A 144179-nucleotide genomic window follows, 5' to 3' on the forward strand; every position below is an offset into this window, starting at 1 on the left:
ATGAGCAAACTTTTATATGAAGAAAACAATCTACTATTAATAGCTGTTGAGTTGATTTTTGCTTTTATTAAGTAGTCTGAAGGCTTTAGCTTTGGCCATAATGGATATAATTTGCAAAATGGGCTTTCTTTTTGAGACACTATCCTGAAGCTTTTTAAATTTTTAAATAAATTGATTCAATTTTTACTATGTACAGTTCATTTCACTGGTTCATTCATTATTTCACTCATTCATTTAATAGCCATTTTTAAGCATCTGTTATGTGCAGGGCACACAATTTACATAAACAGATACAATATCCTCAAAAATATGCAAAACTAAAGAGTAACTATTAGGCAGAATCAAATATGAGGACAAATGATGTGTACAGAGGGCTATGGGGGATTTAAGGAAATAAAAGACCATTATTTAATCTACCCTAATTAATGGACTTAAAATTGAATGCTTTTTTCTTAAATAGGTCCTTAAGAACAAATTGTTAATAATCAGACTTGGAAATATTTTATGAGGACAGTTATTTAAAGCAACATAAAAATACATTGATGATTAAATTTTTCTTGCAAATTAATTGATAAGGGTAGGACCAAGATGGAGGAGTAAGCAGGAAGTCAGCTGAACTCTCCCAAATTCCCCTCCAAACTACTTAAAATAATACCTCAAAATGAATTCTGGAGCAGCAGAAGCAACAAAAGTATAGGATGAAACAATTTTGCAGCCCAAGACAACTTAAAAGGTGGACAGGAAAGGTCTGTCTCACTGAAGTAAGAATTGAGTGTAGTCCAAAGCAGTCAGCCCATGCAGGATAGGCCCCAACAAGATATCAGCAAGGCTCCCCCACCTTGGCCAAAGCCAGCAACTCAGCCCTTCAGCTTGGCTAGAGCCATCATCAGGCCCACACCACCAAGATCAGCTTAAGCTCTGGGATTAATTGCCTCCTGGGCTCCTGGGGGCAACTGAATCAGTAATAGTAACTTCTGGAGGTCTCAGCCCACAGATGGTAAGGGGGGCAGACAACCAGTCAGAAGGAGATTACAGAGGACACTTTGGGTACAGAACTCTGTTGCACTGCCCAAATGGGGATCTGGGTCGCAGACCTAGGTCACAGTCCCAGGGTAAGTAGAAGCACTAGCGTACCAGATCTTGCAGCAGCAGAGGAGTCGGATCCTGGTCATAGTTCCAGGGCAGAAAAGAGTGCTTATAGTCAATTACAGACCAGAGCATAGGCCAAGAGAATAGTGATCACATCTCTCCTTAGATCATACCACCTTGGAAGAACTGGAAACTTACAGATCCCCAGAATTAGTTCCAAAAACAGAAGCACAAAACACCTGAAGTTTGGGACAAGCCCCCTCCACCCCAGGAGCAGAGCCCAACTTTAACATAAAATTAAGAGTTAGGAAATAAATAGGCTGGGAAAATGAGCAAGAAAAAAAAAAAAAGAATCTGGCCATAGAAAAATTACTATGGTGACAGAGAAGCAGACAACAGTGTCAAAACAGCTACGTGGGATGTCTCAAAGAAATATCTAAATTGTTGTCAGGCCTAAAAAGAACTCCTAGAAGAGCTCAAAAAAAGATTTTAGAAATCACATAAGAGAGGTAGAAGAAAAATTGAGAAAATAAATGAGAGTGATGCAAGAGAATCATAAGAAGAGTCAACATTTTGATAAACGAAGCACAAAAAAATGGAAAAAGTTGTACAAAAATTCACTGAAGAAAAGAACTTCTTAAAAAGTAGAATTGGCCAAATGGGAAAGGAGATATAAAAGTTCACTGAAGAAAATAATTTTTTAGAAATTAAAATTGGGCAAGCGGAAGCTAATGACTCCATGAGACATCAAGAAACAATAAAACCGGGCAGCTAGGTGGCACAGTGGATAGAGAACTGACCCTGGATTCAAGAGCACCTGAGTTCAAATCCGACCTCAGACACATGACACTTACTAGCTGTGTGACCCTGGGCAAGTCACTTAACCCTCATTGCCCTGCAAAAAAAAAAAAAGAAAAAGAAAAAGAAACAATAAAACCAAATAAAAAATGGAAAAAATAGAAGAAATGAGAATTTTATGAGTGGAAAAACAACTGACTTTGTAAATATATCCAGGAGGGATAATTTAAGGATTATTGTACTGCCTGAAAGCCTTGATTTAAAAAAAAAAAAGAGCTAAGACATCATATTTCAATAAATTATCAAGGAAAACTGCCCTAATATCCTAAAATCAGACGGGTAAAATAGAAATTGAAAAAGTCCACTGAGATCCCAAAATGAAAACACCCAGGAATATTATAGCCAAATTCCAGAGCTTGCAGGTCAAGGAGATAATAATGAAAGCAGCCAGAAAGAAATAATTCAGATATCATGGAGCCACAGTCAGGATTACACAAGATTTTACAACTTCTGCATTAAAGGACTGGAGGGCTTGGGATATGATATTCCAGAAAGCAAAGGAGCTAGAATTACAGCCAAGAATCACGTACCCAATGAAACTGAGTATAATCCTTCAGGGAGGGGGGGGGTGGGATTAATATTTAATGAGAGAGGATTTTCAAATATTACTGATGAAAAAACCAGAGGTGAACAGAAAATTTGATTTTCAAATACAAGACTCAAGGAAAGTATAAAAAGAGAAAAAGGAAAGAGAAAACAAGGGATTCAATAAGGTTAGACTGTTTACATTCCTTCACAGGAAGATGATACCTGTAACTCTTAACAACTTTATCACTATCAGGGCAGTTAGAAGGAGGATATGTAGACAGAAGGGTGTGGGTGTGAGTTAACTATTATGGGATAATACTCCCCCAAAAACCCCCAACAAAATGAAGGGATGGGGCAGCTAGGTGGCACAATGGATGGAGCACTGGCCCTGGAGTCAGGAGTACCTGAGTTCAAATCCAGCCTCAGACACTTAACACTCACTAGCTGTGTGACCCTGGGCAAGTCACTTAACCCCAATTGCCTCACCAAAACCAAAAAAACCAACCAAAACAAAAAAAATGAAGGGATGAGAAAGAAGGATGCACTGGGAGAAGGGGAAGAGATAGAGGTAGAATTGGATAAAATATCTCGCATAAAAGAGGCACAAAAGAGCTATTACAGTGGAGAGGAAGATGGGAGGGCATGGCAGGCAATGCCTGAGCCTTACTTTCATAGGAATTAGCTCATAGAACAAATAACATACATAGTCAGTTGGGTATAAAAAATCTATCTTATGCTGTAGGGAAGTAGTAGGGGAGAGAGAGAAGCAGATTGGGGGGGGGGGGATGTGATCAGAAGCAAAACATGTGAGGAGGGACAGAGTGAAAAGAGAGGGAGAGAGCGATAAACAGGGAAAACAAGATGGTGTGAAATACACAATTAGTAATCACAACTGTAAATATGAATGGGATGAATTCACCCATAAAACTGAAGCAGATAGCAGAGTGTATCCTACAATATGCTGTTTACATGAAACAAATTTGAAGCAGAAAGGCATACATAGAGTCAGGGTAAGGGGCTGGAGCAGAATCTATTATGCTTCCACTGAAGTTTAAAAAAAAGCAGAGGCAGCAATCATGATCTCTGACAAAGCAAAAGCAAAAATAGATCTAATTAAAAAAGAAAAAAAAAAAAGAAAACCACATCTTCCTAAAAGGCACAGGCAATGAAGTAATATCAATGAAACATATATGTACCAAATGGTATAGCATCCAAATTTTAAAGAAGTTAAATGAGTTACAAGAGGAAATAGACAGTAAAACTATACAACTCTCCCCTCTTGGAAAAAGATAAATCTAATCATAAAATAAACAAGAAAGAAGTTAAGGAGGTTAACAGAATAGTAGAAAAGTTAAATATGATAGACCTTTGAAAACAGTTGAATGGGAATAGAAAGGAATATACCTTTTTCTCAGTGGTACATGGCACCCACACAAAAATCAACCATGCATTTGAGCCTAAAAACCATATTCAAGAAAGGGCAGTGGAAAGATAAAGGAAAATTAATTGAAAACTAAACAGCCCTTAAGAAGGAGTAGGTCAAAGAACAAATCATAGAAACAAGGAATAATTAATGAGACAGCATGCCAAAATTTATGGGATGCAGTCAAAGCAGTACTTAGGGGAAAATTTACATCTCTAAATTCTTACATCAATAAAATAAAGAAAAAGCAGATCAATTATTTGGGCATGCAACTAAAAAACAAAAACTAGAAAAAGAAAAAAACTTTAAATCCTTGATTAAACACCAAATTAGAAATACTGAAAATCAAAGGAGAGGTTAATAAAATTGAAAGTAAGAAAACCATTGAACTAATAAATAAAACTAGGAGCTGGTTTTGTGGGGAAAAAAACAATAAAATAGACAAATCATTTCCAAATGACAAATCAGTTGATTTTTAAGAAGAAAAACAGATTACCAGTATCAAAAATTTAAAAAGTGAATTTGTTACCAATGAAAAGGAAGTAGAAAAGCCATCAATGAACTCCTTAAAAAATTAAAGCAATTATTAGTAATTATTTTGTCCAATTATACGGCAATAAATCTGATGATCTATTAAAAGGATGCATATAATATTTCCCTTTTTCTGCATTTGATTGTGAGGTTGTTATCCTTTAATACATGGTCAATTTTTGTGTAGGTGCCCAGATTAACAGAAGAGGAAATAGAATATGTAAATAACCCCATTTTAGAAAAGGAAATTTAATAAGCCTTCAATGAACTCCCTAAGATGAAAAGGAAATTGAAGGAATTAGAATAGCCCATGAGGAAACAAAAATATCACTCTTTGCTGATGATATGATGGTATATTTAGAAAATCCTAGAAAATCAACTAAAAAGCTAGTTGAAATAATGAACAACTTTAGCAAAATTGCTGGATATAAAGTAAACCTGCACAAATCAACAACACTTCTTTATATTACCAACAAAATACAGCAGGAAGAGATAGAAATAGAAACTCCATTTAAAATAACTATAGACATCATAAAATACTTCCAAGTTTACTGGCCAAGACAGCCCCAGGAACCATATCTAAACTATTGGAAAAATATTAATTGCTCATGGGTAGGCTGAGCCAATGTAATAAAAATGACAATTCTACCTAAATTAATTTATTCAGTGCTATACCAATTAAACTACCAAAAATTATTTTATAGAGCGAGAAAAAATAATAACAAAATTCATCTGTAAGAAGAAAAGGTCCAAAATATCAAGGGAATTAGTGGTGGGGAAAATGTGAAGGAAGATGGCCTAACCATACCAGATCTCAAACTGTATTATAAAGTGGTAATCATCAAAACAATCTGATACTGGCTAATAAATGGAGTTATGGATCAATGGAATAGATTAGGTACACAATACACAGTAATAAATGACCTTAGTAGTCTAGTGTTTAGAACTCAGAATTTCGGAAATCATGTTAAGAATTGTTTTTATGTGTAATTGGGAAAAAATAAAATATTATTTAAAAAAATAGAAAGTTAAAGTTATCACTTCCACATCATGGGGGCAAGAGGAGCAGTGCCCCTGCCACCTAGAAAACCTGTGTAAAATTTTTTTGGCCCTCTCTTTGTACCAGAGAAGAAGTCTGAATCTTTTCTTTTTCTTTTATTGTTTTACAATATTTGCAGTTTGTTAATGTAAATTTTCATTCAAGTATTTGGTCATAGGCTCTGTGTTGTCTATGGCCTTAACATGTTGTCTGTGGCTTCCACAAAACTCCCCCCAAATTCCCATTTAATTTCTTATGCCAACCTATGATATATTGATACCATGATGGGGAACGTTATAATGTGGAATGGATAACTGTAATTGACCATATTGTATCTTTATTCTACTAGTATATCATTAAGACAATTATTCATCTAGAAGACTAGACTCTGAGATGGTCTAGTTACCTTGGAGTTAATCCACTTATCACATTGGCTAAGTCCAATATTAGCAGTAGTTTTCTCACATGTAAAATCTTTCAGTGGGCCATAGTTAATAATTGCCCATTCTGGAGAGCACAAATTGAAGTTATTTTAGCCAAATATTATTGTCATCATAACAAAATGATTTTGTTGATCATATGCTTTGTCAATTCTTCCTAAACTAATTTTGTCATGGAACACTTTGGGATTGAAACATATTGATAAAACTCATAAGTGTTGGAAGACAGGAGAGTGAAGAAAGATCTGGAGATCTGCAATACTCCAGAATAAACAGGGTTAGAGAGGAGGGGTATTTAGGAAACTTTGGAACAAAACAGAGGAAATCAAGACTTCTTCCAAACAAAAAACAATTCAATACCTAATAAATATATTCTTTCATATTTAATTTGAGGGGAGGGGAAATTCTATACCTGTGACTTATGTAGGGAGCTTCTGGTGAGGAAGATCCCTCTCCAAATGTACTGTTGTTTGTTTGTCCTTCATTTTTAAAGAGGACCAGTGACAACATGTGGTGATGTCTTGACTTGTACATGAATTGGAATTGAGGCAGTTGCACAAAGTTATCAGCCTCACTGTGTCTTTCTGAGTCATCAAAGTCCAGTGGCAAGACAAAAGTCAGAAAGACTAGCCAATGGCCCAGGATGCAGTGTATAACCTTGGTGTCTTCAATGTCTAAGCAAGCTCTAAATGCTCCACAGCGCCTTCTTCAGCTGCCTTCATGGTCGTTGGAACAAATTGTTTCCATCTATCCATTCTGCCAGCAGATGTCAGGTTTGCAACCTGTCTGTTACCCTCAACCTGGTTTAGCCCATCTGCCAAAATTGTTTATGGGGCATGGCCCCTGCACATGCTATAGCTTCTGGGAGCCACAGGTGAGAGTTGTGTGAATCAGGTGGACATCAAAGGCCGATGAGCAGCCCTGAAAAGGGCTTCACAAGCCCTTCCACTAGAGGTGCTAGTTCTCCTAAACATCCCATATGCCACAGTGTAAATCAGTATGATTCTACATCTAACTTGTTTAATCCTCAAGCATTGTCTGGGACACTGAGAGGTTAAGTGATTTCCCCCAGTTTGTGTTGATAGTGACAGCTCAAGCTGTGGTTGTCCTAACTCTGAAACAAACCTTCATCCTCCGCATGTTTCTGCCTCTCATTTGTTCCCTTATCAGGCCTCCATTTCACAGGATACAGAACACCAGGAATCTCAAGAATATCATTTGGAAAATAAAGCTTTGTTTTCTATGTTAATTCAGTAGCAATTTAGGTGAAGCTGTGAAACTAATTTGTTTTTTCTGACACCTAAGCCTGACATTGGACTGCTCAGGACCTGAGACTAACTGAAAATGTTACTGAAAGTGTGAGATAACCTGGAATAACTAATCAGTTGGCTTAAGAAATTAAAGCCATCTAGATGGCCTGTATTTAGAATCCCTTCTAAAATAGTACTGAAGTTATCTGTGACAAGGGCCGATCTATGCTATTTTTCAAAACTAGTAAAAGGGAAGGGGCAGGGGGTCTGAACCTTCTTTAGAATTCCCATCCCTCACCTTACCATCCACACATCCTTTCCTTGGGTCTAACATAATCCTTTGAGTGAGACCTGATTCCCATTGCTAGATTATCTGAGCCCACTTTGGAGTTAGAACTCCTGAGGCCAGTGCTTTCCCTGGAATACTGTAAGTGAAGGCTAGGCAACTGATGCCTCTCCATTCCCCACCCCCAGGGGTTCTCTTCCCACACAGAGAACACCTAATGCACACTTCCTTCAGAATGCCTGGTGTCCTTGTCCCAGCCAGGGCTTTTTTAGCCATAGGAGATCCCTAACAAGTATATCCTAGTTAATCCTGATCCTTAATTAGCAAAAGGAACTTTATATTTATTCTTCTTGAGCAACATCTCGTTCTGGACAAATCTTTTCTCCCAACTTATCCAAATCACTTTGAATAGCATTTTTGGCTTTCAGGGTATTAAGAAAATCAACTTTTTTTTTTTAGAGAATCAACCTTTTAATGTGACTTAATATACCAGGCATCTTGTTTAATGAGAAGGATGAGTTTGTTTGCTATCAATAAGTGTTTTACAACCTTTCAAGATACTTCATAACAAATTTTCATTTTTTCCTTTACTTCAGAAGTAATTTTAAAATTTTGCATATTTTTTAAAGTGCCATTGTAATGTTGCTGGAAACATGAAACTTTTTTTAATGGTAGCATAATGGAAAGTATTCAAAATAAACCCATTTTTAAAAGAGTTGTCATTATTTTTGTTCATCTTCCTTATTTGAGGTTTGTTGTTCAAAGTAGATTCATAGGTATTTTTATTAGTCTTAGTGAACACTTATTGTCTTGTTTCTTCAGAACTTCTTGATTTTAAACATAGTATCCATTGGTACAAAAAAGAATCACCCTTAAAGAAATAAACTGAGAATACAAATTCACAGTGATTATTTGATATACACTCCACTGAAGCAGGGTGCCTGTCACTTGATACTGCATCCTAAATCACTGGGCAAATTGAATGATTAATTGTAGAACAAGAAGACGCCAGTTTTTCAGTAGTAGGATTCATTTGGACCAATCTCCCACAGTTTTCTCCAGCAGAATGTGCAAATTCTATACACCTGACAGCTAAGCAGGCCGTTTTATTGGGTTTGATTGTCTGTTAGTGCTTTTTTTTTCTTTGTGGAACCCTAAGATTACATGGAACACAGTTTGAGAAACTCTGAATTGGAGAATAGTAATACTATACCTCACAATTTAACTATCCAGTGCTAAATTATGTGGTCTGGTTAGAAGGTTGTTTGGGGTTTTTTTGGTTTTGGGGGGTTTTTTTGGTGGGGCAGTGGGGGTTAAGTGACTTGCCCAGTTAAGTGACTCACACAGCTAGTCAGTGTTAAGTAACTGAGTCCAGATTTGAACTCAGGTCCTCCTGAATCCAGGGCTGGTGTTTTATCCACTGTGTCACCTAGCTGCCCCAGGTTAGAAGTTTTAAGGAAGAGGGAATAGTATGGTTAGTCTTGGTTTTTTGGTGGCAGTAGGATGTAATCTGTGTGTTAAATGAGGAATAGGGATGATAGAGAAAAGAGGAGAAAAAGAATTACAAGTAAGAGAATATTATGAGTAAATGAATGAAGACAGGAATGGGCCTGAAAAGTTGTATCAGCATCATATTTTTATAAACCCCATCATTTATTTAACCTTTTAAGAAAATAGGTATCAAGTGGGATTTGATATCTGGAGGAAATCTTTTGTGAGCCTTTATTTAAAGCAAAAGACTTTTTTTTAAACCAAATAGAAGACATCCCCTCCCCCCAGTTTCTTTGTTGTATAAATGTGTCAGCCACAGGGATTGTCTTAAATGCCCTTTTTATTTTATCGTTGTCTTCCTAACCCCCTCTTACTGATTCAAATTGGCATATTTTTCTTTAATTCACCTTAGGCATGATTTGTAAGGTATAGGAAAGAAGTGATAGAATCTCTAAAATTAGGATGTCTGGGCTTTCTTTCTAACAGTCACTGATAAAATGTCAGAAAGTAATCTAGGCATCTAAAGTGTCTGTCCTTTTCTTTCCTGTTGGAAACATGGAGATGAAAAATTGTCTTTTTCTATGACTTAAAGATATAGGTATTAGGGGGCAGCTAGATGGCCCAGTGGTTAAAGCACTGGCCCTGATTCAGGAGTACCTGAGTTCAAATTCGGCCTCAGACACTTGACACTTACTAGCTTTGTGACCCTGGGCAAGTCACTTAACCCCCATTGCCTTAAAAAAAAAAGAGATATAGGTATTAAGAGGGTAAAAAGCACTTTAGAACTTCCATCTGTGTATTTATTTATCAATCAATATGCATTTATTAAGCACCTACCATATCTCAGACACTATGCTGGATGTTGGGTCTACAGTGATCAAAGTGAAACAATCCCTTCCATTAAGGAGTTTACATTTAACCTAGAGGGCTACGGAGAAGTAAATATAGGGTGCAAAAGAAATACACAGTGGGGGTGAAGGATGGGGAAAACACTAAACTAGGGCCATCAGAAATGGCCTCTTGAAGGAGGTAGTACCAAAAGACTTCAATACTCTGATCAGAACAATGATCCATGACAATTCCAGAGGACTCATGATGAAAAATGCTATTTATCCATTTCCAGAGAGAGCACTGATAAATTCTGAGGGCAGATTGAAGATTTTTTTCACTTTCTCTATTTTTCTGGCTTTTCGTTATTTTTTTAAATGACATAACTGACATTTTTGTAAAACTTCATAATGGCTATCATATTGCTTGCCTTCCTAGTGGATAGAAGAGAGGTTGGAGATAGGGAGAGAATTTGGAATTTATTTTTTTTTTAATGAATGTTAAACAGCATGGGGAGGGGGGTGGGGGTGAGGCAATAAAGGATCTAAGGATTCCTGAAGATAGAGGTGAGGAGGCTTGTCAAGTAGGAAAAGAGCCTATAGAAAGGCACACAGAAGGGAGATGGAATGTCATGTACAGGGAACGTTGAGGGAAGGATAATGTGTGTCAAGGGATGAATGTGCCATCAGCCTGAAAAGATAAGATGGGTCCAGATGGGGAAGGGCTTGAACTGCCAAACAGAAGAGTTTTGTATTTGATCCTAGAGAGACAATAGGGAGCCACTGGAGTATTTTGAGCAAGGAGCGACGTGGTCAGAGCTGTGTTTTAGGAACATCAATTTGGTAATTGGATAAAGTTTGGATTGTCATGGGGAGAAATCAGATACGCAGAGATAAAATTGAAGGTTGTAAGAGCTACCCAGTTCAGAGATGACAAATAGTTAAATACAAGATAGTTTGTAAGGGACCATAGACTAAATTGTGTGGTCTGTAAGGTCCCAGGGAAGAACTGAATGGAAAAGATGCTGACACAGAACCAAAAAGACTGGCACCTGTTTAAACTTAGACAGTGAGAGAAAATGAAGAATAAGATTGACTCCATGGTGAAGGAGGGTGTTTTGAAGAATGGTGGTACCATTAGCTGAAATAGGTAATTTAAGAGAAGGAATGGATTTATGGAATCTCTTTTGGACATACTGTAAACTCCCAGAAAACAGGCAGTTTCATTTTTTTTTTATGGTTGTATCCCAGAACCTAGAACAGTGCCTGGAACATAACAGGTGGGCAAGATATTCTTGTAGATTGATTGATTGATCCCCTTAAATTGCCATCTATATTTCTCCTGCCTCTCTCAGCCAAACTCCAAGAAAAAACTGTTTACACTCATTCCCTCTACTTCCTTTCCCCTCACTTCTCAGCCTTTGGCAACTTGTCTTCCATCCATCCTTATCATTCAACTAAAACGCTTCTCAAAATTGACTAGCAATCTCAATTGCCAAATCTGATGGTCTTTTCTCAGTCCCCAACTTTCTTGACCTATCTCCTACCTTCAACACTACTGACCACTCTCTCCTCCTGGATACCCTATCCTCTTTGAATTTTTGTGGCACTGCTCTCTCCTCATTGTCCTCCAAACTGTCTAACCTGCCCTTCTCCTTTTTTCCTCTTATCATCCATATCTTCAGACAGTTGTGCGTGTGTCTCTCTCTACATCTTCTCTTTTAGTGACCTCACCATCTCCCAAGGGTTTAACTATTATCTATTTAGATGACTCTCAGCTCCATATATCTAGCCATGACCTCTCCATTAAACTTCAGCCTCATATCAGTAGTTTTCCTATTGGACATTTCAAAGTGGATGCACCAGGTCCAAAATTGAACTCATTATCTTTCCACTAAAATCAGTGGTGTCAAACTCAAATAGAAATGGATCCCTGTGGGTGGCATATTAGACTCAGAAAACTGCAAATTAACATTATATAGATTGTGTTGTATTTTTATTTATTTTTGTTAAACATTTCCCAATAAATTTTCATCCAATTTCAGTCTTCAGCTATGAATTTGATACCTCTTCCCTAAACCATCTCCTCTCTCAAATTTCCATATTGCTATACGGGGCACTACTATTCTTCCAGTCTCTGAGCTGTTGCCTTTGTCCTCCACTGCTCACCCTGTTATCTCACATATCTAGTCAGTAGCCAAATCTTGACATGTGTATCTCCATTATATCTTTTACATACAACTCCTTTCACCTCACACAACTACTGCCTTAGTTCAGGCCCTTATCACCTCTCTCCTGTACTATTGCCAGAGCTTCCTAATTAGTCTCATTACTCTGAGTCTCTCCCCACTACAATCCATACTCCACATTGTTGCCAAATGCAGATCTCTCAGTTCTCTACTCAGGGACTTCCAGTGGCTTCCCATTGGCTCTAAAACAAAATATAAATTATTCTGTTTCATTTTTAAAGCCCTTTAAAATCTAGCCCCAATCTATCTTTCCAGCATCATTGGAAATTCCTTTCTCCTCCCCCACCCCACCCAAAGAAGGCCAAAGTGGCATCTCTGTTGTTCACACAAGGCATTCCAGGCCCTACTTCTGGGCCTTTGCTCTGGTCAACCCTCATGCCTAGAATACACTCCTTCATCTCTGACTCATAGAATTCCTCTTTTCCTTCAAGATACAATTCAACTATCACTTTCTACAGGAAGCTTTCCAGATCCCTACAAATTGCTTTCTCCCTCCCAAACTGCTCAAAAATTAACAATTTTGCATTTATTCTTTCTAAATTTATTTTGTATGTAATCAGAAAGGTACTCCTTGTCTCCCCTGCTAGACTGTAAGCTCATTGAGAGTAGGGATTTCTTGATTCCATGTATCTCTAGAACCTAGCACAGGGGCAGCTAGGTGGCACAGTGGATAGAGCACCAGCCCTGGAGTCAGGAGTACCTGAGTTCAAATCCGGCCTCAGACACTTAACACTTACTAGCTGTGTGACCCTGGGCAAGTCACTTAACCCCTATTGCCCTGCAAAACTCCCCCCAAAAACCAAACCAAACAAAACTCCCCAAAAACAAAAACCCTAAAATGTTTAGACTATAAATGTGAGCAGTTATGGCCCAGCAGTGTGCTTCCTACTGTGGGAAATAAAACAGACACACACCAAACATTAGCAATACAAGAGTTAAATCAGATAGCAGTTGGGGACAATAATGGAAGACAGATCACAATTTAATGCAGGATTGATGGCCAAATGAATGACTTATAATAAATTCAGAGGAGCAATGCTACAGCCCAGTGTGGTCAAAGAAGACAAATTATTAGGAAGAAATGAGATTTGAGTTGCCCTTTAAAGGAGGGGTAGATAACAGCTTCAGAGGGGAGCAAAAGCACTAAAACAGGTTAGAGCACTGTTTAATAGAGAAACAATGAGTAAAACCATTTTGTTTGGTAGGTTTTATGCCGAGAAGTAGTGAAAGAAATGGTCTAAGCAATACAGTCGCCATCATGTTGTGGAAGGCCTTGGATGCTAAGCAGATGTTTGGGGCAAAATCCTACAATTGAAAGAATGCTAGACTTGGAAATCAGAAAGTCCAGGACTAAGTCCCAGCTGTGCAGTTTAGCAGCTTTGTTTCCTTGGTCAGATCATTTCACTTTCTGAAGTTTTAAATTTCTGTACCTTTAAAATGAGGGACTTGTTCTTGATGATCATCAGATTATCTTTCAGAATCATTCTAACTTTAGTCAATAGGCCCATGAGAGCCATTGAGCACAAGGGGCAATGACATAGAAGATTAAGCTACTGGTTCTATAAAGAAGGGAATTTAGGTGGTAGTAGATCAGTAGTGTCAAACTCAAATAGAAATGAGAGGCTACCCATCCATACATAAAGCCTCTGTAAATATTGACTTCATTTTAAAATGTGATATTATCTGTTTTATTGTATTTTTATTTGTTAAATATTTACCAGTTACAAGACTGAGTGTGGCTCACAGGCTCACATTTGACATTTCTGTGGTAGATAACAGATTGGGAGGTCATTTAGGAAACTGTAGTCTAATCCTAATAGATAGGTTTTGATTTTTTTGTTTTTTAATTCATTAGGGAACATCTTCTAGGAATGGTGACAAAAGAAATAGGAGAGAAGATGCTTTTGAGCCCTGGTGAAAGAATGACTGCCAGACTTGATCCCTGAATTCACTCCTTTACAAAGCCTTCCCAGCATGAGGCAATAAAGTTACAAAGACAAAAATGAAACAATGATTGCCCTCAAGGAACTTACATTTCAAAATGGATACAGAGAAAAAGGACAAACCAAAGATCCTTTGTTAGGATATGTTGTAGGCTTTATAAAGAATTTGATTTGTGATGAATAAATCAAATTGTGCATCGCTTGTTGCTCAACCCAGTGGGGAAAGAAGACCGTTGTTACTAACTTTAAGACCTATATAATTTATAAGTCTGCTCTGTTTTCATAATGGCTCATTTGTATTTGTTAAATATAACTTTGTTTTCCTTTCCTAAGTTTGGTTTTTAATATGTAAGTATTCTTTTTGATTGTAGTCCAAGGATTCTTCTTTGTGCAAAATAAAATGTCCCTGTGGAATCAGTTTTATGATGCCAGAAACCGTCATCATTCAGGAGATGATGTTGACCTACTTGGCTGGAACTTAGGTGCTCCATGTAAGTCTGGAGTGGAAAAGACAAGCAGGAGAAAGATATGATGTCTATGCACTTGTTTTTAGATAATAAAGATTGTCCATCAACAAGACATCTTTTGTAGGCTGTGTCCCTTGATCTTCTCCTTTAAGTAATTTTCTTATTCAGCACGTGTCCATATCATCTTTTTTTTTAAATACTATATATTTTATTTGATTTATTTTTTGAGAGGCAATGGGGGTTAAGTGACTTGCCCAGGGTCACACAGCTAGTAAGTGTTAAGTGTCTGAGGTCAGCTTTGAACTCGGGTCCTCCTGAATCCAGGGCCGGTGCTTTATCCACTGTGCCACCTAGCTGCCCCCCCTACCATCTTTTAATGTTAACTGAATCCCAGTGTTCAATTAAAATAGAACTGTATTTTATGTACCTGTTTCTCAAGCCATTGACTGGAAGGGCCAGAGACCATGCTCAATAACACTTCATTATATTGAAGTTCGATATATAAAGTATCCTTGTGAATTTTTAAAGAATGGTCATCAGCTATAAAAGATTGGGTCAGTCAGTGTTGGAGGAGTGGTGTGAAAATAGACCCACTAATGCATTTTTGGCAGAGAAGTATGGAAAGACTTAAATGAACTGATGCAAAAGGAAGCAAACAATCAAGAAAATAATATCTATTTTAGCCCCCAAGAAAAGATATGGGAAGATCCCTTTGTGAAGTTTAAGATCTAATTGTGATGTCTAAAAATCTAATGTGTGGTTGTCTTAAATTAGAAGCATATAGCACCAGTATTTGGGCATTAAGTATTTATTAAAGTATATTAAGGGTTAGTAAAGAGAACATGTAGAGTTCTGAAAGAAGAAACCTAGCTACCCTGGTGACTCCCCAGGACCTTCAACCTAAAGAAGGATCCCCTGTACTCCCCGTGTGGAAGCTCCCTGCAGGCCCTTCCAGGTGCGGTCCCCACACACACAGCTCGAAGCTAATTGGCTGGTAGCATTGATTGACATGACTTACAGGCGGTTCTATGAATAGATGTAACAGTTCTATGGATAGATGTAACTTCTGGACACTAGTCATATGGTTTCTCCTCAAGGTGGTGCTGCCCTGGTTCTCACAATGTCTTTCTCAGCAGTGGGGTGGCACTCTGATTCTCATACCTTCTTGTCCCCTTTGTAGGGGTTGGTTTCCACGGGTATGGAACATTGCATACAATGTTAGATTCATATATTACTATGCTTTGTTAAATTTTTTTCCTTTTCCTTTTTGGTTTTTGTTGTTGTTGTTGTTGTTGTTTGGGGTTTTTTTCTGTGAGGCAGTGGGGGTTAAGTGACGTGCCCAGGGTCACACAGCTAGTAAGTGTCAAGTGTCTGAGGCTGGATTTGAACTCAGGTCCTCCTGACTCCAGGGCCAGTACACCACTTAGCTTCCCCTTTTTGTTTTAAGGAATGACTTTTGGGAGAGAGAAAAAGGAGGTATATTGAGGAAAATCTAGGTGATATGAAAACAAATGATATCAAAATATTTTTAAATAAAAGAATGATAATTAGGAAATAATATTCAAGGAAATGTTATCCTAGGGTCAATTGGTTTTCTGGAATAAAAAAAAATAATCCTTACCTCACAAATGAATCTTTAAGTACATTACAAAATACTCCAGCTTTTATTATCTAGAATCCAAAATGGCTACTAAGAGTTGATTAATTTGGGAAGTCATATATGTCAATGTGATGATGGTCAGGATTATCGAAAGTCTTGCAATTTCCTATAGCTAATCTCACTTGATATTAGTTACAGAAATAAGCATTTGCAGATCATCTGTGGAATATTATTGAGGCTATAGAAGACTGTGCCAGGCTTACTTTTGTGGATGACTGCTTGAGTTCTATCTCCAAATGTCCAGGAATACCTCATGCTCATGTTGCTTTGTCCCTATGCTTACATTCTCTTCTCCTGAGAGACAGGCCTCATCTTCATTCAGATTGAAAGCCTATAATAAATTTGCTCTTAATCTGTATTTTTTCCTGGTCTCCTCCAGTCCCACATAATGAGGAAGAAGGTTCTGGCTGCTGGGATAAGTCAGTGCCCTCGGACTAGCTCAGGTTTAGCAAGTAGCAGAGACAGTCTGGAAGTTTCATTTTAGAAAGGCCTTGGGCCAAAGGCCTTTGCCTACAAGTAAAAATGAAAAGAGCAAACATGACCACATTTGGAAATTTTCCCTAGATATGGGAGAAGGAACAAAAAACCTATTAATCATTGCTTCCATCTGTTCGTAGTGCCATTATCAGTTAAGCATTCCCCTTGTCATAATATTATGCACCATCCCCCTTTTCCTCACTCCCATTGTACCAACAATTGCACTTTTAGATCAGTGTTTACCCAAAATAACCACACGCAGCATGATCAGATCAATATATTTTGTGTGCTTCCCCAATTATGTTCTAGTTTAATCAGATTTTTAATTGAATTAACTATGTAGTGCTAGTTTTCTATTGCTATTTTAGGTCAGCTCAATAGTTCAGTTTTTAGCCATGTAGGGGAAAGCCACTGTCTTTCAGTCTGGTATAGCACATCCTGCATTGTTCCCTGTCAGTGTGTAGCCGACCATGTTAACATGCTATTTTGTAATCCTGCTATACATGAAGACACTACAATTTTGCATTGCCCCTTTCTGATTTCCATTTTGAGACAGTATTCTCTTAGCTAATTTAGCTATGATGCTTTAAGATTTATTTAATTAGAACTGCAAAATATGGAATTTCCTTGGTAGTATTGGACAGCCTTAAATAAATGCATCATAAAACGCTCATGTGTGGTGAACCTGAGATGAAGTCAAAGCATTACTGATAGTTAATCGTTATTTCCTTAGCTTGCCCAACCGAGTAAAAGCATACATATATACACATATATAAAACCAAGGGAACTGGCAGCGATCATTCAACTGACATAACACTAAAACCAGGAGGCAAAATCAATGTATAGTAAACTCCTTTCCTCTGAGAAAGAAAAGGGTTCCCTCCCCCCATTAATCTGCACCATATTATGAATCCATTTTTCACCAGAAACAAAAACACCCCCAAAACGATGCGGTTGAGTTGCTCTTTCTTAGATAGGTAACTTTAAACATATCAAACTATTCAATAAAAAGAAATACTCCAGGAGAAAGCAGGTCTCCTTCCTCCAGTTGCAGTCTCTCTTAGAGCCCACCACCTTCCCTATCTAGAAGGGGTCTGCCAGCCGGCCTACAGCACGTTGGGGCACATTTCCGAGCTGGGCGGCTGCCTCCCTCCTTCCCTCCTTCCGCAGAGAAGCCCTTCGGATACTGGCTCCCGAGGTCTGCTCTTTGAAACTAGCTGCACGTTGCCGAAGGAGGGAGGGGAAGGGCTGGGCTGCTTTCTCTCGCTGGGCAGTCTGGCCTCAGCACATTGTTTCGCAGGCTTTAAGTCAGCGTCTGTCTAAAGGCCAAGGTCTTTCCGTTCTCCGGAATTTTTAGAACATAAAGTTTTCAAAGGGTCAAAAAGAAACTCCAAACCCAAAGTTTCGTCTTAGGTATGCGTTTTAGCGAATGGACAAAACGGTTGGGGAGGGATGAGGAATTATGTATCACTTGATGATTCGGAGAGACCCTAGGGCCCAGCTCCTGGGACCCAGAAAGTGATTAGGCCTTGAAGTACCCGGCCATTATGGGAGTGAATTGTGTTCTGGCTCGGGCTCCTCTCCATACAGTTTACTGTGTACTGCATTATACGAGTCAGCTGACCCAGCCTGGCTGGAGAGCTCCGCGAACTCAATCTTTCGGTTTCTGTCCTCGACCTCCTCCTCTTCGGCAACTCCCCTACGCCTTCTTTACGACAGTACGGGGGAAGGGAGGGGGAGCGGTCAAACTGTGTTTTCCCAAGAACCTCACTGGAGTAACTGTTCCGCCTGAAATTGTTGGAGGTGCAGCGGGCCTCGTATATGTTACTCTTGTTTTGGAAAATTGCATTGTGGATTGAAATTTAATATTTTACTCCCACTTGGGAGTTTTGGTGGTGTTTTGTTTCGTTTTAATTTTTTAGGGGGAAATATGTTCAGATCACTTTAATGAAGGGAGGATTTCAAGTGTTGAAAGAGGCTGCACAAATACAGCACTTGGGAAAAAGATGCCTCCTGTGATTCAATCTAAAGTTAAGGGTGTGTCTGAGCAGTCAAGTCACCAGACTTTTCTGCTGCCTCTACAGCCCTAGGCAAAGAAGGAGCCTTCAATTTGGATTTGAATCCTGGTCTGCTATTCACGACTCTTATGACCATGGGTGTCATTTAATTTCTGACATTCACCTTTCTTTTTAGTGAGGCAATTGGGGTTAAGTGACTTGCCCAAGTTCACACAGCTAGTAAGTGTTAAGTGTCTGAGGTCGGATTTGAACTCAGGTACTCCTGACTCCAGGGCCGGTGCTCTATCCACTGTGTCACCTAGCCGGCCCATTCACTTTTTTTTTTTTTTTTGGTGTCATTTAATTTCTCAGGGTCTCAGTTTCCTACACTCTAAAAAAAAATAGAGGACAGGTAACACTGACTCTCTCCCCCTAATCCCTGTCCTTCAGACCATTGGCTCCTATGGTGATAGCCACCAGAATTTTAATTTCTCTTTCCAACTTACTCATAATAATTGTATCATGGGCCTAGATCTGGAAGAGAGTTCTCACCCCCCATTTACAGATGAGGAAACTGAAGTGGAGAGGCAAGGTCAGGAGGTAGTAAGCATCAGAGGCTCTTTCCACCACACTCTACTCCTTTCCTCACCAGAGCCCATTCTGCAGCATCCATCCCTCCTGTTTTTTGTGACTGACCATGGAAGTGTCCAAAGGTTCTTGAAACAGGTTAGAAAGAAAAGTCCTCAATACTTTATCTTCTGTAGGCTCCTACTTCTGGAGCCTGGATCCAGTGGCATTATTGCTATTAGTTGTCCCCTGATAGCCATTGCCGTGTTTGGTAACCAAGCTTTTCTCCACAGTTCTATTTCTGCCTTGTTTTTTCCTTGAGTAAGCCTAAGGCCTGCTTTGGCTCTGGGCTCACACCCTGATGCCTTTGAGTTTATGGCTTTCAGAGGTGATTTGTTGCCTTTCACACTTAAGGTAAATCGTTTTGCTTATTTTGGGGAAAGTCACTTTTGTTGTTGGGTGGTTGGAGGTATTAGGGTGGGGAGCCATTGTCTGTTTTCTGATCACAGGGGAAAGAGTAGATAATTTTGTGGTAGTCGGTCCTTTTGTCAAAAAGTAACATCAAGAGCACCACTTTCAATGGTTTCTTCTCCCCCTTCCTCCTTCCATCTGTCAACTTTCTTATGGATTCTCTGTGAAGATAAATTTTTAATGCAAATTTCAGTCGGGGCAGAGGAGAAGGCACTGAACTACAATATTGTAGCCAAGGCATTACCAGCAAACTATATACTATGTTTCTTAGGGGCAGAAGTGCTTTTTACACTTAGTTACTCTCTCTGGGTTTGATTTCATTAACAATTACAGTGTCTTTATGTATAAGATTCAATTCCATTGATTCTTGATGAAGTGCCTAACTGTAGGGACTGGGTGCTGGATACATCAGCAAGCTCTCCCATACTTTTTTCCCCCAGCTACTAAATTTTTTTTTCTTGTCATCGACGTATTTTTAAAGGGGGGCATCCGTTCCGGGGGGGCGCGGGCGCTTTTGTGCGGGCCCACCCGCCTTTGGGTGGCGCTTGCCTTTTCCTTGCTTCTTCTGTGCCCGTTTTGCCGGGCTTTCTTGCCTGGAAACAAGAGATTAATTTTGCCCGCGCCAAGCCCCGCCCGCTCGCCTCTCCCACTAAGAAGACAGCCGCACTCGGGCCGAGGGTGAGGGAGGGAGGGAGGGAGGCCGTGTGTGGGGAGTGTGTGCATGTGGGGGGGCGAGGGCGCGCGCCTCGGGGAGAAGCGGAGCGGCCGCCGCCATCTGCGGACCAGCGGGAGCCTCACTCCCCCAACTTCTCCCTCCGCGCCCCCGGACCTGCCTTTCAATGGGAAGTTCGCACTTGCTCAACAAGGGCTTGCCTCTCGGTAAGGACTCCGGCCTCGGGCGGGGGGCGGGCTCCCTGCGGGAACGGAGCGGAGCGAGGCGGGGAGACGCCCGGCCCGGCCCGGCCTGGGCCCGGGCCCCGCGGGGAGGCAGCCTGAGAGGGCCGCCGGGGCAGGGCGGCCGGGGCCGGTCCGGGGTCAGGGCGGAGGACGAGGATGAGGATGAAGACGAGGAGGAGGAGGAGGAGGCTTCCCCCTCCCAGCTCCCTCCCCCCTCTTCGCTCCCTCCTTCCCTCCCTCCCCCCTTCCCTCCTCCCTGCCTTCGCCTCTCGCTGTTGCTGCTGCTGCCCGCTGGCTTTGTGTGTGCGTGTGTGCGTGTGTGTGTGTGTGTGTGTGTGTGTGTGTGTGTGTGTGTGTGAGGCGGAGGGGGTGGGGGCGCAAAGAGACCCCTTTTTCCGGACTTGGGGCCGGGAGGGGGGCGTGCTCCGCCTCCGGGGGGCCTCCTCCAAGTGGAGCCCCGGGGTTGACCCGGATGGTGACTGCGGAATCCTGCAGGCCCCAGGCCCGGGAGGGGGCCCGGCCGCCGCGGGTCGGCGCCTCGGGCTGCTAGCTCTCGCCGCGTGAAACAGGAAGTCCCGTCGAGCCCGGGGACTGGGCCGGGGCCTAGACACCCCTCCCAGCCCCTCCCCCGCCTGCTGCTACCGGGGCTGGGGCAGGGGAGCGAGGCGGGGGCTGTCACCGCCGGTGCGGGGCCGGGGTGTCACTGGGCAGAGACCCCGGACTGCGAGCGAGACACAAAGAGAGAGGGCCCGGGAGAGAGCAGAAAAAACAACTTTATTTTGCCGCCCAGACTTGATTCAATCTATTGTGTTTCTTTGTTTTGAAAATAGTTTGGGGAAGCAGATGGTCGGTTTTGCCTTTTTGATAATGAGTCACTGTATCTTCGGAAACCATCTTCCAGGTGAATACTTTTGTAAAAATTTCACCTGTTGTAGCCCTAATAGGTATGCTGGTTTGGAAGGGATCCGTACATTTCAGTAACCATTGCCTTTTAAAAGACCAATAAATAAATGCTCGATTTTAGAGGATGGCCGAGCAGCCACCAGAAAAGGGAATTATCCTTTTAGCTTCACTTAAAAGAATAAGGCCAATAGAACTCTTGTGACTGACTGTTCTCCTGCTATATTCTTTTTTTAACTGCGAATTAGGACAAACGACCGAATTTGTGATTATATATATATTTGATGCCCAGGCCCTTTGCAGCCTGAAAATCCATGATTCTGTAATAATGCATCAGAGAAATGGTGTTTGCTAAGTAACTCTGACTCTAAGTACTAGATGTGCACATAGCAACTGCAGTCATTTTGCAGATGGTTAACATCCAGGGATTTTTAACATCATTGCTACAGTATGTTCCAATGGGAAATGGCCAAGTCATCTAACTCTGATTTAAATCCTTACTGCAGAAGACAGAAGCACAACTAGGTCATTTTTTTTTTTGGTATGTTCTGGCTGACTTTTGGAAGATAAATGCAAACTAAATTCAGAAATGTGAATTTTAATATCAACGTAAAAATAATTTCCCAAAGGTTTTGCCTGCTGTTTTAAATGTAATTTAGTGCTTTTAGATTAAACCTTTTAGTCGCACACAGTAAAATTACCTGCCAACTTTCTTATATTAAAAAAAGATATTTTACTTTAAACAGCACTTTGTAACATACTATCTATGAGCTGTTTTTGTTATTATGTTAATATAATAATAACCACCAATTTCCATTTAACTCTTCCAACTTATAAAATTCTAAGGAGACTTGGAAGTTGTTGATTTTTTCCCCACCCAGGGTTTTTTCCCCTGGCATTTACAAAAACTTTTTAAAGGGGGAGAGGGGGAAGCTGGGAAGAAGGGGAAGTTGCTTTTCTAAAGAAACCATTCTTTGGTAAAAATCATGTCTTCACTCTTAATTTAAAAACTCAAACAGAATGTAACACACAATTCAGTCTTTTTCAATAGATGTTGGTAGATATACATGAAATAAATATTGCTTACAGCGTTCAGTGTGTTCCTTTTAAAAACATGTTCACATGTTAAAGGCTGCTTTTTTATTAATAGTTTGTTTTTGTAGCATTCAATGGTTTATAAAGTGTTTGAAACACATTGTCTTATTTTACTAAGGCTATTCTCCAGTTCTTGGGTAGAATTGAACTCTAATCCCAAGCATTGTGATTTTTTTATAATCACACTGATATTTTAAAAGTTGTATAATAGCTGACTCCAGGCAACGGCCAATAACTTCCTCCCACTTCCCTTTATTTGTATGTGTAATTAGTAGAAGTGGAATGGCTGTAGGCTTTGAACAGTAACTGATCTCAAGTGATTTCTGTGCTCCTCAAATCTAAGAACTTCACGTAGGACACTGCAAACTATTTCTGTTGATTTTTCTCCCCCCTTTGAGTCTCAGTTTCTCCATCTTTAAAGTGCAGAGTTGGACTAGGTTTCAGCTCCAAAATTTCACGGTCTTTCAGGCATTTGTGGGTCCGACTTTGTAATCTCCCTGTTTCCTTTAATGTTGTTTATATTTAAGAAATAGAATCTTTTGTTAGGGACAAGTAATCTCAAATCTGCTCTTTGGATATTTTTTGTAAGTTGTAAAATTCATGGCATAGTGGAGCAAGCAGTCATGGCTCTCAGTTCACAAACCTATCAGGATCAGCATTAGACCTCACACCAAAATGTGTTACCCAGCAGATCTTGTACTTAAGCAGCATTCTTCATTGCAGTTTCACTGCTCTGTGTCACAGAAGGAAACCTGAGCATTACACAAATAAAGACACGGGTCCTGGCAGGAAAGGAACATTTGGCTGAAATGGCTTAAAATTTATGAGATGCATCTGCATGGGAACTAAATTGGAAATTTTGATCAATATGATATGACAGATACACAGAACATGTGATGTGGGATAAGGTTTGATCAATTATTTTTACCCAGCTTTTTATAGTACTGCTGTTTTAAGCACTTAAAACCGTTGTTAGCCCCCCCCCCCCCCAAAAAAAATTACACCTTGATTTTCCTGGCCTGGTATAAAGTGGATTGTTTTATTTTTGTGAGTGTTTAAGGGGGCAGGCAGGGAAGCACACAATGGAACTCCTGGAGCAGTGATCCTAGATGTGCTCTTAGGGTCATAAATTTAGAGCCTGAAGAGACCTTAGAAGTCCTCCAGCTGAATTCCCTCAATGTAATGAAGAAGTTGTTAAGGCCCAAAGAGCCTGAGTTAGTTTCCCAAGGTTATGAGATCTTAGTTGAAAGACCTCAGAGGCCATCCTAGTACACTTCTCCATTTTACAGATGGGAAAACTGAAGTCCGAGTTAATTTGGTAATGAGTGTCAGGGGTCAGATTTGAACCCTGATCCTGTGACTCCAAGCTCAGTGCTCTTCTTCCTATCCCATGCTGCAGCTTCTAGGCCGCAGATATCAGGATTTTAATCTTCTCTAGCAGCAAGCAAGGAATAAATATAGCATGACAAGCTTGAAAGCAGGATTCACATCTGTCTGGTGTCTTGCCCCCTTTCATGACAGGAATCTACAAAACTGAAATCGTCTGGTAGCAGCTGTCCATGCCACCTTCTCTCACCTTTTGAAGATTCTGGCCATCCCTCTTTTTATTTACTTAGGTGATCAAGGTACCCTTCAGTGGGTACCCATGTTAAACTGAGGAGAGCCTTTCTGGGAGAGATGGCTGGCAAAGGACACAGGAGGCGTATGTTGTCTGTGACTTAGACAGAAAAGCAAATAGAAAACGGACATTTCCTCTAATCCCCATTTTGTGCATAACCCCAGATTTTTGCTTTGTCTTATTCCAAGACTGTACCCTCATACTAGATATTTGCTCCTTGGCTAGACTGAGAGAAATTGTTCTGTTGAGAGTATCAGAGAAGCCACCTGAGAAGTGCTGCCTCGACTAAATGCTAGAACTTTCCTTGGCTGGAAGCCAGAGGCTCACCACTTGGCCTGACTTCAGGGACAGCGATAGGTGCCAAAAAGAAAGGGAATTGACCTGGCTCTGAAATTTTGGAAAGTAAGAAACAGAAACAGATACTTCTTATCATGACATACTTTATTTGAAAAGCTTAGTTTTTTCTCTGACACATATTTTCTATAATAATTTTAAACCAAGATTTGTCCATCCATCTTTTTATAGTTTTAAAGCTTTAAAATTAGAAAAGATAACTCCCGTTAAATAAAGCTTACTTCATTTGTTCATCATTAGTAATACTTATCATAAACATTAGCACCTATCTATTGTTGTTTAATCCTTAAAGACATACTGTAACTCTGGGACCAGGCCCTTGAAAAATAGGAAAAAAAACTAAAAGGATTAGAACTTCCAGCGGCTACTTGAGGGCACTAAGGTTGTGCATAAAACTGCCTAAGTATGTATGGTCTTATCCTAGAACTAGACTTTTTAGAAATCTAAGGTGATGCAAGAAAATCACTCTCTCTCTTTCCTGTGCCTTGGACTTCAGGGGGGCCTGCTTCTTTTTTCTCTCCCCACCTCTGCCCCCTGAGGGCCATTTTTCTCCCCCCTCCCCCTTTCCCCTGGTAACTCTTAGAACACCTTTCTTGGAAGTAGGAGGATATCCCAGGGACAGTTTATTTGAAAAGGAGGAGTTAGAAATAGTGAATGAGTGAATGGATGAATCAGAAAGCATTTAGGGGGGAAAATGGCCCTACCGTTTAACAGGCATTTTTGAAGCCCTGCCTATTTGGAAAACACTGCCCTAAAATACAAAGATAGAAAAGTACACAGGCCTAGTACTCGGAGTGCTTCATTAACGTGGCAACAGAAGTGGACCTTGAAGGAAAGGAAGAATTTCAACAGTCAGACGCGTAGCCAGTGTCTTCTAAACATAGAAGAGAGCCTGCAGAAAGTATGGAGAAGGGGAGCAAGATGAAATCTGTATTGAATAAGCCAATTTATTCTAATGAAGAGTACCCAAAATAATATCATCTGAAATAGGCTACAACAGTGTTTTGAAGCCAGATGCTCGAGGGCTTTGAAGGCTAGGATAATATAATTAATGTATTTTATCTAATAGGCATAAGGAGTTACTTTGCATTATACAATTCGGGATAAATATTTCTGAAGCAGACATCTATTCTTTTGCTGGGGAGTACATGTATACTAAACAAAGTGGCTTTTTTTTGATCCTGTGAGTACATTTTAAATAATTTGGTGTCTTGTGTCTAAAATACATACTACTGATCCCTTTTCTTTCACTTTCAAAGTATCCAGTAACTACACCTTCCCTAACAGGATGAAATTGCACTAGGTTGTTTTTTGTTTTGTTTTGTTTTGTTTTTTTGTTTTTCGGTCCATTTGCAAAAATCGGTGCTTTGCTAGCTGGGGGAGAAGGAAACTTTAAGCTGATCTATGGTCCTATCTCCCACTGCCCTCTCCTTCCCAGTGCTACCCCCTCCCAGCCTCCTTAGACCAGCTACACTGGGCTGGACCATGCTGACTGTCCCATACCACTCTTTTTTTTTTTTTTTTTTTGGTGGTGGTGGTGAGGCAGTTGGGGTTAAGTGACTTGCCTAGGATCACACAGCTAGTAATGGTTAAGTGTCTGAGGCCGGATTTGAACTCAGGTCCTTCTGAATCCAGGGCCGGTGTTAATACCACTCATTTTTTTTTTTTATTTTTAGTGAGGCAATTGGGGTTAAGTGACTTGCCCAGGGTCACACAGCTAGTAAGTGTTAAGTGTCTGAGGCCAGATTTGAACTCAGGTCCTCCTGAATCCGGAGCCAGTGCTTTATCCTCTGCGCCCCCTAGCTGCCCCTTCATACCACTTATTTTTAATGACTGAAATCTTAAAATTCTGCTTGAGTCTGTGTGTTTTAAAAATCATTGTTAAGACTGTTTAAAAGTTACTAGCAAGCTTATGGCCAAACTGGCTCATTTGATATGTAACTTGGACAGATTGAACTTTTTACAAACATAATTCAAAGCCAATAGAAAAATCATCAGTATCCAGTGATTCTCACATTTTATGTCACCGTTGACAAAGTAGAACATATTTTTGTGAGTCTTTGGATGGGCTATGCCCAGCATAGCACCTTAAGGCTGTTGTGAGGACTTATGGAGATAAAATGTCTATAAAAATTCTTTGAGTACTACAGTATATATATGTCATGATAATATTATAATTCCTTACCAACAGAAATTTTTGTACCCAATGACAGGGATAAGAGTAATGGAAGCCTTTTTTTTTTTTTTCATTCAAGATTACAACTATCTTGTTTAGTTATCAAAGTTGTTCATGAAGATCGCAAAAATACATCTTTTTTTTTCTTTTTCCCCCCAGGAGATTCCCTCTTTTGATGTCCCAGGGTTTTTACACTGTTACCACAATAGTTTGTTTGGCTGTTTGGAGGGAGAAGTACCTCATTGTTTTTAGGCACTTGTGAAATAGATGGATACATGGGCATATATCAGTATATGGCGCTGAGGGCTTCTATGGGAGGGATAGCTTTATGTGAACCAGAGGAATGAACACAAGGGCCTTTGCCCCTTATGAGGTATACAGGCTTAGTCTTTGCAGCATCAGGCTGCACTACAAGGTGGTGGTCGAGAGAAATCATTGTTAGGTTTGTAGACTGCTTCAGCAATTGGCTTCTTTGGTGATTCACCAGCTCTCTTTAGTGGATCTCAAAGGCCATCTTCTTCTTTGTCAAACTGGCAAAGTTGAGGGAGTAACTGACCAGTAGTGCTTTTTAAATCTTTGCCTAATCTGCCCTGTAATTGCTCTCCATTTGTTTGGGCATATTTAAAAATATATCAGCTAGGTGGCACAATGGATAGAGCACCAGCCCTGGAGTCAGGAATACCTGAGTTCAAATCTGGTCTCAGACACTTAACACTTACTAGCTGTGTGACCCTGGGCAAGTCACTAAAAAAAAAATTTTTTTTAAACCCCACAGACATTAAACTTGTACGTTCCAAGTGAGATGTCCTTAATATATACAGAAACTTAAATCCCACAGACATCTATCTGTCTTCCCCCAACACAGGGAAGAATTAATGGTGGTGTGCTGCATCTACTTTGCTCTGTGGCCCTGACATATCCATATTGGGTAGTCTGGGTCTCAGGTCTGTGTTATAGGCCCTTGCTTAAGGATCAGACTCTGCTTCCCCCAAGGGCCTTGGATTCAGAGGATGTTGCTCAGATGGTTTCTTCCTTTGCTGCTTCCCCCACCCTTTATGGTTCTTGGCCCAGATTGATTTGCCACACTTTTCAGGAAAAGACAAGTTGAATAAAAGATTGTTCTATGAGCCAAGACAACTTTTTATTTGCATATAGTGTCAAATTTTTAAAAATTCAACCATGTACATTTTTTAAAAGAAAGTAGTACTTTAAAAAAATTCCTTTTCTATTCAGTATAATTCTCTATTAAGATTTTAGTGTTGTGAACACAGAAAATGACAAATTAATTATAGCCAGAGATTTTTCTGTGGGAGTTGAATTTTGTTTACTTAATTTCCCTGGTACTGGGTACAATTTCTGATTATTACTGTGCAGCAGATTGATTTGTAATGTTGTGGTACATGTCATTATTTCAATCAGAGCAAGAGTTTTCCATTCCCCATCATATTAGTTCTGGCGAGGTGGTAGGCCATTGCTCCCAGGTGTTGGTGCCCATAGGCCAAGAGAGGGTAGCCCCATCTGCCCATCCACTGAAGTGAGTTTCAGACCCTCTGCCTCAAAAAGACAGGATATGTTTAGCCAAGAGAAGAGAAAAACTTGCTTGAACTATTGTCATTAGAAGGATTAGACTTATTTTGGACTTCAGAAGATAAAACTAGGAGTCAGGTGGAGACCAGTTTTTTCCCAATATAAGAAAAAGATGCCCTAATAATTAGACAACTAAGTGGAGAATGCACTGGAAAAGAGAGAGACTTGGTGGGAGGTGATGAGAACCTACATCAGAGTAGTGAGGAAGGGATCAGTTATGTTGTAGAGGTAGAAAAAACAAGATTTGACAAGTGGTTGGATATATGGGGTGAAGGAGGAAAGAGGTGAAAAGATTGTGAACCTGGGAGACTAGAAGAACAGTAGGACCCTTGACAAAATACGGAAGTTTGGAAGAGGTGTGTGTCACAGCAGAAAGATGAGTTCTCTTTACAATGTGTTATTTGAGATGTTTATAGGACAGTCGGTTTGAAATTTCCAAGGAGCAGTTAGTGATATGGGAGCAGAGCTCAGAAGGAATATACGGATCTGGGAGTCTTCTCTATGGGTTGAGGTTACACAGTGAGAGGGTATAGAGAGAAGAGAAGGCTTTCAGATATACCCACCATTAAGGATAACGATACAGATGATGAACCTGCAAAACAAACTGAGGGAACAATCAGAAAGGTCAGAGGAGAACCAGCGCAGGGAAGTGTCATGAAGACAGAGGAGAGAATGTGTCTGAGAATGAGGGGAATTGACCTTGTCATGCACCAGAGGGGTCAAGAAGGATGAAGACTGAGAGCTCACTGATAACTTGGGACAGAGCAGTTTCAAGTTGAGTGATGAGATAAGAAACCAAATTTCATAGGCTCCAATAAGTCAGTCAACAAGTATTTATTAAGTGCTTCCTTTGAGCCAGACACTGCTAAGTGCTGGGGATGCTATTAAAGGCAAAAAAGCAGCCCCTGCCCTCCAGGAATATGAAAAGAACCATTTTAAGTTTAGCTGAGAAAGGGAGGAGATACAGGACAATATGCATTTACTATCTTTGAGAACACAAATTCCATTCAAAAATTAAATTTTGTTCACTGTATGCAAGTGAAACCCAGATGGGTTACTTTCTTTTTTTTTAGTGAGGCAATGGAGGTTAAGTGACTTGCCCAGGGTCACACAGCTAGTAAGTGTCAAGTGTCTGAGGCCGGATTTGAACTCAGGTACTCCTGACTCCAGGGCCGGTGCTTTAACCACTGCGCCACCTAGCCGCCCCCGATGGGTTACTTTCTATGTTCGCCACACCCTAGAAATGCAATTTCCAACTTCTTCCAAGTGCCTCGCCTTTGTTGTAAAACTCCTTTTGACTTCTTCAGTTCTCATGAAGAAATACTAGTATGCTGCAAAGTAAGAAGTTTATGTAAGAGGAAATTCTGAAACTAGAAATTTGAATAGATGAACAATTGGTAGCCTCTGACAAAGTATCTCTTACCATTTTGGACAACATGCTGTTTGAGACCAGGGATTCATTCTCTGTGCCCATATACAGTATCAGAGTGTATGTTCTAGAATAGCATGGATGTCTTCCATGATGATAATCCACCTCAAAAGAGTAGGCATAGACCCCTAAACATTTCTAAGGTGTTTTTTTTCCCCCATTCCCAATAATAGATCTGTCTGTCATGGGTTTGAGTAAACCTTTACTTTAAATAAGGAACAAATTAGCACTTGTTGGGGATGCCCAACCCTAATCTCACTCCTGAACTCCAGCCCTACATTGGCACCTGCCTGCTGGATGTTCCCAACCTCATGTCCTGTAGGCACTTAGTGTGTCTAAAAATAGAACTCATTATTTTCCATCTAGACCTTCCTATTTCTATTCAAGGTAACTATGCCATATATCCAATTACCTAGATTTGAAACCTTGATTTCTTTCTTAGTTTTCCCCCTTCTATCTCTCCCTCAACTTTCATATCCTGTCAGTTGTAGGGTCTTGTCAATCCTATGTTCACAACATATCTTGCCTACATGGCCTCTATTCCCTGAGCCAACACCCTGGTCAAACCCTTATCGCCTCTTGCCTGGACTGTTGCAGTCATCTAATTGGGCTCCCCATTGTTCTATTCTTTTAAAAAAAAGAAAGAAAGAAAAGAAACTGGAGGGCTGCCGGCTCAACAAGCTTCTCTTCCCTCATTGTGTAGCTCCAGCCTGGCCCTGCTCTCCTCCCCACACACATACTGAACACATTCAGCCTAGCTGCCTATTTAGAATAATGAACATGAACCTGGCCATTTCACACCCCAATCAGAAAAAATCTTCAGTGGCTGCTCGTTGCCTCTAGGATGTCTGCCAGGAATGTCAAGTCCTCCACGATCTGGCTGTGACCCAGCAGCAGCAGCTCCATGATCACAGTGTTCACCTCCACCTCTGAGCTTCCTTTAATACTGAGTTCAAATCCCACCTGCAGGAACCCTCTCCCCAACACTGTCTATGCTAGTGCCCTCTGCTTTCAGTTACTTTCCAGCTACTCTTTTTTTTTTTTTAAAGAAGTGTAATAAGTTTAATTAGCATCAACTGATGGGCAATTGCCAGGTGGCTGGCAACTCCCTCATCTACTCTTTACATAGTTTGTCCCTAGTTATTTATGTTTTCTGCCCCTTTCCAACAGTGTAGCCCCTTGGGAGCAGGGACTGTTTCTGTTTCTTAATACATTGCCTAGCATATATAGTAAGTGCTTCATTAATCCTTGTTAATGGATTAATACACTCTATTCCAGTCAGACTGGCCTGTTTGTTGTTGCACTTGAACAACACTCCATTCTCCTCTCTGCACCTTCCAAGGGGCTCCCCTTGTCTGGAATGTTTCCTCAGTTCCTATTGGTTGAATACTCAGCTCCCTTCAAAACATAGTTCACAAGCTACTTCCTCCATGAGGCCTTTCCTGACCCCTCTTTCCCCTAATTAATAGCACCACTTTCTCCTTCTGGGAATCACTTTGTATTACTTTCTATTTACTTCTGTAGTGTTAGATCCTTTTAGGAAACTGAGACCTCCTTGAGGGCTTAAACTGTTTGGTCTTTATCTTTTTAACCCGAGCCCTGCCTGAGCCCAGGCCTATTACATGTTATAGTCACTTAGCATTTGTTTAGTTGAGTGGAGTTTAGAATGGTGATTCTTCTTCAGCTATTTGATTGGAATACTTCCTTCCAGAGCCCATACAAACCTACACCCCACTCCAGGAATGGCTGTTCTAGGGGTTTGAACAAAGTGAGGGAATGTTTTCTGCCTTTTGTTTTACACCTAGTGCAGAGTATTACATGGAGGTAGTAGGTCTGTAATGTTTGCCAAATAAATCAGCAGTTCTCTCTTCTTTCTTACGCACAGATAGATGTTTCTGAGGAGAATGATATATGGCAATTTCAGTTTTTTATTCGGTGGCATCTAGAAGGGCTGTTTGGTATAGTGAAATAAAGTACTGGACTCTGTCACTTAACAATATAGCCTATGATAAAAGATTATTTCTGTTCCCAGAGCCTTGTCTTCCTCATTAATAAACAGTGATAATCCATGCACCTGACTATTTCAGGGCTTTTGGAGGGATTAAAATGAGTTAATTCTATTTCTGTTCTCTTCATTCTCTTTCATGCAAAAATGAATATATTAATACTGTTGTGGATAGAAACAACTTTCAATTTAACAGTTAACTTCTGAAATATAAGGATGAATGAACATAGATCAGTGATGCATATGCAAAGTACATCAACAGAAGAGATCAGTGAAAGCATTTTGAAATACAGTAAAGTGTTTTGAACTGCAGTTATGAGAAATAACCCTTTATGCATGAGTGACAGTGCTTTTGTAATTAGCTGAGTTTTAATTAGCATCTTGGCGCCATCTTTTGGTCTTCCATAGTTCCATTTTGATATTTCCAGTAAAACTTACTCTTCCTGAATCTGCTAAACTTTTTTCATCTCCTCACATCTCAACCACCTAAATGTATTCCTGGTCAAATTGGCCAGATATACTGAGCAAGGCTCCTTTACTGGCCCCGTGCTGGAGTATATAGGGCCACAAACCACAATCTAGCCATCAAGTGAGTACGGACTGATAGCAGCTATTATCTTCTAAATCTTTGCCTGAGACCACATGATTTCATGTCTGTGATCCACCCCTGTAGTGTTTCTGCTGATGTGAGTTTGGAAGAGCAAAGTATAAATCCCCCAAAAAGAAGGTAACAGAATTCTTTGTTTATTGCTGCCCAAGCAGCCTCTTGGGAATGAAAATAGGGCAGCTTCAAAGATTCAAAGAGCTTTGGTTTTGTAATAGTGAATGCTGTTGGTGCAGATCATACCCCCTTCACAACTTAATAATAGATGCTTTTTGAGAGTTGCTGGGTCAAAAGAAAATGTTTTTTTCTCCAACAACCAATCTGATCCTTTGATAACAAACATGGTCACCGAACCAATTAGTATTTATGAAATACCTCCTATGTGATAGGCATTAAGGGGAGAAAAGACAAAAAAACAAAAGTCCCTGATCTCACTCAGAGAGTTTACATTCTTTCTTTCTTTTTGTGCTACTAGAAAGTTTTTTTCTTTCTTTTTTATTAATAAAGTATTTAATTTTTTTTCCCGTTACAAGTTTACATTCTTTTAAAGAAGATAGCATGTATGTTATTGTAAATATATAAAAATAAATAGGTGCTGTTGGAGGAGAGGACACTAACAACTGGGGGGAATCAGCAAAGTGCATGATGAATTTTGAAGGAAACAAGAGAGGCAAAGATATGGAGGGGTGAGCATTCCAGGCTTGTGGGATAGCCTGGAGAGGGACTAGAGTAGGGCAAGTCTAATGCACATCGAGCTGGTCTCTTCCTGCTGGCTGACCTGCAGAATACTGGAGATGAATGCTGTAGATAAGAAGGATGGAGGGGTCAGGCTAACACTGACTGTACCAAACAGAGCAGCTTATGGTGGACCCTGGTGACCACTGGAGTGCTTCCCAGCCATAGCCAGGATAGGAAATCTTCTGGCAGTCAGCTCCTCTGAAGTCTACACCTCAGAACCACTTGGGGCTTCAGTTCTGCTGCCTGGATTTCTGGGGCATCTCTAAGCCGTATTGTGTGGGTACCCCCCCCCCCCCCAGCCTTTCACACCCTTGCTAGCTCCCTTTTATGTTCTGCCTTATCCCATTCTAAGCATCCGGAAGGCTGGGGCTGTCTTGCTAGCTAGTGTTTGCATCCTAGGCCCTTCTTTGCATAAAACAGTCACTTAATAAACGCCTTCTTTATCTTGCCTTCTTTATCTTTCGATCTAAAGCTGGAGCTTTTAACCTTGGCTTCATTATTTTGATAACACTCTTTCCTTTGTAATCCTAGTTACTTTATGCATTTAAACAGATTAATCTGAGTGGGTCTTCTTCACCAAACTGCCTGAGGGATTAGGCCTCAAAACTACTTTTAGGAGCCCTTGATCTAAAGATAATAAAGAACCTTTGGATTTAGAGTTAGGGGAGTGATGTCATCAGACGTTAGGAAAACTGCTTTGATGTCTGAGGTGGCTTTGGGGAGGGGAGGTGCCTAGGAGGCTGTCCCTGTAGTCCAGGCCAGATGTGCTGAAACCCTGAGGTTTCCTGGTGGCTGGGGTGAATTGAGAGGAGGGAGCCACATGAGAATGATATTGTGAAGGGAGGAAGTGGGCCAGTACTTAATCTGTCACTGAGCCTTCACATCCTTGCTACCTTTGGCACTGCTCTTAAGAACCCAAGGTCACTGCTAGACCACGATGAGTACTGAATCATCCCTAGAGAGCTGCCTCACTAAGTGACTTCGGGCTTTTGAACAAACACTAAGTTTATAACATTGTTACAAACAGCAGAGACAGTTCTTGATGTGTTTTGCAAAGAGTAGCAATTAAGTTTGGCAACATTCTCACACGTGATTCTCATGTTTTCAGTTCAATTTAGCAAACCCTTATAAAGCAAGTAGTATGTGCCAGGCTGAGTACTGTTGATACAAAACAGAAAAATAACACAGTCCCAACCCTCCACAAACTTATCCTCTAAAAGGGAAGCTGGGGGGGGGGGGGCAGCTAGGTGGCACAGTACATAGAGCACTGGCCCTGGATTCAGGAGGACCTGAGTTCAAATATGGCCTCAGACACTTGACACTTACTAGCTGTGTGACCCTGGGCAAGTCACTTAACCCTCATTGCCCCGCCCCCCCCAATTACCTAAAGGGGAAGCTACACAGTGTATACAATGAGTATGATACAAATGCAATAGAGAAATCAAGATAAAATGTTCTAGAAAAAATGAGGAGGAAGAGATATTTTTTCTTTCTTTTTTGGGGGGGGGCAGGGCAATGGGGGTTAAGTGACTTGCTCAGGGTCACACAGCTAGTAAGTGTCCAATGTCTGAGGCCGAATTTGAACTCAGGTACTCCTGAATCCAGGGCCAGTGCTTTATCCACTGCGCCACCTAGCTGCCTCAAGAGATCTTTTTTCAACCAGAGACGATCAAGGAAGGCTTCGTGGAGAAGATGGTGGCTGAGCTGAGCCTTGAAGATTTAGAAAGGTTTCAGGGGTCAGAAGGGTGAAGAGAGTATGTTTCAGGCCTTCATTGGGTAGCAGGAAACAATCTAGTTAGACTGAAACAGTGTGCATCAAGTTGCTCAGTTGGTCGACCAGCATTTACCAAAGTGCTTCTGATGTGCCAGATACTGTGCTGAGGATGATGATGGGGGGGGGGGGGGGAAGGATAGTCCGTGTCCTCAAGGAGTGAACATTTTAATGGGAGAGACAACTTATAAGTAATTAGGAATGGAGAAGATTTACAGAGAGTAGAAAGAAGTTGATCTCAGAGAGCCTTGTTAAATAAGGCCAGAGGAATAGGTTGGGAATGGATTGTAGAGGAATTTCAGTATTAGGGGAAAGAGTTTATATTTTTATTCTTTTGGCATCCGAGAGCCAGTGATTTGTTTGGCTAGTGACTGTAATTATTTATGAATCAAGAATAGTGTGGGTGTGGGGGGGAGAAGAGGATGACATTTAAATTTTTAAAATTTATGCACGTGGCTTCTTCATCTGCAGATTCCAGCCTCCTTTATCCTGGCCATTCTAGCTCATGCTTTAAATAAAGCCCTCTAGATGAGAATTATTAAGAATAAATTACATTTTGGGGCAGCTAGGTGGCGCAGTGTATAAAGCACTGGTCCTGGATTCAGGAGGACCTGAGTTCAAATTCTGCCTCAGCCACTTGACACTTATTATTGTGTGACCCTGGGTAAGTCATTTGACCCTCATTGCCCCACAAAAGAAAAAAAAAGAAGAAATTACATTTATCTAAAACTTTACAAAATGTTTTCCTATCCACAACCTTTTAAGTGGTAGAAGTAGTACTCATTTTACAGACGAGAAAACTGAGGTTCGGAAGAGAAAGGATTTACATGCTAGTCAGTATCAGAGCAGGGGTCCAAAGCCAGGTCTCCTTTCTCCAGCTCTGTCATCTCTCCACTGTCCTCTCCTTCGAGGATCTCAAGGGTACCATTCTGTCACTTAAATTGTCCATCTGTCCTCTCATTCTCATTAGACGACTGGCCCACCTTCTTTTTCCATTCATCCTTATCTTATGGTTTCATTTATAATGACAAGGTCAATGTAGATATGCGTCATTTCCTCTGGTTACTATATCAACCTGCTGGACATTAGAATGCCTGCAGATTAATTAATATCAATAGACTGCTTTGAAACGATCATTTTTAACACCTCCTTTTCCAACCATTCTACCACTATAATTGTGAGCGTGGAAAGAGGCTTGGTGTGGCTAAGGGCTAGTTTATATTTTTACTTCATGTGTTAAAGTGAACAAAAAAATCATCTGGTGACGAGTCTTCTCATCAGGGCATCCTGTAAGCTTAGTTCAGGTGACTCTCGGTTAGTTGACACAGTCCGTAGCTAGGCATTCCAGTGCTCAGAGGCTTCCTAGCCTGGTAGAACACACCAGAACTTCTCCATGAGGAGAGGAATTTGATGGAAAATATGGAGTATATAATGTCAGGTGGAGGTTTTTTTATTCTCAGGGTAACTTTTCTAAACAATATACTACTATTTTAAAGTATGTTCTTCTAAATAATTCTGCAGGTTTAAAATATAAAGTTGTAACTTTGTGGCAAAGGCTTGAATAATTTCCAGATAACTAATTTTACATTTTCCTTGACTTGAATTGTGGGATTTTCATAGTTGGTTTTCCAAAATGTGTTTATTTGTAGAGAAAAGCAAAACCATTGCTCCCTGTTAACTTTTTTTTTTTGAGGTAGGAGAAGTTTGACAGGTTGGGGCAGGTGTCTTTCATAGTAGACTGAGAGCTGGCCTCTGATTCAGGAAGATATGGAGGGATTCAAGTCTCTGGGCAAGTTGATTAACCACCCAGTGCTAGGGTCACTCTGTAAGATTGTGTCTACTATGTGATAAGCACTTTAAGCCAGTGTTAATTGAATTGAATTGAATTGAATTGTACTGTTCTTCTAGGTTTTTTCTAGCTTCCAGCCATGAACCTGGTGACTGGTGTAAAACACTTGTTACAAATGATCAGCTTTGTATTTTGATGGTATATTTGTGTTCAGGACAAAATTAGTTGCTTGATTTATTTAGCTGAAAACCAAACTGTCATATACAGAGTCATTTAAAAGCTTTTTAGTAGAGATGAGCTTGTCTTTTGATAAGATTAGTCCTGAAGAGTTTGATATAAATTGAATTTTTAAAAATCAGATCAGACTTCCTAATTGATTTTCAGGTGGCAAGAGTTCCTAAATTTTACCTTGGTTTCCAAGTTTCTGGAGCCAGGGTGTTTCTTGTGCCCTGTCCCCATTCTTTGGAACAAGTGAAAGATCTTTAAGCAAAGTATCAAAGAGGATACCACTGAAAGGATACCTTCAATGGACTGAAAAAAAAATTAAGTATAAATACTTAAGCCTCCATTTGTGTTTGTTGTTTTGTTGCGTGTTAGACTTTCCAAAAGTGGGGCAAACCTGCAGTTTAGATTTCTGCTGTGCACACAAAGCCATAGAATCTTGCTGGAAGGGATGGGAAGGTGGTTTGTATAAGATTTAAAGTGGTGAAGTGTAAATCACATAATTATGCCTTCCTTATGGACAATTTGCAAAAATTTAATTGGCCCTCCAAGAGCCATTTTGCTTGTTACCTATTTCCAGGCACACCTCTTTTTGATGACTATATTTGATATGGGAGAATCTAGAATTTTTCAGTGTTTGTCATAGGAAAACAAGGGGACTTCTCTATCCAACAATGGAGCACAGAAAAGAAAAGTCATTTTTCTACGAAATATAAAAGTGATAATCATTTTCTGGAGTATTAATTTGCTTCCTTGAGAAGGGCGGACCTCATGTCCTTTACCTTTCATCTTTTCTAAGCACTGCAGTTTGAACTTTGTGTTTCTAATATTGTATATCCCAAAAAGTCTAGAAGAGTAAATAGTACATGCCACCACTGAGATTATGATTATACCCTCCTAAAAATTACATTCATGAAATCTTAAAGTAAGAGAAATTGTAGACTCCCTCTTCTAAAAAAAAAACTACACAGGGCTTCTTCCTAGTGTCTTTCTTCTGCTGTATTCTGAAGAAATTTAGGTCCTTTAATAATCATTTCCTTAGCTCCTTCCTGTTGAGTTATTTGAATTGGTATTTGTAAAGTCCCTTGTAAAGGTCCCTCTTCTAGAGGGTCAACAGACTGTAGCTTCAGTACATAAAGTGAGAATTATTCCAACTTAACCCCAAAACAGTTATGTTTTGTTAAGGTTGTTAGGAATAGGAGATACTATAGTATAAAATATTAAATGGGTGGGTGTTCAGTTTAAAGTTTAGTTATTCAAGTTTGATTGGTGAAAATTAAATTCTACTTTAATAAGCCAGAATACCTAGTGTATAATAGAAATAACTGAGATTTCATTTTGCATCACAATTTATTTTGAGCGCAATTTGAATAGCCAGTGAATTATTTAAAATATTTTGGTCTAATTTTTGTCCAGTGTAACCATATTTTTGGAATAACTTAACCTCATCTCCCTTCAACTGAAAGGATTGAAAGGGAATTTGGGGAAGCTAATTTTATAGATGAGGAAGCTGTGGTCCCAGGGGTAAAGGAACTTGCACCAAATCACATACTCAGGGGCAGAGGAAGGAGTCAGGCCAAGGTCTCCTGATGCCAGATCTAGTCCTCTTCCCACTGTGGTGTTCTGCCTTCCATATTGCATTCAGTTTAGTGTTTATTAAGGGCCTACTATGTGCAGCCCACTGTCCTGGACCCTGGGAATACAGCCTACTTGCTATTCCTCACATGTAACAGTCCATCTCCCATCTCCAAGCCTTTGTATAGTCTATTTCACCATGCCTCTTTTTTTTTTCTCACCTGCTTCTTAGAACCCCAAAACTTCCTTCAAGGTTCAGCTTAAGTATGCCTACCATGTCTCTTCTGATCCCCTAGTTGTTAGTACTTCCCATATTACTTTGATTTAGTTTGTATATATGACTTATTTTTATGTGTAGCCTCTTGTTTCCTTCCAGAATGTAAGTTCTTTGAGGAGAGTAAACTGATTTTTTATCTTTGTATACAAAACAACCCAACACATACATGCTAGGTGTTTAGTAAAAGCTTGATAATTGAGTGAATTAAAGAGTCTGTACCAGGGATAGTTAACCTGGGATCCCTGGAGAGATTTCAGAGGGTCAATGAAGTTGTATGGGGGGGGGGGCAGCAGGAAGTGGGGAAAAAAGTGAAGCTTTAGCTTCACTAACCTCTAATTAAAGTTCAGCATTTCTTTCAATGCTAATTTTTAAAAAACATTATTTTGAAACTAAGTAAGTAAGTTTTTAAGATTGCCAAAGGTGTGCATGACACACAGAAAGGTTACAAACCCTTGGTCCATCATTCCAAGCCTTGGAGATAGCAAGACCAAAAACTACACAGTCCATGACCCAGTTAGCATCAATACAAACATGCCAAATGGGAGAAACCTAGTAAGGAAATGGCATCTCAAAGGGGTGCAAAGAATTTTAGAACTTGAACCATACCACTTTTCTGAAAGGAATATAAAATGTGCAACATTTTCTGTCCCTGTAAGATAGGCTTTGTCCTGTAGAGACCTTTCAGGCAGGGGTTGTAAGTACTCTTTGTAGAGCTTTCCCAAATCACCCTGAATATTGTATAAATCAAGTTTACATGAACATCTTTGGCAGCCTAGAAGGGAAAGGGATTGGAAGACAAGGTCTCAAAATGTTTGAAATGAATATCATGAATATGGATTTAGAGAGAGTTCTAGTACTTTATCATGGTGACTGGGAGCAGGAGTGGTGTTAATATTACTACTTTATATAGTCTTTTAAAGGCTTACAAAATGCTTTGCTTACTATGGGGTGGATGATATGAGAATTAGCATTCCCATTTTCCAGATAGCGAAATTGAAAGCTCACAGAGATTGTCTCCAGTCCCCTTAGCTTGTAAGAGTCATCTGGGATTGGAATTTGGTTTTCTGACTGCTAAGCCAGTGTTCTTTCATCGGGCCTTGCTACCTCTTTATGAGTTGACATTGTTTATCAGCGTTAGCTGAGCCATCTCCCCACTTTTCTTCCCCCACTTGGGTTCCTAGTGTTAATCTGATGACTGGTTCCTATGGTAGTGTCCTTTCTCCTTGGGAATTGTCAGCAGTATCAGAGGGCAGATGAGAAATAAAGAGGGCAGGGTATGCCAGGCATGGGAAATGGTGTGTAACTGCAAGGAGGCAGAAGATGGTATATCAAGTTCTGGGAAGGTCTGCTAGTTCAGTTTGCCTGGATTGTAAAGTTCATAAAAGGGAGTAGTATGAAATAAGGTGAAGAAGATGGCTGTGAGTCAGACAGGAGAGAGCTTTCTGATCCACTCCAAGGAATTTTATATGTTATCCTATGGGTGACTTGGCAGCACTCAGGGTTTTTGAGCAAAGGAATGACATGGTCACACCTGTACTTTAGAAAAATTATTTTGGCAGCTGTTTGGAAATATTAGAAGGGAAATGGAACACAGGGAAACCAATTGGACAGCAAGGTCAGTCATCCAGGGGGCAAATGGCAAGACTTTGATGAACTAGGGCCAACATAGACTTGAGAAGTGATAGAATATAATGGTTACAGGTGAGGAAAGAGGCAATGATGCTGTAAGGTTGGGAACCTAGGTGATGGAAGGGATGGTGATATCCGTGAATTTCTTTTGGGACGTGCCAGCTTTGAGATGCACATAATTAAATATGTGTTATTTCACATCTTTCTGGCTTTCTCTTTTAACTCATAGACTCTCCCTTTTTCCTTCCCCTAGTGCACATATCCACCAGAAGTTGGGATGAAGTAGCCAAATGAATGTTTCTCTTGATACCTGTCTACAGGCCAGTTTCAGTTATGAGTAGAGGTGGTAATGGCCGTTGCATCTACTTATTGGGCACTTTCTGAGAAGCAACAGATGTATTTATTCTCATTAATTCTTCCGGTTTGAGGTTTATTGCATCATATTGGAATAGATCCTTACACTCTAAGAGCTTTTGAGAGATAGAAACTGGCTTAGTCAGTTTAGTTTGCCCAAGGTAAATGTGACGTGTCTGGACCATACCCTTGTGCAATTGTCTCTGCTAAATGGGGTTTCTTTGTATATGAAAATGTTTTCTCTAGCAAAAGAGTTCAGAGCTTCCTTGGCTTCTGTAAGTTAGGGAAGGAACCCTGGTTTCCTCACTTGCTACACTTAAGAAAGAATTCTCTTATTGAACAATGTCAGCTTTATAACAAAGCCATGTGGAAGTTAGGAAGCAGAGAACTTAATTCCTTTTACAGCTAGTATTGAGAATCCTTCTGAATTTACACACACACACTTCCAGTCTTCTTACACCTTATACCCAGCCTCTGTCCTCTGGGCCTTTTCACAAGCTGTCCCTACTGCATGGAATGCTCTTCCTCATCTCTGCCTCATGGTTTCCTTCAGATCCGAAGTAACATCCTACTTTTACTGGAAGCCTTTTCCAATCCTTCTGTTGATTACTTCCTATTTCCTGGATTACAGCTTGTTTGTGCTTATTGGTTTGAGTGTTATCTCTCCCCTGTTAGATTGTGAGCTCCCAGAGGGCTCACTACATCACCAGTGTTTGGCACAAAGCAGGGGCCTAATGAGTGCTTATTGACTGGCTAGAGTGCCTACAGGTTTGGGGGATGGGATCTTTCTGGCTTGTCACACCTACAGACAGGAGCTCATTGTGCAATGAAGAGTCTGCATTTGGATTGAGAGTTACTTGGGTTGCATCCCAGCTTTGCTACTTACTAATTGTACAGTTAGTACAGTCGACCTTTGACAAGTCACTTAACCCTGGTGGGCCTCAGTTTCCTCATCTGTAAAATGAGGAAATGAGGGTTATTAAATGTATTGAATGGTCTCTGATGTTCCTTCCAGCGCTGAATCCATGATCCTGCATATTATTAATGTAAAGTAAGACAGCCAATTTTTTATTATTTAGAACTCTTTAGGATATTGTGCATTTTGTGCACATATAATATAGGAAGCTGCGTGTTTCCTCTTGTGTAATGCTTAGTGGAAATGTAAATTAAGTTTCTTTGCACCTCTTAGCTTCAATCCTGAATAATTATGCCTGGAAAGGTAGCCTTACTTCAGTGTCTGGAAAAGGAGAAGAGAATGTTGAAGGTGAAGTTATGCTTTAAATTTTATTTTTATTTTTTTTTTTGCAAATGATTACATTCCTCTGTTGTGTATTTGTTCTAGGAGAGAGAAATCTGAAAGGACTTTAGAGCAACTGTGAGGTGGACAGAAAAGAGATGGAGCTTTGCTGCAACATCCTGCCCCTGGAAATTTGGGCAGGTAGCCTCTTTTTAAAAGGGGCTTTAGAATCTTTCCCCTCTCTCCCTCATAGGGCGATTCTGAATATTAAAGGAGATAATAGTGTTTGTTAATTTTATAGATGCCATGTTTTAATTGTATTAGATTCGGGAAAACAATACATTTTAGGGGTTGGTTTGTTTTTCAGTCTTCTCAAATTATTAAAAAAACCCTCTTCCTTACACTTCTCATTCCATGACTATATAAAACCTTGGAAAAGTCGCTTTCCTTCTGGGGAACATCATTTTAGTTCAGCTAGACAGACTCTAATCAGGTCTCTTCCAGATCTCCCATTTTGTGATGCTATGATCCTTGGCCCTTTCCTTAGCAAATTGATCATGATGATGATTGGATATTTCCTGCATTTAATCTTTGAATGATGACTCGATATTCTACAAACATTTATTAAGCACTTAACTATATATAGAATCTGGTGCTCTGAGCTTGAGGTGAATTCAGCTAAAGTTTGATGACATCTAGTTGTATTGTATTGTATTATCCAGATATTCCTTGTTCTTGGGGGCAATGGTTGGGGTAGGGGGAGAAAATGGTTTTGGTGCAGTTTTAGGAACATTGAAGATAACTTTGATTATTTGAATGGAAACCTCTTTGCACTTAAGGTTAGCTGTCTCCTTAGATCCCTTAAGTTAGTCATTTTGTAATCTTATTTTAGCAGACCTATAGGGTTGGTGCAATCATTTCTTGTAAACTATACTTCCCCACCCCCACCCGACCCCCTCCCACTTTCTAATACTAGGAGAGGCTAGCTTTGCAGAGAAGAGCTTCACCTTTAAAGTGAAAGTTGCACATTTACTGGTATGGCCTGTAGGCAGGCTTATTGAAGGTTGCTGGCCTCTAAGTTGCCCAAAAAGGCCACATGGAGATTTTTGAGCTAGCTCTAGTCAAGCTACTGCATAAATGTGGCCTCAGCTATATGGGCAATACTCATCAGGTGTAACTTGGAATCAGAAGACTAATTTTTAAAAACATTATTTTAATAGCCTGTCATCCATATATGTGAAGGAGTAATCTTCAAAGAACTCCCCTTAAAGCATCAGTGCACACTAATATCAGCAAGGCTGCCCTGGCTTACAGTCTGCAATTGGCCTCAGAGCCACAGAAAATCAGCCTGGACACCTTGTAGAGTATGACATATATTTAGTACCGAATTTTGCGAGGACCCGAGGAATACAACAAAATAATTTTCCTCTATGCAAGACAGTTAAAAAGCGCTGTTTGCACGTGGGCTCCATCAAGTACAATAATGTCAGCGTAGTTTTCTAGTTAGTGCTTTGTATAGATACATCCCCAGAGCAGGGAGGAGGGGGAGAGACAGAGAGAGACTTAGATTAGTTAGTGCTTTTGAAGTGTCTGTCTGTCTGTCCTCCGAAGTTGGCCAGAGCAGTGTTTCCCCTTCTGTTAGCTACAGTACTCCAAGTCTCAGCTGTATTCTAGCCACCCCTATATTTCCACAGAACCATAGGGTTAGATTTAGAAGGGATCTTAGAGGTCATCTAGGAGAAAACCAATACCCAGAGAAATTAAGTGACTTACCCAAGGTCATACACCTAGTAGCATTTTTTTGAGAGGAAGCTTCTCTAGAATTTTATCCTTGCAACCTATGATTTTATTAAGTTGTAATGAAATGTAATATGGTCACCCAAACCCAGCATTCCCCTTAAACTGCCTGTTTTCCTTGGCTGCCAGTTTGTTGTTTCTGGCCCAGGCACCATGAGCGAGTCATTTTTATACATCCTGTTTTCTGCTTTCACAATGAATAGCTTTGAAAAATCCACCTCATTCCAGATTTTGCCACTGAGCTAAAGGTTAGCTTCCAGGCGCTCTAGGAGAGATTTGAAGGAAATTTGCCTTTTGTGATCCTAGGATTTTGTTGTTATTGTTGTCACTGTTTTAATGAGCCAGACAGCTCGCTAATGATGATTGGTGAGATTTATCTTTGAAACATGACAATAAAGAACTAAACTTGTTCTTTATACCAAGCAAGGAAATGTTTTGACGTGGATTCATTATTGGAAGTTTCAGGAGTGGAGAGAGCAAAGTTTGGTCTGTGATCCCCATTTATTGAGGGGACACATCCTAATAATAACATAAACAGTTATGTTGCAGTTTGGCTACAAAGTTCTTTACCTACCTCACCCCTAACTTTATGAGGTAAGTTATTTGGGTATTATGCCCATTTTTCCAAATAGAAAATGGAGGTAGTAACTACCTCACATCCTAGCAATTAACTCCATAAGTTGCATAAATGCAAAAAAAACAATTTTAATTTTAATGGCCTTACACCATAACAGTTTCACTGAGAATTTTAAAGCCATACTTTGGAGTTTTCTGTACTCATCAAATTCTAATGGGACCCCCCAACCTTTTCAGGGAGAAAGTCCCTAAAAGGAGCTCCAAAATTACTTTGATATATTAATCTCACCTTCTGAGTTAATAAATTGACAAAACAATCTGTTTAATAGGAGACAAAATGCAGAATTGTTATTAAATGCCCTAATCAATCTTCTAACCGCAAAACGAATCACAGCAAAACATTATCTGGGTGGTGCAGTGGATAAGAGTGCTGGGCCTAAAGTCAGGAAGATCTTCCTGAGTTCAAATCTCATCTCTGACACTTACTGTGTGACCCTGGGCAAGTCACTTCACCCTGTTTGCCTCAGTTTCCTCATCTGTAAAATAAGTTGGAGAAGAAAATGGCCAACCAGTCCAGTATCTTTGCCAAGAAAACCCCAAATGTGGTCACAGAGTCAGACGAGACTAAACCAACTAAACAACAAAACATCATCTAAACACTAATATAGGCAGAATCTATAGGACTTTATTTTATTATAAACAGATTCAAATCCAAAATACTCTAAGAGTTGTGTATTTTTAATGTATAGACAATTGTGAATGAATTGTGTGATTTCTACTAAGAGATCTAGTGTGGGGAGTAAAAGTAGCCTATGATGGTCTGTTACAGATTTAATTGGTTTTGTGCCTAAAATACCACTCTCTCTTACCCAAATACAACAGATTCCTCAGTTTGGTAACAGTGCCATAGACCCCTAGAAGTAAAGGGTATCTTCTTCCATTTTGTACCTGCCATAGATATTTTAATAATGTGAGGTCCTGACAATTCGTTCTGCCGTTTTCATAAATTACGGTCTTGCTTAATGCTGTTTAAAAAGAGCAGCTAAGAAGGTCTTAAATACTGCTTCCAAAGTCACTTAACCCTCATTGCCCCATCCAAAAAGTTTTAAGAAATAAAAAATAAAGATGATCAGATGATTTTTCTTTCTCTGTGTGTGTGTGTGTACATACATACACATATAAACGTTTATGTGGATCTCTTGTATGGTTTAGTGTTCTAGTTTGTTTTCTAAGATAAAGGATCATATAATAAAGGGATCCTGTGATTGTAACATGTTAATGAACTAGGCCTTGGCATCTTGGTTTCTTCTAGAACTAAAATTTTAGTAAACCAAAAATAGAAAAGAAAAAGTCAAAAGTTCAGGTGATGTTTGGAAATGTGAATTGTTATTCAAGAACTGAAAATGCTATATAATAAAGCTTTAGTTCTTGTATCTGGTATTAATTAGGATTATTGGTAGAGTATTATAGAAAACTTTGTTTTGAAGGTACCATTACTAAAGTTACAAATGTCTAGTTGTCTCATCAAGACCATACATCTTCTAAAGTTCTCTCGACTCCAGAGCCAGTGCTTTATCCATTAGGCCATCTTGAAATAGTTCCTTTTTTTTAAAAAAAATCTTCTTTTGCATTTCTGTTCTGAACCTCCTTGTCACCATAATGGTTTTTTATGGTGGGATTTTTTTTTTTTAATTTACTCATACTGCTGGCCTATTTTTTATTTTTGGACTTGATGCTAAGATGACTCAGGGGCACTTCTGGCAGGAGGGTCTGCCCTGGTCCTGTTGCTTTTTGCTGGAGATAGTGTCGTTTCAGAATCTCTGGGACCTGTTGGGGATTTGCAAGCTTTCAGTACTCAGAGTCAACCAGTTGGTCCCAGTGCCCTTGTATAGGTCTGAGACCACCTCTTTCCCTGGTGCACAACCTCTCTTGCTCTGGAATGCTTTCTGTGCAGCATGTTCAGCACTCCTGATCAGACCCTTTCCCCTGTGTCTACAGACAGGTATTTCTGTTTTATTCTGCCAGAAAAATAACTTCCCATGACTTTCTTGAATTGCCCCATCAGGATTCATTCTGGTGCATTTTTTAGATTTGTTTGGAAGAGTTGGCAAGGAACTCACTGTAATACTTCCTGCTGCAACTTAGATCTACCTCCCATCCATTCTTTAGGATCAAATTATTTATTCTCTTATTTTGAATTGATGTGGGCTGAATTTAGGGTGATCAAATTGATCGTGAATCGTCACAAAAGAATTACAAGACTCGGTGACTCAGTTTCCCAAATTTTATTTCAATACTGTGAGTGAACACAGGGAGAGAACCAGAAAAGTGGAAAGGTATCTCTTGTGAAGTCGTTTTTTAAAAGAAATTTTTAAAACAGCCTATCGTCAGTAAATGGCCATTTTAAATGCTAGTACTTGGCATACAGCATGTGCTTCAAAGATGAAATTTCTTGGGCTGCTACTAGAGTTTGGGAGAATCTTCATCCCCCCGCCCCCGACTTTAACTTTTTTTAAAAAATCACTTTTATACAATTAAAACATTTTGCATAGTCATTCGCTACGTTGTTGCCATTAATTTATTTGGCACTACAAAGATGTGATTCATACCTTTTTAAGGTTTCTTTCAAAACATCTAGTTAATATTAAGCCTTTCATTCTAACCTGCAGAGCATAAAGATGCCTACCTTGTGAGACTTTGTCACAAACTTCTAGGTAGTTGGTATACGTTGGTGCTCATGTGGCTCTTGGAAGTAAATGTTTAACAACTTTGAATTTGATTTCTGTTTTGTGCAAATTTGGGTAACAGTCCAGGCTTGGCTTAAGATATCTTGTTTCTGTATCTAGCTTTGCCCTAGACTCTTAGTGTGACCCTGGGCATAGGAGGGGTACTTGGGCAAGTCACTGAATGCACTTCCTCACATGCCATTCAGTGTTCTGCTCTTTATGGGTTATCTTCAGATCAAGCCACTTGAATAAAATTGTTTTCTCCAGGGTTAATGATAACCTCTTCACCGCTCTGTTTCATGGTTTTTTCTTATCCCTCATCCTGCTTAGTCTTTTTTTCTGACCATGAAACTATTAACCACACCTTTCTCATTAAAGGTCAATCAACAAAAACATTTGTTAAGCACCTTATATACCAGACCTTGTGCTGGGGGTCAAGTGGTGAGTAGCCAAGGCAAAAGCAGTCCCCAGTCCTGAAGGACCTTATATTCTAATGGAGAAGATAACACGTCTGCATACATAATACTGCAGCAATTCTGCACATAGCAGGCACTTGTTAAGTGAGTGCTAGGTCCCTTGGAATGATATGCTTACCAGAAGTGCTTCCCTTTTACATGATCCTAGCCAAGGACTTTTGCTCCAGGAAACTCTCCCTCTGTATAAAAGGCCAGCCTTTCACTACAGTGCTGAATTAGTCTAGAAGATTCTAGGGCTTTGGATAATATCACACCCAGGCCTCAGCTCCTTTAACGCTCAGTCATTGGACTTGGGGTCAAGGTTTCTCAGCAGAAAGTAGACTTGTAGAAATAAAGAAATCAAGAATTATTATTGAAAGTAGATAAATCCCCTTATTTTAGCCAAATTAGGAATTAGTCACTTTGTGAACTTTGGTCTTAGTGTTCAATCCTAAGATTAAAGTTTCTGTACACAATTTTAAATTTTAAAAATAAATAATTTATAGGAAACATTCTTTTTAAATGTTTGCATTCGCATTTTTATTATTCTTTAAAAATAGCTTAAGCATTCCCAGTTACTTGTGCAGTGGATTATTTAGAACTGAAAACTGAATTTTCTTTATCTTTCCCCGTTTTGTTGGGTTTGTTTGTTTGTTTTGAGAGGCAGTAGAGTGAAGTGACTTGCCTAGGGTCACACAAGTAGTAAGTGTCAAAGGCTGGATTTGAACTTTGGTCCTCCTGATTCCAGGGGTGATGCCCTGTTTTTCTATTGATTATTATCCTCAGTAAGTATTCATTCTCGGTATGTGAAGGATACTTTGCTATGGTTGAAGTATACAAAGAGACACAGGAATCTGTGCATGCCATTGAGAGAATTAAAGGCTGTTTGGGGGCAAATCTAGGTCCATAGCATCTAGATATCACCTATCCATCTCTGCCATGGCTAGTGACAAGTAAGGTAACTAGTTCTTCCCCTCTTCAAGATCACCTCTATAGCAAAACAAACAAACAACCAACTAACTCACCTCTGTGCTCCCCTTAGTATAGAAATAACAATATATACACCCATCACCCATGTCCTTGGTTCCACTTTTCTTCAGTAATACTCTTTTGGCGGAGCCGGGGCGGGGGGGTGCATAGTAATACTCTTTTTTTGGTGTGTTTTTTTGGGGGGGGTGGGGCAGTGGGGGTTAAGTGACTTGCCCAGGGTCACACAGCTAGTAAATGTCAAGTGTCTGAGGTAGTTTTGAACTCAGGTCCTCCTGAATCCAGGGCTGTTGCTTTATCCCCTGCGCCATCTAGCTGCCCCCCATAGTAATACTCTTAAAGAAACAGTCTATAACTGAGCAATCCTGTTAGGGGTGATACTTGGCTGCCTTTGTCTTAGCCAGATGGCTCAGTTCCCTCAGAGCATGTCTTGTACCCTCAGGGACTTGGCCGCCCTCATATCCATACTGAGAGAAGCTGCACAAACCCAACTGCCTACCTTTGTTATTTTAAACATCTTTACAGCATGCTGTCTCAGCTCCTTGCTTCTTGAGTCTATAGGTCAAGCATTTATTAAGCACCTCCTATGTCCCAGACACTATGCCTGGTGCCTGGGATATAGATACAATGAATGAAACAATCCCTACTTTCAGGGAGCTTACATGAGGGGAGGGGGGAAGACACAATAAATGCACAGAGAATGGGATGAGGTGTCACCTGCATCTTCTTGATTTCTGCCTCAGACTCTGGCATTTTAATTTATGGGGAAATAAGATTTTATCTCCCTTCCCTATTTCCGAATCTTTACTTTGAAATCTTTTAGTCTTTTGGTTGCTCATGTTCATACATCTTTGATAGTCCTTTGGCATGTAGCCTAGGCCTATAAAACAGGGCTTCTTAACCTGTGGTCCAAGCACTTTAAAAATACTTATGCATTGGGGCAGCTAGGTGGCGTAGTGGATAAAGCACTGGCCCTGGATTCAGGAGGACCTGAGTTCAAATTCAACTTCAAACACTTGACACTAGCTGTGTGACCCTGGGCAAGCCACTTAACCCTCACTGCCCCGCAAAAAAAAAAACCCACAAAAAAAACTCTACGTATTTTTATAACCATATTTCAGTATAATTTGTTTTCCTTTGTAATCTTACGTTTTTATTGTATTTATTTACAATTATTATTCTGGGAAGGGGCCATACAATTTACCAGATGTGAAAGGTGTCCATGATACACAAAAGGGTAAGAATACCTCCTGTGAGGTTTTGGCAAAATTTATTATGATATAGGCTGGCCTGTTAAGGAATCTTGCCAAGCAAGCAGAAGCTTTACAAATATATTTCACCCATTGGGTGCTGAGATGTACAGAATCTCCCCAATAGAGGTTTTGCTTTTGTAGTTCCATAAGACAGAGTAAAACTTCTTTAAGTTTCAGAGCAGATTAGTGTCTCTAGAGGTAAATGTTTCATGGAAGCATAAAGAGGGTTTCTTGACCAGAGATGTCCATCTGTGAATGACTAATTAATTTATGGAATTATGAAATAGGGGCAGGCACACCTGGTTCTTTGGGAACTCTCCTGAAAAGACTATGATGGGAGAGAGGAGTAATTCTTTTTTTGTGTGAGGGGCAATGGGAGTTAAGTGAGTTGCCCAGGGTCATACAGCTAGTAAGTGTCAAGTATCTGAGGCGGAATTTGAACTCGGAGCCTCCTTACTCCAAAGCCAGTACTCTATCCACTGCACCATCTAGCTGCCCCCGAGAGGAGTAATTCTTGAGGGGCAAATGGCACAGAAAATACAGAGACAAATGACTCAAAGTGGGATACAAAGGCAGACAGCATGGGGATAGGGATTAAGTGCTGGAGGAAGGCAGGCAGGAGAGAGAATGGGATGAGGGGAAGCACAGAGTAGTTCATGTAACCATGAATTAGAGTTGGGAGCACTTGACAGTATGGACGCAGCCAGAGATGGAAGAGTGCCGAGGGAGAGGGGATAAGAGCTTGGGGTTTGTTTTATAGGGTTGGGGGGGGGGTGTCAGAATAACTCTTATCTGTTCCACCTTGGATTAGATTTGATAAATGTTTGCTACCTTCCACGTTATTTCAAAATTATCAACAACATTTGGTGTTCTGCTGGTCTTACTGATGGATGTCTGGAGTTTATCTGAGGTTTATATATCTTAGGACCAAAAGACCCTGATAGTAAGAACTAGATGCTTTCCCTTGGTTTAGCACATAATCTCAGGATGTGATTTTTAGTTAATAGGTGATACAGTTTGCAAATTATGTTCCTTTGGTCTTTGGAACAGTCTGTATGTGACTTCAAGGTTCTTTGTGCAATCTTATTTCCTGCTATTGATATTTTATACCAGCTACTTAGAAACTTACTAAACTGACTAGAAGAGGGAGGAGGTGGTCAGAGGGACCAGAACAAGATACGATTTTAGCACAATATGTCATTATGGGCAGACTAAGCAAACCTTTGGGCACTGGACCAACCTAACCATTGCTTCATGGACTTTAATCCACCCCATTAGTCACTAGACATTGAAATAATTGGATGGATGGATGGATGGATAGCACCACATAGACCTATAAACTAAGTGTTGCCTATATGTTAGGTTAATGAGTGTTTTTTTGGTTTTGTTCTGTTACAGAATATTAATAGCATCTTTGTGTCATATTTGATATTTTTCAAAGCAATTTGTGAGGAGAACAATGGCTCACATTTTAGCCAACTCACTTGTTGTGGAATAAGTAATTCTGGAGAGCCAAAGTTTCTGAGGATTTACTACTTAAAGCAGCAAATTTATTTTTACCAATTTTTGATAGAAGTCTTATCTCAAATATATTCTATTTCTCTGCCTTCTTAAGGACTTTTCAATGGATAATCTCCATTAGTGCAGAAAGCAACACATTCATGCCTTTTCATTCTGTGTGATTCATGTCTTATCATAAACTTTCCATAGAGGGATCTACTCAGTGTATCCAAGTCAACTTTCTAAGATATCCCTATATGTGTGCATGTGTGTGTGTGTGTGTGTGTGTATACATATATACATATAGAGTAGAGTATAGATACAGGCTACTATTAGAACGCAGAGGCTGTTAGTTGTTATTCCTAGCTTTCCACATTATCCAACGTTATCCTTTTCTAGTTAACATTCATTGATACTATATTTGCCACTTGCTGCATATGTCATACCTGTTTGTTTCTTGTAGCCAATTTCTACTTACCAAGTTTCCTTGTTCTTTAAGTGAATACAATTTTGATTCTTCTGAGACTACAGATTGTTAAGAAATGGCTTTCAGTTGGAAGTTTTATTAAGTAGAATCTCCTTAGAACTATTGAGAACCTGTCCTTTAAAGTTGGTACTCAGTTTAGAAGAAGGGGCAGTCAATCAGGAGTCAATAAGCATTTATTTAAACAGCACCTATTATGTGGCAGGCATTTGAATAAGCACTAGGTATGACTTAACTGAAGAGGTCATTATTTTCACTTCACCTACAGATCATATGCCAGAGATGTAAGTATCGTTAGAACAAATCTTTCTTCTGTTCAGATAATTCAGTTCAAATCAGAAACATTAGATACATATGAAAGGTAGCAGCTGGCCTGAGGAAGTTTATATTCTGTGCTGGGGGTGGGGATGAGAGTTAGAGGGTCAGATGAGTGAGGATTATAATTTGTACACAGGTAAGATGATGCAAGGTCACTTGAAAAGGGAGAGAGAAAACTACTAGGGGTGGGGGGCAAGAGTAAAGTGAGGCTTCCTAGAGCTGGGCCTGGAAGGAAGATAAAGATTGATCTGTGCCTAGATTTGGGATGATACATTAGTGAAGTTCAAGTGCGCAAATACCAACAGGACTGTGAAGATCAAAGGCCAAGGCCCTGTCTTTTATCCTTGAGAAGAAAGGTTAGGTCAGTGACTATCCTCCTGATTATGTTCTCTGCCCTTCTGTTTCAGGACTCATGAAAAGGTGGGTTGAAGTACTTGATCTCTAAGGGTACTTCCAATTCTGACTTTCCTTTATTCTGGGTCCGTTAAAAATCAGCCTGGTTTAATGGAAATAGAATTGGCATTATAGTTAACCTATATTCAAGTCCCATTTCTGACACTCTAGCTTATGCAATGAGGGTTAAGCGACTTGCCGAGGGTCACACAGCTAGTAAGTGTCAAGTGTCTGAGGCTGGATTTGAACTTAGGTCGTCCTGAATCCAAGGCCAGTGCTTTATCCACTGCACCACCTGGCTGCCCCTAGGAAAATGCTTTTTAAACCAAAAACAAATCAGGAAGCATTTATTTGTTCTGGCTAGGCACTGGAGATATACAAAGAGAAACAAAACATTGCTGGCTCCAAAGGAATTTACATTCTATTGGAGTAGGTAATGTGGACATATACAAGTATATTCAGACTATATTAAAAAAGAAATACAAGATAATTTTTAGGAGGGGCTGGCACTAACAGCTGGAGGGATCAGGAAAGGGCTTTATGACAAGGTTAGCCCTTCAGCTGAGTTTTGAAGGAAAAGGGCATTCTTAAAGACTTCAATAAGTAGAAATGTAAGCTGAACTCCTATAGGGCAAATCATGCCATTGCTTCCTTTGCATCCCCACAGTCTTGCATATAGTAGCTGCGTAAGAAAAGTTTGGTGAGGGGCAGCTAGGTGGCGCAGTGGATAGAGCACCGGCCCTGGATTCAGGAGGACCTGAGTTCAAATGTGACCTCAGACACTTAACACTTACTAGCTGTGTGACCCTGGCAAGTCACTTAACCCCAATTGCCTCACCAAAAAAAAGAAAAGAAAAGTTTGGTGAATTTATTGAATAGATTAGCGTGGCTCTGCTGCCTCCTTTAGCTGTCACCTGTGTATGCTTGTAGTTCCCCCTCCTCCATTGATATACTCATTCTACGAACTATGTATTGAGAAGCCATTCTTGGATTTATGTGTGAAGTGAGAGCAAATAGGCCTTTAATATGGACCCAAGAAAATCAAGTGCTGAATCTCCTAGGTGGTGTTTCCTTTTTTTTATCTTTCTTGCTTCACTCCTTCTTCCTAACTGTGCTGGATAGAGGAAATGTGACTCTTTTTCAGGTGATTGCTTGTGTATGAGAGGAATTCAAATACTTGTACTTCATTATAAGTCTGTACTAATAATAACCCTTTTATTTTCAATAGTTAAATTTAAGTAATAGATAACTACTTGGAATGGCAGGTTATTTTCATATCTTTTTTTAAAAAATTGAAATGAATTTTATCTAGTATATTAGTTAATAGTATGTTTTATATATATATATATATATATATATATATATATATAGTTACAGTGCAAAATAGCATATTTCATTCAAGACTTGCTGCTTCTCATCTGTTACCTGTAATCTAGGATTCAGTGTTAACTCTTATAGAAAAGAGTTACATACTCTTACATACACAACCAAATCATTGTTCTGTGAGTATGTGTATACACAAAAGTTTAGGAAGGGCTCTATGCCTGTGGAGTACAAAGTTATTACTAAGCATTATAGAGATGGGAAGAATACATTATAAGAGAAACAGTCAACCAAGTTTGAACAATAAGTATTCTCTTTTACTTTTCTTTATCCCTAATTACTTGTCAAGTCCTGTTCATTCTATCTCCCTGATACCTCTTGTTCTTCCTCTTCCATCTGTTTTCCCCATCTTTCTTTATTCCCACTGCATTTTCTTCATGTGGATCTAATCATGTCACTCTTCTACTAAAACAACAACAACAATAACAACAAAAACCCTCCACAGAATTCTGCTTGCCCACCAACTAAAGATCAAACTCCTTAGTTTAGTGATGATAGCTTTCCACAAATTAGTAGCACCTGAAACCTTCCAGTTTTATCTCTTACTGCTTCCTTCTGTGTGCTCTATGCCTTGAGGTCCTTTACTCATGCTGTTTCCTGTGCCTGGAATGCCCCCCCCTCCTTTCCCCCTCCTCCCCACTTTACCTGTCGAGATCATTAATAAAAGAGTGGTGAGACTTCAAGCTGGAAGGAACCCTAAAGGTTATCTAGTCTGACCCTTTAATTGTATAAGTTGAGGCGTCTGTGGCCCCGAAGGGTAACTAAAAGTCATGTGAGTAATAAGATTTTCAACAAAGTGTTCTGGCCCAAAATGCAGAGTTTTGCTTTGTTTTTTTACATTGTCCCACCATTTATCCATCCTTCAAGACTTGGCTTATACCATCACTTTATTGAATTGTTTGATTATACTCCTTCCTTCTCCCGTCCCCAGTTTGGACTTCATAAAAAACTTTATTTATACTCCTCATGTCATATAAGATTTTGTATTTGTAGTGTATATGAAGGTGCATAACCTCTAGTAAATTATAATCTCTAGGAGGGCAGAGATTAATGGTGAGTCTTTTTAATTTCTGTCTCACTCAGGACTGAGCACTGTGCTCTGCAAATACTTCTTATTTGTTGAGTTGAACCAAATTATAGGCTCGTGGTAGTAATAAACTAGTTGAGCAGACCATTTACATACATGTGAAATAACCAGAGTGTTTTTACAGTATAATCTATAAATGACTGTGGATGATTACAGCATACTTTTCGTTTAGAAGTGCTAAGTACACACAGATGGATCAGTCAGGTGAGGTAGTAGGTCCATCATAATTTGGGGGGAAATTGAGGTTCATGGTTTGTAAGGATTATCTGAGCAAAACCCAGGACTGGGCATTTATAGAGCAGGGCACCTCTCCAAATGACTCGGCTAGACCTGAAGTACATAGAGAGAAGCTGAAGTTTTGATGATTGATCGCTTCATGTTGAATATTTCTAATTGGCAATGGTTTTTGCCAAGTGATTGCTTTAACAGCACAGGAACAAGCATCCCAAGTATTGAATATTTTAATCTCCTAATTTCCATGTGACATAATTTATCTGTAATTAGTACCCATGTATGCTTCATCTTTCTTAATAAAGACTTCTCACTGATGGAACAAGACAGCGTTTTTTCTTAAATGAAACAGAAGGCTTATAATCACAGACTATAGCTAGTACTGGACTTAGCCGTAGAGGGCATTAAATCCCCTCCCCAGATTCCATGCACAGTGGAACGCTTAGGAAACAGAAACCTCTCAGGATAGCTGAGGAGATTTTTACTTTCTCTTCTCGAGGACCTATTGCAATGTCTATAACTCTTCTCGCAGTCAGTACACTTCATTCACCCAGTGATACAGACAGCATCATGGCAAAAAGAATGCTGGCTCCTTGTCATTCGGTTGAGAGTTGGAGAGGTTGGCATGAACACTATTGGAAGACAACAGTCATAGTAATGTTAGTGAGAGAGGTTTTTGTTTTCCCAAATACATTTAGATAATGTTAAGGGCCTGACTTGAAGCTACCAGAACCAGTAAATTCAGAGTTAAGGCTTCTCACTCCGTCTAGAGCTCCCATGGCAGTGCCTGGCCATTCCAGCCCTGGGTCACAGAAAAGGAAGTTGGTGCACTGCCCTCAGACCCATCCAATACTCAGGCAAAAGGTTCATCTGATGACTGCTGCCCAGTGTTCCCAGTAGGTCAGCACTGACCGCCCCTGCCAAGCTCTGGAATGGACCAGGTATAGCTTAACCTGCCATTGGTAGCACTTGAATGTGACTGGATGGTGATGGCATCTCAAGTCTGGTGGAGAACCAACAGGGATGGGGACAAGGTTAAGGATGCAGTGAGAAGCTTTATCTTTCTTGAATTTCCTGGATTTTGTGAGTTTAAGTCAGACCCTTAATGTTATTTTAATGTATTTTTTGTGTTTAATTTTTAGTAAAAATTTGAACACGATCCAGGCTTCAGTGGTTGCAGTGGATAAGAAGTTTAAAAGCTTTGGTTCAAGAAAATTTAAAGACATGGAAGTAAGGATCCAGTGACAGGACGCTATTCTCCCTGGGAATTCTGAAGACTATAAAGCGTTGAAAAATCGAATTCATGATCCTGGAACTCGAGCTCATATTAAGAAATGTCAGGTTGGTAGGGGTTCCTGAAGTTTGTAAATAGGCTAAGCTATATCTCTTTTCAGAATTCATTAAGAAAAAGGTAGCATTTGGGAATGGGTGCTTTAAATTTTTTCATTTGAAATTTTAAATCATACTGCAGATTGTAGAAAAGGACAATAGGCATAATCCTATTAATGTTTTATCATAATTCTTGGAGCTTAAGAGACTCCTTGTTTTCTTCTCTTCATTATATCGTTTTCCTTGCTATTGACAGATTTCTTTATTCATACTTAGTTAAAGTATTAATCCAGTGAGTTTATGGTACAAGTTTGTGTGTTCTTCATGACTTCTTGGGGTGGGGGAGAGGGGAATACTTATTATGTACCAAATACTTTCTCCGAAGAATTCTGTTACATAATAAGGTGGTAGCTGAACAAAGTTAACCTTTTTAATGTTTACTTTCTACCTTAATGTTCCTGTTGTTGACTGTCTAAATGCCATTTTATTCATATTAAATTTTTATACATTTAAAAGTTGTGCCTGTGGAGGTTTGAATTGAAAATCTTAGGCTTTGTTTGGGGCACCCCAAAGCCAGATTATCATAATTCAGGATAGATAGGCATTCCTGAACCCAAGCATGGTCAGTAACTAGAAATAGAATATTCTGAGTCATCTCGTTGAGCTACACAGGAGAGAGTGGTACTTCAATCCTTGTTTTTAGTTACTTAAAAAAAAAATTGTTTATCATGATGTTATAGTCAGAGTACTTCAAGGAATTTTAAAAACTTGATTGTAATTAGATGAAATAGTAATAAAACATTTGAAAACTGTACTTGAGGCACTAGTTCTGAGAAGAACAAAATAATAATAGTAAAATAGAGCTAGCAATCTATTTTTTGGTTGTTTCTAAAAAGCCATGTCATAATTACTATCAGCCAGACCCAGTCTCTGTGGTCTAAGATAGATTTATACTGTCTTAACCTTGGGACTAATCGTGACCTGATTGCTGAAATTCCCATTCCTCATCCAAGGATGTGGTGTCAGCTAGACTTAGGTCACTTCATTGTGTTCTACTTACTTACTGCATCCTCTCTGCAGCATGGACATTTTTGAGAGCTATTTAAAATGTTTGCCTCTGCAAAGATTTTGGCTTTTTTACCTGTTCACAGGACTAAAGTTGTTTAACCAACTGAGAAGGGAATAGTGTAGGACAAGAGAATGATTTTAAAAAATATTCAAAATCTGTTCCATTTGCCAGATTCGTTTGCCCTAAGATGTATAGCATGTAGTATGTAAGTGTGTTTCAGCATTTGTTGCTACTCTGGCAATATGTTAGTGACTTAAGAAATGGGTGTTACTCATTTCACCATCTCCTTTGATTCTTTTCCTAAATTGGTTTCAGCAAAACCATGATTGTCCTATATTCTTACTCAACATATTTTTATTTTGTTTATAATATAAAAGTTTTATAGCCATTGTCCAACTATAGGAATGAAAATTATGGTGTGTCAAAATTACAATAACTTGATACTTATCAGATGGTGATGGTTTTTATCTAGCTCATTTTATTAAGCAGGTATAAGAACTCAAAACCCACATTGATATGGGTCATTTAGGATCAGGTAAATACAAAATAGGGCACATGCCCTGAGGGCACCATTATACCATAGAGATAAGGACTGGAACTCTAATTTTGTTGGTATAGGGAATTCCTTCAGCCCTTCTCTGCAAATTAAAGTCTTAAAGTTGCTTAGGACATGTAGAATTTAAGTACCTTGCTCAGGGTCACACAGAGTGATCAGAAGCAAGACTTGAAGTCAAATCTTCCTTGCTTCAAGATGAACTCTCCAGACTATACCATGCTACATGGTGCCATCACTGGTCTTTGTAATAGAGACCCCAGATCATCAAAAACGTAGGCCAGTTAAGAAGCAGGGAAGTATGTCAAACATTTTAAGAAAAGAGTTCCATCTGAAGTAGTTAAAAAATAAAAAGTGTTGGTACTTTGAATAGGGGTAAGTTTCAGTTAGCTGGAATATTTGCTTACGGGGAATAATCATTTCCTAATGATGTCAGATAAATGAGGTATGGGTACATTATACTAAAAGGATTTGGTTTTTGTCTTTTTTTTAAATGAAGAAAGAAGTGCTACAATTTCGTTTATTTTCTTTTCTCACCTGTCCCTGAGGTTTCTTTAGAGCAATGTTGGGCATTGTAGTAGAACCATAAATATTTGTTGTAATACTTTGTTCTTGGGACACTAACTGTGTTATATTCATTTTCTCCTTGCAATATACTGTGTAGTTACAGAATTCCAAGAGTCTTTTAGTACTAGGTAGAAAGAAGCACTTGGATGTCCTTTGAAAGCTCATAAAATTCTTGTTTTATATGCTATATACAAATAGCTGCAAAAGGAACCCAGTGCTTTGACAAATGAGGAAGTCTCAATTATGGTTGTAAATAGAGAATTTAATTTTAGGCCAACATCACCTTAAATTTTTTAGCTTTTGTTATCATCTAATTTTTCCTGGATTCCTACACTGGAACATTGTTCCTTGCTTCTCTCTGGTCTGGAGCAGGAAAAATTTCCTGCCTGAGATACTGCAAAGCAATTAATGCAGGGAGTGCCTTCCTTTTGAGCTGGCCTACATCCCTTCCAAGCTCCCCAGGGCCTGCTTTATTTGCCTGGCCTGTCTGTTGTGGGAGAAGCCTTTCTGTGCCAACTTGGTCCCTGTGCAGTTTGGGGATCAGGGCTGCTTTTTGTATACAGTGATGCCATGTCCATTGGCAACAGTACACAGTACTTTAGCCAGCAGGCAGTCTTCTTGATCAGTTTTTTCACTCATCTTTCTTCCTTCCCACCCCCTCACTCCAAATGAATTTGTTTCCAGGGAGAGGCAGACTCAGAGCTTCCAATATTTTTTGATTTATCTTTTTTTTTAATAGTTCCAACACAAACATAAGTGGTAAACATTAGCCAGGTTTGAGTTTTTAAAAATAATTTTACTGAATATAATTTGAGTGTTTTTCCTCTTACTTTCTAGGCATTCTGACCTCCAATCATGAATGGGCCCATGCACCCACGTCCATTGGGTAGCATTACTGGATGGCCGAGATTGTACAGTAGAAATGCCCATTCTGAAAGATGTAGCTACAGTGGCATTTTGTGATGCTCAGTCCACACAAATATTCATGAAAAGGTAACTTAAAGCTATTTCACCTACATTTTCATTACTTAGTAATAGTACTCCAAGTCTTTACGAGTGTTTGTATTACGTAAAGAGAAATTTGAACATTAGATTGGGCATTTGCCTTGTATCCTAGCATTTCTGATCAAAAAGGATGTCAAAAAGCTGATTGTCTTCTGCTTGGAAATGGGGGGCTTCCCTAGCTCAAGTCAGTGGAGTTGTTCCCCCTGACTTGTATAACTTATCAACATTCCATGGGAATTCAAGTTTATCTAAGACTGAGCACTTTTTTTTTTTTTTGTCAAAAATCAGTTTCTAAGGGAATAAAAAGAAATACAAAATTGAAGGATGTGAATGGGTACTGACAAATGAGTAATTCATTTCCTTCCTTTTGTTAGAGAGGGTGGGGGGACTGTGGGGGTGTGAAATTTTATATGGAGAATAATTGGTTTATTTTGCTTTTTTTTTTCTTTATTGTTAAGAAAGGTTTACTGTTGGGGTGGAGTGTATATTTCAAAATAACTGATAATTTAAAAAAAGATATCAACAAAACTTTTAGAGTAAAATAATTTTCTGCAATGCATTTTGGCCTGCCAGAACAGAGACCCACATGCGGCTCATTCTCAGTATTCTTATAAATCAGTTCTCTCTTTTCACAACAGCCATGTTTTACCCAATAAAGTGAATAAGTGAGTAGGGTCAATCCAAGCTACTCGTGGAGGCTTGCAGGCTACTTAACCAGAGCAGAGATGGTTCTTTGGGAGGAGCCCCTTCTCATGCTTGTCACCAGCAACTTCAAATATCCTGTAATAGTCAAGATTCAGTGGAAGTAGGAGGCTGCCCACAAGCTTTTTTTCTTTTTCTTTCTTTCTTTCTTCTTTTTTTTTTTAGGGCAGGCAATGAGGTTAAATGACTTGCCCAGGGTCACACAGCTATAAGTTCAAGTGTCCTGAGGCCGATTTGAACTCAGGTACTCCTGAATCCAGGGCCAGTGCTTTATCCACTTCACCACCTAGCTGCCCCCTGCCCCACAGAACTTTGTTGCCGTAATTGCCTGCCCCTTTGATGAATTTTATGTAGTTGCTTAATAGACCCATGTTATATCGTTCCACTACAATATAAAATGTATGAACGTGCACAGGGCCATGTTTATATAGGAACTTCTCCTGACTGGCTATTTTGGGTCTCTGAAGAGGAGGCCCTCTGCGCTCAGCATTATAGTGCTTTCAAACTGAAATTGCAAGAGAATGGAATCACATTAACAAAAGACTGGTTGGGTCAGCCTGGGAGAGGGAGATTGTTTTTTGCAGTGTGGTTTGGTAGACAGAGAACCAGCCTCAAAGCCTGGAAGCCCTGGGTGTAAGTCCCACCTCCAAAATAAATTGGTTCTATGACCCTGTGAAAAATCATGTATTCTCCCTGTGATTCAGGCAACTCTGAAAGACTGGAAGAAAAGGTTCTCAGCTGCATTGATAAAGAGTGTTTTCTCACCCAAGAATTCCATACACCTTTAAAAATCAAAGTTCTGGTCTCTTATTACTACAGACTGGGAATAGTATATAGAGCACCAGGCCTGGAGTCAGGAAGACCTGAATTCAAATCTGGCCTCAGACACTACTAGCTGTGTGACATTGGGCAAGTCACTAAACGCTTCAGTTTCTCATCTGTAAATGAGCTGGAGAAGAAAATAGCAAACCAGTTCAGTATCTTTGCCAAGAAAACCTCAGGGGGTAGCTAGGTGGTGCAGTGGATAGAGCACTGGCCCTGATTCAGGAGACCTGAGTTCAAATCCAGCCTCAGATACTTGACACTTACTAGCTGTGTGACCCTGGGGCAAGTCACTTAACCCCTAATTGCCTCACTAAAAAAAAAAAGAAAAGAAAACCTCAAATGGGGTCATGAAGAGTCGGGCACAAATGAAACAGCACAACCACTACTTCACAGATCATTGTTAGGAAAGCACTTTTTAAAATCTTAAGTCACATAGAAATGTGAATTATTATTATACAATACAGTAAACTGCTTATTGTTTCCTAATGAAATATGATTATTGGTATGTAAGTAAAATAAATGGGTATTGGAACGCCCAAAGGCCCAGCTTGATTGGACTGATTGGGTTGAATGAGACTGACTGACTGACTTCACTGATTAAACTACTTAAATTTGACCTTGATTGAAACCACACCTGCCTGACTCTGAAGAGGGTGTGTTCTCAGACACTACCTCAACAAGGGACCACACCCTCAAGTCAAGTGAACCAATGGATTGAGTGATGCTAGCCAATTAGCTTGAAGCAGTATGTAAGGATTGCCTCTTCTGGGGACGCAGGAAGAGCTTCCTCTCCGTTGGTTGCTGGAACAGGCTGGTGGTGGAGATGAAGTTGAGGACGCTAGCTAGATACGTTCTTTTTTGGCTTTCTGACCCAGGTGGTCCTCTTTCTCACTAATAAATGCTTAATGGGGACAGGAATAAGGTGACCACACAAGGTCATCATGCTAATGGGTCAGGTTGTCCATGAACTATCTTGCAATGCCCTAATGTGGCTTGCTCAGTCAATCAAAAAGCAATTATGATTCCTTTATGTACCAGGCATTGTGCTAAAGCAAAAGTAAGAACAGTCCCTGCCTCAGGGAGCTTACATTCTGAGGAGACAATATGTACATAAATAGGTATGCACAAAATGGATACCGAGTAGATGCAAGTAACCTTAGAGGGGGAGTCACTGTCAGCTGGAGGGACTAGAAAAAGGTGGCATTTGAACCGAGTTGTGAAAGGATCTAGGGATTCTGAGGCAGAAGAGGGAAAGCCTTCCAAGCAAAGGGGAATGGCCACTGTCAAGGCACAGAAATGGGAGACCGCATGTATGAAGAACAGCAAGTAGTCCCATATGCTGGATCATAGGGTACATGGAGGGGAATGTGAGAATACTGGGAAATTAAGAAGGGACTAGTTCATGAAGAGCTTTTAAATGCAAAGCAATAAGGAAGCCCCTGAAACTTATTCAGTAAGAAGCACTGCTGGGTCAGACCTGCACTTCAGAAAAATCCCCCTTACCTCTGGAGGATGAATTGGGGGTGGGACATCACTTGAGCTTAATCAGGAAGCTACTGCAGAAGTTCAAGTTCTAGGCAATGATATCCTGAATTAGGGTGGTAGCAGTATCAGGAGAGAAGGGGAACAAATTTAAGAGATGTTATGGAGAAAGAAACAAAAATATTGGTAATGAATTGTATATGTGGGGGTGAATGAGAGTGAGGAGGACAGAAAGAAGAGACAACTCTTCACCAGCAACTATAGTGAAAGATATGCAATGGAGAAAAGAGGGATCCTGAAGTGAATGGCTTCAAGGGTGTTTTTGGTGAAGCATGAGATTGTGTCCTCAATTGAAAAGGTGGGGATGGGGGAGAGGGTGGACTGTTACAGTTGGGGAAGGAGAAGAAAAAAGATAGTTTTGCACAATCACCTTGTGAATGGTAGAGAGAATATATTATGGAGTAATAGGATTGCCTTGCTGCCTTGAGAACCTAGTTGAGATTAGATAACATAAATTTGTAGTGGTTCCAGCCAACACAGTTTCATGATATCTTAGAACTCTGTTCAGCACCACATGACTAGGCCATTGGTATGAGTAATTCAGGGTTGGGGTAACCAGATATAGGACAAGGGAGAAGGGATTTGACAGTATAGTATAGTATAGCATTGAACTAATTCATTAAAGGGTCTAGATTGGAGAGGAAGGAAGTATAGGTAGGACCAGAATTATGACCCAGGAAAGTATTGAAGCAATTTGGAGGTAATTGTAAGGATGAAGAATTAAGGCATATAAAGAGAGGGAATTATAGGAGATAATGATTAAACAAAAGATTTTCAGAATTCTTCAGCACAGAAATAAAACATTTGTGAGTAATGGCAAAATCACAAGCTTGACTAACTTTGTATGTAGTTGCAGTGGAGTTGAGGAATATCGTGGGAATTGATCAGATTGGTCTTTTCTACCTACTATTTCCACACTGTCAAAACCAGATATTATAACCAAATTCCAGAGCTTCCCGTTCAAAGAGAAAATACTTTAAGCAGCCAGAAAGTAAACATTCAAATACGATGGAACCACACTTGGGATCACATAAGATTTAGTGACTTCCACGTTAAAGGAGTAGAGGGCTAGAATATGATATTTCAGAAAGCAGAGGAGCTAGGATTACAACTAAGAATAACCTATCCAGAAAAACTGAGTATAATCCTTTATGGGGAGTGGGGTGGATATTTGATGAAATAGAAGACTTTCAAGCATAATATAATATAATATAATATAATCAACTGATTACGATATCTGACATTTAAATACAAAACTCAAGAAAAGGATAAAAAGGTAAACAGGAAAGGAAAGCCATAAGGGACTTAATAAAGCTAAACTGTTTACTTTCTTACATGGAAAGATGTAAGGAATCTCATAGTAAAAACAACTGATTTGGGAAACAGTAGAGAAAATTGAAAAACCATTGGACTATCTTGAACGCTATGACCAAAAGAAATGAGTTTAGACATCTTATTTTAGGCATAAAAGAGAATAGCCCAGATTTCTTAGAACCAGAGGGCAAAGTAGAAAGGATTCACCTGTTAACTCCTGAAAGAAATGCCTAAAAGAAAATCTCCAGGAAAATAATAATCGGTATCCAGAGCTTCCAGATTAAAGAAAAAATACTGCAAGCAACAAGAAGGAAAAAATTCCATATTGAGGAGTCACAATCAGGATCACACATGATTTAGCAGCCATTATTATAAAGAGGCAAAGAGTTTGGAATGTGATGAAGTCCAGGAAAATGATCCTGATCCCAGATAAAGCAACAGTAAAAACAGACTTAATTTAAAAAGATAAACAGGGAAAACAGATGTTGATGAAAGGTCATAGACAATGAATTAATATCGATACTAAACATATATGCTCCAAATATCAAAGCATCTCAGTACTTACATGAAAATGTAAATATTACAAAAGAGAAATAGATAGTCAATAGCATAGTAGTTTTATAGTTGCATCTATCAGACCTAGGTAAAATATGACAAAAAAAAATAAACCCCCCAAAAGGGAAAGACCTAAATAGAATTTTGAAAAAAACTAGATATGATAGCTCTCTGAAATTTACTGAATGGGAATAGAAAGGAATATACATATTTTTCATCTGTGTATGGCACGGTCACAAAAATTGACCATATATTTAGGGCATAAAACTTCCCAAGCAAATACAAAAAAGCAGACATTTAAACTCTTTTATGTACCACAATACCAAAAAAGCCTTACATTCGCTAAAGAGCTACTAAATAAAGTATTAAAAATTAGAGGCTAAATAACTTAATCTTAAAGAATGAGTAGGTTGGGGGCAGCTAGGTGGCACAGTGGATTAAGCACCAGCTCTGGATTCAGGAGTGCCTGAGTTCAAATCCAGCCCTCAGACACTTGACACTTACTAGCTATGTGACCCTGGCAAGTCACTTAACCACCACAGCCCCCGCAAATAAATAAATAAATCTTTAAAAAAAAAAAAAAAAAGAATGAGTAGGTAAAGAAACAAATAACAGAAACAATCAATTTCTTTAATGATAATGACAACATGCCAAAATTTTGAGAATGCAGCCAAAGCATTCCTTAAAGGGGAAATTCATATATCTAAACACTTTTATCAGTAAAAGAGAGAGAACATATCAATAAATTGGGCATGCAACTAAGAAATGTAATAAAAACCCAATAGATTAAAGACCCCTAATTGAACACCATAATAGAAATACTAAAGATTTTAAAATATTGAAATTTTTAAAATTGAAAGCATAAAAACCCCAAAACCCATAGCATTAATAAATAAAATTAGGAGCTGATTTTTCCAATGCATTAACACCATTAAAAAATAGAATATTAAATTATCATCAAAAATAAAAAGGGTAAAATTCCCAACTAATGAAGAAATAAAGCATTAGAAACTATTTCACTCAATTACTATATGCCAATAAAACTGACAATCTAAATAAAGTGTGTGGATATACATAAAAATATATAATGTCCAGCTTTAACAAAAAAGAAAAGAGAAGGGCAAATTTACAGAGGGAATAGTCCTAGGCAAAACAAACTCTAAGGATGTATAAAAATATTTATAGCAGCTCTTTTTACAGTGGCAAGTAATTGGATTTGGGGGAGGGCTCATCAATGGGGAATGGCTGAAAAAGTTAATGGTATATAATGTGATGAACTATTGTGCTGAAGAGAAATTGATGAAGGGGATGGAAATTTGGAAAGATGTATATGAACCAAACACAAAGTGAACAAAACCAGGAGAACCATTTATTCCATGAAAGCAATATTGTAATGACAATTGGAAGACTTGGAAAATTAACTGATTAACGTAACCACTAGGCACAATTTCAGAAGCCTCATGATAAATCATGCTGCTTACCTCCTGATAGAGCAGTGATGCATTCAGAGGGAAATTTGAGCCACTTTTTGTGGGTGGTGGGGGTGGGACTATGATCTATTAATGTTTGAATTTGTTTTGTTCTAACAGGGTTTTTTTCCTCTTGCTTTCTCAACATGGGAAGGGGGGGGGGGAGGTTTTTGCTTAAAATTTTAATTTACAAAGCAATTTAAAAACTTTTAAAATGTTTTAAAAAGAGACTTCTGATAATTCAGATGAGGAGTGATGTGTAGCTAGAAAGTCAGCTTGGCGTTGGGAAGGTATTAAAGCACTAAATACATTGTTGGGGAAGGGAAGGAGTGAGGGGAGATGGTACCTTCAAGATTCATATTCTCCCTATTCTAGGAAGAGGGATATCAGTCAATTTGGCTTTAATGTCCTAAGTAGTATTATAAAATTATAGTATATTTATAAATCAGTTTTAGGAAGATCATTATCTAAACATTTATTGAAATTGCCAGCAAGTGTCTTAGCTGATCTCAATCACAGTTATCTATGGAGAAATAAAATCCAGTGTCTTTTTAAAAAAATTTGTCACATAATTAAAATATCAGTATTTATAAAGTATCTTGCTAGTGTATGACTGATGAGTTCTTGTTAAATAATTGTTAGAAGCTTTAAAAAAACAACACCTTATTTTGCATTCTCTGGAAACATTTTTAATGCATGCCATGTGGTATAGAAAAAAGAATGGGTTTTTTTGCTGTTTATTAAGATTATGCAATAACTCTTGAGTCTTATTCTTTCCGTTTGATTTATCTATTACATGCCTCTTTCCATTTCTGATCTTGTGGTTTAGGGTAGCCTAAAAGTCAAATTTTTAAATCAAGCATAAAATTTGCACTAACAGATCATCTCAGCCAACTCCTTTATCATATAAATAAGGAGCTGAAGTCCAGATTAGAGAAGTAATTCCCTGAAGTCTCTCGGCTAAATTAACTTCAGAATCAGGACAAGATTCTTATTAATCTAGTCTGTTCTCTTTGTTCCATGCTTTGCTACCTCTGTTTCTTACAGAGTAGAAACTGAGACATTTTCGTATTAAGAGTTGACCATTTTTAATTGAACATTAATCTCTAAGGTTACTCAGAAAAACTTAAAGGATCTCTGATTTACATTTACTGAAATCTGTAGCAACTCTTGTGACTTAGTATTTATTCTTTAGTAGTAGCTTCAGCCAGCTTGATGGTGGTTCTGTATGAACTTAGACTATAGTCCTGAGATGATGATGGTGGTGGTGGTGGTGGTTATGACAATAACAATAAGAACAACATTTGCATAGCAGTTTAAGGTTTTGCAGAGTATCTCCTTTGATCCTTACAACTTCCCTGTAAGGTCTGTGTTATAGGTTTTATTATTCCCATTTTGCAAATGAGAATCCTGAGACTCAGAAGAGGTTAAGTAGCTTATGATTGCCTAGCTAGTACTGTTAAATACAGTGGGATTTGAATTCAGGACTTGCTGATTGCAAGTCCAGTGCCTTTTCTGCTGTACTGTGCTATCTATTCTAGCTCCAGCTCTGGGAACTGCTGCTAGGACTTAGACTCGGCTGGCATAACTTTCAGCAGCCCAGATTCATTTCTGTGCCAAGGTCAGGAGTTGGACCTTGGTAGAAGCATCCAGTGGTTTTGGTTTTGGGGGGTTGTTTGCTTGCTTAGTTTCATTGTCCAGCACAATTCCACTTATTTTTAATTAGAAATTGGGAATCTGGATGAACTTGCAGAGCTAGAGAATATCTGAAGAAACGAGAGATTTCTTGGTGTTACAGCACTCTGAACTGTGTTCTTATTAGCTAGTTGGTGACCTTGGGCAGGTTACTTAGCTTGTTCGGGTCTCTAAATGATGCTTGATCATTTAAGTTCCATTATATGTCACACTCAACCTCACTGCTCCACTTTATTTTTTATTTTTTTAAAAATTTTAAAGACTAGGTCTCCTATCTGACTCAAGTTGAGGGTACAGGAGCTACTCATGGGCCCCGTCTCACCTACTGATTGGCACAGGACCATTGATCTGCTCCTCATTCTGACTAGGGTCAGTTTGACCCTCCTTAAGCAAGCTGGTGGCATGTCCAGCTCCCAGAGGCTCCATCATATTTATTTGAGACTTAAATTTGGATATATGATCAGCTAAGGCCACTGCAGCTCAACACTTTATTAGAGAGTTGGGGAGGAGAAGGAAGAAATAAGCTACGATGTTCCAGGCACTGTACTAAGCACTCTAGCAAATATTAGCTCATTTGGTCCTCACGACAACTCTGGGAAATAGAGTCTGTTATTATCCCATTTTACAGTTGAGGAAGCTGAGGAAGACAGATTTAGTGACTTGCATTGTGGTCACACACAGCTAGTAAGTATCTAAGGCTGGATTTGAACTCAGATCTCCTTCACTCCAGGCTCAGCATTCTTATCTACTGTCCCAGAGATTGGCTCTGCTTAGCCTCCCTGGTAGCTGGGATTACAAGCATATACCACCATGTCTAGACTTCCCCGTTTTTCTGAATGAAAATGGGGAAATCTCATGTCCTTCAATAGTGAATAATTTTTTTACAGTATGTATTTTACCAAACCTGTTCTTACCAGATTTTCTCTTCATTCCTCTAAGCCATCTACCCAACACACCTTCTAACCCTGAATCCTGGTATAGGATTGTATGAGAAAATTCTCTCCTTACCTTGATCATATTTAACAAACAGCTTTCTCTGGGCACAAAAGGTTCCTTTCGCTTCTAACAAGCAAAGTTGTCCTGGCTCCAGAGGTAGATAGAGCCTGAATGACTTAAAGCCCAATGACTAGTGTGATGTTCACATAATACCCTATTGGATCACTTTTGATGCATAATGAGAAGGGTATCAAAAATTATTCTGTAAATTTTCATCAAACCAGCATCTATGTAAAAAATCCAGTATGGAAAGCAATTTTGAAATATTTTTAAGCAAGCTTTTTGTTTTGTTATTGGATTTCTTAGAAGAGAAATTGTGTTTTTTTTTTCTGGCTTGTGTCTAAATGTGATTTAAAGACCTAGGTGTGTACTATGGTTAACAATCATAGCCATTACTTAATGACTTTTTAAAAATTTAATTTATTTAGAATTTAATTTTGCCCCAGTTACATGTATTTTTTTTTTTTTAGTGAGGCAATTGGGGTTAATTGACTTGCCCAGGTCACACAGCTAGTAAGTGTTAAGTGTCCTGAGGACCGGATTTGAACTCAGGTACTCCTGACTCCAGGGCCCGGTGCTGTATCCACTGCGCCACCTAGCTGTCCCCCAGTTACATGTAAAAATAATTTTAATGTTCATTTTAAAAACTTTTGCTCCGAATTCTCTTCTTCCTCCCTCCATCCCCCCTCCCCTTTAAGAAGGCAAGCTATTCAATGTAAGTTTATACATATATAGTCATGCAAAACATTTCCTTATTAGGTTGTGAAAGAAAATGGAAAAAAAACTCGAGAAAAATAAACTAAAATAATTATGCTTCAGTCTGTATTCAGACACCATCAGTTCTTTCTTTAGAGATGGTTTGCATTTTTCATCATAAGTCCTTCAGAATTGTCTTGGATCACTGTATTGCTGAGAATAGCGAAGTCATGCTTTTACTTTGTATATAGGACATTTCACTTTGCTCTTGTAAGTCTTTCAGGTTTCTTTCTGCGAGCATCCTGCTCATCATTTCTTATAGCGCATATGTCTTCCATCATAATCACATCCCACAATTTGTTCTTTAATGACTTGAAATTATATAGTGCTTAGCAACCTGGATGTGATACATGGGCTGGGTGTGTGAGGCTATAAGAAGATTAGGTCTTAGGATCTTACTTGGCCTGGAATTAAATACCACATTTATTTTTTTAGAGCTGGAACTAGGCTGAAAATAAGTTCAATAGTAGCTAGTTAAGTCTTGGTAGATAGTCAAAGTACATATGTTAGGGACATCCCTAAATTTAATAAGTTGGTTTAATTGTATTTGTCTACTAAGTTTGGGCACTCCTGCCAGAGAGAGTATCTTACGCTCCATTGAGCCCACTTGTGGTAATTGGTCTGTCCTACTGTCCAAGTACCCGAACAGAAATTGCCTTATTTTACCTTATTATGTAGAAAAGGCCTTCCTTCTGTCTCCTAATCTAATTCAGATTTAAGTAATTAGCACTTCACACGTCTGCAGGAGGTCAATCAGTCACTTAGAAACTTTTTTTTTTGCCGTTGTTCAAGGCTTAGAAAAAAGTTGGAAAAACTTTAAAGAAAATCAGGGAGCTTTTTTCCCTTATTACAATAAAAGCTGAGGAAATATATTTTTAAAGCCTCCGAAGCTATTCTAAAAAGGTAATTTTCCTGGCAAATGGGAGAAATATAGAAAGCACAAAGAAAGGATTTTAAAAAATCTTTTGTTTTGGCATTTACTTCTGAGATGTTCATTTAAATTACAAGCCCTTCTATTTTCTTTCTGGAGCCCTTGAAAATAACCACTCTATGAATATTGTCAGTCTTCTATATATAGTAACCTGACCTCATTCTATAGTCAAATTCTAGAGAGGGATAATGAAGGGGAAAAGTATAAAGTTTTGAGGTTAGCACAGATAGCAAACACAATAGAATATTATAACGAGAAACATTTTTATTTAATATTCATCCTTGGCAACATCGTTCAGTCTTTTAATCACTGAAGTTTCAGCTAAGACAAGTCCAGATATCTATTTCTTTGTGATTGGACATTGAAGTTTATTGCAGATCTGGGTTAACTCTGTATTTTAAACATTTTTGTGCTTCGGCGGTTACAGAACAAAGGAATACTATCTTTATTCAGTGTATGACCCTAAGAAAAACTCTAAAGGACAACCTAAATTGGGGATAGGAACTTCTTAACTGAACAGTTCAGCTATGAAAACATGGGTCTGGTTGCCACTGTAGGATGTACCAAAACACACAGGTTCAAAGGGGCAGCTAGCCATTCTTCATGTATTAAATGAAAGAGCCAACTTCCTTTTTCAAAAAAAAAAAATCATGATTTGTTGTTTATTCTTTTTAAAGAGTCAAATAGAAAGACAGTGGGGAGCCTACATTTGAGTCCTGGTTCCACAACCGTGATCAATTGTCTGGGCCTATTTTCTCATTATAAAATGGGTACAGCAATAGTTGCACTACCTAGCTACAAGCTGTGTTGTGGAGAACTTCATAAACCTAAAGCAATGTAAAAATGGTGGTTTATCACTGTTTATTTTGTTTGATTGGAATTGCTTCCATGGCCATTATCCTGGAAGCAACCCTCAAGATCATTTCATCATAACCATCTACAGAGAATTAAATTTGGATCCAGAAGGAAAAGAGAACAGTCACACAACGTTTTTACTGTGGAAATGAGGACTACACCCAGGCTCCCATGACTTCTGTGTTTGGATGCCATGCTGATTCCAGTTTAAGGGATTTTTTTTTAATTACATGAGTTTAAAGTATTTCTCAGTTTTTTAGTGGGAATGGTTTGTTAGAATTGTATGACCAAGACATGGAATAATTGCTGTAGCCCTTTCCAGATAGATAACTTGACTTCAGTGAACTTTACTTGGATTCCTGGAAAATTTCTAGAATGTGTTATTTAAGGGAGCATGGTAGTGAACATTTAGAAAAGTAAACAGTAACAAAAAAACAACTGTGGCTTCATCAAGAACAGGTCACACCAAGAGATCCTCATTTTCTTTTTGGGCAGGATACTTAATAGGAATCCAATAGAAATAACTCACTTAGACCAGATCAAAGTGCTCGACAATCTCTTCTGTTGTTCTTGTGACCAAGGTAGGAAATAAGGGCTTAGAAAGGACAGAGGGGGTTCAGAATTGCTTTGAAAGGCTGGGTCCAAAGAATGATGATATGGCAGCCCAAAAGTGAACTTTTCTCTTAGGCTGTATGAGAAGAGACAGGCTAAAAACTACGGGGTAGCAGTCCTAGTATACTCTGCCCTAGTCTAGGTCACGGCTGTGGTATTGTATTCTGTTTCATTTTAGGAAGGGGCTCTGATAAGCTAAGACATCTAAGATGTCATGAGCTTTGAAATCAAGAGCATTCAGGATCAAGTTGAAGCACTTGACCACAGTAGTTGTAATAAGTTGAAAACCAAAGGAGGTAGCAGTGGGATAGCTGCCTTCAAGTATAAATAGTTAGAACAGCTAGGTGGCACAGTGGATACAGTATTGGCCCTGGATGTCAGGAGGACCTGAGATTCAAATCTCTCCCAGACACATACTAGCTCTGTGACCCTGGGATAACCCTGATTGCCTCTAACATCTGGGGCCATCTCCATTGTTCTAAAGTTGTCTTCCCACTGGTCCCCAATGGCTTTAGAGGACACAGTGAGTTGGAGACCTGGTAGAACTTTCCCTCACTTAAATCAATTCTCAGTGCAAGTCATGACATCACCCACCAAACTACAACAACATTTGAAGAGGTATTGTATGGAAAAAGGATTCGATTTGCTCTTCTTGACCCAGGGGAGAAGAAGAAGTAGGAACCATCCTAAGAAGTTGCCAAGATGCAAATATAGGCTTAGTGAAGGGAAAATGGCCTAATTATCTATTCAGAAGTAAAATGGATTTCTCCTTCACTTGAGGCCTTCAGACAAAGATTCAAGGACACTTGTCAGGTCTATTGTAAGTGGATTCTTGTTCCAGCTATTGGTTGGCTAGAGACCCTCTTCCAACTGGGATCCTCTGATTTTCTAGGACATTAAGTGCTATGATTATTATTGGTTCAATTTGATACTTGTGATGAATGCCATGAGTATTCGTTCTGTGTCTAAGAACTAGAAGTCAGAAGTAAGTAGAATTTGCATATATGAATGCCTTGGGACTACTTTGTTAAAGAATAGTCCAATAAACACTGGGAAAACTTGAAAAAGGTCTTGGTTTTGCTGGTAGAGGTGGGAGATAGTTGGAAATGAAGCTGATGTAAAAAAATAAATAATTTTTTTAAAATAATTGTTTAGCTTGAAAAAGAAAGGACCACTGAAATCTAGTCTAGGTTTTTTATTCTTACTATTAAAATTATGGACAAATTGGAATCTAAAATTCAGTCAGTATTTATACCATCTTTTGATTTCTTTTAACTGACTGGAACATTATTTGCAGCACAGGAATATCAGGAGGCAGTCCTTGGATGTGAAGTCAGGAGACCTAGGCTGGCATCTAGCTTTACCTATGGGACCTGGAGCAAATCACTACATTTCTGTGGGCCCTTGATGTCCCTCATCTGTGGAAGAGGGAGATGGAGTGCCTGTCCTGAGGGCCCTCTGGGCTGAATCAGTCACAGAGGCTGAGAGCCGGGCATCCATCCGTCCCACCGCCTGGCGACCCCCTGGAAGTCCCTCTACATCCCTTCTCCAGAGCTGCCTTCGGAGTCTCTGAGTACTTTTCCCCTGCTGTAATTGCCACAGTGATAATGCTTGTCTCCTAGGAATACTAGGGAAGTTTGGTTTCCCATAGCAACACTGTAGCTGCCCGGATTTTAAGAACTTGTCTGGTTCTCCTTTCAAGGCCTCAGAGGAGGAGGCCAGGTTCTGAGGGCCTTCGGACTTTCTCTTGCCAGGCCTTTGTTTGATGGGCAGGGATCCTTGGTAGCTTCTTCACTGGGTGGGCACCACTTTCACATGGAGACACTTGATGCTCCCTTGCAGTTGTTGATCTACCTCGGTGTCAAGTTCTTGATTAGATTGCTTCCGAGAATAGTAGATTGCTGTCTTCCATTTTCCCTCCCTTTGTTTGGATTTTAAACTAAGACCAATAAGAGGGCCCACCCAGGAAATTATGAAACTATATACCTCCCAGAACTGCAGCAGAGAAGATGAACACATCTAGTACATTAATGAAATGTCTCTTTTCTTTTGTTTCTTTCCAGGTTCCCTTAAATTGCCCATTTTCAGCTCTGATTGACTCCCCAGAATGTACTATGCTGAAGTGAGGGAAATGGGAGACACTACTGTGGGAGCATGGAGTTGGCCTACCAGGGTAAGTTAAGTGCCATTTCTCCCATCTCTAGTGTGGTTTTGCAAGATAAGTTTCCATAAACAAAACCTCACAATATGGACAAAAAATCCCCCAAACTGGCACTTACATAACCCATGTAGGCTAACTCCTGAGAGCTCCTTTAATAATGTGCTTGGTTCTCCAACCTATGGCTTTCTGGGGCTTCAATTAGAGGAGGGCCCATTGTCCTTAGGGTTTTTTCTAAATTTAAAATTACTCCCCAGGAGTCCAACCCTACAGATTGAAGCATTCAGCATGTTCTGCTAAGGTGGTTTGATAATATATTAGCAGGGAATGTTAATCTCTGTCCCAGTGCTCAACCCCCAAAATGGGTCTTATTTCCAGCAGCTACTTGGAGACTGATTGTCAATACCCAACATAGCTCTAAGGATGCAGTATTATTATGCTATTGAAAACAGCTTTGAACCCTCCACTGTGACTTGTTCCGGCAGGCAGCCTAGAAAGGAGCTTTGAGCTTCCCAGTGCTAAAGAATCTATCATTGTTTCCTGTAGTTATCATGCTCTACAACTGAAGGATTGGATAGGATGACAATTGCTGTCACCACTGACCAGATCCGCTGTTAACCAAGACTGGTCATTAGTTGGTGTCATAGGCTCACTGAAGTCAAAGCATAAGCCCCTGCTCCAGATCTGTAGGGGTTGAGAAGAGAATGATTATCCATGGGCCTGAAATTGATGACAGTACTGTCTCTGCTCTAAAACCTATCCCACTCATATTGCAGGGCCAAAGTGCTATAGTTGTTCTAGAAAAAAAAAAATGAACTAAAAATAGTTAAAATTTTAACTATTTGCTCCCGAATAAAGCAAATACTTGACTAATCATGTTTTGAAAGGACATAAAAATTCAGTATGTTATTTATATCTTATGTAGGTTTGATACCAATTTATATTTGTGAAATAAAATTCTATCTATCTCAGGCTCTATTAAGCTTCTTAATTCATAGTAAGGTTCCTTTTCAGGAACAGACCTGTGAACAAGCATGCTAACTTAGGACAGTATATTGTAGTTTCAGTGTTTGGTGTTAATGGGAACGTGAAGTGGTAAAATCCACAGATAACCTAAAAAATTCTTTTTAAGTAACATTTTTTGCCTTTGCCTTTGCCTTAAAACAGTGCTGCCTCAAAGGAACAACACTGTTTGATTAAAGTTGCCCTTTTCTTCCTTTCTTGGGCTTACCAGCATAGGATCTATCTTTATATTCCCCAGTGCTCAGTCCAGTACCATATACGTTGTAGACATTTAATCCATATGGAATTAAATTGATGGGAATGCCAAAGAGCAGTGACTTGACCAAACAGTAAGTGAAGGAAGACAAATTACAGAGAGTGAAATAATCTACATTATCAACAGGAGAATAGTTTAATGTTAGTCTGTATTAGCTATTCATTTCATTCAGTGTTAGTGAGTTCTGACTGTTGATATTTAGTTTGGGTTGCAGTTGTGTCTTTTATTGCCTATTTGAAAATACAAAACAAAAAATGATCTCTGTTCCTTTATACTGTAGACTGTTAATTGGATTTCATTAACCAGGTACAGACAAGGATAATGGATATTCATAATGGAAGAGCCCCATAATATTTCTATAAGTCATACTAAAGAAAGACTAAATTATATTCAGGATAGTTTGAATATTATGGTTATTTTATTCTAATTCCTTGAAAACTGATAAGACCTATATAGCAGGCTTTATCAAGCAGATATTTAATTAGCACTCTCCATTCTGAGTAACAAAATTGAAGGTGTTTCCTCAGGTTAAGTAAATTAAATCTCTGCTTTGTTTGAACATTTGATACTTAGTACAATAGAGACTTCCATTCATTAATGGGATCTAGGAATTACTAGTGTAGCACCAACCCCATTGGTCAAAAAGTTCTTTTCTCTATATGAAAATTCATCTTCGGCACCTATTAAGAAAATAATCCCCATTGCCTTGATATCTTACAAAGAACACAATATGGTAAACCTTTCAACACAAAAATACTTCCTTGGAAAAAAAGATGTCAAAATGTCAGGTTTCCAGAGATCATGGCTTGATCTAGTTTTTCTGAAAATTTGAGAGCACTTAAGAAAAAAAATGTTTGCCTGACAAGAAAAAAATTAGACCATGTGGAGGTAGAGTAAGTTCTGTTCTTACGTCTTTAAAGTGCTTCAAATACAAACCAGACTTGGTCTGATTTTAGCAGCTTCATTATTGCTTTTATCCAATTGAAATACAACCTAGTGCCATCTCATGGCAGCTTTCAGAATTGCATTAGGTTGGGGACAGGAAGGCCTACTATTTGTAAGCAGTAAAATTTTCATCTGATCCAAACCACTAATATTTTTCTAATACCAAATATACACCTATGTAATTGATACAGTAGGGCAACTAGGTGACATAATAGATAGAGTGATAGGCCTGGAGTTAGGAAGACCTGAATTCAAATTCAGTCTCAGATACTTGCTGGCTGTGTAACCCTGGGCAAGTCACTTCATTCTGTTTGCCTCAATTTCCTCATTTGTAAAATGAGGTGGAGATGGAAATGGCAAACCATTCCAACAGCTTTGCCAAGAAAACTTCAAATAGGGTCATGAGCCAGACAAGACTAAAATGACTGAACAACACTTGATACAAGAAAGAATCTCTAACCCTGTTTCATAGTTTCTTTTTTCTGCACAGCCAGTCTTACCTCTTTATTTTAAAATGTAATATCACCGTATCATAGTTGTTTCTATCTGAAACCATCACTCTGCCATCTTTAGCCTGACTTTATTTCTCTGCCAAATTAAGTTCAAAATAGTACATATGGGGAGATAGTAAATGGAGGAGAAAGAGCCCTCGATTTGGAGTCAGAATGGTAGATCCCAAGTCTACCACTGTTTTACTGCCTGTGTTATCTTGGGGCAATTCATTTCTTGCTAAGCCTTGGTTTTCTCATTTGTAAAATGAAAGGGTTGGATTAGATTAGGAGTTCCTAACCCAGGTGTGTGAACTTAAAAAAAATTAATAACTATTTTAATTGAATTGGTTTTATTTTCTGCATTTAACAAAATTATTCAGAGAAAAAGTTGAAGAATTTCTGCACTTCATGCTCTCTAATGTCCATTGTGACTCTGAGACCTTATTCGTCCATGTTCAGCTGTGCTTCCCTCTCCTAAACTCTTCTTTCTCCCTTATGTATGCATTTCTTGTTCTTTTTCCCTTCCATTTGTACTTATTTTCCCCTCCTATTTGTCCTTCCTTTCTTCTTTCCACTTGTTACTTGCCTTCATCTTTCCTACTTACTAACCTCTTGGCTGAGTACACTAATCTTAAAATATTTTTTTAATATTTTTTGTTTTGTTTTGTTTTTGCGGGTCGATGAGGGTTAAGTGACTTGCCCAGGGTCACACAGCTAGTAAGTGTCAAGTGTCTGAGGCCGATTTGAACTCAGGTCCTCCTGAATCCAGGGCCAGTGCTTTATCCACTGCGCCACCTAGCTGCCCCCAATCTGAAAATATTTTAATAGCAGTACAGCAAACATTTTTTCAATCTTAATAGTATTTTTTTCAGTTACATGTAGAGATAATTTTCAACATTTATTTTTATAACATTTTGAGTTCCAAATTTTTTTCCCTCCCCACGATAGAAAGAAATCTTATATAGGTTACATATGTATACTCACATTGAACTTTTTTCCACATTAGTCATGTTGTGAAAGAAGAATCAGAACAAAAGGGAAAACCTCAAAAAACCAAAAAAATATAGAAATAGGATGGTTCAATCTGCATTCAGATTCCAGTTTTTTCTCTTTTCCTGGATTATCACAATAATCTCCTAACTGATCTCCCTCTCTAGGCTATTCTCCATAGAGCTATTTCTAAAGGACAACTCTTGGTCACCCCTCTACTGAAAGCTCTGGAGATCAAATACAAACTCTCTTGTTTGGCATTTGTTTAATGCTCTTCATAACCTAGCACCACCCTACCTTTCCATGCTTGGTCTCTATTACTCCCCTTAATATGCTCTACAGCCAAACAAACTGCCTTTCTTGTTGTACCTCACACATGATATTCCATTTCCTCTCTTTGTGCCTTTGCACAGACCATGTCTCATGCCTGACATGCATTCTCTTCTCACCTCTGCTTTGTGGCATCCTCAGTGTCCTTCAAAGCTTAGCTCAAACATCACTTCCTATACAAGGTTTTTCCTGAGTGCCTCCTCCCCCAACTGTTAGTACCACCACTCCATGACCACAATTTTTTATCTATTTTGTACATGTTTATATGTACTCAAGAATGAATTGAATTTTAACTGAGGGTGTTGTGGAGGGGTGAGGGAAGTATTTAGTGAATAGTTTAGTGAGCAGCATGGATTGGCTAAATTTAGCTGAAAGGGAGGGAGGGAGGTCTATTTGTGCTTACTATATGCCAGGTACTTTGCTGAGTACCGAAGATAGAAATGATAATGAATCTGTGCCTGCCCTCAAAGAGCTTACTTTCTAATACACCTAATTCTAAAACACTTATATGAGAATGGTGGCCAAGGCAGAGCAGTTGGAGAGTTCCAGGATGGTAAATGAATCTGGAGGTCCTCAGTTAATACGGGCAACATATTCTTTCCAGTAACAATGGCAGTGTGTTGGTTATTGATTTGAATGGGCAGTGGATTGAAGATGAGTAATGGGAGGTCAACCTAGAAAGTTAGGGTGGAACCAGCTTTTTGAGCTTCAGACTAAAGAGTTTGAGGCAATCATGGTATGGTTTTTCTTTGTTTTTTTAAGCAGGAGAATGATGTGATCACAGCTGTGCATTAGGAAGATTAATCTGACAGGACTGTATAAGATGAATGGAACATTTTGTCTTTCTTGAGGCTTTTAAAGACTTGGGTCCATTGGAATGCTCTCTAGCACTCTGATTTTAGGGCCAGAATATTATAGTAGTTTTGTGATTGATGTAAGCAGGTCAGTCAGAGGTGTTTTTCTGCCCATATCTATTAGCTTTGAAGTTTTAAATATCTCCAAGGAATTATAATCATTTTCCCAGAATGATTAAGGCTAGCCAGAGCTCCTGGTGCCTCTTGGGAATTGATTTTTAAATGCTTCTGCTTCATTTTCTGTGTATGTCCCTCACTTTAAGTTTGGTTATTATTATATTCATCATATTATTGGTTATTATACTATTAAGCATAATAGAAAATGGCAGGGTTTTTTCAAGCACTGAAAATTCAGTTGCTTTTCATTTTATTTTTGTGAAATCATTATTGGGGACAGATAAATATATTAGTTGATTTCACAACAAAAGTGGAATGGTACCTTCAAGCAAGAAACACTTGAGGAAGCAAAAAAAATCAATCTCACACCATGATTTTCAGATAAGTTGATGTTGTCAGATTGCAGCACAGTTTTCAGGAGCATCAAACTCTGCTGTTTTTCCCAGAATATGACTGATAGAAGCTGCCTGAGAACTGATAGGATTCCATGGAAGAAACAGTGAGCTGTGAGTTTAGGTAGAGAATAAGCAGAGCCCCTTAGAAAATAAGATGTTTTCCCTAGAGAATTATCTACCAGCTTCCCTGAGACAGCCTACCCTTTAATCTTTGGAGACTCATTCAACTGTATTTTGATCTCGTTAGCATAGTGTGAGTTAAGTACTCTCATCCCTAAAGTTCCCAGGTGAGCAGAGCTTTTCTAGTCCACTCTAAGTTAGGCAAGTGGAGCTTTTTGACAATATTATAGCACTGGTGACCCTTGATGGCCCTGCCACCTGCATCATTGGGGCTTCCTCCTTTTTGGTAAATTCTTCTCTAAACTTGACTTCTCTGCCCTCAAGGTCATCATCTCTTTTCTTGTTTAGTCATTTTTGGCATCCTCTACAAGAGCTTCTTTGGAGGACTTTCTTTTCTTCCCCATTCTAGCTCAGATACTAGGCATTTTTGTACCTATATTTATCATTTGCTCTTAGATTTGCTTCCCTTTAAAAGTGAACCATTCAGTTTTTCCTTGTCTTGAAGTCTTGTCACTGCTTGAAGTTAAATAAAGTAGTACTCTACACTGATTCTGTGACTTATCCATTCTCCACAAGAACTCATCTTTAGTCCAAGCCCTCTCATTTTCCAACTTGGTGACAATTTGTTCATTTGTTCACATTGGCTGAGCATAAAACTTTCTCTTCCTTCTTTCTCTTAGGACCTGTGTGTCTCCTTTTTTCCTATGCATGAGTGGTGGCATGCTCAAATGGAAACAGGGGCCATGATAAGGATCCCTAGAGGCCACATATCATCATAGTTTTAAGATGAAATATCTGTTTTATTGTATTTCTATTTCTATCCTATTTTGTTAAATATTTCCCAATTCCATTTTAAAATCGGGCTCAGACCATACTCAGTGTGTTGCGTCATGGACTGCATGTTTGACACCTCTATTTTACATCTTATCCCTCCCTGAAAGATTCTCCTAGACCCAGAGAGGAGCAGGGCTGACTTTCACCTCTCTAACACAGTCTGTGCAGGAACCATCACGCAGCAATAATAAAAGCTAGCTGTGACAATGATCCCTAGGGCTTTCAAATGCTTGTTGACTTGACTTGTCCTCCTGAACCTTCCATTTTCTTTAAGCTAAATTCAGTGAAAGTGGCATTCTTTGTATCTTTTCTTATCTTTTCTTATTGTTTTTCAGTCATGTCTGACTTTTTATGACAACCCTCCCCCCCCCCCCCCCCCCCATTTAGAGTTTTCTTGGCAAATATAGTGGAGTGATTTGCCATTTCCTTCTCCAGCTCATTTTACAGATAAAGAAACCGAGGCAAAGGGGCTTAAGTGACTTACCCAGGGCCACACAGCTAGGAAATGTCTGACGCCAGATTTGAACTCAGAAAGATGAATCTTCCTGTCTCCAGGCCTGACACTCTATCCACTCTATTCACTGTACCACCTAGCTGTCCACAAGCATTTGTATAGTGCTTTAAAGCTGGTAAAGGGCTTTACATATCTTAACTCATTTGATCCCTACAACAACACTGTGAGGTAGGGGCTATTATTATTCTTATTTTATAGATGAGGAAATTCCGACACATTAGAGGTTGAATGATTTGCTCAGGGTCCCATAAATAACTAGTAAATGTCTGAGGTAGGATTCAAACTCAGGCCTTCCTGGCTTCAAATTTTTCACCATCTAAATGCCTCAAATACGATGCAAGTATAATCAAAAAGAAAAACAGCCCCTGCCCTCAAGGAGTTTCTAATGCTTGGCAGAATGCCTAACACATAGTATATGTTTAACAGATGCTTTTTGACTTGACAGTGGGAGCACCACTTTTGTGTTTAAAACCAAAACCAAGACAGAAAATTCAGAGTACATTATAAAGAAGACGTGCTCTTGCTTTCAGGACTCCTCCATCCCACCTAAAGAGCTGCCATTAAAGTCATCATGAATAGCACTGGTCTGTTTGGCTTATGTTTACTGTAACAAAACCTAGCTTGGCTACATTCTCTTCTGTGGCCCAAGGAGAAAAACGAGTTTCAGCTGTCAGATCACACCCTGGGCCAGAGGCCCTCCCAAATCCTCTGGATTGATTCAGATGAGCCCAGCAGGATCTTGGTCTCTGCTACCTCAGTGTGGAAGAAGTACAAGTAATTGCTTGTCAGAGGCAGCACCCTGAAACTGGAGCACATGAACCCGGCATCCTTTTGCCCTTCTGTGACCCTGCCACACAGTCTGGACTTGAAGAGTTCGAAAGAGGGTGAACAGGGCATAACTGGTAGAAAAATGGGACGAGGAATTAGGGACTAAAGCGGTTTCCAGGCCTTCCCTCATCTTTAAGAAGCAGCCTTCAGTTAGTACCACCCCCTAGAGGCAGGCTCTCTGAACCCCTAGAACACATCCTAGCTTTGTCCTAGAGGAGCAGAAAATCAACTAAAGGTTCTTTGTAACTTCTGCAGGAATGCACATTCTGTAGTTTGGGAAAATTCTCACAAATGAGGAGTGGTTTTATTGTTGGAGACACTGGTCTTCGGTTTGAAAATGCCTTCTAGATTGTCCAAAAATTCTTCATTGTCTACGGTAGACATTGAAAAATCTTTACCCAGTTTATGTTCACCCAGGGCACATATTCCAAATCTACAGATCTGATAACTGAATAATTCAAGAAGATGTGCATGGAGTCTTGATAAGAATCCTGTGCTAACAGGGCAAAAAAGGTAGTAAATGAAAGCTTGCTGTGTCCTTTGTCTCTCTGCCTCCAGCTTTTTTTCCTGAGTTATGGACTTCTGTTATAATAGGACTTGGACTTAGAGGATATACATTCAAATCCTAGCCTTGTTATCTCATGCCTCTGTGGCCTTGGGTTAGTCTTCCACTCTGTGGGCCTCAGCTTCTCATCTCTAAAATGTGGGTGTTAGCTCTCAGCTCAAAATTATATGTTTCAGGATTTCAGTGAAAAAAAGATTTAAAGCCAACTTTTTTCAAGTGAGGCAATCATCAAACTCATAACTTGATCTAATGTGAAGAAACTGAGTGGGATTGGATGACCAAGGGCAGGGAGCCTGGTGGAAATCAGGCCAAGGATCTGTGACAGAGGCGGGACTCTTTCATTTGGTTTTGATGGCCACATGTCCTCAATGAGCCACAAGCACGTTAGACATGGACACATGACTATACTCTTAGAAGAAGAGGTAAAATAATAGAATAAAGTAGTGGAGACAACTATTTCTATATGTGAGTGGGACTCGTGCAACTCTTCTAAGCCAGCAGACTTTTTCCCCTCCTATTGATGATTTTGTAACCTCTTTGATAGTCTTCAAAAATCAGCATTTACAGGACTTTTTTCTACCCTTGATTCCAGGTACTAAATGAAGCAGTGGGTGCCTTGATGTATCACACTATCACTTTAACACGAGAAGATCTGGAGAAATTCAAAGCTCTTCGAATAATTGTCCGAATTGGCAGTGGTTTTGATAACATCGACATCAAGTCTGCTGGGGATTTAGGTAGGAGTATTGCAGTAAACTCTTATTTCAACCTTTATAGTTTTAAGATTGGTGCATGGGAGTGTTTCATACTTTTCATACTTTAATACTTCACAATCCCAGCATAGTATGCTTAGTGCCATTAGCATCACAAAAATTATTCATTTTGAAAACAGAACTTGTCCATTTCCATTACATAGTTCATTTTGCCTATATCACTGCTATTGAAGACTACATGGGACATAAACTCAAACTGGAAAACCAAACAGTGAGTGTTAGACCCATGGCTGGTAGTTTTCTATTTCTCGTACTCTCTTTTACCAGTTTAAGAAAGAATTTTAAATAGTTTTTCATTACTTTAGAATGATTCAGAAAGCAAAGGTACAAGAGCATAATTTTCATTGATTTCTTCTTTCTTGAAATAATCCGTTTATATTGGTGGTTGTGTATGTATTTACTTCTTAGGTTAGAGGAATCATCCTAGCCAGAACTTCATTTTCTCTATTTGTGAAGATTACATCCTTATTGGGAAGCAATCTTTTGGGTTTTCTTGTTGTTGTTGTTGTTGTCTACATGGAGAGTTGTTGGGTCTTCCTTCAGAGAAGACTTTAAAAAGCACAGCCTCCAGGATGAGTAGGCCTTGTTTGTGATCATACAGAAAGGCATTTCTCTGTTTTCTGCAGAATAGAGGCCTTTGGCCATTTTTTTATTCCTTAGATGTCAGTGGACATCCTTTGGATTTTAGCTTTCTGAGTGTAATTTAAAATTGTCAGGGATCCCCTGTGACTAAAAAGCATGAGGCTTTGTTCATTTCTCCCAAGACTTTGCCAGTATAACAGTCTGAAGTACTAGGATCACTATGTTATCTGTGTGTCAAGAGAGGCCTTTAAAGTGTCTTCTGATTTCTCTCTGGCCTGTCCTGCCCCCATTAAAAATGTAGTAGGGGGAGCCTTTCTCGAATGATTTTTTAAAATTCTCTTAAATTTAGTAAGTTTTTTTAAAAATGAGTGGCTTATTTTAATTGATTTTAGAAGGGAACCAAGGATCAAATGTCCATGAAAAACACTTTCCTTTAGTGATACAAAATTGTGACTCAAGTAACAAGAAATGCCCATCAAAGAAGGGAGGTCTACACCATGAGTATTTTGTTCTTCTTGGCAAGCTAGGGAAGTTCCTATCTGGGAGAGCAAGAGAATCCACATTTTGAAGATAGATTTAAAGCTCATTATTCAAGTGCTATTCTTCCTTTTTTTTTTTTAATTGAACTTAGCATCATTTGCTAAAGCCACAGTTAGAAATTCATTGTAATGATACTGTTAGCCTTGGCTAGAGTGAGGTTTTTCTCCTGGATTATCTGGAAACTATTCAGGTCCTTTGAAAAGGAGAGCCCTTAAAACAATTCAGTCATTAATCAGTGAAGAAAAGAAGGTAAGGCCAAGTCCAGTTTTATGCATTTCTGCAGTGAGACTTTGGTTGATTGTTTTAAGTCAAGCAGTTTTGTTTTGCTTCACAAACATGACTTTATGTATTCCACATGACAGACCCAACCAGCAACCTGGCTGTATATTTGGCCTGGGACCAAAAGTGCTAAAAGCAGCATATGTAGAAGCAGGGCAGAAGAGGGATTGCTTCAAGAAGAGGAGACGGATTTTTAAACATTTTTGATTATGAAAGTGAGGAGACGTGTTTGGCCATTGAAATATCCAATTATTTGAAATTTTATTTCTAGAAAAAAATCCTATAGGCAATTCAGTTATAAATAGAATCCCTTGGTGTTAGATGTTTCACTGCAAATTTGATAGAATGTTGATGTTTCTGACACATTTAGGAGTCAGATTGTTGAACCTGAGAAAATGGAAGAAGAGGACAAATTGACTGATAAAGATGCAGCTGGACTTACTGAATTTGTTCTCCATATCCAGTATAACATCTGTGGATGAAATTTCAAGAGAGGAAAGGGCTAAGGATGGATGAAACATCTAGAATTAGTGAACTCTGTTTTGCCCTCTATGTCACTGACCACATGTTGAGACTCAGAGGAGTCAGTCAGATTCCACCTGGTGGACTGTCACATAAAATGTGATTTGTCTCATAGGAAGTGTACCAAGTCATAAGAACACTGCTGCTGTTACAGGTGTGTGTATAAAAGGTGAATCAAGGCTGAATTTCTGCATGCTAAGTTTGGCCACAGTGATGCCCAGACAAAAACCTGTGTCTCTGAATGGGACAAAATCAAATTCAGAATTGACCATGAAGCTTATTTGTGAACCCAGATTTCAAATGAAAAGTTAGAAGGAATAGAAAAAGACCTAATTTCCTGTTTGTGTGTGTGTGTGTGTGTGTGTGTGTGTGTGTGTGTGTGTGTGTGTGTTTCCCTTGCCTTTTTCCTTTGTTAGGAATTGCAGTGTGCAATGTGCCAGCTGCATCAGTAGAAGAGACTGCAGATTCTACCATGTGCCACATCCTGAACCTATATCGGCGAACAACTTGGCTCCACCAGGCATTGCGAGAAGGCACAAGAGTCCAAAGTGTGGAACAGATCCGAGAAGTTGCTTCTGGAGCTGCCAGGATTCGAGGGGAGACCTTGGGCATTATTGGATTAGGTGTGTGAACTTGACAATGCCAGTTATTTTACTCTGATTTGCATCATTTCTCAAATTTGACATCTTTCAGGATAAGAAGGACCCTAAGAAGAGATTGTCCGGTTCAATCCCCTTTTTTCTTCAAATGAGAAAACAGATCTAGAGAATGACTCTCCACTGCCACTTGTAGACTCTCCTTCTATGACTCTATTACTCAGTAACCTCTCTTTCTTCTTTGAGGTTCATTCAATCTCACTTTTATCACCTGGTCAAGATTCTGCTAGCTATTTTCTATCAACCCTCAAGACTCTCTCTTTCCTCAGTGACTTCAGTGGGTGGCTCATAGTCTTTCTCTCCCAACTCCTGCTCTCATACTAAGGGACTTCCAACATATGTAAAAACTCCCTCAAACACCTTGATCTCCCAGTTCCTGTCTAGTCATTTCCCATGATCTACTCTTCCACTTCAGCCACACACACAGATAGTCATATTCTTAATCTTGCCATCACCCATCAATGTTTCCTTTCCATATTCAAACTCTGAATTTCCTTTACCTGATGATCATCATTTTATCGTTATGCCATTCCTTCTCTGTCTTTTCACCCCCAATCCTGGATCCATCCTCACTATGACCTTCAGTCCCTCCATACCTCACTTCTTTCCTAGACCAGCAACTGTTCACTGGCTACATCTTCTTTCTTCCCTGTCCTGGCCCTTCTGTGAACTAGTTCAACTCTACAAATCCCTTTCCCTTTTATCCTTTTGCTGGTCATAACTAGATAAAACCTAACCTTGGGTTATTCCCACTATCTACTGCTTCTAATTCCTATTCATGGGCTGCTAAACAGAGTTGGAGAAAAATCAAATAACCAAGCTGACTGGGGCCACGACAATTTGTTATGTAACAAATGTAACATTATGTTATGCTACATAATATCAACTGGGTCTTCACTGCAGCCCGGCAATCCTTTTATACCTCCCTAATTGACTCATTATCCCACTGACATAAACTATTCCAAACCATTTCATGTGTCCTCAAACCTTTCGTAGCACCCCTTCCCCCTACCCTCAACAGAGGGCCTAAGCCTCAGACTTCACTGAAAAAAATGAAGCTATTCACCAAGAACTCCCTCTTTTCCTTTCTTCATCTCATCTTTCAAATGTCTTCTACTAGATCCTGCACTCCTTGTCTCAAAAAAAATGACCCATCTCCTTGCCAAGTAAAGTTTCTTTTCAAGTACCTTTGATCCCATGCCCAATTTGTTATTCATATTCTTTCACTAAATCTTTTTTTCAGCTTTATTTTCATTTCAAGTTCTTTCTTTCCTATCTCCCCATTAAGAAAACGTGGAAAAAAAAGAAAATCTATTACAAATATGTATAATCAAGCAAAACAAATTCCCTCACTAGCTACACTAAGGAAAAATATGTTTCATTTCAGTCTGAGTGAAGAAGTGAATTTCCTAAGTCTCTCAAAATTGTTTGTGTTTATCCTATTATTGTTATTGTAGAAATTGTTTTCATTCTGATCACTTTACTTTTCATCAGCTCATATCAGTCTTCTCAGGTTTCTCTGAAAACCTTTTCATCATTTCTTCTAGAACAATAGCATTCCATCACATTCATATACCATAATTTGTTCAACTATTGTCCAGTTGATGGGCACTTCACCCCCTCAACTTTCCACTCCTTTTCTTATCCTCTTTTTTTGTTTGTTTTTGTTTTTTTGTTTTTGTGGGGCAATGAGAGTTAAGTGACTTGCCCAGGGTCACACAGCTAGTAAATACCAAGTGTCTGAGGCCAGATTTGAACTTGGGTACTCTTGAATCCAGGACCAGTGCATCCTCTTTTTAAAAAATCTCTTTGAGATATAGACCTAGTAGCTGTATCCCTGGGTCACAGGTTAATAGTTTTGGGGGCATAGTTCCAAACTTTTCCAGAATGACTAGACCAGTTCACAGCTCCACCAGTAGTACCTATTTTCCTATAGTCCCTCTGACATTTGTCATTTTCTTTTTTGGTCAAGTTTGCCAGTCTAATGGGTGTGAAGTGGTAGGTCGTATTTTAATTTGCATTTCTCTAATTGTTATCGAATTAGAGCATTTTTCCATATGGCTATTAGTAGTTTGGATTTATTGCCCTGAAAACTGCCTTCATATCCTTTGATCATTTATCAGTTGAGGAATGTATTTGATTCTTATAAATTTGACTCAGTTCTTTATATGTCTTAGAAATAAAACCTTTATCACATAAACTTGCTACAAAGATTTTTTTCCCAATTTCCTGCTTTTCTTCTAATTTTAGCTTCATTGATTTTATTTGTGCAAAAATTTTTAAATATTATATAATCACACTTGTTCATTTTATCTCTTGTGGCCTCTTACTAATCTTCAATCTCCTACAAACACATCTGTATTTTCCCATCCTCAAAAAACCCCCAACACCTTCATTTGACCCAACTATCCTCATTAACTGTCCCCATTAATATTGCCCTAAATTTTTCTCCCTTTTGTGGCAAAACTCCTTGAGAAAGCCATCTATAATAATTCTCTCCTTCCTTTCCATTCACTCACTTGATTGCAAATCCTATGCAGTCTGGCTTCCAACCTCATTCTAATGAAACTGCTCTCTCCAAAATTACCAACAATCTCTTAGTTGCCAAATCTAATGTCCTTTTCTCATTCCTCATCCTTTTCAACCTCTCTGTAGTCTTTGACACTTGATCATCCTCTTCTCCTGTATACGCTCTCCCTGGGTTTTCATGACACTGCTCCCTCCCTGTTCCGCAGTCATGACTAAATATAGCTGTTCTTACCATCTTTCTCATATGCATATTTGACATGCATACTATTTTCAAGGCATTAATAAATACGTAAAATAGCATGTGGTCAAGAGCACATTGCTGAGGAAATTCACTAGAGACAATGACTATCTTACAAATCCTTCTTATTGGTAAATGTGTCTCAGATCTCTTTGAGAGTTTATTAGCTAAGATAATCTTATCACAAAACAAGAGAAAACAGAAGTCTTGAGACCCACCCTAACGCACATTTGATCCAGATTAAATAAAGGGGTAATAGAATGGTATGCACTTACTTGATTTACTTGAAGTGGATGGCTCAGTTAATCTCACATTTATCACTTGAGTGGTTATCCATCAGATCAAAATGATTCAGGACTAGGTGGTCTTGCTGTAACTATATCTATTAGTTTTGACTTCAGCTTCGTTTCACTGTGAGCAGAGACACCTATGGACAAGATCTAAATAACATCCTCCTTGGAGAGTTTGGTCAGGCAGGGATAGATCTTAACTTCATGTGCTTTCAGTGGTTAATTGAACTGATTCCCTACCTTGGTAAATTCTGTAGCCTATAGACCAGGGAGAAAAAGCATTTATTAAGCACCTATTCGGGTGCTGACTCTGACTTTAGGCCCAGTGCTCTGAACTACCTAGCAGCCTCAGGGCTGTTTCAGGGGTCATAATCAGGCGTCTTAGCATTCTTTGGCTATACAGTGTTGTACACAAAAAACCTGTTCATTTATCTATTTGTTCTTTCAGTAAATATTTCTAAGCCCTTGTTATGTGTTGAAAATGGTTGGGGGGGGGGGTGGCTGGTGGGAGTGATAGTGCTAACACTTGAAATACTTTACATACTCCATCTCTAAAGTAGGAGATTGGGAGAAGAGGAACTGGATTAAATTCCTTCTTCTTGGCCCCAGAAGGACAGAACTAGGAGCAATGAGTAGAAGGTGTGGGGTTTTTAAAAAGTAAATTTGAAATGTATAATCAATATAGGGAAGAATTTCCTAACAATTAGAACTATCCAAAGTTGGAGTGGACTTGTTCAGGTTATGTGGAGGAGGAAGGGAAACAGTGGGTTCCTCTTTGAGTAAAAGTTAAATGGATGCTTGGGTATGCTGCGTACCAAAAGGGGATTCCCTTTTCAGAGACTAGTTGGACCAGATGGTCTCTCGGATCTCTTCTCTAACTCTTGAGATTCTGTGATCATGGATAGTGTAAATCCTAAACCATAGATTTATGGCCACAAGAAACTGTGGTCATCTCCAGGCTAGACTCACTGGAGAGATGAGAAAACTGAGGCCCAGAAAGGGGAAGTAACCTGTGCAAGAGCACACAGGTAGATAGTAAATGGAAAATCTGCAACTCAAATGCACGTCCCCATCAGTGCTTTGTGAGTGACTGGTGAGTCACACTTGTGCTTTCAGCGAAGTGTTGGGCTTTTGCCTCCTGACCCTTGACTTTATTTGACTACATCCCAAATAGCAACAGGTTGGGCCCATTAAGTGACTATGGAAGTGCTAACTGCTTTTAACATCCCAGAGAAATTGGGGCAGCTGTTAGAGTTAACAAAGCTGTCTGTGCTTAGATATGAAGCCAGGTTGGGCTGCTTCAGGGTTTCTTCAGGGCAAAAGAAAAACTCTTGATACAAGCAAAGTAATGCTCAGGTTTGTTTGCCTTCCAGTGTTCCAGGGGCTCTTGTTTTCTCTGTTACTTCAGAATCACTATGTTCAAAAACCATGATTGCTTACAAAACCAACACCCCCTTCTGCACCTATTGGCCATTAAATGAAGCAACACCAGACTTCCTCCAGTCCAGAAGCTGGAGTCTTGGAGTCATCATCCCTCAGCTTTGCCCCATGTGTCTAATCTGTCACCAAGTCCTTTTGATTCTTCTTCCAAAGTATTTCTTGAATTGATTCCTTTTTCTTCATTGCTACCTACTACCTTAGTCCAGACCCCACAGCCAGTACATAAGTCAGCCTCCTCAGTCAGGTTAAACACCACACAGGACGATCTGGGGGGTTGGGGGGAGATATTTTATAATTCTTTCTAAGTAGGTGTATATTAAATGTCAAAAAAGAATTTGGTCTCCGAAATGCCTAGGAATTGACTTTTGATAAGGAAAGTTTCAGGGGCTTCAAGGAAAACCCAGAGACTAATGAATAGAAACGGCGTAATTTTCATCCCTTCCTTAAGGCATCCAAATGCTTTGTCCCAGCTCTGCCAGGTCCTTGCTACCTTGTGCCTGGATTACTGTGGCAATCTCTCAGCTGGTCTTCTGGGGACCCTTTTAAACTTTCCTTTCATCCTGCATGCTCTTAAAACACTGCTTTAAATGTGTGTCCTCTCTGTTGAAGAATCCCAGCTTCAAGTTGTAATGGAAAGAGGGGGTTGGAGTCATGTGACCAGTATTCAAAGCTTAGCTTTGCCCTCTCTCACCTTGGGCAAGTTTCCTATCCTCCCTGGCCATCCCTTGGGAAAATGAGGAGGTTGTAGACTCAATAGTACCTTCTAGCTCTGTAGCTGTGGTGCTGTGGTTTCACAAAATGGCTTCTTATTACTTTGTTGTCAAACCCAAACTCTGATGATGGACTTTCTGGCCCCTCCATAATCTTGCCCTATCTCTCCCTCCTAATACAAATCCTTTGCTCCAGTTCATAGGCCTTTCTTATTCCCACCAGGTCGCCATTGCTGAAGCTTTTCCACTCCCTAAAATAACTCCTCTGAATGACCCAGCTCAAATCCCCTGAAGTCACCAACTTCTGCCCTTAATCTCTCCCTTCTCTGAACTCATAGGCTTTATAACCTGGGGACACCACTAAAGATGTTGTTTATGTTTTTTCTTTAGAAAATATTGTCTGCTGCTGCTGCTGTTTTCCCAGGGCAGGGGTAGGGTAGGGGTGTTAAGGGCTAAAATTCTAGCTAGTCTGTCTCAAATATCCAATGAGTGGTCGCCAATAAATTATAAGCTTTAGCAAGAGTTAGAGTTTTAAGCATTTATTAAGGAGAATAAGAATTTTGGTAAAGAGAGAGAAAGGCCTAGATTCCTATCTATTAAAGGGAGAGCACATTTCTAGCTCCGCTCTCCACCAGAGTCCAAAGGAAAGAGCGCGAGACTGAGCGCCAGTCTCTTCCTTCCTCCTCCCACTAGTCCGCGTCATTTCCTGCCGCCAAAGAAAAGACTCCTGGTCTTGCCCTCAAAGACCTTCGCTTCATGGGCAGAACTCTTCTACAGTAAGTCTCCAGCAGGTGGCGTTATTCCAATCGTTACAGGGGGTTGAGGTTCCCCACCTAGATTGTAAATTTCTAAGATGTAGGCATTGGGTTTCAAATCCCCTTACAACTCCCACTATAGGGATGGGCACATTAGTCATCAATATTTATTATTAAAAAGTTCATATCATGCAACAGAATCATACTTATGTCCCAAGGAAGTGAATTATTTTAATCAAGTATAGGGCAAAAAGATGATTAGCTAGCATTCATCTTATTAGCCTTAAACAGAAGAAAGTATAAATTCTAATTCATCTTCATCTTTTTTTTTCTTTCAAAAAAGTGTTGAAATCTAGAATTCTCCTTCCTGTAGTACCCAAATTTTATTAGCCTCTGAGAAACAACAGATTATTTCTAAAACTTCATTCACAATTTTTGATAGCAGTCTTGGAAATGGATAGAACAAATGTGTGCATCTCAACCATAAAATCAGTAAGCTTTTATTAGGAGAATTGAGTATAGGTAGGTCAGTTTAATTTTCCCTGTAAGTCTTAGAAACAGCCAGTGGCTGCTGCCAAGCCCCATTCATGGTTGGTTCTTCAGAGCAAAAACGATATGCATTTACTGCTGTTCTAATAATCAGGTACATTATAAAACTTATTCAGAAAATAGATGTTTTAAAATGAGGAGCTAAAGATGAAATAAGATTTCGTGCTCGAGTTAGTGGGGGCAGGGCTAGGAATTGTTGAGTGTGGGACAAGTAGGATCAGACTCGACAGTTATTTTGGCGACTTGTGGAAGATTAATTATAGAAAGGATAAATACGGGAAGGGGAGCAGTTAGGAGGCTATTACAACAATCCAGGTGTGGGATCATGAGAGCCTCATCTAGATAGTGGCCAGGCACGGGTTCCAGAGATTTGATAGAAATGATAAGATTTGGCAGCTGATTTGGGATAGACACCAGGGTTGTAAACCTGGGCCCACAACAAACCTGACTAGAATTGTGGTGCCCTCAACTGTAATAAGGCAGTTTGAAAGAGGGATGGGTTTGGGAGGAAAGATAGTGCAATGATCATCTGCCCCGCCCCAAAAAGAACAGAAGGGAGGTGGGGTTTTAACACGCAGGAGATCCGAGGGGAAGGGATGGCCGTATGCCGAGGGGGTAGAGAATTCTCCCTTTGGCACCTGCACAGCTGCTGCTTTGGGCGCCTGGTTAGCAGTTAGATTATCGTGTTAGAACTTCCCCAAGAGGCCCAAATAGGCTCAGAAATAGGAAGATTGAGGGCTTACATAGCAGAAAGAGTGGATGAGTATTAAAGGACAAGGGTGGGTGAGGCTGTATGGCAGAAAAACTCTGTGGTTAGCTGTTGAAGAGAGGGTAGGATACTGGGGATCTTCCCACCCTCTTGTCAGTCAGGTAATAAACATTAAGCACCTACTGTGTGCCAGGCACTGTGCTGAGCTCTGGAATACAAAGAAAGTTCTTGCTCTCAAGAAGCTCACAGTCTATTTGGGGGAGACAATATGCAAACAGCTATATACATATAATCTATATAGGAGATAATGGGACGTAATCTACAGAGGAAAGGCACTAGACTTGAGTGGTGTTGAGAAAGGCATCCTACAGAAGGTAGACGTTCAGCTGGGGCTTGTAGGAAGCCAAGAGGAATAGATGAAGAGAGAAGCACTCCAGGCATGGAGGACGGCTACTGAAAATGCCCTTAGTTGGAAGTTGCAGCATATTATTCAAGGAACAACTGAAGCTATTATCACTGGATCAAAGGAGGCATAAGGTGTAAGAACACTAGAAAGGTAGGGGCAGCTAGGTGGCACAGTGGATAGAGCACTGGCCCTGGAGTCAGGAGGACCTGAGTTCAAATTCGACCTCAGACACTTGACACTTACTAGCTATGTGACCCTGGGCAAGTCACTTAACCCCAATTGCCTCACCCAAAAAACAAACAAACAAACAAAAAAAACACTAGAAAGGTGAGGGAGGTAGACTATGGAAGGCTTTAAACACCACACCATTTTATATTTGACCCTGGAGCTGATAGTCTATTGAATAGGGGTAGGAGTGGGATGGGAGTGACATGGTGGAACCTATGTTTAGAAAAATCATTTTGGCAGCTAAATGGAGGATGAACTGTAGTATGGAAAGACCTGTGGCAGGCCTACCAACCAGCCAGTGCAGGGATGAAGAGAAGATGGCCTGTAGCAGTGTAGTTTGGAGATGTGTGAGAAGGGGTTGGGTTTGGTTTGGTTGTTTTTAAGGAGAAGACAACTTCAATTTTTGACATGTTAAATTTAAGGTATTGGTTGAACCTCCAGTTTAGATGTCTAATAAGCAATTGGAGATTTGAAACAGGAGGGCTAATTAAATTGATTTGAAGATCATTAGCATAGAGTTGATAATTGGATGCATGGGAGCTGATGAGATCTCACAAAGGAGCCTGAGGAGAGGTCAGATAGTAGGAGAACCAGGAAAGAGCAGTATTCAAAAACCTAGGGAGAAGAGAATATCAAGAAGGTTGTCACATGTCAAAGGCTGCAGAGAGGTTAAGAAGGATGAGGACTGAGAAAAGGTCATTAGATTAGGCAATTAAGAGATCATTGGTAACTTTGAAGAGAATAGTTTTGGCTGAATGATGGAGTTGGAAGGCAGACTGTAACAAATTCAGAGGAAGTAGAAGCATTTAGCATAGACAGCCTTCTCAAGGAGTTGGAGAGATATGGAACAATAGCTAGTGGGAATGGATAAATCAAGTTTTAATAAAAGTTAATCAAACACTCCTGTGGTTTCAGGCCATGGCTACCATTTTTAAACCATTGCTTTAGAATGGCAGGAAGGAAGAGAAATAGCTCAAAACCCAGTGCTTCCTGCTTTCTCCCTGACCACTCAGTGACTATAAAAAGCCCCTTCCAACCCCCAATTGAGTTTGCTTTCCAAAGGAGTATGCCTCATTTACATGAGCAGTAAATAGTTAGTTACTATTTACAGCTTGGACAGCATCCTTACCTGCAAAAGCCTTACTATTTTAAAAATACTTCTTTAGCCATTACTAAAATTGATATACTTAAGCTCTTTTTCCAGTTGAGTAAACATGGATGGTCTGTTTGTGTGTGGAAATTTTCTTCATTAGTTAAATTTCCCCTTTTCTTTTTCCCTTTCATTGTGTTTGCTTACTGAATCATGCTGATTTTTATTTGCCCTTTTATAAAATGTAGTTGAAGGCAACAAACATCTTCCAGTTTTAAAAAGTTATATATTTATCTCTCGATTATGCAAATTTTAATTCATCACTTATTTTAGACTAAAAGCAAAAAACAGATCTGATTTTGTCTTTGAATGATCCCAACACATTAGAAATGGGGGGGGGGGCAACTAGATGGTGCAGTGGATAAAGCACCGGCCCTGGATTCAGGAGGACCTGAGTTCAAATCCGGCCTCAGACACTTGACACTTACTAGCTGTGTGACCCTGGGCAGGTCACTTAACCCCCATTGCCGCCCCCACCCAGATTGTATGTGGTGTTCAGGGAGGACTAGCACCTGTGGTGTGAGGGCTTGCCAAACCCTTTGCAGAGCTCCTCATCTACCTTCAGTGTCCACCTCATTCATCCAATTCACCTATGGCTCCAAGAAGCTATAGCATGCAAAGGGGTCATACCTCAAAAGCTTTCAGTGGCTTATTGAATAAATCCAAGCTTCTTAGCCTAGGATTTAAGGCTCTCCCCAGAGTGGTCCCAAACTATTTTTCCAGCCTTATCACTCATCTCTCCCTGATATGACTTCCTCTATCCCTAACAAACTAATCTATTTGATGTTTCTTGTATACCTTTTACCTTTTTTTGGTGTTCATGTATCTCTCCATTAATTACTGGTTCCCCCCACCACCATTTTTCCATGTTGAAATCTATGTTCTTTGAGAAGCCCAATCCAAAGCCCACTCCATAGCAATTGATCTTTTCACCTCTAAATTCTGGTGGCATTTTACTTCTATTTCTCTCATGCACTTCTTGTGTTCTGTTTTGCCTCACAGTGATCTGTATTTTTGTCTTATATCCCCTATTAGACTAGTAAGCTCCTCCAGGGTAGGAACTGTTGTGTTCATTATTGTCACAATAGTTCTTATTAAGATGGGTGCCTTGCACACAATAGGCTTTTTTTGGGGGGTGGGGCAATTGGGGTTAAGTGACTTGCCCAGGGTCACACAGCTAGTAAGTGTCAAGTGTCTGAGGCAGGATTTTAACTCAGACCCTCCTGACTCCAGGGTTGGTGCTCTATCCACTGCACCACCTAGCTGCCCCTACACACAATAGACTTCTTAGCAAATGTTTGTTATTTGAAAGAATCTTTGATTCTAGGGTCAGTTTTTCATCTAGAGGGAAATAGCAAGTCAGGTTAACAAGCTGTAATGGTGGTATTTTCATGTATAAATAAATAGGATTACATTTGTATTTACCATTCAGTGAGTGCCATCAAGATTGCCTCTAGCTCTTCTTTAAAACACAACAACTACAAAGTCTAAACATGTACAGTTATTAGCCTTTTAAATATTTCTCCTGTGGGGCAGCTAGGTGGTGCAGTGGATAGAGCATCAGCCCTGGAGTCAGGAGTACCTGAGTTCAAATGTGACCTCAGACACTTAACACTTACTAGCTGTGTGACCCTAGGCAAGTCACTTAACCCTTACTGCCCCCACTAAAAAAAAAATCTATTAAATATTTCTTTTTCTAACTCACTCTGCTTTCCCCAAACAACATATTCTTTGCTTATGAGGCATCTGTCATATCACACTGTATGCACAGATATTTTCAAGTTCAAACGATCTTCCTCCAAAACTAGCTTCAAATATAATCAGCCGAGGCCTTCTTTACCTGGACATAAATAGTTTTAGCCTAAAGGCAGAGGGGTCCTGTCCCTAGCCACAAGCTCTGCCAGAGGCCAGTGCATATGCTGCAGAAGATGGGATAGGGTTTTTTAATGGGGGCATAGGAGGTAAGCTAAATCAGGCTTACCCTTAAAATTGGTGTACTTGACACAGTGCCATAAGTATAGGCCAGTGTCTGAATTTATAGTAGGACACTTTGGGGTAGGTCGCAATGTAAAAATAGAATTCAATAAAGATGGTGATAAGTTTGAAGAGAATAGTAAAGGAACCTACTGTGGTTGAGAGGGTTAGGCAATGATAAGAAAATGATTTTGACAATGGTATTATTGTCTATTCATTTGAGAAGAGGAAACATGGGGAGCTCGGGAAAGAAAAATAGTTGAAACATGAAATGAAAAAAACAGATAAGCATTTTAATAGTGTGGTTGGGGAGGAAGAAAGGTCAAAAGCTAAAAGCACCATAGACATTGTGCATAAGGAGATGAAATTAGCAAAGAGACTATTCCCATACTCTGATCAAAAAATAAAAACTGAAATATGGTTGAGCCAAGTCAAGGAAAGAAAATCACTTCTAGTGTTGCCATTTTAAATTTGGAGTGATGGTAAGACATCTATCTCACTATAGGTATCTTAGGGACAGCTAGAGAGGCATGACTTGACAGGAAGAGTCAGAGGTAAAATAAATAATATACTGGAGAGTCAGTTGCTAGTGCTATATTGGAAACTATAGATCATTTTATATTTTGTGTCATTTTCCAGCTCCAAACTCCTCACTGATTAAGAGAAATAATTCTCTTGTCTTCTTACTCATACTACTTACATTTCTGTGGAATGAGTAGAGATGTTCTCAGAGAATTTAAATGGCATTACCATGGGGACAATTCAGCCTTGTGTAAGCAATTAACATTTCCAATTATAAGTTTCCTTTAATTGGAGCCATAGGGACAAGTGGGCAAAGTCTCACGCTTAACTCTTTCGTTGTACCAAGCTGTATTCTTCAGCGAAGGCCTGGACTGAGCAGAAGAAGCAGGAGTGTGCTGTGTACATCAGAGCTTACTTGGCCTGCTTACTGTCCTTCTCAAAATTCTAACATAGTTTAAGGGAATGAAGAAAAAAGAATAGGGTGGGGTTTTTCTGTTACAAAACTGGGGGTGGGGGGCAGGCAAGCTAGGTGGCGCAGTGGATAAAGCACTGGCCCTGCATTCAGGATGACCTGAGTTCAAATCTGGCCTCAGACACTTGACACTTACTAGCTGTGTGATCCTGGGCAAGTCACTTAACCCTCATTGCCCCACAAGAACAAAACAAAACTAGGGAAACGCAAGTACCAATTAAATGAATGTAAAGTTGTAATTTTTCATCTACAAAGTTGTTTTTTTCCTTCTGTTTTCTATGCCTATAATGTTGAATCAAAGCCCATTTTTAAAAGAAAAGGTCATGTCACTTACAATTGTCTGCATTATTCCTGCCTCTCCCCCTCATGCACAGCCCCAGTCCCGGAAATATTCCATTTCTGTTCATTCACTCAGCAGTTGTTTATGAGACACCTACTGTGAGCTGTTTTGTCCTCTGAAGCTTGAGTGACAAAGCAGCAGCACACCATCTCTCTGGTTTTGAGGCATAAGAATATTGGATCATAGATTTAGAGTTGGAAGGGATGTGCCTTCTGTCTTAGATGTCCCTTAGAGGTCAGCATGGGTCAGGCCTGTCATTTTCTGATGAAGAAATTACACTTGCATTTCTGTTGTGGAAATATATATGTGTATAGGAAACAAGGAAATGTAATAATAGCCAGCATTTATATGTACTGCTTTAAGATTTGCAAAGCCATATATATAATTTTGATTCTCAACACTGAGGTAGAGGATATTATTATCCTCATGTTAAGAAAGAGGAAACTGGGACAGCTAGGTGGTACACTGGATAAAGCACTGGCCTTGGATTCAGGAGGACCCGAGTTCAAATCCAGCCTCAAACACTTGACAATTACTAGCTGTGTGACCCTGGGCAAGTCACTTAACCCTCATTGCCCCACATATGCATAAATAAAGAAATAAAAGAAAGAGGAAACTAAGGCGGTTTAGTGATTTATCCGAGGTTACACCACTAATGAGTCAAGATTTGAATGCAGTTCCTTCTGACTAGAACTCTATGAACGGTATGCAGCTACCTCAACACCAGCCACAAATGAGATTAGCAACATCATCAAAGAGTAACTTAGAGCAAATGTTAACCATGGGGCCCACAAGCCTCTTGAAGGAGTCTGAACAAAATTAAAATAGAATTGACAAATATTTAACAAAATAAAATAAATAACATTACATTTTAAAACTAAGTCAAATATGTGACTAGTGGGGATCTTTATTATGGTTTAGTGGTCCCCATTTCTATTTGAATCTGACTAAAAGGAATTTGGGAGATGTAAAGGCCAAATTTAATATGAGAGAAGTTAATTGGGCGGCTGGCCATAATATTGGGGTAAGGGAGGAGATTAACAGCCTCTTTCAGAAAAAAAAACAAAACCCAAAAAAACCCAAACAGGGTTTATTGATGGGAATAAATTTAAAAACACAAGTAAGGTTAATGAAGTAGGGACAAAGGCAAAAAGGAATAGAAGGAAAATTATATGACTTGCAATCACACCACCGCCTGCCCCATCTCTCTCCCTCTCTCACCCCAGAATGGAGAATATCTTCCCTTCTCCTTCCCAGAAAAACCCCTCTCAACAGGATACCCCGGGCTGTCTGCACACAGCCCCAAGCTAATTGGCTGGCAGCCCTGATTGACAGAATTAACAGGCTGCTGTAGAACTGCCAGCCTCCCCAGCTTCTGCATGCTGAAGGTCACTTGACTACCCTCACCAGGCTTCCAATCATTATAATTTGGCCAGGCCCACGTAGGCAAGCACCTTGCCGAAGCAGAGGGTGTTGTGCTTGAGGCTGGCCAGGGCGAGCACCGGGGCTTCTAATTTTAGCCAAAGATGGGGTCAGAGAAACCTCAAATCACAATTTCTTTACAGAGAGAATATGGTGACTATAGGATTTGTCAAGGAAGACTTCTGGTGGGAGGTGACTGTGGAGTCTGAGCTTGATAAGGAAGAAGTCACCATGGTAGTGGGCTCCCCTCTAACAGGTCTTCAGATAAGGGGTGGGTGGCTCAATGAGCCCTTGTTGGGGTTGTGGTGAACTCTATGGCCTGAGGTCAGCCCTGAAAAGATTTAATGGGGGGCAGCTAGGTGGCACAGTGGGTAAAGCACCAGCCCTGGAGTCAGGAGGACCTGACTTCACCCTTACTGTGTGACCCTGGGAAGTCACTTAACCCCAGTTGCCTCACAAAAAAATTAATTAATTAAATGGAGACATTTCTAATGAAAGAAATGTCATAAACAATAGCACTGAAGCCAGAACAATACAGAGATCAGCAAAATATCTACAGTGAAATTTTGGAAGATTAGATTTGAAAAGAATATTGCTGATCAGATGATAGGAGAGACCAAGTGAATGGTAGAGTAAGTATTAAAACTGATCCAGGGGCGGCTAGGTGGCACAGTGGATAGAGCACCGACCCTGGAGTCAGGAGTGCCTGAGTTCAAATCCGGCCTCAGACACTTAACACTTACCAGCTGTGTGACCCTGGGCAAGTCACTTAATCCCAATTGCCTCACTTTAAAAAAACAAACAAACTGATCCAGCAAGCCAGAAGTCTTCTGATAAGGATAAGAGATGGTTAACAGTATAAGGCAAGCAGAGTTTGAGACTAGCAGTGGTGTTCCCTGCATTAGTATCCCCTTGAACTACATAGTAGCCAACTTGGAGATTACTCACAGAAGGCTTTGAGAGCTGCTTGTCATTTATCATGTACCTATTAGAGAATTCTGCAGTAGATGGTAGAAAGCCATCGTAAAGTTGGAAGCAGGAGAGTAACATCATAAAAAGGGACATAAGAATGTAGAATTTAGAGCCGGAATGAACCTAAGACATTATGTAGTCCAATTCCTCCATTAATTACTAAACTATGTAATAGTAACCAATCTTCAGTATGATGCATTGATCAGGCACCATTAGGGATGGACCATTGCTTGTGCCAGTTTTCAAGAACATTGAAGATGCCTTCCTTAAAACATCAATTTAAAAAAAATTGATCCTTTTGGATGGAAATTATTCTAAAATGGTTTTATATACTTTTCTGCATTTCTAATAAATGACAGATGGTGGTATCAGTGTAGGGAGCTCCCAGTGAAGAAATTCCATCTCCCAATTCAGAAGAGCACCTCTTCTTCAGTTTATGGTCTTAAAAGAGATGTGAAGAGCCTGAGAAGTGAAGTGATTGGCCCCAGGTCACAGGGCCCAGAATGTACCAGAGGTAGGACTACATCCAGCTGTACTGAACTCAGAAGTCAACACGATCCACTCTGCAAGCTTGCCTCTCAAAATAAAGCATAATGAGCATACTTAAAGCTTCTCTTGAGGACTTAATCATCCTCGAAGGGACTGAGGTATCTAGGGTGGCCTGGGCTGAATAAGATTAACAGAAACCCATGGGCACCCTTCACATAGGTGAACATTGGTCTATTCGAGAGGAGCTTGCCCCCACTGACTTCAGAAAGCAAAACAAGAGCAGTTGTAGAAGTGACTGGGAGGCAAATGTTGGTTCAAACTTCTTAATAAACTCTCCAGAAATAGAATGTGCTGCTGGGGAAGATAAACAGAGGCTCAATAACACTAACAGTCATAACAGCCAGCATTGATCTCACACTTAAAGATGTGCAGACCTGTGCTGTCGTTTGTTGCTCAAACCACCAGCAGTTAGGACCACTGTCATCCCCAGTTACAGACAGTGATGAACCTGAACCTGAACCTGACTGAGGTGAAGCCACCCAGCTGGTCACCCCAAGGCCAGTGACTGTCCTCAGGATCCACCTCACTCTCAGAAAGCCACTGCAGAAGGATTCACCCATACGTGGACATTGGACTGGGTCATCGCCAAGGTCTTTCTCAAACTGTAATTCACTTCATGCCACCAGTCACCAGGCAGACAGAGAGACCAAACCGAGAGTCCCTGTCCTGCCACTTTCACTCTCCCTGAAGGTAAAACAGCATGTACAAAGAGAAGTAAATCCAGGAAAATACAAGATACAAAATAATTCCTGGTTGGATTGGGGGGCGGGGGATCACCTCAGACTGAGCTGAGCCCCGAATGAAAATAGAGATTGCAGAAGGCAGATGTGAGATGTGCCTCCCTACATGAGGCACAACCAGTGCAGACACAGGTAGGCGAGAGAAGGTCATGCATAGGGCACAAGTAAGCCAATTTAACTAGAATGGAGATTATGGGAGGAGAAATCATGTGAAATAAGTCTAGCAAGATATTTTGGAGGACATTGGGTAATATGACTTGCAGTGAATCAGATTTAAATGAGGCAGGGCTGTGCATGATCATCGGCCTCACTCTCTCCTCCAGAGCCAACTGGGTCCAGTGGCAAGATGGCTCCAGATGTTTAAGGCAACTGAGGTTAAGTGACTTGCCCAGGGTCACACAGTTAGTATGTATCCGGGGTCACATTTGAACTCAGGTCCTCCCAACTTAAGGGCCAGTGCTCTTTCCACTGTGCTTCCTAGCTGCCCTGTAGTGATGAGTTGAGGATGACTGACATTACACACCTGTCAAGATTTTGGTACCCTTCATTGAAATAGGGAAGGAAGTTAAGAACAATCAGTTGTGGAGTAAAGATAACAAATGATCAATATAAACTTCAATTTTACTTCAACTCTTTCATGAGCTAACTTTGAGACTGGCGCCTCTACTTTGGGAAGAAGAAACCGGATGAGAAAACATTGGCATTTGTAAGCAAATTTCCTTTCCTGGGTTCTTTAGAACTGACTTTCTGCTTTCCTGTTCTGTCTTCTCTGCTTGCCTGCATTCTCCACAGGAGGGTTTTCTGCTTCTTCTTTGGTGGTGACTGGGCAGTATTCATTGGCATTATTGAATTGTATTCTATTCTATTCTAGGAGTCACATTACAAATGCATGTACAGGTCTGCTTGGCATAAGGATGTACTACAGTCATGTGATATAATGGGGAAATTTGGGGACCTGGAATCAGGCACACTTGGGTTCAGATGTTGTCTGTGATGTAGTAGAATGTCAGTGTCATACACAGTCCTTGCACTTGTGTCCCCAGCCCCTCAGAGAGTGACTGTAGGTTCAGAGTAGACAAGTCACAAATGCTTGTTGATTGAATAATTATTATCCATGTGATTCTGAATAGGTGACATCACTTCTTCGAGACAGGTTTCTATCTGGAGCACCTGAATCTCAGGTTTGTTGTGAGGATTAGATGAGCCAATGTACATAAGACAGCTTACAAACCTTCAGGCAGGACAAACATGAGTGTCAGCTGTCACTGTCTTCCCTAACCGTTGTTCATCTGTTTCTGTCTCTCTTCAGGTCGTGTTGGACAGGCGGTTGCACTACGTGCCAAAGCCTTTGGCTTCAATGTCATTTTCTATGACCCGTACCTGTCTGACGGCATTGAGCGGGCCCTGGGGCTCCAGAGGGTGAGCACTTTACAGGACCTGCTATTTCACAGTGACTGTGTAACCCTACACTGCAGCTTGAATGAACACAATCATCATCTGATTAATGACTTCACCATTAAGCAGGTAACCTCACCAGGCACTTGGGTCCTGTTGGTCATTTGGGTTGGTGTGGTGTGTGGTGTTCCAGAGACCTCTCTTTTCTCTATGGGGCTGTGCTAGCTGCTTTGGTTTTCCTTTGCTGACCCTCGTAGTTAGGAAGTAGTTGATGCCACATATATCTGGTTAGTGGTACTTTTCACTGGATTTGACTTGGTCAGATCTATAAAATGGGGCTACTAATAGCATCTGCCTCCCAAGGTCATTGAGGATCACATGAAATAATGCATTGCATAGTAGCAAGGGTAGCCTTAACCAATTGTGTGAATTTACCCCAAAAGCAAAATTCCTGGCAGTTTTGTTGCCATCAAATTTGGTTTGAAAGATGGTTCAGCAGTTATCTTATGAAGTTCTGCCCTGCATTGTGGAATGTTCAAAAGCTGCTGTTTTGTCATTTACCTTGTGTTAATGAGCAGGCTGGGAATCCTGGATCTTCTGGGAAAATGATCCAGTTTCTAGTGCTATAACAGTGAAAACTACTATAGGTCCACAGAATACAAATGAGGGAACTTAGAATGCCCCAGGTCAATCTGTTCCTGCTTTGCCTTTAAAAGCAAGGACTGGAGAACCACCTGCTCCCCTTCCCTTTCCTGCCCTCAGGTAGGCACCTCTCCTAAAAGGTAGCAGGGAGTGAGGAAGAGACACAGCACAAGGCAAAGAGAGCTTGAGTAAGGGGGAAGGAAGGCAACTCTCCATATTCCCTGGGGAGCAAAGAGAGAAAATGAAATTCATCATGGAGAAAATTCACAACTTGAAATGCCATTCTTGTTCTGTAACAAACTTAACTTGCAAAGACCTTATTGCTAGTGGTGAATGTAAAATGAGCCAGTATTATGACTGCCCAGCGCCCCCTTGTGTTCAAAGCAAATGCTCACAGCGGCTGATGCTATTCCAACAGTGATCTGGACTTGAATTTTCCAAAATTGATTCCTAACTTCTCAAGTCCTTTACAGGGGTTAAGGTATAAAATAGATCAGCTTGGGTATCATCTTAAAATTCCTCTTTTTAGAGTAAAACATATGGGAATGAACCCGGCTAGTCCTTGTTTTATGTTATGGCCACAGTCTCTGTGAACACTTAAATGCTTGTCCAACTTATAGTGGGAAGCAAAGATTCAAAAAACACAACTTAAAGTGGTCACATTAGAATGGAAGCTATCTTGAGGGCAGGGACTGCTATTGCCTTCCTTTGTACCTCCAGCACTTAGCAGTTTCTGGGATATAGTGAATTCTTTTTAAATGCCTGGTAGACTTCAGTTGTAGGATTACAATCCATTAAGCCTCTGTCCCTAGAATTATTTGTTAGTTTGGATTTCAGATGTAGACTTGGAGTCAAAGCATTTACTTTGTTGAATTGAAATTGAGCTGAAATAGTGGAAAGTTTTCTCTAGGTGACTTAATTTTTTAATGTCACTTTGGAGAAGTCAGTTTCTTCCACATCAGTTTACTACCTTCATTGTTCACATCAGTATGACCTGTATCCTTCTGTAGTCATTCAACACTTAAAGAATAGTTGTAAAGTTTTATGATAGTGAAGTTCTTAAAAAGTGATTAATAAAAACAACTTGCGGGGAGTCTAGGTGGCGCAGTGGATAAAGCACAGACCCTGGATTCAGGAGTAACTGAGTTCAAATCCGGCCTCAGACACTTGACACTTACTAGCTGGGTGACCCTGGGCAAGTCACTTAACCTCCATTGCCCCACAAAAAAACCAAAATAAAACACAAAAAAACCAACTTGCTGTCCATCCACATAAATATTTCCAACAAAAATTTATTAAGAAAAGTAGATGTCACAAGAATAGCCCCCAAAGGTTGGAGTTAGACCTGAAAAGGGCTTTTTAGAGACCATTTAATCCAACCCCCTTATTTTTCAAAGGAAGAAACTTAGGCCCAGGTGGGTGAAGTAACTGTCTATGATTCTGTACAATTCACAGAGCACCCCCTACCACCACCACCATGGCTTTGTGAGACAGGTGTTATCACCTCACACTTTTCATAGGAAGAAGCTGAGGCTCAGATAACAGCTATAGTATTGAAAATATTGTCCATTGACAGATGAGGAAAACATACTTGGAGCAGTTGTGATTTCTGAGTAGTCCTGCTATGTGGAAGAGTCCCAGGAGGGGACTGTCATCTCCTGTCTCTTCCTGGTCACCCAGGCTACCTCTAAATATAAAGTTGGCATCTTTCTCGATCATAGGGATAGAACAGGGCTTAGGAATTTGCTTTTTTCCAAGGAGCTGTATTGAAATTTAGACTAGAATGATTAATAATTAATAGATGAGACCAAAATATTTTCTTACCTGGAATAGCCACCACAATGATACTGCAATGAGATACTGGAAGAATCACATTTTAAATTAGGAAAGGCTGTTTGTAAGTGCATGATCAAGAGAAATTACCTAAAGTTGTCGTGTACTGTTAAAACGTGTAACTTGTAGTATACAGTTGACTGTGTTGGAGGGAGTTTTTCATGCACATCATACAATCTACATTACAAAATTTGGTTATTTATTTTTTGAAACATTGGTTACATAAATGAATGTGCCTCCCAGGTCCCCCATCCCCACAAGTAAGGATGCCTAGCAGCATACTGTGTAGGAAAAGCCCCCCACACACAGACGCCCCTCTCCAAATGGCATGCTCTACACACGCATACTCTGGGAGCTCGAGGTTGCCAAGGGAACCTCAACACTGAACTTCCCTTTGTAGAGTTAAAATTGTAGCCTGACTGTTACTGTAATCTCATGTGAAAACTGAGTTTTCCTGGAATGGCTTCCTACACATGAAATCAAAGTGAGGGTGCGGAGAACTGAGGGGCTGGACAGTAGGCTAGTTTCTGTCTCACTGGCCTGCAGATGTCTGGAGCCATTCTGTATTCTTTGAGGCCTACCAATTTCCAAAACAAGGATTATTTAAACTTTTATTCGTGTCTAGGTTTATAATAGACTTGTTAAACTCAGGTTATTTTAAAGTGCATTTTGGTAATAAAGATGAGAAGAGAAGTAGTTAAAGAAGCATCAGGGCCCTTTGGGCAAAGATACTCATGGAGCTTGGGCCCTGCTTGGGCCACCTTGGCCTCATCTAGGAGAGATGTTGTCATTGCCAAGGAGCTGCAGCCAGACTGAAGAGGCATCTAGAATCATTGACTGTACATCTTCATTCTAGCCAATTCCTCTGAAGGCTCATCTCTGTGAGTCCTTTTGACTCAATGTCTCTCTTGCTACCAGAGCCTAAGCTTTGCATCTTACTGGACTGACACATGAGGATGTGATAGTTAGCTACATTAGCCTTGAGAACTACACCTTGCTATCTCTGGATACTCAGAACATTGTCTTTTTTCTCTCTCCTTTCTTTTCCTCTCTTCTTTTTTCCCCTCTCTCTCCCCCCCCCCTTTTCTTTTAGGAAGAGGACTATTTTTCCTACAACTCCAGAGTAGGGTTGGAGTCTTCCTCTAACTAGAGATCATAACAACGAACAGAAATTAAGTTTAGCAGGGTTGGTTTGTCTACCTATGGTTTACTCTTCATTCTCCCCCACACTCCACTTCATTGAGGGTTGTTCTCCCACCTCCTTGTAATTTACAGTTGAGTCTCTTCCACAGCACCAAGGCAGCTGTTCCTGGCCTTAGTCCTATCTTTGGGATTCTACTGACAAACTCAGTGATTGAATCTAAAACATTACCTTAGTTTGGAGCAGCTCTGCTGTGACACCACAGATTGAATTGCTGTGAATGACTGTGTTATATTCGAAGCTCATACAAAACTTTCTCCCTGAGAAAATGGGGCACGATGTCTTGTTTTTCAAACTAGATAGGTAGTGTAGGGGGTGATCAATCTAGCTACTTAGACTTTGTTGTAATGGATGCTTCTTTTGAGTAAATGAGAATGCCTCAACTTTTATTTTATCTTATTTTTAATTTGATTATTATTTTTTAATTTTTCCCAGATGAGACAAGGGGCTTTCCTGGTGAACACAGCACGAGGTGGGTTGGTAGACGAAAAAGCACTGGCACAGGCCCTGAAGGAAGGAAGGATACGAGGGGCAGCCTTAGATGTACATGAGTCAGAACCATTCAGGTGCTTTTCTGTTTGTTCTTTTGTTCCCTTTCCTTATTTTTCCCTTGTAGTGCATGATGTCCCCTGGGGCAATGACCTGATCAGCCAACTCCTATCCCCACCCTACAACCACCCTCACTAACAGCCAACCCAGAGAGATCTGTCCAGATGGAGTAGCACCTTTGACTGCATGGGAAAGTCCCTAGGTCAGAGCCCCATTTTTGTCCCAATGAAGGGAAAAGTAGGGGTAGAAAAGAGAAGTGGCCATTGGTCCGTGTCTTCTTTAGAACACTTGGGCATAATAAGTGCTCTGGTCACTTAGAGCAAGCCCCTCCACTGAGGGAAAGTCACAATGATCTTTCTCCAAGACACATGCCCATGCACACACACACACAGAGCAGAGGAAGAAAACCAGGCTATTAGTACGAAATCACACAGACGCAAATGGAACATTGGAGTGTCAGTATTTAATATCTACAGTGTGTGTGCCCTCTTCAGGATTGGTTGGAACAGGGAGTTAGAGTGAGCAGAGGAGAGTTCTTGGGCAGTTTCATGGGCCCAAAATGTGACTGGCCTTGCTTACCCCCAGCCTATCTCCTTATAGCTCAATGAGTAACACTAGAGATAGTGATGTCCTCTCATTCACTCTGATCTTGAGCTGAATAAAAGATGCAAATTCAAAATGAAATCCATCAGGAAAAAATCAGACAATTGTTTTAACTGTAGGAACACACATAATCCATGAGAAGTGAACAATTAATTGACAGTAATTGACAATAAAGTCTTGCAAAGAGAAAGCTTGATGCTTCATTGCCCAAGAAGCCACCAAATCCTCTTGTTTACTTCTAAGTGTAACCATTACAACAAGGTGATTAATAATGTATACAAAGAAGGCCACAGCCTTAATGGCATCCAGAATATCTTATAGAAGTGGGATGGAATAAGATTTCCAAAATAAAGTCATTTAAACCAGGGAGCAGGCATTACCTCTTGGCATAAATGGGTATTGCCTGCCCAAGGCAATAGCCTACTGCTGCATAGTTCTCAGCAGCTAATGAGCCTCAGTTGGATGGAACCATTCCTGGGCTTCATGACCAGGTCACCTGGTCAAGTCCTTACCTGTTTGAATCAACAGCTGTGCTAGAAGTGAGATGAAGCAACCCATTAGGGCTGCTCCCATGTCTCCATCGGACCAGTGAAGAGTGGGAGTAGCATCAAGGTCTGTTAAAACCTGTAGCTCTATGTGAGGAGGTTATGATATTCATGTGCTGGCTTTGCCGTCATTTTGTTGGGTGGCCCTGGCATAACATTTTCTCTCCACTCAAAATCTGTCCCATCAGATTTGATGTTTGAGCCTCACTGAAGGCCTATTGTAGAAAAAAAAAATCTGTGTGTGTGTGTATATATATATGTATATATATATATATATATATATATATATATATATATATGTATATATACATATACACACACACGTACATACATACACACATGTATATAAAATCACTGGTCCTTTATTTTACTCTTTCTTGCCTACCATACATCTTAAAAGGAGTGTTGTCTATATGACTTCTTCCTGTTATGGGAAACCTATTTAAAAGTCGATGCCATGAAATGGGGTGGTGGTTATGAGCTAGCTGGTATAGGACATCCAAGACATTGTGTAAATGTTTTGATAACTGAAAATCAGCCTTTTCTCATTTCATCTGTCTCCTCACATCCTTGCATGCTTCTGGTAATTCTAATTGTGTTTTATGGTTGTATTTAGCTTTAGCCAGGGTCCCCTAAAGGATGCACCAAATCTGATCTGCACTCCCCATGCAGCGTGGTACAGTGAGCAGGCCTCCATTGAGATGCGAGAGGAGGCTGCACGAGAGATCCGGAGAGCCATCACAGGTAGCCATCGGGATAGCCTTGAACTCTGATAGCTTAGCTTCTCCTCGCTGGGATTGGGTGGGAAGGAGCCCGGTTGCTGTAATTTGGTCAGAGGTGAAGGAGGGAAGCACCATTTTTTCAGCTGTTTATCACTGGCCACAAGTTACTCTGAAGGGTTTGGCTGCATAATCCTATGAGTACATCCCCAGCAACAAACATGGCTTAAGTTCCTAGCATGCTTTGTGCTTAGAGAGAGGAAAGTTTTTGGACAGACTCTTCCCTTAAGAAACTCACAGTCTGGGGCAGCTAGGTGGCGCAGTGGATAGAGCACCAGCCCTGGAGTCAGGAGTACCTGAGTTCAAATCCAACCTCAGACACTTAACACTTACTAGCTGTGTGACCCTGGGCAAGTCACTTAACCCCAATTGCCTCACTAAAAAAAAAAGAAAGAAAGAAAGAAACTCACAGTCTGTTGAGGAATACAGACACCAGTACAAATAGGTGTTGAACACATAAGTGCAGAGGCACCAACTGCTAATCTGACCTGAGGGTAAAGAACATTGTGAATCCAGGAAAAGTTTCATGTAGGAGGTGGCATTACAGTTGAGGTTTTAGAGTTAGCTAAGAAATTCAGAGTGGGCATGAGCAGAGGCTGAGGGTGTATTTGTGGTCAGCAGGTGGTACAGTTTGGCTCAGATGTAGAAAAGAGTAACATGAGAGAAGACTGGAAAGGTAGCCTGGCATTAGCCAGGTGTTGGGGAGCTTCAAATACCTGAAGGAAGAGGATGGCCAAACATTGGAGCCACTTGAGATTTTTGAGCCAGGAAGTGACATGACCAAGTTTATCTGTGAGCTTCTTCTAATGGTAATATCAAAGATGCACTAGGGGCAGGCAGGCAGGCAGGCAGGCAGGAAAACCTGTCGAGGCTATTTATTATTAATTTTCCTAGGTTCCAACCAAGTTAGAAAATAGAGGTATAAGGGAATAGGATCAGTTTCCGTTAACACAAAAGTAAATTGAGTACATGGATTTGGAAAAAAAAAAAAAAACACAGGAAAAAAAACGTGAGCTCACAGATACTGGACCATAAACTTCTTTGTCTCCTCTTCGTGGTGCCCAGAATATGGTCCCAGACACAGGAGCTGAATCAGCACACACTTCAAATCACAACTCGAAAACATGGCTAAAACAAAGATCAGAATTTTAAGGGAAATCCAGCAGAAAGGTGGGGGGAAGGGTGTCAGGCATGTGAGTACTCTAAAAAGATGCACCCCCCCTTTTTTTTTTTTAGCATTTTAAAGTTTATAGAGGACATTCCTTACCACATTCCCTGAAATGGTAGGAATATTCTGTTTTTACAGATGAAGGAACTGAGACTTAGATTGAGTGAGTGACTTGCCCACCGTCACAGACTTGTGATTCACATTGTCTTCTGACTGAAAAATACCATAGCACTCTTTGCAGTGCATGGTGCTTGAATAGGTAGCTGCTATGGGGCTGAATTTCTGTCGCAAGGCACCTAAGCCCACAAAAGGGCCTTAAAGCTGGACAAGTCTCAGTTGTTCCATCTAGTAAGTGAGACTTTCTGACCCTAGCCCACCCCATCCCCACCCAACTAGAGTATTATGTACTCATTCCCAAACCTACTGACTTCACAATTTCTCTGTCCCTAGTTTGCTAATAGACTGAAACTAAAAGTGTTAGTAGAAGGGGGAAGAAATCAAAAGGGGAAGATAAAAAGGGTGCCTGGAAATAAATGTGAAATAAAAATTTTCAGCTATGTAAGAAATAGTAGAGGAATTGCTAGAAAATTTTGGCACTGTCGGGGGGAAAGCTGATATTTACAAATAAAATATCAGGAGGACTGAAGCCAAAGAAAGCTCTATGTGCCTAAGGAATCAGGCTCATGCCCAAGAAGTGTGATTGAAGGCCAAGAAAGTAGTAACTCAGAGCCCATGAAGACCACAGTGACCTGGTGTCTTATTTAGGATGAGGAAACTAATATGGACAGGACTCACAAGAATAATAAGGTCCTGCAACCAAGGGGTTGCCCACTTTAGTGTGGAATCATATACAGGGTGTCCCAAAGGTTTTAGTGCATGCAGGATTACATTATTAAAGCTATTTTAGCTGTTAAAGCTAAGTAGCAGTTTTGATGCTCCAACTTTTTTGGGGGGAGAGGGGGGCAGGGCAGTGAAGGTTAAGTGACTTCCTCAAGGTCACACAGCTAGTATCAAGTATCTGAGGCCAGATTTGAACTCAGGTCCTCCTGAATCTAGGGCTGGTGCACTATCCACTGCACCACCTAGCTGCCCCTTGATACTAGTTTTAAAAGACATAAAGTATTGGTGATAACAAAGGAGAGTTGATGGATTCATCAACAAACATTATTAAGCACCTACTCTGTTTATTACTGGGGATTCACATGCAAAAAAAAAAAAAAAAGGCAGTCCTTACTCTCAGGGAGCTACAGTTTAACCAGGAGAGGTCATGTGAACATGTATATGGTTATGCCCAATGAGTACAAGGTAGTTAAGAGGCTCAGGGTAGACTTTGTATAGAAAGCAATATTTGAGTTGTGTCCTAAAGGAAGTGAGAGATCGGCAAGGGATGTGAGCAGACCGGGCATCCTATGGGAGATGCTAGTTTGTCTGGGCTGTAGAATTCAGGAAAGATAGGCCCAGGCTATGAAGGGTATTGGTACATTTGACCCCAGACACAATAAGGAAACATTGGAATTTATTGAGTAGGGGGTGAGAGGACCAGACCTGCACTTAAAAGAAAGCTGCATTGGCATAAATGTGGATGATGGATTGGAATGGGGAGACTCAAGGCAGAGTGACTGATTAAGAGCCCACTGCAAGGGTGCAGGCAAGAGGCAGGAAAAGCCCAGACCAATGTGGTGGTTGGGTGAGTGTGGAGAAAGGGATTGGATGAAAATGGTGTTGAGACGACCATGGTAAATAACTGAATATACGAGATAAGAGAGTGAAAGAGGTTATGAGCCATGAAGACTTGAAAGAGTGGTAGTACCTTCACCAAAAAGAGGGACTTGGTGATGCAAAACTGAAACTTAGAGGAGAAACTAGGTCAGAATCTGTGAGATGTGTACATAGAGGGACTCATTAAAGCCACAGAAGGTGATTGGCTCACCCAAAAAGTAGAGAAAAAGAGAAAGCCCAGGATTGAGCTTTGTGGAATACCTAGCTAGCAGGCAAAATATGGCTGGTGAGCCATACCACTGGGGACCGAGGAGGAACAACCACACAGGAAGGGAGGTGGCCACGAGGGAATCTTGTCAAAACCCATCGTGGAGAGAGTATTTAGGAGGAAAGAGTGAGCCAGTATCAAATGCAGCAGATAGCTCTTTTAGCAATTAAGAGATCATTAGTAATTTTGGAGAGAGCAGTTTCTTTGAGTAAGAGAAGTAGGAGGTAAAATGAGTGAAGATAACTTTTTTGAGACCTTGAGGAGATAAGGATGATAGCCTGAAGGAATGATAGGGCCAGGTGAAGGTTAAGGATCCAGGAGAGAGGGAGATTGAAGATTAGAGAGATATAGAAGGGGTGATTATGCCAGAGAAGGCAGAGGAGGATGAGAACAAGGGCGTGTGTGGAGGCTTGGCCCTAGCTAGAACAAGGACCACCACATTCTCAGACTGGGGAAGTGATATGAGGGCTTTGGGTATGAAGAGGAGTAGGTAGAATAACTTCTGTGGGAAGTGAGATAGGGAAACAATCTAGGGAGGAACTAAAGGAGGGCACATGTGAAAATGTGTGTGGTTTTCAATTCTGTAGCCAGTGAAAATGAGTAAAGGAAGTGGATCATGGGAAGTGATTCAGGACTGAGGGTTAAGCAGGGGGTCAGGGATTGGATAGAAGAGAACAGCGAAGTGAAATTGAATGGTAACTCTGGGATCACAATGGCCTGGGGCACAGGGTCATCTGGGAGAAGCCAATCTTAGAACAAGTAGGTAAAGGAAGATAAGAGGAAGAAGTGCAGAATGAGGGGAAGTTTGTTCATTTTGGAAAAGGCATTCTGGAGCTTGTAGTGGAAAGGAGACAGTTGGTGGCACGCAACATTGATAGGGAGGTGTGAGAGAATGATGGTTTGGGGGCTTCCGATAGTTTGCTTCTGTGGAGTTGGTAATTCAACTGGTGAGTGTTTTCTAGCCCTTGGTGTAGTAGTAGGTGGCAGATAGATTCTAATGCTCAGTCTCTACCAAGTCGTGTGCCAGGGTTATATTGTAGTAGGGCCAGAGGGGTGCTTAGGCCTTGGGTCCCTGCCTGCAAGTAACAGTAACTCAAAACCTTGAAAACCTTACGTTTACCACAAATTTTCCAAGATTTTTTTTCCAATTAAATATAAAAATTCTTAACATTAAAAAAAAATTTTGAGTTCCAAATACTCTCCCTCCTTCCCCTCCCCCCTCATTGAGATGGCAAGCAATTTTATATAGGCTCTACATGTACCACAAACTTTTTGAAGGTGCACTGGCACAGCAAAACTTTTAAATAGGTATACTTATTTCCAGAGACATTATACCTAAACCATTGGATTAGAGTTTTTGAAGACAAAATGGTGGATATCTACATTTTTCAAAGCTGTCTTAACCTGTTGTTGCGACAGGTTGAAAAGGATATAGTACAATAATTGAAGAAATCTCTGAATGCCAGATGGAGGGACCAAATAATAAATTAGAAGTCTTTTGTCTGAATCTAGGTCTATAGAATGAACTTATGTAAAATCAACAGTTTAAAACAAATGGTATTGTTTGTTTCCTGCCTTTCCTCCCCAGGTCGTATTCCAGACAGCCTGAAAAACTGTGTTAATAAAGATCATTTGACTGCAGCTACACATTGGGCTAGTATGGACCCAGCAGTAGTTCATCCAGAGCTTAATGGTGCCGCATATAGGTGAGTGGAGGGGGGTTGGGGTGTCTCTGTGCTGAGGGGGTGGGGCTTTCCTTTGTGTGTCTGAAATGTTGAGTGCCACATTTCAGGCAAACACCTTCCAGTCCAAGGGAAGGAGTACTTCAAGGTAGTGTTCTTTAGAAGTTACTATTATTCCTATAAAAAGAAAAAAAGTTAATTCAGGTGAGCCCATGGAAGAGGGCGGAACAGGTGTAGACTGTTCACCTGTTCCATCATGTCCCAAAATGTTCAGTGACAATAAAGTTACCAGCATTTTGTGGGAGAGCAGATGTACATGTGAAACATAAAATATTCTTGTCTTCTTCTTTGTGATGTGAAAAAGAGACACCAGGCTCTTATCTCGATGATGATGATGATGATGATGATGATGATGATGATGATGATGATGATGATGATGATAACTGGGACTTATTTGGTGCTTTGAGGTTTTCAAAGTACTTCACAAATATTATCTCATTTTATCCTCATAACAACTCTAGGAAATGGGTATTATTATTATACTCATTTTTCAGATGAGGAAACTGAGGCTAACAGAGGCTAAGTGAACTGTCCAGTGTCACACAACTCATGAGTATCACTAAACCAGGTCTTCCTGACTCTGGGTCCAGTGGTGCTCTATCCACGGTGCCACCAGCTGCCTCTCTTTCTGGGCTCTATGATTTTATCCCAGTGGATTCTCCTCCCACCCTTGTCCATCACAGCCCTTGTATACCTGGAGGCAGCTAGTTCATTCATTGTTATGGCCCAAAAAATTCATTACCCGCTAGCTAGTGCTCTGGGGAGAATTTTTGTGATCAACATTATTTAAATTAAAGACTTAGACATTTAACCCTCAAGTAAAACGTGCAGTAATATATGGGGGGAAACCATCGTACACAGTATGGACCCTAAGAATGTACATTTGCAAGGTAAAATATTTACAACCCAAATATTTTTAATATCAAAAGATTCCCAAACCTTGGCAACAACCACCTGCTTCCTTAAAGCAATCTTTGATGTGACTGAATCCAGGTCTGACCCAGCACTTTGGCCAGGGCACATCTGAGGACATGCAGGTACTGTAAGATTCAGCTAAAACACTGGTAGGTGCTCAAGGGCCCACTGCCAGCAGCACCCCTCCCCCATTCCCACCAGCAGCAGGCAAGTGAGTCACTTGTGGCTGTCTGCTCAGCCTTTGCATTCCAGGGATGGCCACAGAGCCAGATGAAAGACTTCCTGATCACGAAGCATCAATCTCTGAAGGCCGGTTCTTCAGTTACTCTAGCATTCTCAGCGATAGCATGGCCAGCTCATTTTTTGGTCTTTTCTTGGCTGGGGAACAGGAGATGCATGTGCTTGTTCTTAGAGCTACAAGTCCAGGTGCTCAGGAGATAAGTCAGCGACCAGGGAGGACTTTCTCCTCTGTTCATCACTATTCCTGGGCCTCTAAGGTGATGCTACAGTGGAAAGGAAAGCCACACTTCAGAAAAGCAGGTTATAAGAGAAACCTTACATTTTGGATAGTTTTTTCCCATGGAAATTTCATGATATCCAGGGATCTTGGCTGTATCCTTTAAAGGAGAATAAAGTAGGGATTTCTTTCAAGGTAATCTGGACAGCAGAAGCCATAGCAGGGCCCTCTTTATTTTCCCTTGATAGCAGAATTTTTTTCACTAAATGTTCTTGATTATCAGCCTAGCTTGCCCAGTTAGATATTTTAGGTGAGGTGAAGCCAGTAGCAGGCATGTTACCATTCACATAGGCCTGGGCACATTGAATCATTTGTTTGTTGAGGAAATAGAAAGGAGGGGCTGTTAGTCTTCATTCAGGAAATGTTAGTATATCAAATGGGTGATTGGGTATTAATTTTTTAAGACATCACAGTCCAGGTTCTGGAACCAAAGAGTAAAGACAACTGCGGATCATTATTCTTTCAGTGTGCTCATAGCACTTCCTGGGGGCCAACGATCTCTAATGTGTGGGGTCAGTAAACACACCACTGCATGAGATATGGTTTCTAGAGATCATTCTGAGCTCAGAGCCATAGGCTGTCTCAGAAAAATGGGAAAGGCCAACTGACTACATTTAGATTTTCTTTTGTTTAAATTGGAACCAGCAGTTAATACCCCAAAAACAGGAGTGAAAGTATTTACCAAAGTCAAGTGGATTAGTCACCGGTGACCAGGTGACATCATGACCACGTTTTGTGAAGGAAGATGAGGAAGAGATTGGAAGGACAGAATGGCACCTGATCTTTAAAGGAGTGATAGCTGAACACATACGTTTATTTTTATTGTTCACAGTTGGTTTTTCCAAGTTTAGAGGTGATAGATAATTGCTTCTGAGTTTGGCTAATGTGATCTAAAAAAACCTGCTTTCCCAGCGAGAAGAGGAGATATCTGAGATATACGATCCTTACCCCCATGGTTTTAGATTGAGCATTTTCCCTTAAGAAGAACTCAGTAGCAGCAATGGCTGTTGCATCCTAGAGTGAGTTCGAAAAGGAGCTGGGTTTGTACAGTTTCCTAGTTCTTCACTGACAGGGCTGATCCTATATCAGGGTACCGGGTTAGGTGGGTCGTTGCCCTGCATCTTAACATCAAGCCTGTGCCCTCTCCCCTCTGTCCAGTCTTATGACAAGGGGCTTCAGGCCTGGCATCCCAAATATGGCTAATCTCCAGATCATCCAAAGGGGACTTTTTAGCAGCAGATACCCAATAAATGACCTCTTCTTTTCCTCAATTTTGTGGATATTGAGGTTAAAATGAGTCTGTGTTTCCTTAGTGCATGTGTTCCTGATGAGAAATGTCCTAGAAGCAGATGTAGGGGTTAGAGGAAAGTACCCAGGGATTAAAAATTGACAGTTGGTGGTGCAAATACAGATGATGGAGTCATGTGGGGGAAAGAGTACGTCCTTTTCATCAGAATTCCAAAGGAGGCTTTGGCTTGACAAGCCTCATGGAGTGGCTCCAAGATTCCTGTGGGTCAGCAGGGCCCTGAGGGATCCTTACCATGTGTTGTTCTTCACCTCTTCCAGCAGGTACCCTCCAGGCGTGGTGAGCGTGGCTCCAGCTGGCATCCCTGCAGCAGTAGAAGGAATAGTCCCCAGCGCCATGTCCTTATCCCACGGGCTCCCCACTGTGGCCCATCCTCCCCATGCTCCTTCCCCTGGCCAAACCGTCAAACCAGAAGCTGATAGAGACCACCCAAGTGACCAATTGTAGCCTAAGAAAATAGCATTCCCAACATTGGAGCTTTCAACATGAAGATGATGTGGAAAAAAATCTGGATTTTTGAATAGAGGCAAAACCATGAACTTACAGGAGACCATAATTGTTTTAGAAACTGGTCCAATATACAGATATAAAAGGCAAAAGGTGTGGGAGGTGAAAAGAAGATTTGGAAAACTTTTTTTCCTCCGTATAAATTGTAGTTTGTCCCCCGTCCAGTGGACTGATTCACTGTTTCTGTGTCCTATGGGTTCTTTGTTAAGCAAGAGAAGTTAGTAGTTTAATTATATCATGAATGTACTTGTCTGTGTACAGTTTTTAGAACATTAAAAAGGATTTGTTTGCTTAGCTGTCAACAAAAAGGAAAGCAAAAAGGAGGCATTCAGAAAACCAATTTTGAGATGATTTTTTTTATATGTTAAAACATGCCCCAAATGAGGCAGTTGGCAAACTTCTCAGGACAATGAATTTTTCCCATTTTTCTTTCTACGCCACACAGTGCATTGTTTTTTCTACCTGCTTGTCTTATTTTTTAGACTAATTTAGTAAACAAAAGAAAAACCATTTCTTCTGATTTGGGCATGAATTTCCCTTCTTTCCAAATGAAGACAACATTGCAAAGAGATTTTGAGGAAGACAGAGGTTTTGTATAAATGAGCATTGTGCTTTTGGTCACCAGTTAAAGTATATATTATTGGTGGTTTGCAAAAAGGCACTAGACTGCTGAAGGGTAGCAGCATTTCATCGCCTACATTGATTCCTTCCTGGTAATGTGGTAGGCTAGCAATATTTTTGGTTAAAATCATGTTTGTGACTGTAACCATTTGTATGAATTATTTTAAAGAAATAAAATTCCCAGACAAATATTATATGTGTAACATTTTTTATTTCTAATAATTTTTAGCCAACTTTGAGTTCCATCTCTTAGCTATCAGTTTGAATCTTAACATTTTGAGAAAGTTTGATTTTCCATGGTCGTTAACAAGATGTTAATAGTACCCTCTTGGAAGCTGGGAAATAAGCAGTCCTTACCTTAGCAGATTCCCCTCCACAATTCTATAGAGATGAAAAAGATACTTGAAAGACAAAGTGACACATAGTTTAATCCAAATAACTCAGTTTTTTCCTTTATAAGCATCGATTGGGGTTATTGTATTAAAGCTGAGGGTCTCAAGTGTATGATCCCAACCAGTGCCATCCCAGCAGGCCAGGAAGAGAAGTTAGCTCCAGGCCCTAATATAGGGATGTAGAAAAAGAGTGAAAAGTCCTTTGATGGGCCTTTCCTTCAAGTGGGGTCATCCGGTATGTTTGGCGATCATTAAGCAGAAGGAATTCTAGGGCCTTCAGACACACTTCCTGTGTTCCTTTACACTTAGAAGGCCGTGATGCAGACGGGGACTTTGGAGAGGAAGATAATTTGAAATTTCTCATTCATTTCCATTTCCCTTCCAGTGAATTCCATCCCATTTCCTTCTTCCCTGACTGGTCTGGCAGCAGAAAAGCCTCTCATTGCTTAGATGTTGCATTCATGAACAGCAAAACCAAAATGGTGTGTCCAGAGGTGGTGCAGCTGAACCAGATGAAAATGTAATTGGGAAATGTTGAACAAAATAAATAAAAATGCAATACTTTATGTTACCATGTTCATTTATTTGTTGCTTTCTAAATCAACTTGGAGCCTGCAGAGATCCATTTCTATTTGAGTCGGACACCCCTGATATACAGTCTGTTAGACTCTCAAAGACTGATGAGAAGTAGGAACTGGCCACAGGACTTAGACATATTCATGATCCAAGTGACCTGGGAGTGGGGTCATAAAGAGAAAGTGGAAATTCAATGGGTAGAGTCCTCGAATGAGGGATTTAGCAGGAATACCTAGTAGAGAAAGGTTAGACTGCTCATCTGCCAGAAGAGCCTTACCATACACAGCTTTCTTTGGGCCAGTGCTTCATTTCCAAAAATTTCATCAGGTTTTTCAGCCATTTAAAAAAAAATACCTACCACCGCCATTTTCAGGAAGAGGGAAAACTGTTTGGTCTTGTTCAACTCTTCTTGACATCATTTGGGGTTTTCTTGGCAAAGATACTGAAGCGGTTCGCCATCTCCTCCAGTTCATTGGACAGATGAGGAAACTGAGGCAAACAGGGTGAAGTGACTTGCCCAGGGTCACACAGCTAGTAAGTATCTGAGCCCAGATTTGAACTCGAAGATGTCTTCCTGTCTCCAGGCCACTATCCACTGTACCCACCTATCTGCCCAAGGAAGAATGGGTAATGATATAAAAAAGGGGGGCCTAGTAACAAGAAACTTAGGAATACATTCCTGTCTCGGCCAACATGGGACTGGCATTAGAATGGAAATTCATGTCAGTGAGAGGTCATTTGAGTAATCATTTCTTCCCCTGCTTTGCTTTAAACTTGGATTCAAGTCTCAACCTCTCCTAATATTTGCTTACTTACATTTGGTTTAAAGGTTGAAGACCTCTAAGATTCTTGGGCTTCTAGTAATAAGGGAAGAGTTAGAGAGTCTCTAATTGCTCTAAATAAGCCCCTGCCTCCCCAGACCTAAATGAGCTATATCCCAAGGTCCCACTGCTGAATCACTCAGTAATCAGATCATGGAGAATGGGAGTTACTATGGGATTGGACATGAGTAAATGTTCTGATTTTCAAAAAAAGGAATAAAACGATCAACCAGTTACAAGCAAGCATGTATTTTATCAAGCACCTACAAGGTGCCAGGCACTGTGGTAGCCAATGAATATAAACCTGAGAGAGTGCTTGCCCTTAATGAGCTTACATTTGATCACAGATAAGCAGATACAGAATATTCACACAGATTTACATAAAAGCAAAAATAATGATTTTAGAGGGTGGGGGTCCACTAACAAGGGTAATCAAGAAAAGCCTCTAGAAAGAGGTGGCACTAGAATTGAGTTCTCAAGGAAATTAATTAGTGGTCCTAAGAGGTAGAGCTGAGAAAAGGACAGCATTCTGGGCATGGGAGACATCCTGTGGAAAGGCCATTTTGACTAGAGGATGTGTGGGAGGGAGAGTGATTAAGTGATCAACCTGAAAAGGTAGTCTGGAGACAAATTGTAAAGGTCTTTTTTTTTTTTTGGTGAGGCAATTGGGGTTAATTGACTTGCCCAGGGTCACACAGCTAGGAAGTGCTAAGTGTCTGAGGCCGGATTTGAACTCAGGTCCTCCTGAATCCAGGGCTGGTGACCTAGCTGCCCCTGTAAAGGTCTTTAAATGACCAAAGAGGAATTTGTGTTTTATTCTAGAGGCATTGGTGAAGTTCTGTAAGCAAGTGAATGACATGGTCAAATCTGCTTTCGGAATATCCGTTTGGCAGCAGTGTGGTGAGCGCATCAGAAACACTGGAAAACTTAAGGTCCCCCATTGGGAGGACATTGCAGGTCTAGGCAAGAGGGCAGGAAGGCCTGAACCTAATACCATTGTGATGAAGGGAAAGAAGGGGGGGAATGCAAGTGATACTGAGGAGGTAGAGACATCAAGACTTGACAGATGGTTGGACATCAAGCAACAAAGAAGCATTTATTCAATGCCTATCAATCATGTGACAGTGCTAGATAAGGGGTGGATGAAATAAAGTGTCAAGAATGACTACCACACCACACACCAGTGAATAGAAGAATGATGGTGTCCCCTACAGAAATAGAGAAGTTAGCAGGACAGTCCGGTTTAGGGAAAGACAATGAGTTCTGTTTTAAACTAATTGTTTTTGAGGTGCCCGTGGGATGATCAGGTTTAGATGTCCCGCAGGAAATTCTGATCCAACTTGTTAGGTAGAATTTAGAAGGGATTCCTACAGCAAAGTACAGGACTTAGAGGGACCTTGAAGGTCATTGAGTTTAACCCCTGAATAGAAGATTTTGCCACTTATTACCTGTGTAACTTTGGGCAAGCCATTTAGACACCTAAGGTCTCACTTTCCTCGTCTGTAAGATAAGAGGTTGAATTTAATGAATTATAAGGTCCCTTTCAGCTTTAATTCTGTGACTACTCTTTGGATCTCAGTGCTCAAATACTTTGAATACAACTAACTGTTATTTTTCAACCCCAAATCTCTCAATTTTTCTGCAAAAATAGCACATGAGACTTTATCAGATACTTTCCTAAAATGTAGGTAAACCAGAGATGGCAAGTGATTCAGAAGTCAGCTAAAAAAAAATAATTGAACTAAAGTAACATCTACTAGAACAGTACAACAAAAGTTTCATTAGTACCTAAAATATGCAAAGCACCACACTGGGTGGGGAGATAGTTAAAATAACCTAGTTCCTGCGTGGAACTCCCATTCTACCAGGGATTAGTGGGTTAAAACTCCTAAACTGAGGTTGAAACACCAAACACAGATGCTTATAATAGGAAGTTATACATGACAAATACCTTGGAAAAGGATACAAAGTGCTAGGAGGAGGCTGAGAGAGAATGTGATTACTAACTAAAGAAATCCAGAACATTTTCCTTAAGATGTCCTTTGAGTTGGTTGAAGATTTGGTAGAAATTTTCAGCATATTAAGAAGAAAGAGGGGCTCCCATATCAATGGTCATAGTGTGTTATAAATGTTAAATGTTTATGATGTAGTATAGTAGAATGGATACATCCAGGTCCTGGATTATACATGTAAAATCCTAAATTTTCTTACCTGAGTCAAATGAAAAATGAGGTGGACCTTTCCTGGTTTTAAATATATAGATACACACATATTTATGTTTATATATACATATATACGTTTCCTGAACAGACTGAATTCCAAGAGATTTAGGTATGTAGTCCTGGCTGATCAAGGAAGGAAAATGTCCCTTTTCCACCCACCTTCCTTGGCCACCCACATTGGCAGAGAGATAATAATGGGTCTTTGGATAGCACCTACGGAAAGAACCCACAAAAGATGATAATCCAACAGCATGTCTGGAGACACCACACAGCCCTACAGAGAATAAAGAAACATTTGAAAGAGAAAGGCATAAAATAACCCTCCTGCAGGGCTGACTAGGTGACATTTAGGGGATATACCACTCCCTCTTGTGAAAAATTATTCATTTGGACCCCTACTCTATTCCAATCAGTATTAATCAGTTTGATATTTTACATAAATCATGTAGGAATAATTAGATGAGATGGGTTCTTATAGTGTGCCTCAAACTTTAATGTAATTTTCACTACTTGTTTACCAAGTTATGAAGCTCACTTGCACAACCACAAGAATGCTGACAAGGAGATCTCCATCCTGTTTTGCTCAAATTCCACATCTAAACCCAGCATGGATGGGATGCCTTGATGATCTGGAAAGTCGCCCAACTTATTTTTGTAGCTCTGGACCATTCTCTCTTATCCAACATGAGCAAGTGACCATCTTATGAACACTTAGTGTGGAATGTCCCATGCTTCATCCGACCCAAGGACACCCCCACCCCACCCCACCCCTGTTGACATACCATTTTTAGCTGATGCATCAATTTTTGGCTCTCGAAGCAAGGTCTATCAACCAATGGGATTCTTTATTTTGTGTACCCCCTTTAGAGTGTTCAAGTATCAAATCTGGTATCAAACCTTATAAAAATAAGGCCCGGGAAGAAGGAGGCATCTCAGATTGTGAGGAAGAGGGGACCATGGACCCTTTAATAAAATGCCATTGGCTCAGAGCTCTGCCTCACTGGTTTTTCTTGAAGATTGGGCAATTAATCCCTATACTCCTTTGGATCTCTTACCCAGAGAATTAGTTCATATGTGAGACCTTGGGTTTCAGTCCATCTCTCATTTGTGACTTGAATCTTGTCATCAGAAAATCACTTTTTTTTTAACTAAAGTAGTTGATTTGAACAAATCTATTTCATGGTTAGGTGTGGTGTGCCTTGGCCAAGAAACTTGTCAGTGAAAACATCTCCAGTTGTATAATGAACATTCCACAGAAAGAACAATATCATTTACCCTTCAGACATTGACCCTGCCCCTCCCCCCCCCAAAAAGGCATAGAATCTCAAGATTCTATAGGAGAGGCCTCAGAGGCCAAATACTCCCAATTTTTATCTGTTGCTCAAAAATCCCTTTTACAAAAAAAAAAAAATCCCTTTTACAAAGTACTGAACAATGGTTATCCACCCTCTGCTCAAAGATATCCAGTGAGGGAAAGCCTATGAGCCCCCAAGGCAAGCCACACCATTTTATGATAATTCTCAGTGTTAAGAAGTTTATCAGGGGCAGCTAGGTGGCGCAATGGATAGAGCACCAGCCCTAGAGTCAGGAGGACCTGAGTTCAAATGTGACCTCAGACACTAGACAACTTACTAGCTGTGTGACCCTGGGCAAGTCACTTAACCCCAATTGCCTCACCAAAAAAAAAAAAAAAAAGGAGTTTATCCTTATTATCCAAACCTAAATTTGTCTCTTGGCAACCTCCATCAATTGTTCCTAACATAGCAACACTCTCTGAAGCCAAGCTGAACAAGGATGGATGATAGACAGCTCATGTGTGCATGCATGCATGCATGCACACACACACACACACACACACACTCGCAACCTGAAAGTTTTCTCATTTCCAGACTAAATATCCTTTACATGATCTTTATATGGTAGAATTTTGAGGCCCTTCTCCATCCTGGTTACCCCCACTCTGGGTATTTTCCAAACTGTGTCATTCAGAACTGAAAAGGAAACTCAGACTAGTAGAAATTAATACTCATTAACATTAGGGCAGCTAGGTGACACAGTGGATAAAGCACTGGTCCTGGATTCAGGAGGACCTGAGTTCAAATTTGGCCTCAGACACTTGACACTTACTAGCTGTGTGACCCTGGGCAAGTCACTTAACCCCCATTGCCCTGCAAAAAAAATAATAATAATTTTTTAAAATCACTAACATTGACATTGATTTATAGTTTTCAAAAATGCGTGTTTTCTACCTATTATCTCACTTAATCCTCCCAACCACCCTGCTATGATTAGAGCCATTTTACAAATACAAAGACCGATGCTGAAAAAAAAAACACACACAAAACAACAAACACCCTAAATTACTTGTCCAGGATTACATGGCTAGTAAGTGTTTGAGGAAGGATTTTGTTTTGTTGGAGATCAGCGTTAAGTGACTTGTTCAGGCTCACACAGGTAGTGAGTGTGTGAGGTCACATTTGAACTCAGGTCTTCCTGACTCCAGGGCTGGTGCTTTATCTACTGTGCCACCTAGCTGCCCTTGAGAAAGGATTTGAACTCAGGTCTTTTTGACTCCAAAAATTGATTGATGATGACTGATGATAACAACAAAGGCCATAACAATGACTTCTATGAAAGAAGGAAGAAGATGATGAGGAAGGAGAAGAGGAAGAAGAAAGAACAGCCACAGACACTGTGAAAATCAGGTGAGAGGCAGTGAGTGTGGCCTAGTATGGATCCATAGATCCACCATCCATGGAATCAATAGGACCAAAATTTCAATCCTGCCCTCAACACTGGTTAACTGTGTGACCCTGGACAAGTCCCTTGATCTTGCTCAGCTATGATTCTCCTATCTGTAAATGGGAATAAGAATAACATTTATCCAGCTGGTTTGTTGTGAGGGTCAAACAAGATAACCTAAGTAAATCTCTTTGCAAACCTTAAATCACCATATAAATGCCAGCTATTAGAAAGACCAGGATTCAAATCCCGCCTCGGTCATTCACCAGTTGTCTGACCCTGGGCAAATCATTTAGTCTCCTTATTACTAAGTTGTTATTACTTATTACTGGGTTTACTCTTAACTTCTCCCTGGAGAAAGGCCTCTCACAGATGAAACCACTGATTTTGGGCGCTGGTTTTTTACAAACCATGGATTTGGAGGATTGAGAGCCAGAAGGAACCTTAGAGATGCTCCAGTCCAAAACTCCTCATTTCATAGATGAAACATTATTGCCCAAAGAGGTCACAAAACTAGGGAGTCTGGTACCCAAACCATGAGATTTCAAGAGCTGTACCTTTTGGATCTTAAGACATGGCTTCTTCCATCTCAAGAATGGGAAGGAGACTTAAGAAATGTAGCCTCACCCTCCACCCAGTGAAGGAATTTCTACTCCCACCCCTCCCCAGTGTGTGTGTGTGTGTGTATGGGGTGGCGGGGGCAGGCTCAGGGCCTCCAGCTGGGATGTCTCTGGGCTGAAAAGGATGACTCATGAGTCAGAACAGCCACTGGAACCAAATTCCTTACAACCCAAACAAGCATTTTCTAAAACAAATAAACAGTAATTAAAAGCAGGAGGGAATGCTGAAAGACTGGGAGGTATTTAAAGGGGGTAACCCGACTGTGGAGACAAAACAAGGAAATGATAGGATCCGATTCATTTAATTCCCCTTTGAGTGACCACAGAGGTGCCTAAACCAGTAACTTGGTGATTTGGAGGCAAGGTGATACCTGCATGGGGACTTTGAGGAAGTCACTTAAACTCCCTGGGTCTCAGATTTCTTATCTGTAAAAGAAAGGGATTGAACAAGAAGGCCAGTAAGGTCCCTTTCAGCCCCAGACCTACAATCCTAAACCAAGAACAGAACCCAGGGGGGAAGGGTCTGTCCTACCCTCAGCTTTCTCCTTTCCTCTACCTAGGAACCATCACTAGCTCCCTATGACCTACAAGATAAAAGGTCCCCCTTCTCATTTTTATATTCAAGGTTCTCCACCTGTTGACTACCTTCCTATTTCGTGTTGTTGTTCAGTCGGGTCCAACTCTTCATAACCCCATTTGGGGTTTTCTTGGCAAAGATACTAGAATGTTTTGCCATTTCCTTCTCCAGCTCATTTTGCATATGAGAAAACCAAGGCACACAAGGGTTAGGTGACTTGGCCAGGATCACACAGCTAGTAAGTTCCCGAGGTTGGATTTGAACTCATCTTCCTAACTCTAGGCCCAGCACTCTACCCACTGAGCCACCCAGCTACCTTCCTACTACCCCAACCTTATTTCCCACTGCTCCTCTTCTTTCCCTTCTGCCCTTTTGGGCTTCATGCATTCTTCCTGTGGGGCTTCTGCTCACATTGCTGCACCTGCCTTGAGTGTCCTGTTCTTCTCTTGCCCCTTTGCTATGTTCTGTCCTTCCCATAAAGACCAGCTCATGCCCAACCTCCCTCCTGGGGCTCCCCTGGCCCATAGGGATCTGTATGCTCTTCTTGTCCTATAGGGCAAAGCTTCTTAAACTGTGGGTTGTGACCCCATATGGGGTCATGTAACTGAATGTGGGGGTCACAAAAAGTTGGACAACAGTAAAAGGTTATGTATACCTATTTTCTATACTTATATACTCAGGGTCACGTGAAAATGTTCCTGGTGAAAAGTGGTCACCAGTGGAAAAAGTTTGAGAAGCCCGGTTATAGAGAAAGCCCTGTTAGAAAATTGGTGGGGTTGGAGGTGGGGGTGGTCAGGAGATGAGTCTCAAACAAAGCTTTAGGGAAAGGAAAGCTTGAGAAATAAGTAATGGCCCAGTTTGTTGGTGTGTGCACTATTTGAAGGGGAGTGTGTATTGGGAACAGGAAGGGATAGGACTGGACAGGTAGGATGGAGCCAGACTGAAGAGGACCTTGAATGTTGGACTAGGGATCATATGATGTATTTTATTCAATAGGCCGTAAAGAGTGACATAAAATAGAAACACATCTCATCCAAACCAGACCATCCACTGTTCTCTGGGCTTGGGCATTGGTGTAGGCCGTTTCCCATGTCTATGATCAACCACTCACTAAACCTGGCATGTACTAGACATCTAGGTGATGCAGTAGATAGGATGCTGGGCCTGAGTTCAAAGTCAGCCTCAGACACTTACTAGCTGTGTGACCCCGGGCAATTCACTTCACCTGTTAGCCTCAGTTTCCTTGTCTGTAAAATTGGAATAATAATAACACCAACCTCCTGGGGTTGTTGTAAGGATCAGATGAGATCTTTGTAAAGTGCTTAGTGCAGTGCCTGGCACATAGTAGACATTTAATAGATGCTAACCATTACTACTACCACCATAACCACTAATACTGCCGGTGATAGAGATGCTGAGCCTTTTTCAGGGCTGCTCATCCACCTGACACCCAACCATCCCCTGGGGCACCAAGAAGCCGTAGCATGCTCAGTGGCCACATCCCAGTAAGCTATCTCTGCAGACGGGCTAAACCAGGCTAAGGGTAACTGACAGGCCTCAAACCCATTGGTGAGCCGGGGGTAGGGGGGTGTCTATACCAAGTATGTACAATCTTCCCCTGATAGAATAGGCAGATGAGAACATTTTGTTCCAACGGCCATGAAGGTGGCAGAAGCAGACACTGTGGAGCGCTGAGAGCTTGGCAAGACATAGAAAATACCAGGGTCATCCATGGCATCCCAGGCTATCACCAGTTGTCTTGACTTTATTCCTGCCACTGGACTTTGATGACTCTGAAAGAGATAGTGAGACTGATGACTTTGCCCAGCTCTGCCTCACCCACAAGTCTAGACACCACCCTGAGATGTCACCGGTCCTCTCCAGAAAAATAAAGGACAAACAACAAAAACTACTACCATCTCTACTTCTACAACACCTTCTCATCTCCAATTGTTACGACTTCTCTCTTGCCTTCCTTTAAATCCCAGCTCAAGGAGCCACCACCACCATGAAGCCTTCTCTGATCTCCCCCAGCTGATAATGATTCCGGCTCAGCATGTTTTCCTCGAGCATTTCATCTTTTGCCTCATCCCACTCTCCACTATGTCATCACACTCAATTCTGTGCATGTTCCACATCCCCCTCAGTAGATTCATGACATTAGATGTCAGGGCCTGACAGTTTCCTTCTTTGTCTCCCAAATGCCAACACAAAATTTTGAAGGATCATAGATCCAGAGCTAGAAAGAACATTCTAGTTCATCCAGTCCAATCTCTCCCTTTTACAGATGAGGAAACTGAGGCTCAGAGAGATGAAATAATTTACCCAAGATCACAAAGATGAAAAGTGGAAGAGTCAGGATTTGAACCCAGGTCCTCTGACTTCAGATGCAGTATTCTTTCCCTTGTAGCATCATATCGTTATCTCCTTTTTTAGTTTTCAGGGTTTTTTGTTTATTTGTTTTTAGCAGACCCACATTGGGAACCCCTTCTCTTGTATTTAAGATCAACTTAATCAGGCACATGCTTCTGGCTCCTTCCTCCACTCCCAGTTGTCTGGTTTCTCCCAAGCAGACCATGCAGGCTTGGCAGATGGCTGGTTTACTGCTGGGGGGAGTCATGAGATCCCAGATTTAGAGCTGAAAGGGACCTCAGAGATCATTTAGTCCAAGATTCTGAGTGGTAGTGAGAAAGGGAAAGCTGCCCCATCATCCATCAGCCTTCTCAGAAACCCTTGAGAGATGTGCATGTAATATTTAACAAGCAGCTCTCCAGAAAGACAGCACACTTTTAAGTATATTATTAACATTTTCTCCATTACTCTCTTAAGTCTAGACAATCAACAGAATAATAAATCAAGCCTTAATTTGTAGCATTTGCTGATTTCTGAAGTGTAAAGGCTCACAATGAAAATTTAACAATCAGCTTTCCAGTTGAGCTGACTCTAGCATACTTCTGTTTGTATCTGGTGCTCATCTTCAGCCCCTGGCTTTCTCTCATCTAAACTACTAGGGCTGGGCATGGTCCTTCCTGATCCACTCCCCTTATTGGGTGGTTGCTTCTGGCTTAAGCCCATTGCTTAGGGAGTGTCCACAAGAAAATGAAGGCTCCTCCTTCCACCCCACTCCTAGCCAAGTGGACTTTACAATACAGGCCTGTGAGTAGGAGTATTGGCCAGGAACATAGGCTCCTGCTACTTTTATCTATAAGGATTTCTTTGCAGGAAAATGTTTTCTTTTGTTCCCCTTCTTATGATTTTTATCACTTTATTTGCTGTGGGTTTTGTTGCTCTGAGGTGGTGGTAGGCTAGGGCTCCTCCTAGCGCAGTAGGAAGCACATCAGGAACTAGGCTCAAGTGTGGCCTCTTGGTTGTCTCTCACACTCTCCATGTAATAATAGAGTTGGAATATCAACAAATCAATCAATCAACGAGTATTTGTTATGCTTCTACTTTGTGCCCAAAATGACTCTGGATACTTTATGTTTGGTCAGTGAATTCAAAAGCATGTTTAGAGGCAGCTAAGTGGTGCAGGTGTCCGTGGAGCACTGGCCCTGGAGTCAAGACCTGAGTTCAAATCTAGTCTCATACACTTATGAGCTGTGTGACCCTGGGAAAGTCACTTAACACCAATTGCCTCCCCCAAAAAGGACCATTTAAACTGACTTAAGTCTGAGGCAGAATTTGAGTTGAGGGCTTTCTAACTCCTCCTTGCCAGGTAGGTACTCTATTCACTACACTACTTAGATACTTCTAAGATGGAAAGTGCAGGGCTCTGGCTGGTGGAGAGAATGGGCTACCTGTATCCCTGAGATTTCAGCTCATTGTTACTTAGGGGAATTGAGCTCATGGGCCCCACCTACATAGGAATGGATAGAGTAAGCTTGTCACACTAGGAAAGGATGTCAAAGAATGATCATGGGTATGGAAAGGACCTTAGTGGTCATTGAGTCCAATCCTCTCATTTTACAGATGGATAAACTGAGGCCCAAAAAGGAAAAAAGGATTTGTCTATGGTCACAGACATGCTAACCAGAACTGGAACATGAACCCAGGTTTTCTGACTCCTGATCTGGAATTACAGAGAGAGAGAACAGGCAAGTCTTAAGTTATGGGACTTAAAACCCAACAGGACCATAGAGATCACTGTGGTCTCGAGACCACCAAGTCAAGACACTCTTCAGAATTCTTGAGGACTGCAAAGAGCTTTTGTTTAGATGGGTAACAGCTATTGATATTTTCTATATAAGGAATTAAAATGATAAAAATTTAATGTTTACTAATTCATTTAACAGTAACAATAATAAACCCATCAACATTAATATAAATAACATGTTTTATGAAAATAACTATTTTCCAAAATGAAAAACATAGTGAGAAAACTGGCATTGTTTTACATATTTTTTTTTTCAAATCACAGAAATATCTAGCTCAGTAGAATATAGTTGGACTCTCCTATCTGCTTAGGCATTCAGTTGTAATATTGTTTTGTTTGAAGTACATGAAGAAAATCTGGCCTCACATAGACATACCATGTGTTTTAAAGGCAAATAATATCTTAAATGAAAATAGTTTTGGCCTCAGAAAGCACCTGAAAGGGTCTCGGGGACCCTTTTAGAGTTGTTGATTTAATCCAACCCCTCATTTTATATAGTAAAATACTGAGATGCAGAAAGGATTGTGACTTAGCCAAAGTCACACAGCTAGTAAGAAGCAGAGCTGGCTGTGTGACCCTGGGCAAGTCACTTAGCCCCCATTGCCCTGCAACCCCCCCCCCCCCAAAAAAAATCCAAACCACAAAAAACCCAGAGCTGGATTTCAAAATCTTGTTCCTTCCGCAGCTCTGGAGCAGCCTGTCCTGCCCTGCTTCTGCTGGCCAGTCTCTACCTGGTCAGACAGCTAAGTGGTACAGAGGATAGAGCATTGGCCCTGAAGTCAAGAGGAACTGAGTTCAAATCTGACAAGTCATTTAATCCCAATTACCTTGAACATCCAGGGCCATCTCCAGTTGTCCTGATATGTATCTTAGCACTGGACCCAGATGACTCTGGAGGAGAGAGTGAGGGTGGTAACTATTGTTTTCTGTTGCATTATCTAAAAGTTAAACATTCTTATTCAGGGGAAGGAGAAAGACCTGAGCTGTCCAATTTAGCTCTAAGGTTCTGCTCAAACCCTGTCATGGAGCATTTGGCTTTCATCTTCATTTCTTCCTTCTGTTTATTTAAATCTAGAGTGTAAGGTCAGTCATTCAGTAAACATTTATTAATTGCCTTCTAGGTGCCAGCAACTGTGCTAAACCCTGAGGATGTAAAGAAAGGCAAAAGACAACCCCTGCCCTCAAGAAGCTCACAGTCTAACAGGCAAACAACTATAGGCAAACAAGTTATAGGTGAGACAAATAGGAAATGATCCGCTGAGGGAAGGCACCAGAATGAAGAGAGCGTCAAGGCTTCTTGTCCATGGAGTAGGACATCAAAAGGAAAGAATCTTTTTCCTTCTCTGTCCAGGAGCAGGCCAGACTGGATGAATTCCTGGGGCTCCCTCTACCTGAAATCTAAGTTGCTCAGGAGACTAGGGTATATGCCCTCCACTCTGGCTCCAAGATGTTTCTCTGACTGAAATCTGCTTGAAGAATAAATAAAAAGGAAGCAGAGAACAATCCTGATGTGGAAATGATGTTGTTTTTAAGCTCCAGGGAGAAAAAATATAGTTTCTTTAAAAAAAAATCTAATTCATTGTAATTCATTGAGACTTTCCTGAGCTTTCACCCCACCTTCCCCCATCTCATAATGTGTCCAGTCTTGGGCTAAGAGGAGCTTCACATCCCCTTTTTTTTTTTTTTTTTTTTTTTTAGTGAGGCAAGCGGGGTTAAGTGACTTGCCCAGGGTCACACAGCTAGTAAGTGTTAAGTGTCTGAGGCCAGATTTGAACTCAGGTACTCCTGACTCCAGGGCCAGTGCTCTATCCACTGCGCAGCCTAGCTGTCCCATGCCCTATCTATTCTGAAGCTCATAGTCTGAGAGAAGCCCCAGGAAGAGTACACCCAGGCTCTGCTCAGTAGGAATTTGTAATATGGGGCGTAAGGGGCTAAAATTCTAGCTAGTCTGTCTAAAATATCTAATGAGTGGTCACCAATAAATTATAAGCTTTAGCAAGAGTTAGACTTTTAAGCATTTATTAAGAAGAATAAGAATTTGGTGAAGAGAAAGAGAAAGGCCTAGATTCAGCTATCTCAGGGAGTCAATGTCTCCAGCTCCTCTTCCCCCTGAGGTTCTCCAGAAAGAAAACGAGAGAGCAAGCCAGTACCCACGAGCAGATGTCACTTCCTGATGCCAAGGAAAACTGCATGGCTTGTCCTCAGACACCTTCTCCTCATGGCGGAGCTTTCCTACAGTAACTCCTCAGCAGGTGGCACAACTCCAATCGTTACAGTGATGATGGTCCAGGGGAGGGTCCTCACTCCTGTGAACTAGAGAAAGGACAATACAGGACTTATATTGTCACAGGCTACATTGTGATCACAGGCTACATTGTTCAATGTAACTCAACCAATAGTTTGAGGGATGGCCTTGAGCCTGCCTTCAATAGCACCCACATTTCTGTTATATTGTCATGTTTGCAAACACCTTTCTCCTTTCAACAGCCTTCTTAGCTGAGAGAGCTAGGGCTGTTTACCCCATTTTTCAGGTGGAGAAAGAGGCTTGGGGAGCGTGAGCCAGCTGCCCAGTTGCCTAGGTCCATATAGTGCCTAACTCCAACCTAAGTCTTCAGACTCCAAATCTTTCCACTTCCCCAGGGGGTCTCTCGTTAAGTGAGTTAAACTAAGAAAGGTCCACGTGGAAAAGAGAGGTTGGTATTGATGGGTTTTCAGCGTAGGCTTCATTGTCTTCATCAGCAGCAGCATCATTGTCGCCACCATTATAACTATCACCATCAGGCTGATAGCTAGAGCACTAACCTGTCCTCAGGAAGACGAGTCAAGTTATTCCCTGCCTCCATAATGTCATCTGTCAAATGGGGATAATAACACTTAACCCCATAGGGTTATTGTAAGAATCAAGTGAAATATTTTAAAGCCTTTATGAGCCTTATGTTGCTGTTTTTCAGTTGTTCAGTCGTGTCCAACTCTTCATGACACTGTTTGGGATTTTCTTGGCAAAGATACTGGAGTGGTTTGTCATTTACTTCTGCAGCTCTTCTCACACATAAGGAAACTGAGGCAAACAAGTTGAAGTGACTTGCCTAGGGTCACACAGCTAATAAGGGTCTGAGGATAGATTTGAACTCAGGTCTTCCTGACTCTATCAGTGGGTAGTGCTCTATCCATTGTACCATCCAACTGCCCCTTGCAAACCTTATAATGCTATATAAAGGCTGAATATTATTATTTATTATTATGACTGATGATTATATATCCCTGTAAGGTTTGCAAAATGCTTCACAGACATGCTTTCATTTGGTCCCCATAACTTGGAGGTGGGTATTATTATCCCCTTTATTTGACTGATGAAGAAACTGAGGTTCAGTATCATATACACCTGAGGTAGAATTTGAACCCGGATCTTCCTGACTGCCTAGAACTCTCTCTGATACTCAGTGTTCCTTTTCTTTACAACCTGGTCCCAACCTATGATTCTAAATGACTTGTATATTGCTCCCATCTCTCTGTACTCTCTCATCCAGCTCCCTGCCCTTCTTGCTCTTTCTCACATAGGATACCATCTCCTGCCTCCACATCTTTGCTCTGTCTGTCTCCCCTGCCTAAAATGACCTCCCTCCTCACTGCTACCTCTTAGAATGCCTTGTTTCCCTCAAAACTCTATTTAAGCTGCACCTTCTGTCTATTTTCCTAATTCCCTCAGCAGCTGCTGTTCTCCCCCCACGTCCCCTCAAACATTACCTTGCATGTATCATATATAGGCTTTATGTATACATAATTTGTGAACAGACTATTTACCTCTCTCTCTATATATATATATAATATAATAAATAGTATATAATAGAATTATAGTTATAATTATATATGTTGATATAATATAACACAATACAACACAACACAATATAATATAATATAAAATTTCCTTGAGGGTAGGGACTATGTCATCTTTTGTCATTATTTCCCTAGCATCTAACAATGCAGTATCTGGTGTGTTCATAAATGTTTTCTGGTTGGTTGCTTGCTTTGCATAACTTTGGGGATGAGAGTTGGGACCCAAAGTTTAGGGAGAATTCCTAAACATAGGAGAAGGCACGCTGGGACTGTAAACAATGGCTAAGGAGGTAGAAATGAGCCTTGTGCATTCAGAGACAATGAAGAGGTTTACCTGTCTGGCAGGTCAGAGAAGAAGAGGAAGGACAAGTAACATGACCTTTCTTTGTCGCTTCCCCTGCTCCAGTGCCTCAGTTTCCTCATCTCTAAAATGAGACGGCTGGACTAGATAAGCCCTCAAGCCCCTCCAAGCTCTGAGTCTGAGATTCATAAGATCAGAGAGGGGTTTTGGGGCAAAATTGTAGCACACCTCAAATGTCAGGATTAGAGACTAAGATTCAGCTCTGTAGGTACTGGGAAGTCTTTGAAGGCTACAGGGAGAATGGAAAGGAAAACAATGAAATCCAAGTCTCACAACATTCTCCTTCTGGCTGCCTGTGGGTGGGATCACCCTCCTAGAAAGGAAGCCAAGTCCCCGTATCAGCAGGAGGGGCTGATGCTCATAACTCCCTCCCTCCCTCTTACCAGCAGCTGGGCTGTTTGTTTTCTTTCCCATGACCCAAATGGACTCCCTTGACAAGCCTGGGATTGGGCAGCTTCCATGGCAACATTCTCCCACCTCATTTTCTGAGACTGGATCCCCTTTGATGTTCTCCTGGGAAACTTTCAGCTGCTACCATCCCTGGCTACATCAGGAAACTTAGAGGGGCTGGGGTGATGAACCCTTCCCCCTTCCAGCTGACCACAGCTGAAGGAAGGCCATTGGATTAGAAACCAACTGGGTCTGTCTGAGAAAGTCTTCAATGGGTCACAAAATCACACAATGTCAGGAATGAAAGGAACCCCAGAGATTCTCTAGGCACAGGACCGTGAGATATAGAACTCAAAGAAATGAACTTACAGATCTAAGGAAGAGACCCAGAGAGGAAAATGAGATCCAGAGAGGAAAGGGGACTTGACCAAGGTCACACAGGAAATTGTGTGACAGAGCCAAGGCTAGAACCTAGCTCTTGGGACCAATTCTCTTTTTAGTCTATTGAGAGACAACATAGTTTAGTGGAAAATTCTAAGGAGTTGCAAATGGAAGATGTGGATTAGAATCAACTCTAATACTAATTGTGTGATCACTTTGATTTTTAATTTTGTGTGTGTGTGTGTGAGAGGCAATTGGGGTTAAGTGACTTGCCTAAGGTCACACAGCTAGTAAGTGTCAAGTGTCTGAGGCCAGATTTGAACTCGGGTCCTCCTGACTCCAGGGCCGATGCTCTATCCACTGTGCCACCTAGCTGCCCCTGTGTGATCACTTTGAGCAAATCATTAAACCTTTCTGAGCCTCAGTTTCCACATCTGTAAAGTGGGATCATAATCTTTGTATAACCTATTTTCTAGAAATCTTGTTAAGGAAAGTACTTTGGAAATGTGAAGGGCTAAGAGGAATGAGTTCTCTTGATGTTCCCCTTTCTTTGGACCATGGACACTTATGACAAAACTAATTCGTAGAGAAGTGCTAATGGAAGACAAACCTTGTTTTTTAGCCTACCGAGATAATTTGTACTGCAATATAGGAGCAACTATCTATTGGGCAGTTAGGTGGTATAGTGGCTAGAGCACTGGGCCTGAAGTCAGGAAGACTTGAGTTCAAAAATTACCTAGGATGCTTACTAGCTGTGTCACCCTGGGCAAGTCACTTTAACGCTGTTTGCCTTAGTTTCCTCATCTGTTAAACAAACTGAAGAAGGAAATGGCAAACCACTCCAATATTTTTGCCAAGAAAACCACAAATGGGGTCACGAAGAGTTGGACACGACTGAACAACAACAAAATGGGGACACACTGGAGAAGGAAATGGCAAACCACTCCAGTATTTTTGCCAAGAAAATCCCAAATGGGGTCATGAAGAGTCTGAAATGACTGAACAACAAAGAATATAGGAGCATTTTTGCTTGAAGAGAAGTCCAATTGTCCTTTCTCTCCCTCCCCTCTCTACTGCCCAGGAATTCTTTCTGGGCCACTGCAAAGAAAAACAAAAGTGCATAGTTTAGCTCTCCATTTACTTAAACAGAATAGTAATTGTGAATGCAGCTTCCCCCCAAACAATTCCTCTCTCTAACCACTCTCTCCAAAGATTCCCCTTTCATTCTAGTCTGAGGGAACAAAGAGATAGCTCCCTTAATCCACATTCATCAAATAGACATTCCCACTCTTAGTTTGATCACAGTAAACAAAGCTTAGCCTCTTAATTTCAGGGAAGCAAAAGCCCTCTTTGAAATTGTATCTTCTCTTCAAGGAAGACAGATGAGGTCTTTGATTCCTGTGAGACCAAGGATTCCAAACTATACTAATATCAAAATACTATTCCTTAATATTTCTTCACAGGAGTGAGGTCTTAGTGCTATATGCTTCCCAAACTCTTCATGATGTAATATATTACAGGAAGGTACATTTGAATGGGGAATGAAGGGGCAGCTAGGAGGTGCAGTGGATAGAGCACCAGCCCTGGAGTCAGGAGGACCTGAGTTCAAATGTGACCTCACATACTTAATGGCTGTGTGATCCTGGGTAAGTCACTTAACCCCAATTCCCCCCCCCCAAAAAAAAGCAAAAACAAAACAAAAACAAAAACAACCAGAGAATGAGACCTTTCCCCCAGGGACTTTAGGGAAATGTTGAGCATGAGGCCAAGCAGTGAGGAAAGTTTGGGAGCCCTTCCTTGGCTCTCTTCATATTACACCTTCTAAGTAAGTCTAATACTGAGCACAGCATGAATGATAGAGACCCAAAACTTGGGGTGGTTCGAGTCCCGGCTCAGCCATTGATAGTCTATTGGATCTTCTTCCCTCTCTGGACTCCAATTTTCTCTTCCATATAATGAGATGGTTGGAGTTGACCTCTAAGTGTGTGTGGTCAGGACTCAGAGCCTTTGCATTCTGGGCCAGAGGGAATGTCCAGAGCCTCTTCTCTGAGGCATGTTCTCAGTCCAGCCAGGCCCGGTTGAGATGGGGTCTGAGTTCCTGTTTTAAAAGGGGCTGATTTTCTCAGATCAGCTGAATCCTTCCTGACCTGGGCAGATCACAACCAGAGACATCTTCCCAGCCCTTGGCCCCTTCCCTACTCTCCCAGATGCCAACTCTTTAGCATCTGGCCTGGGCACAGGGGGCCATGCCCAAAGAAATCCTCAGAAAGTCTCTCTCAGGCAAATGGCCTTCAGGGGTCCCATCCAGGCTAAGGCGTCGGTGATTTTCCTATGGCATTGTTTGGAGATTTTTTGGCGGCATTGGTGATTTTCAATGGAACTTGGCCCTGGACCATGGGCTGAGTCTTGCTGCTTTTTGCATCTTCTTCTCCCGGGGGCACCACAGAGAAAGAAGATGAACACTTGCAAGCCCTCACTGTCAGACGCTCACACATCTGCATACACTCGCACCCATACACGAATATCTCAGCAGCACTCACCAAAGAGGAAGCACTCAAGAACCAGAAGACAGCTGGGAGTGCCCATCACATGGAATTAAAAGCAGGCCAGTCGTATTAACAAAAGATTCTCACCCCGGGCTTCTGTCCCTTCCAGGGTGGTCAGAAGGCTCACTGTACAGAACTTGAGGATGGTATGAATTCTTTCCATGATGTGATCAGAGCCTAGCATGCTTATGGTTTAACCAGTGCTGGTGGGCATCCTGTTTGGGAAACAGAAGAAATGCAAAGTGGTTCATTCTAAGGTAGTTTGGGAGGGAGGACAATGTGAGCGGTAGACCAGGGGGTCTGTGCTAACAGATGTGCTCACACCAACACCCCCCCACCCACCCACACGTACGCTAGTACCACCCAGATTCACATTCTCACAGGCACATGTTCACATGTGTACATACACACACATTTCTTCCCACTGATGCTCTTACAGCCCCATGCACTAAGAGAATCCCCTAAAGGGATAGTTGAGACTGCCATTAAGCTTGCCAAGAGCTGAAGATGTGGATTGATACTGCTAGACAAAGACTTGTTCCGTCATGCCCCACTCACTTCTGTGGGGCCATCTTTTCTTCTGCTATCCCTTGACCCAGGAAATGACCTTGTCCTTCACTTCTCATCCTCCAAACCCTCCTTGGCCTTTAAGACCCAGCTCAGCTACTGTTTCCTCCAGGGAGCTTCTGTGACCTGATCCTAGACATCACTGACCCCCTCCTGCTCTTCGTCCCTGCTGTACTCATTGTCCACACTGCTCAGTGGCCCTAAGCAGAGTTCTGGGCTCTTCTCTGGCATTGTCACCCATCTGCAAGATGAGGTAATGGAACTGGATGATTTCCAAGGCTCTTCCTAGCTTCTAGCTACAATATTCTAGGGTTGTATGGAATTGAGGAGGTGCAGTGGATAGAGTGCTGGGCTTTGAGTCAGGAAGACCTGAGTTCAAATCTGACCATAGATACTTACTAGATGTGTGACCCTGGGCAAGTCACTTAAGCCTGTTTGCCCCAGTTTCCTCAACTATAAAATGAACTGGAGAAGGAAGTGGCGAACCATTTCAGTATCTTTGCCAAGAAAATCCCAAATGGGGCCACAAAGAGTCAGACATGTCAGACATGACCAAACAATAACTTTTATTATAGAAGTCTACTCTAGACAATTCTCCACTCTACTCTACTGCCATAGTAATTTTCTTTAAGTGTGGAGCTGATCTGGTTGCTCCTCTACTGAATAAACTTCAGGGGAACCCTATTGCTTTTAGGGTCAGATATACACTCCTCTGTTTAGCTTTTAAAGCCCCTTTGTAACTTGGCCTCAATTTATCTTTCCAGCCTCCTTGGGCATTAGCTCCCATCCTGTACTCTGCATTCAGAGGTGTGCTGGAGCCAGCTCTAACCAGCTTGGGAGAGCCAGTTGTTAAATTTTCAGAACTCCATTACTACAAATCATGGTTCAATTTATTGTTTACTTCATCGTCTAGACTTTTAAAAGTGTTAATAATGCAGATTAAATGGAAAAGTATGTGGGCACATGCTCTCCCCTTCCTTCTCCCAAACCTCCTCAGCCTGATTGTTAAATATTTACCTGGCGCACCCCTGTATTGCTCTAGAAACACTGCATGAGCCCAGTAGGAGTGCAGTAGATAGAGGGCTCAGGGAATGAAGTGGTTAGTGATCCCTGTAGTGATCTAGGCAAAGTCACTAGAAGATAATGGTAACAATAGCGACTACAGCAGCAGTAACTTATGTGGGGCATCAAAGTTGGCAAAATGTCTGACATCCATTATTTATTTGAGCTTCACAACACCCTGTCTCTAATCCAGGGAAGCTGTGCTCCTCTTGCTCCTCTGCATGTGACGCCCCATCTCCCAGCTCTGCCGTACCTTGTGCCTGGGATGCACTTCCTCCTCCCCTCTGGCTTCTGCTCATTTTCTCCATTCCAGGAACAGGTGATGTACCTCCTTCCACATGAAGCCCTCCTTGATCTCTACACCCGTCAGTGGCCTCCCTCTCAAACTGCCTTGTAGTTAATCAAGTTTGTACTTACTTGTATCGATTCTCTGTATACCAATATATGTATGTGTTGTTTCTCCCACAAAAAGGCAAGATCCTTCTGAGTCAGGATTTTCATTCATTTTATTGCATCCCTAGCATCTATCAGTCTGCCTTGCCCATAGCAGGTGCTTAATAAATGCTTGTTGGGGCAGCTAGGTGGGCAGTGGATAAAGCACTGGCCTTGGATTCAGGAGGACCTGAGTTCAAATCCAGCCTCAGACACTTGACACTTAACTAGCTGTGTGACCCTTGGCAAGTCACTTAACCCTCATTGCCCTGAAAAAAACAAAAACAAAAAATAAATGCTTGTTGGCCGATATAATTTTGCATATATAACCTATCTCTCCAACTCTGAGATGACTCCAAGGTTATGAGCCAGCTCCTTATTATTAATTCATCCTTGAAAATGGATGATTCAAATAGAGACTCATCCTGGATGTGTTGGACAGCCACACATGAAAGCTACACGATTATATTATTATCTGGACTAGGAGCTGCCTGAGGGCAGCATCTATATCCTTTCTTCCTATTCCTCCCACAGCTGAGCTCATGTTGATGTGTCACTGGGAGAAAGAAGACTACCCAGTTACAGAGAAAACAGACAGGGGAAGAATTTTAGGAGAAATATCTTTCAGGTCCCACTGTCTAGAGGCCATTTAGTGACAGGTAGTTATCCAGCCTCCTTTAGAGGCTTTCAATTATGAGGAATTCAGTCCTTTAGGAAACAACATTTCATTTTTTGAAGGGTCTTATTGTTTGTTTTATCCAATTGGGGGATGGTTCTAGCCTCCTAAATGGAGATGTAGGGATTTAACCCAAGAAACAGAATCACAGATCTAGAACTGGAAGAGACCTCAGAGGCCATCTTATTGATTCTTTCATTTTATAGATAAGGAAACTGAGGCCCAGGGAGGTTAAGTAAAAATCACACAGTGTGCCTGCCTCACCTGCCTTTGTAGTTGTTGGAACTGTCAGAACCAGTTTCTAACCTGTGAATGACTGGAGATGAACAGAGCAGGCCAGAGACAGGAGAGTCAGGAATTTAATGAAGTTTTATTTTCAGAGGGAGGAAAAATGATTGCAAGCAAGGAGGAGGTATAGACACATGTGCTGCCCCGAGGAAGTGTGGGGAGATCTCGATACTTATACTAGTAGCTTCCTAGTGAGCTGTAGCCCCAATAATGAGGGAGCAGCAAGCATGTGACAAGTTTGATTCATTGCAGGAATTTTCAAGTTTGTCCAGTGCTTGTCTTTGATCAGAGAACACCTGATGAATTATGTGACTAGCTCAGAGGGTGAGATCATCCAGAGGGTGATAGCAAAGGACTGTTGTCCTGCCAAGCTCAGAGCACAGCTTGCTTGCTGAGCCTTAGCTCTGGAAAACAGGGAAGGGGGGGGGTCTAAGTTTTATTTTGTCAGAACAAATTGTTCTCTTCCACCCATCTTGCCTGGGAAAGTCTTCGCATGCTTGGAGTAGATGTCTCCCTAACTCACCAATGGGTTTGAGGCCTGTTGGTTACTCTTGACATGGTTTAGCCTGTTGGCAGAGACAGTTTTACCAGGATGTGACCACTGAGCATGCTACAGCTTCTCGGAGCCACAACTGAGAGTTGGGTGGTGAAAGGTAGACACCACAGGTAGATGAGCACCCCTGAAAAGAATTCCCTCCCCAGAGGTGCCAATCCTCCCTCTGATTCTAGAGGCAGAGGTGCTTCCATGGAGCCAAACTCTTCATCTAAGACCTGAACTCAGGAACAACGTCTCAGAGGCGCAGGAATCACATCCATTGCCTCAAATGGGCTCAAGTGAATTCTTGCTGCATTGGAGCATGGAGCCTTGGAGAAAAAGCTCAATCCTCACCTAAATATCAAACCCAGAAATACTCCACAGAAGTCTGAGTCCCTCTTGTAAGCCCAGATTCCTGGAGGCAAAGGCACTTGTTGGACTATAGAATTGGATTCCTGTCCTTAGGAAAAGTGACCTGAGGATTTTATCCCTCTTGGAAGGCTCACAACATCACCATGGTGACCAAAACTGCAAGTGTTGCCATGGAGACCTTCAGAAGCCCCAGGGAGTCTTTGTCGTCTTTCTACCATGGGGCTTGAGAGGTGTGGCCTCAGAGAGAGGAAGGAGAGGATGAAAAAGGGCAAAGGGACCAGACTTCAGAACCAGTAGCACGGGCCACCAGTCATCAAGGGCAGCTCAGGGACAGCGACTGCCTTCCAAGGAAATGCAACCAGTGAGGGAGGATTCGTGGCCAGAAAGGGGAGGACCAATCAAGAAAGGCCTTCACACCTGTCCAGGTGGGTGGGCAGCTATAATCCCCACCCCTTTACCCCCATGGCTGTGTGATCCAGAGCAAATCACAATCTCTGTGAGCCTCAGCTTCTTCATCCGAAAAATGGAAACAATAATCCATGTACTCCCTGCCTCGGAGAGATGTGGGAAAGGTGCTTAGTAAAGCTTAAAGAAGCAGGAACTGCTTTTATCATATCATCACTATCACTTGTATTTGACAGATGTGGAAACTAAAGGGCAGAAAAGTACAGTCAGTCAGGATCACAGACTTCCCAAAGTGGGCAAAACCTCCCAGATTATTCAGTCCAGCCCTTCATTTTACAGTGGAAGAGACTGAGGGTAACAGAGGTGATTTGTTCCAGATAAAGGAATGTGTTAGTGGCTGAACTAAGACGAGCCTCCAGATTTTCTACTTCCAGTTGAGAACTCCTTCCATCACGAACATGGAAACCCTCAAGGTTTACCCAGACTTTCTAGGGGACAGAACAAGAAACAGTTAGGGGGAGCTAATGATAGCTAGCATTTAACATAGATCTTCTTTCCCATTTTTTTGCAGGACAATGAGGGTTAAGTGACTTGTCCAGAGTCACACAGATAGTGTCAAGTGTCTGAGACAGGATTTGAACTCAGGTCCTCCTGACTCCAAGGCTGGTGCTTTATCCACTGCCACATAGCTGCCCCCCTTTTTTTTGGGCAACATAGCTCTTTAAGGTTCGCAAAATATTTCATCTGATCCTCACCACTGTCCTGGGAGGTAGTTGCTCATATTATCCCTATTTTTACAGTTAAGAAAACTGAGGCAGTTGGAGATTAAGTGATTTGTCCAGGGTCCCACAGCTAGTAAGTGTGTCAGGCTGGTATTTGTATACAGGTCTTCCTGACTCCTGGTCCAACCCTGGTCCACTGTACCTCTTATAGCTTACAGGGAGTAGCTTTACTTCAAAACCAAAACAGACAAAACAAAACAAAACAAAATTCTTCCTTAACAAGCAGAACTGTCCAAATGCCTCGGAAGAGAATGAGTTCCCAGTCTCTGGACAGCTCCACTCAGTGGCTGGGTGACTCCTACAGAAAGTATAGATAAGATTCCTGTTCAGGTCTGGGCGGGGCTGGGTCACTTCTAAGGTTGCTTCTGACTCTGAAATTCTGTGATTGTGGGATATATGAAAGGAAGCTATTGGGAAGATTACAGAGCATCACAAAATCAGGGAATGTGAAAGTTGAAAGGGACCTTAGGGATCACAGAATCACTGAATTTTTTTTTTGTTTTGTTTTGTTTTTTGTTTTTGGTAAGGCAATTGGGGTTAAGTGACATGCCCAGGGTCACACAGCTAGTAAGTATCAAGTGTCTGAGGCCGGATTTGAACTCAGGTCCTCCTGACTCCAGGGCTAGTGCTCTATGCACTGTGTCATCTAGCTGCCCCAGAATCACTGAATTTTTAAAAAGGCCCAGGCAGTCATCTTATCTAAATCATACCCCCCCCATAAATAAATACAGAATCCTTTCTATAACACCCTACAAGTAGCCATCTAGTATTTTTTTTTTTGGCTGGGCAATTGGGGTTAAGTGACTTGCCCAGGGTCACACAGCTAGTAAGTGTTAAGTGTCTGAGGCCGGATTTGAACTCAGGCATCTAGTCTTTTTTGAAGCCCATCAGTGGTAGGACACTCCCTACCTACTGAGGCAAGCCATGATACTTTGGAGTCATCTTGCCTTCTCCAAAGGTACCAAAGATTACTGCCAAATCCAATGACGTATTCTTGGTCCTCATACTCCTTTGTGTCTGAGTACCCTTTGACGTTATTCACTATCCTCTCCTCCCACATACTGCCCATTCTCTGGATTTTTGTGATGCTTGTCTCTTGCTTCTTCTCCTACCTTCCCGACCACTCTTTTGCCGGACCCTGGTTTATGCCATGACCCATAACTACAGCCACAAACCAAGACGATGTTCTGGGCCCTCCAGTCAAATGCCCTCATTTGACATATAAGGAAATGGAGGTCCAGCGATAGGAAATGTCTCGCTGAGATCTCACAGGTGGCAGTGGCAGAGGCTTCTCATCCTAGGTGTGGTCCTCTTTTCAAGTCCAGGCCCCTAAATCAGGGGGATGAGCTCCCTCCAGCTGAGTAATCTAGCTGGTTATTTGTAGATTACACTCTTCCTGAGAGGAGAGGTGTTCATGCTGCTGTGAGGGGCCTGCATAATTGTATATGACAGATGCCAGGGACCATGTTTTTGTGTTAATATGCATGTGGATGCTGGGTGCTGGTACAAGCAGGAGGCACAGATGGAGTCATCACCACCACCCCCATGCAAAT

The 144179-nt window shown here is 40.7% G+C and overlaps 1 protein-coding gene across 1 annotated transcript; it reads left to right on the forward strand.

The window, feature by feature from the left end:
• Positions 1–59410: 59410 nt before the first annotated feature.
• Positions 59411–118083, forward strand: CTBP1 (C-terminal binding protein 1). The gene is given in 10 exon segments (XM_043972403.1): positions 59411–59443; positions 59445–59535; positions 59538–59551; positions 82828–82972; positions 85348–85554; positions 102892–103106; positions 107089–107219; positions 108967–109094; positions 113873–113990; positions 117025–118083. Coding segments are annotated over 10 exon segments (1266 nt in total). The 5' UTR covers positions 59411–59413; the 3' UTR covers positions 117212–118083.
• Positions 118084–144179: the final 26096 nt, after the last annotated feature.

This window comes from Dromiciops gliroides, chromosome 6 (genome assembly GCF_019393635.1).
Source record: "Dromiciops gliroides isolate mDroGli1 chromosome 6, mDroGli1.pri, whole genome shotgun sequence".
Lineage (NCBI taxonomy): Eukaryota > Metazoa > Chordata > Mammalia > Microbiotheria > Microbiotheriidae > Dromiciops > Dromiciops gliroides.